At 39.4% G+C, this 144,179-nt stretch overlaps 2 protein-coding genes across 3 annotated transcripts; both read left to right on the top strand.

Annotated features, from left to right (window-relative positions):
• Positions 1-10,907: 10,907 nt before the first annotated feature.
• On the top strand, positions 10,908-12,614 carry LOC136120168 (tyrosine-protein kinase RYK-like; the record flags this gene model as incomplete). Its single annotated transcript, XM_065873649.1, is given in 3 exon segments — positions 10,908-12,114; positions 12,117-12,579; positions 12,581-12,614. Coding segments are annotated over 3 exon segments (1,704 nt in total), but the record flags the coding sequence as incomplete, so codon positions are not given.
• Positions 12,615-25,950: 13,336 nt separating this feature from the next.
• DEPDC1B (DEP domain containing 1B) lies at positions 25,951-122,876 on the top strand. 2 transcript variants are annotated; one of them, XM_065874084.1, is made up of 11 exons: positions 25,951-25,998; positions 35,599-35,864; positions 74,131-74,266; positions 77,927-78,054; positions 79,606-79,736; positions 82,490-82,537; positions 88,132-88,272; positions 104,476-104,642; positions 107,094-107,270; positions 117,465-117,650; positions 122,715-122,876. In XM_065874084.1, the coding sequence occupies exons 1-11, from the start codon at positions 25,951-25,953 to the stop codon at positions 122,874-122,876; spliced, it is 1,590 nt and encodes a 529-aa protein (XP_065730156.1). The 2 variants fall into 2 exon arrangements, with proteins under 2 accessions (XP_065730156.1, XP_065730157.1); XM_065874085.1 differs by lacking the exon at positions 117,465-117,650.
• Positions 122,877-144,179: the final 21,303 nt, after the last annotated feature.

The raw sequence follows: 144,179 nt of genomic DNA, 5'->3' as shown, positions 1-144,179 counted from the left end.
TTGTTTTTGATGACATTGACAGTTTTGAGGAGTACTGGTCAGGTATTTTGTAGAATGTGCCTCTTTTGGAATTTGTCTTATGTTTTTCTCACGATTACATGTGTTGTTAGGTTTTAGGAGGAAGAAAATAGAGGTAAAGTATCATTCTTATATCATATCAAGGATACATACTATCACCATGACTTTTCACTGTTGATGTTAACCCTGATCACCTGGTTGAGGTAATGTTACTCTTTTTTTCTCCTTTCATACTTTATTATTTGGAAGGGAGTGACTATGTACAGTCATACATACATAAATTCCAAATAATTTATGCATATACTTTGCCCTCCCCTTGAGGGCAAAGTATCCGCATAAATTATTTGGAATTCTTCTGCTTGAGTCAGTTACCTATTCTGTCCCACTTATTCATTCTCTCATTTATTTACAGTAGTATGGACTCATGAATATCTACTTTATACTCTTGGTTATAATTCTAATACTACCTCATTTATTTTTTTGCTCAAATTCTTCCAGCTTTCACCTCTGGGAGCTCTTCCAGGTGGCTCCTGTATCACTTTGACATATCTCTACTTCCTTACTTTCTGGCACTACAAGATGCTCCAGACTTATCTTGCATATTTCCTGCCCCAGTCCTGGAATCAGCCAGTTCTCCAAGGGGCCCTGGTTCCTTTGACTGGAGAATGGTATTAGAAACCAAGAGCTGGCACCAGGTGTACTCACTGCTACTGGGATGTCATTGCTTCTAGACCCTGTCAGCTGACAGAGCAAGGAAGTATATGTGTGTATACTAACCAGTGCATATGCATATATCTATAAATGTTTCTATAGGTAACCATCTGTATCTATATTAAGATAAGCATAAGTTCATATTAATATCTTCAATTCTAATCCATTACTAAATGGATCACTCTAGCCTTTGCTCCTTGCTTATCTGTAACTGCTTCTGAGAAACCTTGCCCCAACATCTGCCATGTGTTTACTTAATAGTTCAATCCTAGCATACATGGATAGTGGTTTCAGAACTGTTAACCCACCCACTTGATCAACTAAAGTTTCTTTTGCCTTTCATTTACAGACTCCACTCATTTCCACAATGACTTAAGTCAGCACCTTCCCCCCTCATCCTCTTCAATGAGGTTGTTTCATATATTTGTAATAGATTATTTTGTCACATTCTACCTTCTATCCTGGGAACCTCTCACCTTCTAAACAATTAAAAAAAATTTTTGCCTCCTTTAAGGGTGACTCTTTGTGCTTTAAAGCTCTTTGAGTTTTGATAAATGTGTGGTGCCGTGTATCCACCATCACAGTATCACACAGGATCGTTTCACTGTCCTAAAAAATCCTCTGTGTTTTGCCGGTTCAACCCTTCCCCACCCTGAACCCCTGACATCCACTAATCTATTTACCATCTCTATAGTTTTGCCTTTTCCATAATGTCATATGAATGGAATCATGCAGTATGTAGCCTTTTTGGATTAGATAGCTTCACTTAGAAATATTCATTTAAGATACCTCCATGTCTTTGTGTAGTTTGATAGCTCATTCCTTTCTGTTGCTCAGTAATAATCCATTGTCCGATGTACCACAGTTCTTTATGCATTCACCTATTGAAGGACATCTTGGTTGCTTCCAGTGTGGGAGGATTATGACTAAAGCTGCTATAAACACTCACATGCGGTTTTTTGTGAGCACATAGGCTTTCAAATCGAATGGATAAATGCCTAGGAGCACAGTTGTATGGTAAGACCATGTGTAGCTTTGTAAAAAAAACTGCCGAAATGTCTTCCAAAGTGGCTGTACCATTTTGCATTCCCACCAGCAATGAATGAGAGTTCCTGTTGCTCCACATTCTCATCGGAATTTGATATGTTCAGATTTTTGGATTTTAGACATTCTAGTAGGTATATAGTGTTATCTCAGTATTGTTTTAGTTTGCACTTTCCTCATGACATGATATTTAGTATAATCAAGTTCTTTCTATTCCTCACATGGGATGCTTTTTATTTTCTGATCTTTGCAAATTCCACACGTTATCCAGCCTTTGTTCAAGTGCTTTCTCCTCCGTGATGTCTTTACAAACCTTCTGAGCCCTTAACATCACCTTCCTTTTTTGACCTTCTATTGCACTATAGCGGAGTTACATCAGACTCATATCTAACTTGCTCAAATTCAGTTACAGATCCACAATCTTTGTCTGTGATTATGAAACCCAAAGTTTTAAGTTTGCAGCGCATGTATTTGGTGGCCAGACCTGACTTGGGCAAGGAGAGACCATCTTTTTATTCATCCACACAGAGTGAATATTCACATATTTTACTGCAGAAATATGGATGTGTTTGATTATGTAATGCTGCCCAAAGCTCTACTGTGATGTTAAATAATATACTGTACATGTACCACATATTCTTCTCAAAAACATCCTAGGTTACATTTAGTAATCCTCAAGGGAGTAATGGTATTTTAATTTTCTAGGGACCGGGAGGAAATGGATCTGAAGAGGCTGAGAGATACCTTTGGCTTCTGAGAGCAGAGGGGACCTTCACCTTCCTTTGATAGTATCTCTGGGGAGAAATGGCTGCAGGGGGCATCTGGTCAGACAGGTCCAGAAAGAGCCTAGTAAAGATTTCTGGACCTTGCGGCTGTAGAAAGGGGATATTGAATCCATGGGGAGAGGGAGGGAAGGTCAGTGGGCATCGCGAGGGCCATGTCTAAGGTCAGATGACAAAAGTCATGCTCCCTCACCCCACCTTCCCATACCTTCAGAAAACCGTGGAAAGAACTGAGGGTAAATTTTTATCTGTTAAATAGGATCAAGCAAATAAGGATAAAGGTCAGGGTTAGAAATTAAGTTCGACTTATAAAAAACAGAAGCAGTTCTATTTCTTGGAGTCATGAGTTTTGGGGCTAAGAATCATACCTGACATATAGAGGTAAAATTACATCTAGTCCTCACAGAGAGGTTGATGCATGTCATTGGAATAAACTGCTCAGGGTCTCACATCTTGGATGTCTTTGAATCAGCCTTCCAGCCTGACTACTGATTCACAGATCAATGCAGTTTCTGATTTTCATCAGTAGATAGCCCTGTGGTGTCTTGTGAACTGATTGCTTACATTATGGTACTTTTCCATATATTTTCCTCATCTGTGTACTGTATAACTCTCCAGCTTTCTTTGTACCATTTTGCAAAGTGAATCAAGATAAATGCTTTCTGAAATTGCCCTACCCATTGTAAGAGTAATCACAGTTGCCAAGAGAGAAGCTTTAAGACTGCGATTTTTAACAATGTAAATCAATTTCATACCTACAGGCAAAGTAGCCTAGTAAGGCAATTCCTCATTTAAAGTACATTTCGTTTCCCATTATTTCTTTCACTACAGAGCACTTTTGCATAAAAGTGCAATATATTTTGTCCTAGTTGAATCAGAGTTGCTTCAAAGGAGTAGTATCTAATTTTGTGTCCCTAGCTATAGGAGGGAAGGGAGCACCTGTTGCTGCTGGCTGGTGGTGATGCTGGTGGTGGTGATGGTGATGGTGCTGGTGGTGTGATGTGTGATTTGTTTTCGTATCTAGTGGCCTCCTTCCGCACTTCAATGACTGTTCCAATTTCTTTCTTCTGGACTACTGTTGACTACTATGGACTAATTATGCAGATTCTTCTTGGTCTTTCCTCCTAGGGTCAAACACATGAATCCCCAAACTGAATATCACAATTACTTTTAGAATATCTTATCTGTGATTCACAGTCACATTGTCATTTTTGTACAGGAGTCTTTCTTGTCATTTCTTTCTTTTCTTTTTTTTTTTTTTTTTTGCGGTACGCAGCCCTCTCACTGTTGTGGCCTCTCCCGTTGCAGAGCACAGGCTCTGGACGCGCAGGCTCAGTGGTCATGGCTCACGGGCACAGCCCCTCCGCGGCATGTGGGATCTTCCCAGACCGGGGCACGAACCCGTGTCCCCTGCATCGGCAGGCGGACTCTCAACCACTGCGCCACCAGGGAAGCCCTCTTGTCATTTTTTAATAGGCTCTAACACTTAAGGAATGTGTGAAACCTGTACTACAATGAGTTTATCTTTCCCTAATTCATTGTTGTATGCATGCATATTTTTCTTTTCTTTTTTCCAGCTTTACTGAGGTATTATTGACAAATAGGAATTGTATATATTTAAGGTATGCAACTTGATGTTTTAAATACATTGTGAAATGATCACCACAATCAATCTAATTAACAAATTCATCACATAGTTACCATTTCCTTCCTTCCTTTCTTCCTTCTTTCCTTTCTTCTTGCTTTCTTGCTTTTTTTGTGGTAAGAACACTTAAGATCTACTCTTTTAGCAAATATCAAGTATATAATACAGTATTGTTAACTACAGTTACCACACAGTACATTAGATATCCAGAACTTATTCATCTTGCATAACTGAAACTTTGTGCCCTTTGACCAATATCTCCCCATTTCCCCCTCCCACCGAGCCCCAGGCAACCACCGTTCTACTCTCTGCTTCTGTGAGTTTGACTGCTTTAGGTACCTCATATCGGCGAATCATGCAGTATTTGTCTTTCTAAGTCTGGCTTATTTCACTTAGTGTGATGTCTTCCAGGCTCATTCATGTTGTCACTAATTTTTTCAAACGTGTCCTTGTAGGGGATATGTTTTTATTGCTGTACATAACCAGCTGGCAAACATATGTATGACACAATTTTTAATAATCGAAGATAATGTGGGATAATATGGAAAAAGACATGGGCTGTATTGATAAATAACTTTCTACTCTGATACATGAGGTAAGAAAATGGGGCAGAGTATTACCATGGCTTATAAATAGCCAGATGGTGGGATTCTTCAATACTGTAAGAGCTACATTTCAAATCTTTACCCCTAATTATTTGGTAATTGAATAACATATTGATCCTTCAGTCTCTCCTTTCCTTGTTTTACAAATGGAAAAGGTTGTTAGAATAAGGCAGAAATGTGTGGTTTATGGGTTTAGAGGCAGTGGAGGAAAGACGGGCCAGTGCATCTGTCTAATTAGGGAAGCCTTCAAGAAGAAAGGCACCAAGACAAGCCCATAATGATTTGGTTGTTAAGACATAACATTTTTTTTTTACAGCGTTTACAATGTGAAACTTTCAATGGTTAGTTGATTGTACCTTGCATGTACTGTGGAAAGTAAACAAGTTTATTCTAGTTTAAGTACAGAATTGGGAAGGAGAAACGACTTCATTATTTTTTTTCCTTCTGATTCTTCTTTTCAAATATATTATTTTTCCAAGTCTAATTTAAAAGATAGTATAAGCTAAAAGTAGAAAATGTGGAAAATACAAAAAGTACAATTGGAAAATGAAAAATCTACTTATATCCCCTCCACCCAAAGAAGAACACTGTTAACATTTTGTTATAAATTTCAGGTAACTATCGACAAATAATACTACTTAACAAAACAACCTCAAAATCTCAATGGTTTGCAACAACAAATATTTATTTTTCCACTCATGGGTCTGTGGGTTGGTTGGGTTGATTTTGGCTGAACTCAGGTTTGGCTCTAAGCAACAGGTCTGGGGTAAGTCCATGTCATGTGAGTTATTTGGGGCCCCAGCTTAAGAAACAGTACTACAGTTTTCCAGTGAAATGGTAATGAAGCAGGTATAAGCTGGGCTGGGAAAGAGTGGGTGGGGCTATAGATGAAACAGCATTGGCCATAAGTTGCTAATTACTGAAATTGTGGGTTTGCTATACTATTCTCTCCACTCATTCATATGTTTAAAATTTTACATAATAAAGAGTTACGTTTGTATCCAAATACTGCTTTTACTATTAGAAAATTCTTTTGATAACAATCCCTTAATATTTGTATATATATTATTATTATTATTATTTTATTTGTTAGCAAATACTGTGGATTCAGTGTCTAACCTATGATCCTGTAATGGTCATGAGCTCGTCTTAAGACCCTTCCAAAGGTCCATCAATTTTTATTGAAGCTCCTGACTTGTTATATTTGTTTGATTCACTGTGTGTTCAATAATAGATGCAGACAAAACTGGAAACTGTTTTAATAATGGGTATACCAGGATCACCATTCCCTCCTCTGCCACTGCCCACACCCCCGCCCTAGCCAGAAATAATCACATCCAAAGTAATTCTACAGTTTTGTTTGTTCATAGACCATCTGTCATCCTATGTATGTACTATAGATTCACAGGGTTTATCAGCACTATAACCAGCCATTCCATTCTTCTGTTAAACCCCAAGAGGACTCCAAGGGACTGAGCAGAAAGGCTCTCTACCTCGACCCCAGCCAGCTCTGTCCACCACTGCATTTAAGAAAGTAAGTCCTCAATGAGGGGCTAGCTCATCATAGTCTCATCTAGACTGAGGTCTAGGAAGCTCACAGCCCCTAGGACAACATCTTTTTCCCACATGGGGAATCTTACAGGACATCCTCTTTGTCATCAAACATTATTGCAAAATCCCTCCAGACATAGGGAATTTCCACTGATGCGAGACTCAGCCATAAGATCAAGAGTGATCCATCTCCACAGCCCTACCAGGATTTTCACCCATAAGAATAATCTATCTGTGGAATGAGGACAGCATTCCTAGAAAGTGACTGTTAGCTGGATAGTCCAAGTTCTTTGATTTTTAAGTACCTGTAACACCACTAACTCTTCTACTATACACAGGTGAATTAATAGTCTTAACCAGTAGTTGAAATTTCTTTCTTTGTAGTGCTAGTAATTTAACTATTTGGTTTGGTTATCTACTGTTGCACAACAAATAATCCCAAAGACATTGAAAGATAAACTACCACAGGTTCTGTGGATCAGGAATTTAGACAGGACATAGTCATCTCTCTTCCATGACTGAGGCCTCTTGTTCTGAATATTCAAAAGGCTGGGAATGCCTTGAAAGGCTGAGGGCTGCAATCATCTGGAGGCTTCTTTATTCACATGTGAGGCACCTGGGCTGAGATGACTCCAAGGCTGGGCTCAGCTGGGCTATCAGCTGGTGCCAACACTTGGCCTCTCCCAAGCTTGGCTTTTCACAGCATGGCGGCTGGGTTTCTAGAGTGAGGACCCAGTAAAGAAACTTCTGTAGAGTGAGTGGTCTAAGAAAACTGGGGGGAATCTGCATAGCCTTTCAGGACCCAACTCCAGAAATCACATGGCATCATTTCTGTCATACTCTATCAGCTGAAACAGTCATAAGCCCACTGTATTCATTTGGGAGACAGAGCGGCCGCCTCTTGACAGGAGGTGTTTCCAAGCATTTTGGGGCCTGTTTTAAAACCACCACATAGCTTCAGATTCCAGTGGGAGCTGCTGCGCCTCCAGAGTTCCCCAGGTGAGCTGCTTCGCTGTCGGCATGATAACTGAATGAGTGCAGGGTAAACTATTGTCTGGCATTGCAGTCTGGACAAAGTGCTTTAATATTCTTGCTTTTCCAAAATTCTTTCCCAGCAGTCTTATCTCTAAAACAAAATGTGTAGTTTGACCACGTCATTTGTGTTTTTAGAGCTTTTTTTTTTTTTTTTTTTTTTTGTGGTACGCGGGCCTCTCACTGTCGCGGCCCCTCCCATTGCGGAGCACAGGCTCCGGACGCGCAGGCCCAGCGGCCATGGCCCACGGGCCCAGCCGCTCCGCGGCACGCGGGATCCTCCCGGACCAGGGCACGAACCCGCGCCCCCCGCATCGGCAGGCGGACCCCCAACCACTGCGCCACCAGGGAAGCCCATTTTTAGAGCTTTTTAAGGGCTCGATTCTCTTCTGTATTTTCTGCGGAGCATTCCAAATATATCATTTGTTTTGGTGTTAGGGAAGGAAATGTTTCCTCTGGCTGTCTAGCCTCCGTTTTTTTGTATTCAGTGGATAAACCGGTTGGGGATATAGTCTGTGCAGGGCAGAGCAGAGTGTTTTTGACACCCCTCTAGCTGTAGTAGCTGCAGGAGGCCCCTTCAACAGTGTCCTCACCAGGTGGAAGTAGCCAGTGAACTAGGCAGGCTCCTACCCTTGTCTCCCCAGTACCAGATACCAACCCTTTTACATAATATTGGCTACTTCTGTTTCATCCCTGGCAACCTTCCCGTGCCTGTCCTTTGCTCACTGTTCTATTAATTAATCTCTTTGCATTTCTTTAAACAAAGGCTCTTTTTATGTTTACATAGCAACCCTGTGCTTTCTCGTTTTAAAATGGAACATTTAAAAACAGTTTTGTTTTTACTTTTTTCTTTCATTTATATTTTTCTGTATCTCTAATTCCCACAATAAACATGTATACTTTAAAAATAAATGCACACTCATTAGGATGGCCAGTATGTAAAAAAGAACCCAAACAGGAACCAATAAAGATTGGTAAATTGGAGAAATTGAAATCCTTTTGCAGTTGCAATGGAGAAAAGTTTGGTATAATAGTTCCTCAAAAAATTAAAAATAGAATTACCATGTAATCCAGCAATTCCACCTTTGGGTATATATACAAAAGAACTGAAAGCAGGGACTCAAAGAGGTATTTGTACACCCATGCTCATAGCATTCTTTACATTAGCCAAAAGGTGGGAGCCACTCAAGTGTCCATCAATGGATAAATGGGTACAGAGTTTCAGTTTCACAAGATGAAAATAGTTCTGGAGGGCTTCCCTGGTGGCGCAGTGGTTGAGAGTCCGCCTGCCGATGCAGGGGACACGGGTTTGTGCCCCGGTCTGGGAAGATCCCACATGCCGCGGAGGGGCTGTGCCCGTGAGCCATGGCCGCTGAGCCTGCGTGTCCGGAGCCTGTGCTCTGCAACAGGAGAGGCCCGCTTACCGCAAAAAAAAAAAAAAAAAAAAGAAAATAGTTCTGGAGATTGGTTCCACAACGTGAATGTACTTAACACTACTTGAACTGTACACTTGAAAATGGTTAAGATGGTAACTTTTATGTTACTCCTTTCTCTTTGCATTTACTACGTCAATCAGATTTGGTGTCAGTTCTGCTAGCATTGTAAAAGGAGTTGGAAAACTTAAAAAAAATTTTTTTTTTACAGCACTCCCACATGCCTCACAGATTGTATGTAGCTTTAAGGAATCATTCAGATTATTCTCTGGACTCCCTTCCTCCCAGCTATCCCTGCTAAAATTTTCCACCTCTGGGCTGAGACAGACCAGGTTTTCAGTGGTGCCACATCTTAGGAGAGCAAAAGGGCAGATCCTTCGGAGTAAGGGAAGGGTGAAGGTCAGCCCTGTGCTCAGACTGTTCCCTCCCATAACCTTTCACCTATCCCTTCCTCCTCCCTGCAAAAGATCCACACAAAATTCCAGCTCTTATCCATCTCTTTCACTTCCTCCAGAGACCTCCACCCTGCCTTTGAAGGCTCTTGGAGCGTGTTTGTTTATTGGCTTTGTGTACCTATGTGTTCCTAAACTCTCAGCGTTATCAACTCCAATCTCACTTCTGTGCCCTCAGGGTCCAATGGAGTGAGCATCTGCCCAGCCTGCCAGCTACCCCATAGTCCCTTAGCCTAGCTTATGACAATAAAGACCTCAGCATTTTTCTTGTTTCTCAGATATTCCAATTTCCTCTCTTTACCTCAGAACCTGCTAGACTCACTACTCCCATACCCTCTGCCACCAGCACCACTACCCCCAACACACGCACACACACACACACACACACACACGCCTTTTTCCCTTGAACTGAGTAACTCCTATCCACTTTTCAGATCCTAGATCTCAGTTCCTATTTATTTATTTATTTACCGGCCATGCCACGCAGCATGCGGGATCTTAGTTCCCCGACCAGGGATCGAACCTGTGTCCTCTGCAGTGGAAGTGCAGAGTCTTAACCACTGGGCCACCAGGGAAGTCCCTCTAAGTTCCTATTTTAAGGGAACACTTCCCAACCCAGAATATGCCAGACTCCTTGATGTGTGCCTAGAACTCAGTGTGCCTATTTTTAGAGATTTACAGTGTTTGTAGTTAAATATTTATATGATCATTTGATTCATATTTGCCTTCTCCACTAGACTGTAAGCACAGGAAGGCCATGACTGTGTGTGTCTTGCTTCAGATTTTATCCCGGGTGCTTAGCACAGTGTAAGCATTCAAAAAATATTTGTTGAATCCATGTAGAACTGTAAGGATAAGTTGTGAGCCTATTCTGCATTACACTGGGTCAGGTATTGAAGGGTAAAGGGTTTCATACATAACACCTTATTTTTCACATGCCCGAGTTTGGAACAAACTTGGAGATAGACGTAGGAGTCAGGCAGATAAAGATCAAAACAAAACAAAACAAAACTTTGCATCAAAGAGAAATGGCATAATAAATACCATTTCCAGTCAAAAGGAATGGGAACTTCTTGGAGAAATGGCTGCTTCCAGGTCTGGAGAAGGAAATATATTATATGAGCTTAAAATATCTTGTAGCAGAAATAAAGACACTATTTAAAAACTAACGGGGATCTATGGAAACAACACAAGAGCTGGTTTCAAAAAGACAAATGACAGAAATGGATCATAATTTGATAAATAAACAAGGAATCCCTGAGTCCATAGTTATACTCAAAAAAGCAGGCAGTGAGGGGAAGGGAGGAAAGCTCTTTTTTATAAAACAACTCCAGTTAAAAATGTGGAAGGAGGCCCGCCACCCGCAGCGGAAGATGCGGCCAAGGAGGATGTGGCGGCGGCGGCGCGCTCCCGCGGTCTGAAGCGGCGGCAGGGGGCCACGGGCCGGCGGCGCGATGAGCTGGGCGGCCGCCCCCGGCTCGGGACTGTGAGGGGCTCGGGGCCGCGGGTGGGCGGCGGCGGCGCGGCGGGCTGCCCACGCTTCTCCTCGGCGGCGGCGGCGGCGGCGGTGGCCATGCGCAGGACGGCGCGGCGGGGGCCGCTGGGCCGGGCCGCCTCCCGTGGACCCACGGCCTGAGGGCCCTGCCGCCGCCCCTGCCCCGAGGCCGCCGGCGGTGCCTCCCGCGTAAGCGGGGCCTGGCGTGAGCCTCTACCTGAGAGAGGACGAGGTGCGCCGGCTCATCGGTCCTGTTGCAGAACTTTATTATGTGAGAAATGATCTTATTTGTCACTACGCCCTATCCTTTAACCTGTTAGTACCCAGCGAGACAAATTGCCGGCACTTCACTTGGCATGCAAAGTCCAAGGTTGAATATAAGCTGGGATTCCAAGTAGACAATATCCTGGCCATGGACATGCCCCAGGTCAACATTTCTGCTCAGGGGGAAGTTCCACGCACTTTATCAGTGCTTTGGGTCGAGCTTTCCTGTACTGGCAAAGTAGATTCTGAGGTTATGATACTAATGCAGCTCAACTTGACAGTAAATTCTTCAAAAAACTTTACAGTCTTAAATTTCAAATGAAGTAAAATGTGCTACAAAAAACTTGAAGAAGTAAAAACGTCATCCTTGAACAAAAACACTAGCAGAACTATTTATGATCCTGTACATGCAGCTCCAACCACTTCTACGCGTGTGTTTTATATCAGCGTAAGGGTTTGCTGTGCAGTAGTATTTCTTGTAGCAATAATATTAGCTGTTTTGCACCTTCTTAGTATGAAAAGGATTGAACTGGATGACAGCATCAGTGCCAGCAGTAGTTCCCAAGGGCTGTCTCAGCCATCTAACCAGACGACTCAGTATCTGAGAACCGACACACCCAACAATGCAACTCCTATCACCAGCTCCTCAGGTTATCCCACCTTGCGGATAGAGAAGAATGACCTGAGAAGTGTCACTCTTTTGGAGGCCAAAGCTAAGCTGAAGGATATCGCAATATCCAGGGAGAGGATAACTCTAAAAGATGTCCTCCAAAAAGGTACTTTTGGGCGTGTTTTCCATGGGATTTTAGTAGATGAAAAAGATCCAAATAAGGAAAAACAAGCATTTGTAAAAACAGTTAAAGATCAAGCTTCTGAAATTCAGGTGACAATGATGCTTACTGAAAGTTGTAAGCTACGAGGTCTTCATCACAGGAATCTTCTTCCTATTACTCATGTCTGTATAGAAGAAGGAGAAAAGCCCATGGTGATATTGCCTTACATGAATTGGGGGAACCTTAAACTGTTTTTACGGCAGTGCAAATTAGTAGAGGCCGATAATCCACAGGCAATTTCTCAACAAGACCTGTCCACATGGCTATTCAGATTGCTTGTGGAATGAGCTACCTGGTCAGAAGGGAAGTCATCCACGAAGACCTGGCTGCTAGGAACTGTGTCATTGATGACACACTTCAAGTTAAGATCACAGACAATACCTTCTCCAGAGACTTGTTCCCTATGGACTATCGTTGTCTGGGGGACAACGAAAACAGGCCAGTTCGGTGGATGTCTCTTGAAAGTCTGGTTAATAATGAGTTCTCCATTGCTAGTGATGTGTGGGCCTTTGGAGTGACGCTGTGGGAGCTCATGACTCTGGGCCAAACACCCTCCGTGGACATCGACCCGTTTGAGATGGCCATGTACCTGAAAGATGGTTACGGAATAGCCCAGCCGATTAACTGTCCTGATGAACTATTTGCTGTGATGGCTTGTTGCTGGGCCTTAGATCCGGAGGAGAGGCCCAAGTTCCAGCAGCTGGTGCAGTGTCTCAGAGTTCCATGCAGCCCTGGAGGCCTACGTCTGACTCCTCTCACAGTCCCCCAGCGTCAGGAGGAAGGAGCCTGCCAGGACTCACTTGCAGCCAGTTATGGATGCTGCACACGCCACGCAGCACCACAGAAGCACATTTGTCTCCCAGAACACCGTGCCTTAGGAATGCTTTAGAATCGGAACTGTCTAAGGCCGACTTAATGATGTCAAATATTTTCTAGATATCACTTTCATTAGGTTGAACTGAAAATGTTTTTGGCCAAAAATTTGTTTAAACATAGTTAACTTTGGACTCGGGGTACATACTTACAAAATAAATAGTTTTTTTTTAAAAAAATGTAGAAGGAATGATAGAATTAGAAAATCACTATTTGCAAATACCACTATTGCAAATCACTATTACCAATCAGTAATAACTGAGTATCCATGGGTGCTAAAACCATGGGTATAAGTTTGTTGGGGAACAGGATATTCATATGGGCTCACAGTATCACCCAACAGGTTACTTATTAAGTATAAAGGGAAAAGATACCTTTAAAATGAAGAGATCTGTGGGCACCACGTTAACCAAAGTGATTAAATCCAGCATCGGAGATACTGGAACAAACTGACATTGTGTTCTTACTGATGTGATGCAATTGGAAGCATACGACATCACAAACCTGGTATTCATGCTAAATATTTAACATGAATTAATCATAAGGAAGCATCATTATGGTGTATTTTATGACACAGTCTGGCCTTTTCAAACTTGTCAGTGTCTTCTGAAAAGGTGGGAGATTTCTATAGATTATGGATAGTAAAGAGAAAAGACCATTAAATGCAGTGTACGGTCTTTAAAACAGGTATAAAGGAACTTTTGAGGTAAACTAGGGTAATATAAATATGGAATGTATAATAATGTATCAATGTTAAACTTCCTGAGGGTAAAAATTGTATCATGATTAAGTAGAAGAATGGCTTTGTTCTTAAGAGATACCTATTGAACTACATAGGTTCAGCCAAAAAAGAAAAAAGGGAAAAACAGAGAGAGAAAGATGACAAATGGAACACAGTGTTAACAACTGATGAATGTACTGAATGTTTGTGGTGAGTATATATGCTTTGAACTTTTTCCAAATAAAAGTTGGGGAGGTAAGGTTTTAGGAAGAGATGGCTTTAAGTCTGATGACTAAGCGGACTTCCTTATATCTGAACTAGCTAGATTTACCTTGTCATAGTCAGTCACTCCTGGACAGCCATAGTCTTCTCCCACCTCCTGTTCCCTCTGCCCCTTGCCGTACAATTTATGGCTCAGAGTAGCAGAACAGAATCAGTAAACTTTAAAGGCAGGCAGATCCCACATAAAATCCAGTAGAGCCTGAGCCATGCTTGCCCAGTTTCACCTCCTAAACTCACTGTTCACAGAGGTTACCAGGCCAGAAATATTCCTGTAGGGCAGTGGTTCTCAGGGTACAATGTACATCACAATTGGGGATCCTACATCCAGGCCATACCTCAGTATAATTAAATCACAGTCCGTGGAGGTGGAACCCGGGCAGCAGGAGTTTTCGAAGTTCCCCAAGTGATTCCAGTGTGCAGACAAGTTTGAGAGCCATGGCTCTCAGGAATTTCTCCTTGGAGAAATACGATTAAGTAAGGAATAAGTCTTCACTCTCAATATCAGTCAGGGAAGGCCCCCAGGTTGTGATAGGATGCAAGCTCAGGAGGAAAAAAAGCTCCTAGGGGCTTTAGAAAAATAAAGATAGAAAACCCTTCTCCACAGCCATCCAGCTCCTACCCAGCCTGTCTGTCTGTCCTTGCCACAGTATTGTAAAACCTTCTTCTTTGTTCTAGCAGCTGTTTTGTAGACCTCAAAGGATTTTCTACATAGGCTATCATGCTGTCTGCAGATAAAGACGGTTTTACTTATTCTTTCCGATTTGGATGCTTTTTCTTTCTTTTTCTTGCCTCATTGTACTAGCTAGCCAGTACAATGTTGAGTAGAAATGATGAGAGCAGATATCCTTGTCTCGTTGCTGATCTTAGGGAGAAAGTATTCAGTCTTTTATCAGATACGATGTTACCTGAGGACTTTCACAGATTCTTTTTTTTTTCAGTACGCGGGCCTCTCACTGTTGTGGCCTCTCCCGTTGCGGAGCACAGGCTCCGGACATGCAGGCTCAGCGGCCATGGCTCACGGGCCCAGCCGCTCCGCGTCATGTGGGATCTTCCCAGACCAGGGCTCGAAACCCGTGTCCCCTGCATCGACAGGCGGACTCTCAACCACTGCGCCACCAGGGAAGCCCCCATAGATTCTTTTTTTAAAAAAATTAATTAATTAATATTTTTGGCTGCATTGGGTCTTTGTTGCTGCGCATGGGCTTTCTCTAGTTGTGGCAAGCGGGGGCTACTCTTCGTTGTGGTGTGCGGGCTTCTCATTGCGGTGGCTGCTCTTGTTGCAGAGCATGGGTCCTAGGCGCACGGGCTTCAGTAGTTGTGGCATGTGGGCTCAGTAGTTGTGGCTCGTGGGCTCTAGAGTGCAGGCTTAGTAGTTGTGGCACACGGGCTTAGTTGCTCCGTGGCATGTGGGATCTTCCCAGACCAGGGCTCGAATCTGTGTCCCCTGCATTGGCAGGCGGATTCTTAACCACTGCACCACCAGGGAGGCCCTTCATAGATTCTTATTAGGTTGAGGAAGCTCCCTTGTATTCTCTAGTTTGTTGAGAGATTTTTTTAAAAAATCAGGAATTGGATATTGTCAAATGCTTTTTCTATTTTTTTCTCTTCCCTTATCTTAAAAAAATGTTTAAAATAGAAATTTCAAACATAACAAGAGTAGACAGAATAGGAATAAATAACCCTCATGTACCCATCATCCAGCTTGTTAAAAATGGAAATTTTCAGGCTCCAACAAAGTTCTACAGAATTAGAAAATCTTGGGAATGAGACACAGTAATCTGCATTTTAACAAGTTCTCCAGGTGATTCTGATGCATGTTAAAGTTCTAAAACCACAGCCCTTAAAGACTGAGTCATTTAAAAGATAACTGCAATACAATTTTAAACTATAATTCTTGATTATCTTCAAATATCTATTCAGTATTCCATCTTCCAGTTGTCTCCCGATTGCTTTTTAAAATTTTTAGTTTTTATCATTTTTACAGTAGGTTGAATTATGATCTAAATAATTCCACATGCTATGGATGGTTGATTTGTCTCAAACCTCTATGGGCTCTCCCTCCACCCTCCGCACCCCACTTCCTTGTAGTTGCAAATACCCGGTCACTTATAGACTTCCCCACATTCCAGACGTTGCCAATTGCAATTCCCCATATTTTTCCATCCTCTGCATTTCCTGTAAATCGGTAGTTGCCTCATAAAAATGAGGTATGGTCAGGTTTAGTTTCAGTTTTTTGGGCAAGAATCCTTAGTAGATGAAGCTGTGATCCTTGTCTCTTTAAAAGCTCCTGGCGAAAAGGTGATTCTAGCTATTTGCACTGCAGCTCTGTAGTTACTCTAGGTTCTGCCTCAAACCTCCTGTTCCCATCTCCTTGGGCTCTGTATTATTCCTGGCCTCGCTGGGAGGCCTGACTTGACTCTCCTCAAGGCCTTTATCTAACATTCCTTTAGGATGTTACTTCTGGAACTTCATCATCATGCAAAGAGGAACAGGTAAGAGGCACTTTCTCCTAGAATGCTGCCCAGGTCCTCAGGACACTCCTGGCAGGGCCTGCAGAACCCCACCTCCAGCCCTCAGCTACTCTGAGGGAGAGGATCAGATAATAATGGCATATCTGTGGTCACGCCTCTGGTGCCCCTATGCCCTGAGGGAGCTACTTTCAGGAGACCTGGAGTCAGGCCTGGCATCTGTGTTTTAAATAAGAGTCTCCAGTGTTCTGGTATGTAGACAGGCTGGAGGTTACTTCATAGCTCTGAGGAGCTACTCTCCCTCCTAATCCCTCACTGGAGCTGGGATCAAAGCTCTGCCCTGTTGTTAATTCCAGGAGCAACCCAATCATTGACTTTTTAAAATTTATTTATTTTTTGGCTGCGTTGGGTCTTCGTTGCTGCGCACAGGCTTTCTCTAGTTGCGGTGAACAGAGGCTACTCTTCGTTGCGGTGCGCAGGCTTCTCATTGCGGTGGCTTCTCTTGTTGCAGAGCACAGGCTCTAGGTGCGCATGCTTCAGTAGTTGTGGCAGGCATGCTCAGTAGTTGTGGCTCGTGGGCTCTAGAGTGCAGGCTCAGTAGTTGTGGCACACGGGCTTAGTTGCTCCACGGCACGTGGGGTCTTCTCGGACCAGGGCTAAAACCGTGTCCCCTGCAATGGCAGGCGGATTCTCAACCACTGCGCCACCAGGGAAGTCCCCTATCATTGACTTTTCAGAGACAGCTGAATAAGGAAATGTAGTCAAGCGGGTTTGAATGTCTAGAAAGTCTCTCTTTAATTAAAAACAATTTTTTTTTATTTTGCCATATTACATACAGTAAGATGTATATTTTTCAATGCTTTTCTTTTTAAAAAAATTTATTTTATTTATTTATTTTTGGTGGCACTGGGTCTTTGTTGCTGTGCACGGGCTTTCTGTAGTTGAGGAGAGCGGGGGCTACTCTTCATTGCAGTGAGCGGGCTTCTCATTGCAGTGGCTTCTTTTGTTGCAGAGCACGGGCTCTAGAGCGCAGGCTCAGTAGTTGTGGCGCTCAGGCTTAGTTGCTCTGCGGCATGTGGGATCTTCCCGCACCAGGGCTCAAATCCGTGTCCCCTGCATTGGCAGGTGGATTCTTAACCACTGCACCACCAAGGAAGCCCCTGTCCACTTTTTATAGTTGGTTTTTGGGTTACAACGTAGATGGACTAAATTCCTGGTAATTTGTGAGGTGGCTCTTGTTCCCTCTTTAGTCTGGGGTAATCTCTTTCTTGTTTCTTTTTTTCTTACATAGTAGAAGATCCATACCAGTTATCTTTAGGCAGGTAGAGACTGGAGGTCTGCTCAGGTCCTGGTCGTGTTTTGTTTCTTGATTGGGGTGCTAGTTACAAGGATGTGTTCAGTTAGTGAAAATTTCTCAAACCCTATACAGATAATGAGTGCTTTTCTCCATGTGTTACAGCCCAATAAAAAGTTGAAAGAAAGAAAAGAAAAAGATCTGTGTCAGAAATAAACAAAGAAAAATATAAAGTAATCATCAGTAAGGATAAAATGCTTAAAATAACTTTGTTTTTTATATCCAAGCCAGTTTCAATTACTTGCCTCTGAAAGAAAATAAGAGTGGCAGTGTCGCAGGCGAACACAATAACCACTGTTGCCTTTGTTAGCCCTTCAAGATAGCCCAACACATAACAGACACCCTGCCCCAGCTCACAGACCTTCCTTGTTCCCCAACGGCTTTTACCTCACAATCTCATTTCATCCTGCTCTGGCTTGGTGCTGCCACCCACTGTCCCACTTCTGACTCTCTGGTCTCTTTTGTTTGTTTGTGGTCCATGGGCCTTGGCTCCCAGGGTCCTCTGCTGCTGCTGCCAGGAGTAGGAGATTCCCTGTTAAGTATCTTACCTCTGCCCTGGGCACCTTACCACTTCCAAGCATCTGGCTGTGAGACCAGGCAGCAGTGTTTTCTAAAAGTTCTGCACATTCTTCTCCTCCTCCACTTTTTTTTTTTTTTTGTAAATTGAATTCTTTGGGGGCTATCCTAAGTATATTTGCTATTTCAGGGACCATTTGTGATGAATCTTTTAAAAGTACAGATAATTTTATCTTACCTTTAGATTTTTCTTAAAACTGAGCTTAGGGGCTATGGGTCAGACAGCTGATGTACTGATACTAGAATATATCATTTAACTATTGGTTTGCTACCTGAAAGTTCAATAACATGTAATGATTTGTAATTCTGCTGAGGTGAAAACTTGAATCTTGAGCCTTTGACAGTGAAATAGAGGAGAAAGTCTTTGATGAATGACCAGAGTTGAAGCCTCTAGGGAGGGAACCAAGAGAGTAGGGTAATTCCCTAACTGAGCTATCCCTGGCCCAGGACAGGCTGAGGAATCACAAAGATGAAGTGCCCAGAGTGGGCAGACAAGCCTAGACTCAGAGGTGAAGCAGCAGGATTTTTTTTTTTTTAAGAGCTGGAACAAACAGTTAATTCTCACTACTATCTTATTCTACTTAACTTTACACACATTTCTTTGTATGGAAACAAGAACTACACATCTAAGAAGTATTCTAAACCCTGCAATAAAGTGGATATTGTGAAAGTTTATCAAAAAGATAATGTTAATTTTAAGGTGACTTTAAAGATGTTTGGTGACAACAGGAGGATAGTTCAAAAATAATTTAATTTGTTGTACAACAAATGGCTGCTCTGTTAAAGTGTTTGGTCTTTATGAAGATAGATGAGACATATAATTTTTTAGACTGTCATGGGGCAAGGCAAATTTAAATTTACCTTATAAGAACCAACAGAAGTTTTCTATTGAAGCAGCAGGTTTGAGGGCCAGAGAAACTTGTCAGTCAGGGTAGTAAGCTAAAGGGCTGAAATGGGACCGTGAAGGCCTCTGTTCTTCTCTCTCTCTCTTCCTTCCTCAAAGTCCTCATTTATCTGTAGGTCTTCAACTTCCCCAACTCTACCCTGTCCTCTTCATCTAATATTTTCAACCATGGGTCACCTCTATTTGGATGTTTCACTGTCAGTCAAAGCTGCATATCCAAATTCCATCTTCTTTTGGCTTTTAGCATTTATGAGGAATAAGTCCATTGACTTCTGAAATACAACTATAGCATAATATTGTCCCCATAAGATACATAAACACAAACAGTAGAGAATATCAAAGTCACATTGGACATGAGATCCTAGGGGTTGGCTAGGCTCATGTACAAGCTGGATGACATTCTCTTGCATACCAGCCTCCAAGGTGGGAGTTTTAAAGTTTTGCCTCATCAGAATTAGAAATATGTACATGGATCTTTGGAGTTGCTGGTAAGGAGTCAAAACCATAAATCACCCGTGGAATCTAGGTACCTAGGAATTTAAACAAGCTACCTTGGTGATTCTTGTCTCTAGGATCTTCCTCCTCGAATCCTATGTTCCTTGGCCAGACAAATGTTCGTTTAAAAGATATTGTTTTTCTATCATCTCACTTTCTTAGATGTAGAGAATTATACTTAGCCATAGCAATACAGAGGCATGGCTGTGACATGCCAGAAACTGAACTTGTGTCCAAATATGAGAAACCATTCAGTTAGGTCCTTGCTAAAGATTTTCTTATTCTAACTTCAAACTATAATGGTGTGATTGTGAGGTGGCAGGAAGTCTGTTGCACGTGTGTGTGTGTGCACGTGTGTGTGTATGCGTGTGCACGATTATAACACAAGGCATGGGGTATGGATTGTATTGGGTTGGCCAAAAAGTTCGTTCGGGTTTTTCTGTACCATCTTATGGAAAAACCCGAACAAACTTTTTGGCCAACCCAATAGCTTCCCAGACTCAAAAGGGAGAAGCAAGAATGGATAATCCTTTAACAATAAGACCTACCAGAATAGTAGGTTCAGCAGCAAATTGTATAGGTTAAATTGAAAATATAAAAGTTAGCTATTCTATCGAAGAGTACATACCTATAAGAAATACACATAGATAAAATGAATTGAATCCATCTTTAGGAGATGAATAACTTTTTTTTTTTCTTTTGGTTGATCTGGGTCTTAGTTGCGGCAGGTGGGCTCCTTAGTTGTAGCATGAGGGCTCCCCAGTTGTGACATGTGAACTCTTAGTTGAAGCATGCATGTGGGAGCTAGTTCCCGGACCAGGGATTGAACCCAGACCCCCTGCAGTGGCAGCATGGAGTCTTATCCACTGCACCACCACGGAAGTCCTGAGATAACTTTTTGAAGCTTAGTTTCACTTGCTCATTCATTTATTCATTCAACAAATATTTGTGGAATGTCACTATGTGCCAAGCACTGTACCAACCAAATTTATTTATTTTTCCTGCAAGTGTATTGCAACAGTATCCCTAACTGGTTTTCCTGCTTCCACTCCATTCCTACACCCATTCCAATCCATTATCCCCACAATGGCAAGAGTGCTGCTTAAAAAAACCTATTTAAGATCTTGACACACTCAAAACTTTTTAATACATTTGCAACAAATTCAGAGTAAAATCCAAATCATGTGGCTCATATGTGGCCTCAGAAGCCCCTTTCCACTCTGTATTCAACCCCATCTCCTCCTCTCTCCCTTTCACGCACCCCAATCCAGTAACACTGGCCCCCTTCCCGTATTCCCTGGACGTGGCGAGTATGTGTCCACCTCAGGCTTTCACACGGGCTGTTGCTCCACTGGCTTGGAAGGTCCTCCCTTAGACAGCTATCCCTCTGTTCCACTCAGATTGTCTACCCAATGTCACTTCATCAGACAGAACTTTCCCGACCACCTGAGCCAAAATAGCATCCACTCCCTCCACCCTCCTCTCTTTCTTCTTCTACTTTTCTTCCCAGCACCCAATTACCACCTGATATATTATATATATTTTTATGTATTTTAGTTAGCTTGTCATCCCTTTCCCCACTAGGATGTCAGCTTCTGGAAATGAGAACTTTGTTTTATTTACTTCAGTATTTCAGTGATTGGAACAGTGCCTGCCACATAGTTGGTACTCATACATACTTGTTGAATAAATTAATGAATGAATATAAATTCTCTATTTCTTTGGGACATTTACTTTTTAAATACTGAAATAAAAATATTATTCAACAGTTTCAATGAAATAGTATGGTTTTATGTTTTCCATATATTTTTATCGTTTCTTCTTCACCCATACCCCAAAGAATATGATGTCCCTATTAGTGAATAGGGTTAATACAACCTCTGGGGGAACATTTCCTAATAGAACAGTGACAGTACAGACCAATAGCCATGGAAATCAAGTCACAGATATTACAACTTTTAAGAACCTTGGCAAATAGACAGTCTTGATGGCTTAAATGCCAACAAACACAACTGAATGTAGTTGTAGTACAATCTGAAAGGCTCAAGTTGAAGGTAGGAACTGAGTGACTTGGGTTTCAGCAGAGGAGTTCTTTCAAAATGACCCATCCAACTGGCTGGGAGACCTTTCAGGCAGCAGCAGAACTGCATGTAGCAGTCAGGAATCCCCTGGGGAGTGAGGGCACCACTCCCAACTGTTCCCTACTGGGCATGATTGCGAAACACAGCTTCCAACCCCACAGTATACTTGAGGCCTATGTTGCTTTCGTGCACCATAGCTTGGAACTTCCTAATATCAGTGACAAGTCAGGTGGTGATGGTGAAACTGCCCATTCTCAATGTGCTAATACTTTATAAAGATGTTCTGAGGCTGAGGCAAAGCTTCTACAGGATCTTGATGGCCTTACACTTACATATGCTAAGAAGAGTGTGAACAGTAATTTATTAAAATTGCTTCCACTGTGAATGTGGAAATAATCTTTTTTTTGTGGTATGCGGGCCTCTCACTGTTGTGGCCTCTCCGGTTGCGGAGCACAGGCTCGGGACGCGCAGGCTCAGCGGCCATGGCTCACGGGCCTAGCCGCTCCACGGCCTGTGGGATCTTCCCGGACTGGGGCATGAACCCGTGTCCCCTGCATCGGCAGGCGGACTCTCAACCACTGCGCCACCAGGGAAGCCCTTTCCTCAGGTTTTTATGAAACTCATTCCTAGGAATGATCATTTGGATAAACTTATGAAAGGTTTCTATCCTTCTCCCCCCTCCTGAAATGTGTCTTTGCATAAATATAAATGTGAAACTCTACTTTACATTTGGAAAGTATCCTTTTTGATTTGTGAAGGCATTAGTAAAAACCGACCAACTAAGCAATCAAACCAAAGCAAACCAAACTCCACAGTCTTTGGCAGCAGAAGGTATAGGTTCAGTTCCAAGTTCCGTCAATTACTGGCTGTGGGACACTAAACGTCTCTAGTTAAGCAAGTCACTTAGTCTCTGAAGTTTAGCTTCCTCAGCAGTAGGATGGGATTATCCATATTTGCATATCCATATGGTTCTGAGGATCAAATGAGATAATGTGACAAAGCTTTGCAAGCAGCTTTACAACTGTAAGGACTGTAATTTATTTCTTAGAAGTAGTGGGTAACTCTTTCCAAAAAGGAACTGAGTCAACTTACGATGTATTTATATAATACCATAGAATACATAGAAAATAAATGTAGAAAAATGAAATAATGCACCATTATATTCTTTATAGTTGTTAATCTATCAAACAAAAAAATGAACTAGCATTTTTTTGTGCTTATTCAACTGGGGTGCCTATGGATTTGGAAGGAAGATTGTGGTATGCTCAGGCATGGAGCTGTAGAATCCACGTAGAATTGGAACTGTAGAATCCAACTGTAGAATCCAACTGTAGAATCTCCCTCCTGCTTCAATTTTACTTGAGTAAGTTAAAACATTTTTACATTAAAACAAAGTTATATATTAATTTTTTTAGTTGAGTGTTTACTATGTATCAGATACGGTTTTTGGAACTGGAGTACAGTGGGAAACAAGAGGTCCTTGATCTCATGGAGTTTATAGTCTAGACAGAGCAACGGTTCACAACTGGATTAGGGTCAATGCTCTTTATTCTGCTGAAATGAAATTCACAGGTAGCCAACCTATACATAATTAAAATTAACATTTTTTATATAACGGTGAAATAAAAAGGAAGTAATTCATAATAAAGCAATATTCATTTCAAAATTTAAATAAATACCTAAGCATGATTATATCAGAAAGATATAATGAGATAGGCAAGTACTTGCATCTACTTATAAAAATTAATTTGGGGGACTTCCCTGGTGGCACAGTGGTTAAGAATCTGCCTGCCAATACAGGGGACACGGGTTCGAGCCCTGGTCCGGGAAGATCCCACATGGCGCGGAGCAACTAAGCCCGTGCACCACAACTACTGAGCCTGTGCTCTAGAGCCTGCATGCTGCAACTACTGAAGCCTGCGCGCCTGAAGCCTGTGTGCCTAGAGCCTGTGCTCCGCAACAAAAACCACCGCAATGAGAAGCCCGCGCAATGCAAGGAGGAGTAGCCCCCGCTTGCCACAACTAGAGAAAGCCTGCATGCAGCAACGAAGCCCCAATGCAGCCAAAAATAAATTTTAAAAAATTAATTTGGATTGAAGAGAAGTAAAGGTAAAGTCAACTGAATATTCTTGTCATTCTTCCTTTATATTAGACATTTGAAATAAGGAGTAAATAAGTATACAGCACCTTTATGCACAATTCCCATGAATTCAAGAGTTGCAGATACAGGATGACACAGATACATGTCTCAAATACCATTAGCTGCGTTGCCATTACTGATGCTCTTGTGACATGGTGAGCAAGTTTTGGTACAATCCCAAATGGGACAGGGTGTGATATTCCTGGAAACTTCAGTGTGTACTCTAGCCGGCCAAAACTACTTTTTATTTTACATGTAAAACAGAGTTAGGTTCTAGGCTCAGATAATAACAAATGGGTTATTCACTTACCTGAATGTCCAGTGGACAATAAAAAGGCATGCAGAACATGGGCCAATTGTAGGTTGTGTGGCCTGACTTAAGCACCAGAAGACATCTAGCTCCCCTGGCCCCTGCCCACAAAATACCAGTACTGGCCTTCCTACCTTTTAGAAGATCAGAAAACAACCTCAATGCCTAAATGCCCCAAATGCTCCCAGAAGCTGGAACCCCTTCATTTGACAACCATCACTGTAGAAGTAGAAAAGAAGAAAATAAGTAATTCTAGTTACAGGTAAGTGCTCAGAAGGAAATAAAACAGTGCAAGAGTAGGGTGGGCATGTCAGGCTTCTCTATACAGGAAGGTCAAGGAAGACTTTTCTAAGGTTGGCAGCATTATGAACTGAGACCTGAATGGTGAGATGGAGACGGCCTTGCAAAGAACTGAGGAAAGAACATTCCCAGCAGGGGAACCAAGCGGACTGTGAGGTTTGAATGGAAAGAGGACCATTGTGGCTGAAACATAGGTCAGAAAGGTAGAAAGCACTGGCATTTTAGGGCAGAGAGAAGGTGAGCAATTTCCCAGTTGATTTATGTGATGCTGAAAGACTAGTAGATGATCAGCTGTCTAATTTAAACTACATTTACAAAGACTGTCTTTGTGGCCTCTGATATGTAGATCATGGGGAGATACGCCTTTCCAGAAAAAGGAACTATCTTGTCTTTGGCTCATGACCAACTCTTGGGAAAATGCTCAGGAAGCAGGGCATGATGTCTTGTATCAGATCACAGTTCCACCACTGTGGCAGGTGCTGACAATCCCCAGATGGACAAGGCTCTGAAATTTCTCCTTCTGTCTCTTGTGCCCCATTGGTGTCCCTTGCCAAGGACAAGCAATATTTCTTCCATGGAGTTTAGAGGTCCAAAAAAAAGAAAAAGTTCTGTTAAGGATCGGAAGTAAAAAAATATCTTTATTGCTTTTTTCTGATTACAAAAGTAATACATATGTATCATCTCAGGAATTTTTGGGGCTTTCTAAAATGCAGCTAAATACATATCTAAGGCAGCAAATGCAGGAAGAGTATTAACAAAGGGTGGGAATCTGATCCTTTCCTTATCTCTTACTTATGATATCTCATCCTGAATGGTTGCTGAGGTGATGAGATTTGAACTTTGAACTTGTAGGCATAGAGTGGTGACCTCATTTATCCCTTTGAACAATTGCAAATCACACCATCAATTCCTAGGGGGAAAATTCTGAGCAGCAAAATGGACTCAGAGCCCTGTGGCATAGGACTGAAAATTTCAGTCAGATCCAAAAAACAAAGAACTCAAATTCCAGGGAAAGACTACTCTACCAGAAGAACAACACAGGAAGCTGAATGGGGCTCGTTTCCAGCTCTTTGTTGTTCTTACACGCTGTCTACACTCCCTGTGGCCAAGAGCTCTTATCTAGTTTTTACATGTCCCTCCACTTGAAGAGGCTGTCCCCTCGCTTCCTTTCACTACCCACTTCTCCCAATCTTCGCCGCACCACCAGGTTCACGGTGCACTTGGAAGGGCGGACAGGGATTTGCCTCTCCAGTCCAACCGGCTTTCGGTCACTGAATTACACACGTTCATCGACCCTTCTGCGGAGACTGCTTGCGTGTGCGCGGGGTGGGCGAGGGTGGGCCGCGGACTCCACCCCTGGCGGTTGTGAACCTACTGCCGCTCAGCAGCAGGAGGACTCGGAGGAGACGCCCACCGCCCCCGCCGTGCGGCCCCCGGCGGCCCCGCCCCGCAGTTCCCGTCACGTGCCGCCGCACAGCCCAATCCGCGCCTGCAGCGCGTGGGCTCGGGATTCAAACTGCGGCGCCTAGGACTCTCCGGGATCTGCGTTGGTGTGGCCGTGGCCGCCGCTGCGTGCGGGCCATGGAGCACCGCATCGTGGGGCCCGGGCCATACCGGGCCACCAGGCTGGTGAGTGTGCATACCGGGATCTGGGCGAAGCGAGGCCCCGGCCTGAGTGCCGACTGCGTACTCATCAGTCCTCGCTTCTCCAGGGCAGGCCGGGCCCGGGTCTGGAGGCGGGACATGTTTCGGGTCGGGCGGCGGTATTCTGGACGACGCTCAAAGTAAGGCTAACCGGGCCTGGGGCCCAGCCCGTCCAGGGTGGGCGCAGCTTCGACCCCGAGACGTTGGCTGGGTTCTCGCCGATCAACGGCGCCTCCCGTTTAAAGCGCCCGGAAGACCAGGGTGACACCCCTCTCCCCTCTCCTGTCCTCCGGAATCCAACGCCCCAGTCCGTAACTTTAGGGCCACCCGCCGCCTGGAGCGTGTCTCCGTCCCGAGTGTCACTTGTGGTGACACTTGAGGTTCTTTCTAACGGTGCCTAGAACAGAGGTGGATCGCCCTGGCCACGTTTCCGGCTCCTGACGTTTCTTTTTCTGTGAGCACCGACCTAAATGAGGAGGGGCGGACTTATGGTTTGAAAGAGCCTTTGCAGACCCTGGTCCAGGGTGCTGACTGTTTTCCTGGGAGAAGAGCTTTGGTAATCAGAGTTATGAGGCGTACTTGATTTCTTTGTGACCTGGAGCAAGTGATTTTAGCGATTTCATAATGGAGTAAGTGGCGATAATTTGGTAATGTCTAGAGTAAGTTTTAGACAACTTTCTATGAAAGCTTAAAGGTGATTTGGGAGGAAAGGACTGCTCTCCTTGGTCTGTCAACACTTCTCTGGCCCCAGCTAACTTGGGAATTAGGCTCATTGTTCTATGCACCCTAAGGGATATCCAGGAAAAGGTGAGAACAGGATGGAAGGAGTTACCCTAGTCATTTTTGCAAACAATGTACTACAGACACCCATAATGATTCATTCATTGAAAAAAACTTCAACACATATAAATTTAGGTTTTCCTTTGGACCTGCCTCTAAGAGGTATGGATGCTGGTAGCAGGGAACAAATAGGATTTTATAAAACCTCTTTTCATATCTGCTTCCACTTCACAGTTGCCTCTACCACTTGAAACCATCTGGGGTCAAGGCTATTGGTAGGTCCATCTTTTTTTTTTTTTAACATCTTTATTGGAGTATAATTGCTTTACAATGGTGTGTTGGTAGGTCCATCTTTAAGGATGAGATACAAGTTGTGCCTTATCAGGGACTTTCAAAAACTTTACTATTCTTTGTGGAGGGAAAATAACACTCCCCTACTGCCAATTTATTCACAGCACTAATGCAGGGGAAATAGAGAGAGACTCTGGATCTTGGGGTAACAGTTCTCATTCTTCCAGCTTTAGACTAAAAAAATAAATTACATGATAATTGGAACTGTTTTTTAATCTCATTCACAGAATTGTTTGAAGTACCACATTTTATAAATGCAGAGTGCCTTTGTGAAAGGCATTCTTGATTCTGAGTCACATTAAAATATTATCAAAGGAATTTACAAAGAAAAGTACCCTGTTCTTCAGAAGTCTTCAGTCCCCAAGAAGTGATATTCGAGTCAGATTTAGCCAAGACTGATCAAGTTAAGTAGGAAATTAAATATGTGAATAATTAATGAAAATACCTAAATATCACCAGAATTTCCAAAGTAGTCAATTCAGTTCTCAACTTTATTCTATTTGAGAATCTTGATCGTAAACTAAGATTTTTGAAAACACAGAAAACAATAGCCATTTTTTAAAAGTGAATATTACTGATTTATCAGTGATCTCTGTAGTCATTACAGGTACTTTCTGCTCATTGTAAAATCTCTGTTTCCCTGAACATAATTCAGTTGTGCTTTACAGCTTTAATCAGTTAAATCATAAAGTTTGTGATTAGTCCTCTGTACTTACCTGCCCCAGCTCGCCTTTCCTCCCTGGCTCCCAGCTTAGCATTTCCATCTTCTCCCAACATCATCCTCAAGCTAATCTTCAGGAAAAGCTTGGGAAAAACCTATTGGTACACAAAGAGCAGGCGTTTACTTCCTCCTTTCATGGCTCACTATACTTTCTCAAACCATGTACAGCTCCATTTTCTAAGACACCAAAGTCTTATCTGAAAATAGCATTTTATGAACTAGGTAAATTTCTATGCCCAAAATAAAATGACAGACACTGTAAGTCAATTCATGGTGAATATGGAAGCTAATTAGCAACTTATTCATCTTCACTGAAATAGCTTTCATTTTAACCCACATATGAAATAGTTCATTAGTTAAAAAGAAATAATGAGAGGGCTTCCCTGGTGGCAGAGTGGTTAAGAATCCACCTGCCAATGCAGGGGACACAGGTTCAAGCCCTGGTCCGGGAAGGTCCAACATGCCACGGAACAACTAAGCCTGTGCGCCACAACTACTGAGCCTACGCTGTAGAACCCACGAGCCACAACTACTGAGCCCACATGCCACAACTACTGAAGCCTGTGCGCCTAGAGCCCGTGCTCTGCAACAAGAGAAACCATGACAATGAGAAGCCCTCGCACCGCAACGAAGAGTAGCCCCCGCTCACCACAACTAGAGAAAGCCCGTGCGCAGCAATGAAGACCCAACACAGCCAAAAATAAATTAAAAAAAAAAAAAGAAAAGAAATAATGAGAAAGACAATTGCTTTTTCTGAAACTGCTTAAATCTACTGATCCTTTCTTTGAACTTAGTTCTGAGATGTCTATATCTTCTGATGCAACTAGGAAACTTTAAAAGACTTACAGCCATCATTGAATCTGAGAGTTTGAATGGACTCTAAAGATTATGTAGTCCAATTCCCTCATTTTATTGAGGTGTAAAGGGGTGAACTGACTTGACCAAGTTCACACTGCCAGTATGTGGCAAGTACATCTAGATCTAGCGTTTGTTTGCCTCTGAAGTACCTGGCCAGGTGCTATATCATAATATTTTTGATATTAAGAAGTAAAGAAATTGAACAAGTATTCAAGAGAAAAGAATAGGAAGCACATTTCAACACTCAGTATTTGTCACGTTAAGCAAAAACAGTTGTATGATTTTTTTAATATAAATTTATTTTATTTTTATCTTTGGCTGTGTTGGGTCTTTGTTGCTGCATGCCGGCTTTCTCTAGTTGCGGCGAGTGGGGTCTCCTCTTCCTTGTGGTGCGTGGGCTTCTCATTCTCTTTTTGCGGAGCACTGGCTCTAGGTGCACGGCCTTCAGTAGTTGTGGCACGTGGGCTCGGCAGTTGTGGCTTGCGGGCTTTAGAGCGCAGGCTCAATAGTTGTGGAGCACGGGCTTAGTTGCTCCGCGGTATGTGGGATCTTCCTGGAGCAGGACTCGAACACTGTATCCCCTGCATTGGCAGGTAGATTCTTAATCACTGCGCCACCAGGGAAGATTCTTTATGCCTTAAACTAGGGGTTTGAAATAAACAAAAAATGTTTTTTAATCACAAAACAAATCTGTTTTGTCCCCTTTGCTATAAAGATTGTCTCGTAATACGTCGTTGAAACAATCACATTCTCAAGCTCTATCTAGTTCTTTGTTGACGTAGGATATTTTCTTTCTAAATGTTACTGAGGATAGTGAGTTATTTTAAAGATAACTTTTTCTTTCTTGGCAGAGTAGCCAAATAATGACTGAATTATTTTTGGAAATACATGGGAGCAGAGATCACGGTCCTTGCTAGGTTTTGAAAATCTAAAGTGTCTCATGGATTGAGTAAATATTCTAATGTTAAATGGTATTAAAAATCAAAATAAATAAATTCAAAATTCTTTTTATGAATTTTTCTAGAAAAGAGATATGAGGCTTTGATAAGGATGTCTTCTTAGAAAATTTCTAGTGTAAAATGAAAACTAGCTATCACCAGAATAGCTAAAAAACCAATCAGAATCCTAATAGATTTTTTTCCCCCCTGTGTGGGGATGCATTGAGTAGAAAGCTCATACAGAAGAGTAAAAGTGGAGGAATTAAAAGGTTTTAAAAAAGATGACTATAGGTGACTTTGACTTACCAGAAATTTAAATTTAGTATTAATAGACTGTAATCACACCAGTGTAGTATTGTTCAGGAATAGACAAACAGCTCAGTGGGATTAAAAAAAAAAAAAGAGTTCAGAAACAGAATCAAGGACTTCCCTGGTGGTGCAGTGGTTAAGAATTTGCCTGCCAGTGCAGGCGAGCCTGGGTTCGAGCCCTGGTCCAGGAGGATACCACATGCCACGGAGCAGCTAAGCCCGTGCACCACAACTACTGAAGCCTGCGCACCTAGAGCCTGTGCTCCGCAACAAGAGAAGACACCGCAGTGAGAAGCCCACGCACTGCAACAAAGAGTAGCCCCCACTCACCACAACTAGAGAAAGCCTGTGTGCAACAATGAAGACCCAATGCAGCCAAAATAAATAAATAAATAAAATTAATTAAAAAACAAACAAAAAACCAAAATGAAAAGTTAAAAAGTAAAAAAAAATAGTAAAGTAAAACATTAACAGTTTCAAAGTTCGTTCATAGCTAGCTATTAAAAAAAAAAAGAAAGAAACAGAATCAAGAAAGGTAGTATGTAAGGTAGCTTACTGTTTCAGTTTAGTGAGAGAAGGGTAGCATAATTGACTCTCCATTTGGGAGAAAATAGAGTTGGAGATCTCCCCACAACATAAAAAATTTCAGTTGAAGATTCAAATATTAAAATCCCTGTAAAATATTAAAAGAAAAATTTGATAAGTATTTTTAATATCTCAGGATAGGGAAACTTTCCTAATTGAGGGAGTAAACCCTGAAGCTATAAAGATAAGAAGATATATTTGTTTTCTTAAAACAATATAATCATCAGTGAAACCTTTATATAGCTAGAGACCAAATAAACAAATTGATAAGTCAGGGGAAGACATTTCTAATATATTTGAAAAAGGATTAATATTCCCTATTTATATTCATTCAATACGTATTTATTAAACACATGTACTGTATGTCAGGCACTGTCCTCAGTTGTGGGGATACTGAACTGAGCAAAATAGAGTAACTTTCCTGACTTCTACGCACTTAGATTCAAATTCTAGATTTAAACAGTTCTTAAAATTAAGTGAAAGATAGAGAAAGACAACCCAGAAGAAAAATGGTAAGTCTCAAATGAAGAAATAAAAATGACTGAAGATAAAGGCAGGAAAATACAAACAAAATATAAAGATACCATTTCTTGTGTGTAGATTGGCAGACAAAAGAATGATAATATCTATGAATGGCCAGAGGTAAGGCAGCAGGCTCATACAGCATTGCTGGGAGTGTGAATTGCTACAACTGGTTTAAATAAGCTGATACCCTTTAGAAATCTATTCTATCAAAAATAAATAAATAAAAGGATTGATACGTTAGGTTATGTAAACAAGGATATACTTGTGAAACAAGAAACTGGAAACAGCTGCATGCCCATTAGTTGGAAAATGGTTGAATAAATTATGGAACTCATTCATTCATAAAATGGGCTATATCTATAGGTACTGACACAAAGATATCCTGGAATGTTTAATGCAAAAGCAAGTTGTAGGATAATATGTACAATATGGTTGATCTCATTTCTTCAAAAAGGAAGCAAACAGCGACAGTGATAATAAACAATACATACATACAAAGGGAAGGATTCTATATATGTGTATGTATGATTAATAGATATGTGGGATTGGAGAGAGACAGGGCAGAGTCTTTTGTATATATTTCTGCATTTAATTTGTTACAGTGTGCATTATTCTGTAAAGTGACAGTAGAGGAACTGCTAACCAGCTTGAGTCAAATAACAGGCATATTTACTTATATTTTGAAATATTGGGTCCCAGAGAGCTGTATCTTCATTCTTTTATTAAGTAATGCATAAATACTATGCATTAAATTTATCAATCAACCTAAAATAAATAAAACTTTTTTTAAATTAACTCTTCTTTCCTCCCCATCTCCCAACATATATTAATCAGGACTGAAATGCAAGGTTGGTGTCAGCAGGGAATTGAAAAAAAGACCCAAACAGCCAATGTTTAAAAATATGTGGAAATTGTTTAAAGCTATGTTGAAGTTTGTAGGTTCTTGTTATAATGAAATGACCACTTGAGAAGGAGACCATAGAGCAGGTTTCCAGATCTCATTATGAGACTAAATACCTGAGTGACATGTGCCAACTTGCCTGTCCTCTTTGGATCTTAATTTTGCCCCAAAGTTTCCTTCTAGCTCCAGAATAGATTGAACCTGTAATTTGTTTCAAGAGATTATCCTGGGAATTTTATATATTCTCCTTATGCTTGCGGAATGCCTTATCTTTTACAGAGGGCTTTCGTAAGCGTGATCTCACGAGAGACGTCACAGTAACTTGGTGAGGGAGGTGGGTAGAGAGTGAACTTAAATCAGCGTTCATGGACTCTTCCTGGGCTCTCTTTCTGCTGTTCATTATTTCATTCCAGCCAGTTTGCCCTGCTTCTCCTCTGTTTACATTCAAGTCCCTCTTTCATCCACTCACTTCGTTTCTTCTTCGGCTACCCTCCTTAATCTCTTCCACATTCAGTTTACCAGCACAATCAGCTAGTTCATATTTATCAACTTTCAGGTTGGTAATTTAAAATTGTGGATTGCTCTCAAGGAGGATTTTAATATATGAGCGTGTGTGTGTGTGTGTGTGTGTGTGTGTGTGTGTATGTGTATGTGTGTTTTGTTTTTAGCCCTTTATTCTGCATAACATGTACAGAAAAGCACACAAATTATAGGCGTACAACTCAGTGCATTTTTACAATGTGAGCGCCCCATTTAACCAATGCCCACATCAAGAAATATGACATTACCAGCAGCCCAGATGTCCCTCTACCCCTCCCAGTCTCTACCTCCATACAAATTAACCACTACTTTGATTTCTAATACCATGGATTAGCTTTTGTCTGCTTTTAAACTTTATGTAAATACAATCATATAGTACTTTTCACATCTGGCCTTCTTATATCAATTATATTTTATCTATGTTATTCATCTATGTTATTGCATGTAGCAATAGTTCATTCTCATCGCTGTGCAGCATTCCATTGCATGAATCAATATCTGTTCTTATGTTGGTGGATATTTGGGTTGTTTTTGTCTACTAAGATAGTGCTATTACGAGCAGGGTGGCTTTTGGTGAACATATTTCAGTGGCATATATACTTAAGAATGGAATTGCTGGGTTATACAGTGTGCATATAATTTCCAGTTGTTCCACGTTCCCTTGGTAACACTTAGTATATTGCCTGTCTTTTTCATTTTAGCCATTCTGTAGGCATGTAGTGGTATTGCATTATAGATTTCTTTTGCATTTCACTGCTAATTAATGAGATTGAATATCTGCATATGTTATGGTAAATTTGGAGGTTCTTTTATGTGAAGTGCCTGTTTAAGTGTTTTCCCATTTTTCTATGGAGTGTCTCTCCTTTCTTGATTTGAATTTTTTGTTTTGTTTTAGAAATTCTGGTTATAGGTTATCTTACTCTACAGCTTGTATTGTTTTTGTGTGTGTTTTTCTTTGTTTGTTTGTTTTTGTTTGTTTTTTTGCGGTACTCGGGCCTCTCGCTGTTGTGGCCTCTCCCGTTGCAGAGCACAGGCTCCGGACGCGCAGGCTCAGCGGCCATGGCTCACGGGCCCAGCCGCTCCGCGGCATGTGGGATCTTCCCGGACCGGGGCACGAACCCGTGTCCCCTGCATCGGCAGGCGGACTCTCAACCACTGCGCCACCAGGGAAGCTCTGTGTGTGGTTTTAAGAAAGTTAAAAAGAAAAAGTTTAAATCTGGACCAACTTAATTTGGAGTATGGCTTATAGTAGTGTCAAATGAAGTAGAAAGATTGATATGCATAGGACAAAAAGATGTTTGAGTTTGGCCAGGAGAAAGACATGACTGGGAGTCAAAGTAGAATTAAGTTGCCTGAAGTTAGGGGGTAGTTAAAAAAAAAATAAGGAAAGTGAAAGACCAGTTAGGCATTTGCTTGTTGAGTACCAACTGTGTGTTTGTTGTGCCTGGTGCTGCACATCCAGGATGCCTGTTTGCACAGACCCTACCTGGGCCCTTGAAGCACCTGGTGTTGTATACTCAGGAATGATTACTGTGGCTGAGAAAGTTAGCCATCAAAGGGAGAAGAGAAATGGGACAACAGGTGCAGAGGTGATTGGGCAGTAGAGCATATGAAGAGAAACCTGGAAGAAGAGGCCTGGTTGGAAGAGAAGACAAGGAACCAGTGTTGGGCAAAATAAAAAGAATATGCTGAGGTCAGAACTATCACTGAAAGAAAAAGGTGAAATCCGAAGAGCTGATTTCATTAGGAAGGTAGGTGAAAAATAAGGTTCAGAGTCTGTAAAGTGACAGACTTGAAAGAGGAGCATGAGAGGAGAGAGAATGGTTATGAGAGTAAGACTCTGAGGTTTCGGGACTTTTAGGAGGAATGGTGGGAAGACGAGGGTCCTAAGAAAATGTTGGAGTAATTATGCAGGAAGAACACCATATGTGAACATTTCATTTAATTTAGGGATGGCTGATGATGGCTTGGATGTCTAGATTTAAAAAAAAAAATAATTAATTTACTTATCTTTTGCTGTGTTGGGTCTTGGTTGCTGTGCGCGGGCTTTCTCTGGTTGCAGCGAGCGGGGACTACTCTTCCGTTGTGGTGCGTGGGCTTCTCATTGCGGTGGCTTCTCGTTGTGGAACATGGGCTCTAGGCACGCGGGCTTCAGTAGTTGCAGCATGCAGGCTCAGTAATTGTGGCTCGTGGGCTCTAGAGCGCAGGCTCAGGAGTTGTGGCGCACGGGCTTAGTTGCTCTGCTGCATGTGGAATCTTTCCGGACCAGGTAGATTTTTTTTAAATAGGAAAATATAATGCAGAATTTTTAAACATGCTTTGACACCAGGTACATGTTATGCATCTCCCTTTTCCTCTCCCCATACAGTGCCTTTCGTGTAACAAACAGTAAATACTTGCTGAATGAGGTAAACTCGTATTAAACACAGGGCTCTAAGAAGTGAATTATGCATATTGAGCTCAGTTTTACCATTATTTTTGTTCATATGTTTCTCATTAATGTAAAAATCCTTAAGTTCACATCATTGGACAACTTGATGGCAACATCTCCAGTAAATATTTATTGCATGAGTAAATGCATTTGTAAAAGTTACTTTCTCTTTAGCATGTAAAGGTTGTAAATAAAAAATTAATTAAATTTTAAATTAATTTATTTATCTTTTGCTATGTTGGGTCTTCGTTGCTGCACATGGGCTTTCTCTAGTTGCAGCGAGAGGGGGCTACCCTTTGTTGCGATGCACGGGCTTCTCGTTGCAGTGGCTTCTCGTTGCAGAACATGGGCTCTAGGCACGTGGGCTTCAGTAGTTGTGGCTCGTGGGCTCTAGAGCGCAGGCCCAGTAGTTGTGGTGCATGGGCTTAGTTGCTCCGCACCGTGTGGGATCTTCCCCGACCAGAGCACGAACCTGTGTCCCTTGCATTGGCAGGCGGATTCTTAACCATTGCGCTACCAGGGAAGTCCCCTTAAGGCAGTCTTTTAAATGGAAAAACTGCATTCATTGTCTTAAATATTTGGGATGTAATAACCTTGTAAAAAACTCAATCGATCAGTAAATGCATTCCTCTCTTTTTGCCCCTAGTGGAATGAAACGGTCGAGCTTTTTCGCACCAAGATGCCGTTACGGAAACATCGGTGTCGTTTCAAAAGTTATGAACGTTGCTTCACAGCGGCCGAAGCTGTGGATTGGCTACACGAGCTGTTGAGGCGCAGCCAAAACTTTGGCCCCGAAGTGACCCGCAAACAGACAGTCCAGCTGCTAAAAAAATTCCTGAAGAATCACGTTATTGAAGACATCAAGGGAAAATGGGGCCAGGAAGATTTTGAAGACAACCGTCACTTGTACAGGTAATGGCAACAAGTCAGCCCCGAAGGGGAGGAGTTTGGGGAGGACCAGTGGATCTGGTCAGTCTATTGAAAATTCCTCATGTGGAAGAACTTACTTGTCTGTGGGCGTGATGCTTCAACTTATGATTTGTTGGGTGGAGAACTGAATCTGCTGCTACAGTAAAATTGATTACAGTTTTTCTTGGTGCTCTCTTCTTCATAGAGCACCCCTTAAGCAGTCTTTTGTTGCGGTGGCTTTTAAGTAAGGAAGACTTTTTGTGCCTTTTGCACACTGGGAGGATGGCTATAGTAGCTTAGTACCTCTCCTGGGGAACCTGAAAGGGTGAAACAGTAGTTCTGTCTTGCACCTTTCTGAGCAGTGTGAAGGTGTGTATTCAGGGGGTTAGTGGCAGAGGCGTCTGATCTTTAAGTGGAGCTCAGGTCTATAATGAAGAGTTGTACTAGAATTCCCCGATGTCTACTTTTTCCTAAACATTTTTGCTCATGTTTTAGTGCTGTTTTATGATTGCTCACTTACTACCCAATAATCTGAGGGAAGGATGTCTCTCTGCTGACACTTCTGTCCTCACTGCATGCTAGACTGTTTCATTGCTGGAGGTGGAGGAGACCTGCCTAGGATTCAGGGAATGGGAGAATACTAAAGAGGAATGAAGTCACACGAGTCCCGAAAAGAGGAATTGTTGAGCTATCTACAGAGAGGGCTACCAAAGTGCTAAGAACCTGAGAGGTATTAAGTGAAGAAATGAAGATGATGGGCCCTTAATATTTGCTGCCTTTTACTCCAACAGAAGAATAAGGAATTCCCTTACAGCACATTCAGTGAGGCATTTTGGGGCCACTGGGGCACCTGGGTTTGAGCAGAGAAAACGTGACTGTTTCCTATCTGAGTCATTTCTTTGGTTCCTTTGGGGACTAGAGGCTGAGAAAGGCTGCAGAGCAAGGTGAGGGTGGTCACCAGCACCAAGGCTAAGGCCAGACAACTTTGTATGTTTAGGATCTAACTTCGTCACGGAATTTCATCAGCAATCTCCCTCTTCTAGATGTCAAGATTGTCAGCTGGGCAATTAATGGTCTCTCCGTTTGGCAGTTATTTCTAGCTTGCTGATCCAACTTTTAATTAGAATCCTGGGTGATTTTAGCCTGTTCTGAGACCACAGTGCTTATTAGTATCAGGCAGTGGAAACTCTCTCCTTGGTTCCAAATGCCATACTTCACTGGGGATTCTTTTTCTTTTTTTTAAATTGCCTGTGTTCTTTTAATTAAAGTATAAGTTAATTTACAATATTAGTTTCAGATGTACAGCATCTTACTAAGTTCTTACTTAGAACTTTCTTAGACCTTAGTTCTAAGGTCTAAGAAAGGAACTGATAGCAACAACACCTGTGATGTGCCAGACTCATTGCATAGTCGTCATTGAACTCAGCACCTGTAGATGTTGGTGGTATTATCTTGATCTTAAAGATTAGGAAATTAATGAGGCCAAAGTTACTAACTTGTCCAAAGTTACTCAGGTAGTAGTAAGAGTCAGGATTTAAACTGAGGTCTCTATCTCTGAAGCCTGTGTTCTTGTGGCGTGTCAGACTGCCTCCATTGCCGTGACATGAGGTTGACTAACTTATTAAATAAACTAATGACCGAATGAGTAAACAGAATCATAAACCAGAAATATTTAGTGTAGTCAACACACGTTCATATATTCACAGAATTCCAGTAATGTATAAAGTACTATGTAATACATATTAAATGATCAGCTGTCTTCTCAAATAAAGGAGGTAAGGTAAACATAATCAGCTTAAACACTTACATAAATATAGCAGGGGATAGGTGGTTTCCTGGGTCTGTGAATTACAGAAAGGCATAGTTAGAGAAAGCAACATGAAATATAAAGACTCTTAGAGTATTTTTTAAAGACAGAAATTACACACACACCACAGGAGAATTTTATAACAGAAATGATGAGTGAAGCTTTTATTTTGGAATGTGTCAAATCTTATTTTTAGTTTAAAAACATGTCATATTTGCTGTGTGACTGCATTTACATTTGTTAACTATGATTTTATTTTTCAAGAATCCAAGAGTTAAGTATAGAAAGTAGGGGGAAATAGTGAATTTTTGTGTGTAAGAAAGGAAAGTGAGATCCTAATATCTGAATGTCCCTAACAGAGGATATTTTGCAGAGAAGGGCCCAGAGCTATTTACTGAACCACTCTTTGCTGTTAGTAACATGGGTGACTAGAAAGAGAGCTGAACTGGCTGCCAGTGGAGACAATTTTCGATTTCACTAAAGGGTCCTCATAGTCGAGCCATATGCTGTCATCTGTGTCTAACAAAGCTTCGTGGCCCCAGACTTTGGATGAAGAGAACCAACCAGTGATACTACCTTGTATTTTTATAAGAAATTTCAGTTTATGAAGCAATTCTTTATGATCTCATTTGATCTTCGTGACAGCCCCGTACGGTAGACAGAGTGGATAGTTCATCCTCAGAGAACTAGACAGTTGTCTCTTTGAAACCTCTAAACAAAGCATCAGTAAATTCCATGGTGATCATTGAATCGGCCCATTTATGTATGGGAACAGACAGTTACATAGGATTATTTAAACCTAATGAAGTGGGTTATATAGAAATAGAGGTGTGTATTATGATCATTGCTTGTTTTGGACTATTAAATGAGGAAAGTGTTTGGCCGGTTTTAGATCTTTAGCAGGATGGGTCCTTGGTCTGGAGCCTCCACTGGGCCCTTGCCCTGTTCTTACTACTGATGCTAGCTCTGGTATGCAGTTGTAACCAAGGTGTTCATGGCTTACGGATAGAAATTCACTGGCTCGGGTGTAGTGCTTGTGATCTAATGTGCAGGGAACCATTTTCTTTTTATTTTCCTTCTTCTTCCTGTTCCTTTTTTTCTTTCCTTCTCTATTTCTTTCTCTGTTTATACCACTTTATGTGTATGACTGGCATGTTCCCACTTCTTTCCCCTTTTCTTTTTCTTCTACTTCATTTCTCTCTCCTTTTCTTTATGTCTTTTCCCTCATATTTGCTTTTTTTCTGGCTTATTTCCAAAATGTTTAATTTGAACCTAAAATTTGTTATGTAGATTTTGTCAGCTTTCTTGAACGTGACTTTCACTGTTTTTTATTTAAAAAGCAGGAGTCATGCTACCCAGTTTTAAGACTTACTCTATAAAATCACAGTAATGAAGACTGGTGTTGGTGAAGGGTTGGATGGACACTTGGGTCAGTGGAACAGAACAGAGTCCAGAAACACACACAAACATGGCCAGTTGATTTTTGACGAAGATGTAAAGGTAACTTAAAGGAAAACGATTAGTCCTTTCGGCAAATGATGTTGGAACAATTAGAAGGCAGCTATGCTTACCACTATACCACCAATGCTCACAATGTTGGGGCAGTTGGACATCTATCCATCTACATGCAAAAAAATGAACCTCAACCTAAACCTAATTTTTTTTAATACAGAAATTCATTCATAGAATTCAATGTAAAACTAAAAAAATTTGGGCTTCCCTGGTGGCGCAGTGGTTGAGAGTCTGCCTGCCGATGCAGGGGACACGGGTTCGTGCCCCGGTCCGGGAAGATCCCACATGCCGCAGAGCGGCTGCACCCGTGAGCCATGGCCGCTGAGCCTGCGCATCCGCAGCCTGTGCTCCGCAACGGGAGAGGCCACGACAGTGAGAGGCCCGCGTATCGCAAAAAAAAAAAAAAAAAAAAAAAAAAAACTAAAAAAATTTTAGAAAAACAGAAAATCTTTATGCCCTGGGGTTAGGCAAGGAGATTTTAGACATGACACCAAAAGCATGATTTATAAAAAGAAAAAACATGATAAATTGGACTTCATCAAAATTAAAAACTTTTGCTATGTGAAAGGCACTGTTAAGAGGATGAGAGGACAAGCGAATGTTGGGGAGAAAATACTTGTAAATCGCATATATGACAGTGAACTGGTATCAAGAATATATAAAGAATTCACAAAACTCAACTGTAAGAAAACAAACAACAAATAATAGATTTGAAAAGACACTTCATCAAAGATATACAGACAGCAAATAAGCACTTGAAAAGATGTTTAACATCATTAGCACTAGGGAAATGCAAATTAAAACCATGGTGAGATACCACTACATATCTAGTAGAATGGCTAAAATAAGAATACTAATAACGCCAAAATCAAGAGAGGATGCAGAGCAATTGGAAATCTCCTCCATTGATGGTGGGAAGCCTAGATTGGTAGTCACTTTGGAAAACAGTTTGGCAGTCTCTTTTAAAGTGAAACATGTACTTATATATGACTTCATATTCCTGCTCCTGGGCCTTTACCCTGGAGAAATGAAAACTTATGTTCACACAAAAACTTGTATGTGAATATATATTTTTTTAACATCTTTATTGGAGTATAATTGCTTTACAATGTTGTGTTAGTTTCTGCTGTATAACAAAGTGAATCAGCTATATGTATACATATATCCCCATATCTCCTCCCTCTTGCATCTCCCTCCCACTCTCCCTATCCCACCCCTCTAGGTGGTCACAAAGCACTGAGCTGATCTCCCTGTGCTATGCGGCTGCTTCCCACTAGCTATCGATTTTACATTTGGTAGTGTATATATGTCAATGCTACCATCTCACTTCATCCCAGCTTACCCTTCCGTACCTAAATATTTATAGCATCTCTGTTAATTCAAATGTTCCTATGGGTGAATGGATAAACACTGAACATCTATATGGAACGCTTCTGTGCGTATCCAGTGCAGTGGGAGGTGTGACTAAGTCAGAGCAGGAGGGAGGTTTTTTGTGAATAATTGAATTGTTCTGTTTGCTGATTGTGATGGTGGTTTTACAAAGTGTATATGTGTGTTAAAATTGATAGAGCAGTACACACACACACACACAAGAAAAAAAGAATAAATTTTACTATATGCTAATAACATTTTTTTAATGCTGGAGATTTGAAAAGTCTCTATTTTTACCTCTAGTGAAAGAAATCCTAATTTACATTGATTGAGGTTTATGGCCCTTCAGCCATTTTCTGTGGCTCTGGGAAAAAGTCTATTATTACCCTATAGGTCTTTTGAAGGGGCCAATAGGAACTTCTTCAAGTTAATGGACTATTGGCTCCCTCTAGTGGACATCTTTTGTTTTTATAGTAAAGCTTAAAATTGTGATTGTGAGTTTTGTTTTTCTTTTGTTTTTATTCATTTAAAGTCCTGAGTTCTTATCCTGTGATAGTTGGATAAATTTTGTACATTTCCTATGCATCAGTTTTTCATCTATAAGATGACAGCGCTGGACTAGATCTTTAAGGTCTTTTTCCATTCTAAACTTTTATGGTTCCAAATATTGAGTACATATCATAGGTGTTTTCCAAGTCCTAGGCGATGAAGAAGATACAAAAGAAATGTAACATTCTTTTCCTCCCTAATTTTGCAATCTCTTTTGAGAGAGAGTATGCATATATAAAAAAGAAATATAGCAGAACCAAGGCAGTATTGAATTAATTAACCAAAATGAGCCTGTAACAGAAGCGTAGAGGTACTACACTGGCAGTCCTTGGGTTGACACAGCTGTTTTGTTTAACTGGCATTGTGTTTTTAATCATTGAAAATTTTTTCTCATTTTTGTTTTTCAATTTTGCGTATTTTGTGAAGGTAATACATTCATGTGTTTCAAAATTTACAAAGTACAAAAGAGTATATACAATAAAAATTTCCCTTCTACCTTGCTCCCCCAGGTGGGGTTCAGGCCTTGAACTTGCATTGAAGCTTTCTTATTTTTATTATTTATTCTCAAGTTGTGTTGTTCTTTTTAATACCTTAAATGCTAGTTTGTCCTGGATGAGAAGAAGCTGAATAACTTTCAAATGCACAATAGAAATAGAGTGGGGGGTAGAGGGGGAAGAGCAGGATAGAAAATAGTTTATTCTTACTTTTTCCCATGTAAAGGCTTAAGCAAAAACATATAGAAAAGTCACAATGTTAACAGTAGTTATTTCTGGATAGAGGGCTTAAAGACAGCATAAATTATTTTCTCTCTTCTTAATTTTACACATTGAGTACATATTGCTTTTATTTTCAATTTTTAAAATCATTCCAGTAAAACAGTAATCAATAAATTGTATTGTTTGGAAGTTTACAATGATAGGATGACTTCTTTTAGGCACCTCTGCTCCATACCAGTACCCTACTTGCTTCTGGATACTGTGGACTAAGAATGCTGCCTGCCATTATCAGTAAACAAAGGATGTTGCAGCCATCCAGTGATCAGCCACTGCAGCCACCTTGTTGAGCCCTGAGGGGACTCAGGATGGGAGAGCACAGGATACTGGCCCCAGATAGCTAAGGTGCATGTCAAAGGGATGATTTCAGTGAGCCCAGACTCTTGCATCTTCCCATACATAGAAAAGCGCCAAGTTAATTAACTTGAGATATGTGGTTTTCTTTAATTAATCTTTTGATGTTCCCACTATCTGGACTTTGTTACAAAACTCCTGTATATCTTGGCTCTCCCCTTACCTCTTCAGAGCAGTTTCTCAGAGCTATCTGAGAGGCTGCCTTCCAGGCTTGAACTCCTGAGAAAGTTCGCCAAATAATACATGATTCTGAAGTTTTAGGTTGTCCATCTTTTTCAGTCGACAGTAGTAAAAATTCATCTGTAAGAGAGAAGGCACAAAAGTAGCCAAAAAAATCTTGGGCAACAAGACCTTTTTCTTTATCAAAAACTAAAATGCCATAGGGCTAAACAGTGTGATAATAGACCTGGAATAAATAAATATGGAACTGACTAGAGTAGAGAAAAAACAAACTCTCCACCCAGTTCCCTTCCCCACAGGCACCTAATGTTATTAGCTTATAACACAGCGTCTTAAAAAATTGTGAACAAATGGGAGCAAATTTAATTGGAGCAAATTCCCCCCAGTTGCCGCCCTTCCCACCACTTCACTACATCATACCAGACTGTATCATGGTAATGTTGTCTGTCTTGGTCAGTGCAGGAATTGTGTTTGTGACCCAGTCAGTGTGGACTGGAGTTTTGTGAGATCTCCTGGAGGAGGGAGGTGGAGGATGTCCATCTGGGTCCTGAGAATGGGATAGGGTCTGGATGATCAGATGGGATGGGAAGGGGGAGCATATTTCAGGTGACAGGACCACAGCTCTCAGTCAGATATACCTAAGTCAGCTTCACTGGGAGAAGAGGGAGGAGGCTAACCTGGCTGGAGAAGTTTTAGGTCAGGAAGTCATAGGGCTAAATTTGGTGGTGTTTCTTAAATATCTGGCTATGGAGTTGACATTTATGTAAAAGGAAAAGGCAGCCAAGGTCCATGTTTTGAGTAGGAATGAAGTCTGTGTTCTAGAATAGAGTTAATTGGACTTCCCTGGTGGTCCAGTGGTTAAGACTCTGTGCTTCCACTGCTGGGGGGCATGGGTTCGATCTCTGGTCAGGGATCCCACATGCCACGCCGTGTGGCCAAGAAAAAGGGAATAGAATAGAGTTAATTGAATAGTAGTAACAGAATAGATTTTTAAGGCAGTGAAACTGGTGAGGTTTTCAAGGTAACTGGCGGGGGTGATGTTGCCTGGATGAGAATGCCAGCCATGGGGCTGAAAAAGAAGGAAGGGCCCACACTTTATAGCCAAATTCCAGGCTAGACCCTAACTGCTCCATAGGCCTTCGGGTTTGCCTGAAGTCTGACATTTTTTAAATGTATTATTCATTAGTCTGAAATTGCTATTTTCATTTAGAATCTTTGTTGACGTTTGGCATTTTTTTTTTACTGAGGACTGGAATGTAACTCAAGTCCTTTTCAAGGCAACTGTCAATCCATAATACCTTGCAGTTCTTCAGACACATCTACAGTGTTTAGTGGGTGTTTAAATCTTCGGAATGGCTTTGTTCCTATTTAATGTCTCAAGGAGTTTGGAGCCTCCGGAGCTGGAGCTGGGTGAGTGTCTCAGAGTCTCTGTCCCCATACCTTCCACAAGGGTCAAGAATGAATGTCCAGGTCACAGTGTCATAGCTGTGGGATAATGATGGAAAAATATATAGTAGAGGGGACTTCCCTGGTGGCGTGGTGGTTAAGAATCCGCCTGCCAATGCAGGGGACACGGGTTTAATCTCTGGTCCGGGAAGATCCCACATGCCGCAGAGCAACTAAGCCCATGCGCCACAACTACTGAGCCCACGTGCTGCAGCTACTGAAGCCTGTGTGCTCTAGGGCCCGCGTGCCGTAACTACTGAGCCCGCGTGCTGCAACTACTGAAGCCCGCATGCCTAGAGCTCATGCTCCGCAACAAGAGAAACCATTGCATTGAGAAGCCCGTGCACCGCAATGAAGAGCAGCCCCCGCTCGCCACAACTAGAGAAAGGTCATGCGCAGCAATGAAGACCCAACGCAGCCAAAAAAAAAAAAGAAAAATATATGGTAGATGTTTGGCTTTTTTCTGCTGCCACGCCTTCTAGACTCCTTTTCTAGTTTGTGGGATCTCTTGTTTGTGTGAGCCTTGGTGGGAAGCAGAGCCCTGCCCCCAGTGGAAGCCTAGGCAGGTGAGACGCTCTCTCCCTGCCCCTGAGCAGTTACTGTGCAGGCACACATCCTACACTTGGCTGTTGGTATGTTCCTACCTAGGACTTTGGACAGCTTAGAGTTTGTTGCGATAGCAGTGGTGGCCTGCAGGAGCAAGGACAAGCAGCCCTGGTGCCAGCAGTGGCTTTCACACTAGCATGTCACTTGTGGTTCCTGCTGTGTGTGCTTCCTTTTGTCCCAACTTTTTTTTTTTTAACTTTCTGATCCTGGTTTTCCAGCTCTCCTATTGATCTTGTGACCTACTAGGATATCTTCAAACTCCTTTCTGGTTAAATTAGCCAGAATTGGTTTCTGCAACTGAGAACTCAGACTGAAATAACAAGCAATGCCTATAGAGGTAGCAAAACTGGGGCAGCTCTTTGGGCCTAGGAAATAGTGCCACAATTTCTGTGTGTATTGGGACCGCCTGAGAGCTAAGCACCAGGTCAGATTGGCCTGTAGCAATCAGAGAAAAGGAGATGGAACTCAGGATCCCTGAGGCACAGGAATGGAGTCTACTAAGAATAATGGCTACACATGGCGGGGTTGGGGGGGGCGGGGGATGAAAGTTCTCTACTGGGCTCTTTAGTCTAACTGATTCTAATGGAGGTTGCATTGTAACTGCCGTCTTTGGATGTAAAAGATGCCAGTATGGTGCGTTAAATAGAAGGTTGAAGTAGATTGCCCTCACTCACAAAAGACAACTCCTGGTAACTGATCAACTTTTGTTTTGTAACATCCTTTCTTAGGCTTTTTGGTGATTAACTTGTGAAAATTTCAAACTTGTGATTTATCTATCTTGGTCTTTCATTTGTGGTCATAGTTACACGTTGCCTATCAGGTTACTTTATCCTTCCCTTTATATTTGTTTGTTTTATCCACTTAGTCTTCACCAACTTGCTCTTGGAATTCTTTTTTTCTTTAACCCTTACCCAGCTTTCTGTTCTATGAATTTATGATACCTGGTTATTATCATTAATAGAGAATGATGCATCATTAGTAGGGAATGGGACAATGGAATTCAGAAAAATCAAAGGCTTACTGAATGCCTTTGGCTTACTGAATGCTCCAATTTCAGATGGAGACAAAGCTCTTTAGGCCAGAGAAGGTAGATTGAACAGGGGTAGTTCTCAAATACTGTTGACCTTGAAACAAAATATAGTTGACCCTTGAAAAATGCAGGGGTTAGGAGCGCCGACCCCCTGCACAGTCAAAAATCCGAGTATAAATTTTTTTTTTGCTCTCCGTATCTCCACATTTGCATATTCAACCAACTGCAGATTGTGTTGTGCTGCGCTTTGTTTTTTTTTGGTTTTAGTGTGTATTTTTTGTTTTGTTTTGTTTTTGCGGTACGCGGGCTTCTCACTGTTGTGGCCTCTCCCGTTGCGGAGCACAGGCTCCGGACGCGCAGGCTTAACGGCCATGGCTCAAGGGCCTAGCCACTCCGTGGCATGTGGGATCTTCCCGGACCGGGGCACGAACCCGTGTCCCCTGCATCGGCAGGCGGACTCTCAACCACTGCGCCACCAGGGGAGCCCTTTAGTGTGTATTTTATTTTATTTTTTTGAAGTTTTGAATTTTATTTATTTTTTTATACAGAAGGTTCTTATTAGTTATCCATTTTATACATATTAGTGTATACATGTCAATCCCAATCTCCCAATTCATCACCCCCCCCCCACCACTTTCCCCCCTTGGTGTCCATACGTTTGTTCTCTACATCTGTGTCTCAATTTCTGCCCTGCAAACCGGTTCATCTGTACCATTTTTCTAGGTTCCACATGTATGCGTTAATATACGATATTTGTTTTTCTCTTTCTGACTTAGTTCACTCTGTATGACAGTCTCTAGATTCATCCATGTCTCTAAAAATGACCCAGTTTTGTTCCTTTTTATGGCTGAGTAATATTCCATTGTATATATGTACCACATCTTCTTTATCCATTTGTATGTTGATGCGCATTTAGGTTGCTTCCAGGACTTGGCTATTGTAAATAGTGCTTCAATGAACATTGGGGTGCATGTGTCTTTTTTTTTTTTTTTTTTTTTTTTTTAAACATGGGCTGGATCCCTGCTCTGCTTTCTCTCTCCTGGAAGCAGCCATGCTTTTTTTTTTTTTTTTAATTAATTAATTGTTTATTTATTTATTTTATTTTTGGCTGTGCTGGGTCTTCGTTTCTGTGCGTGGGCTTTCTCTAGTTGCGGCGAGCGGGGGCCACTCTTCATCGCAGTGTGCGGGCTGCATGTGTCTTTTTGAATTATGGTTTTCTCTGGGTATATGCCCAGTAGTGGGACTGCTGGATCATACGGTAATTCTATTTTTAGTTTTTTAAGGCACCTCCATACTGTTCTCCATAGTGGCTGTATCAATTTACATTCCCACCAACAGTGCAAGAGGGTTCCCTTTTCTCCACACCCTCTCCAGCATTTGTTGTTTGTAGATTTTCTGATGATGCCCATTCTAACTGGTGTGAGGTGATACCTCATTGTAGTTTTGATTTGCATTTCTCTAATAATTAGTGACGTTGAGCAGCTTTTCATGTGCTTCTTGGCCATCTGTATGTCTTCTTTGGAGAAATCTCTATTTAGGTCTTCTGCCCATTTTTGGATTGGGTTGTTTGTTTTTTTAATATCGAGCTGCATGTGCTGTTTGTATATTTTGGAGATTAATCCTTTGTCTGTTGATTTGTTTGCAAATATTTTCTCCCATTCTGAGGTTTGTCTTTTTGTCTTTTTTGTAGTTTCCTTTGCTTTGCAGAAGCTTTTAGGTTTCATTAGATCCCATTTGTTTATTTTTGTTTCCATTACTCTAGGAGGTGGATCAAAAAAGATCTTGCTGTGATTTATGTCAAAGAGTGTTCTTATGTTTTCCTGTAAGAGTTTTATAGTGTCTGGTCTTAAATTTAGGTCTCAAATCCATTTTGACGTTATTTTTGTGTATGGAGTTAGGGAGTGTTCTAATTTCATTCTTTTACATGTAGCTGTCCAGTTTTCCCAGCACCACTTATTGAAGAGGCTGTCTTTTCTCCATTGTATATCCTTGCCTCCTTTGTTATAGATTAGGTGACCATAGATGCGTGGGTTTATCTCTGGGCTTTCTATCCTGTTCCATTGATCTATATTTCTGTTTTTGTGCCAGTACCACATTGTCTTGATTGCTGTAGCTTTGTAGTATAGTCTGAAGTCAGGGAGTCTGATTCCTCCAGCTCTGTTTTTTTTCCTCAAGACTGCTTTGGCTATTCGGGATCTTTTGTGTCTCCATACAAATTTTAAGATTTTTTTGTTCTAGTTCTGTAAAAAATGCCATTGGTAATTTGATAGGGATTGCATTGAATCTGTAGATTGCTTTGGGTAGTATAGTCACTTTCACAATATTGATTCTTCCAATCCAAGAACATGGTATATCTATCCATCTGTTTGTATCATGTTTAATTTCTTTCATCAGTGTCTTATAGTTTTCTGCATACAGGTCTTTTGTCTCCCTAGGTAGTTTTATTCCTAGGTATTTTATTTTTTTTGTTGCAGTGGTAAATGGGAGTGTTTCGTTAATTTCTCTTTCATATTTTTCATCATTAGTGTATAGGAATGCAAGAGATTGCTCTGCATTAAATTTGTATCCTGCAACTTTACCAAATTCATTGATGAGCCCTAGTAGTTTTCTGGTGGCACCTTTAGGATTCTCTATGTATCGTATCATGTCATTTGCAAACAGTGACAGTTTTACTTCTTCTTTTCCAAGTTGTATTCCTTTTATTTCTTTTTCTCTCTGATTGCCATGGCTAGGACTTCCAAAACTATGTTGAATAATAGTGGTGAGAGTGGACATCCTTGTCTTATTTCTGATCTTAGAGGAAATGCTTTCAGTTTTTCACCATTGAGAATGATGTTTGCTGTGGGTTTGTCATATATGGCCTTTATTGTGTTGAGGTAGGTTCCCTCTATGCCCACTTTCTGGAGAGTTTTTATCATAAATGGGTGTTGAATTTTGTCAAAAGCTCTTTCTGCATCTATTGAGATGATCATATGGTTTTTATTCTTCAGTTTGTTATTATGGTGTATCACATTGATTGATTTGTGTATATTGAAGAATCCTTGCATTCCTGGGGTAAATCCCACTTGATCATGGTGTATGATCCTTTTAATGTGTTGTTGGATTCTGCTTGCTAGTATTTTGTTGAGGATTTTTGCATCTATGTTCATCAGTGATAATGGTATGTAATTTTCTTTTTTTGTAGTATCTTTGCCTGGTTTTGGTATCAGGGTGATGGTGGCCTCGAGAATGAGTTTGGGAGTGTTCTTTCCTCTGCAATTTTTGGGAAGAGTTTGAGAAGGCCTGGTGTTAGCCCTTCTCTAAATGTTTGATAGAATTCACCTGTGAAACCATGTGGTCCTGGACTTTTGTTTGTTGGAAGAGTTTTAATCACAGTTTCAATTTCATTGCTTGTGATTGGTCTGTTCATATTTTCTCTTTCTTCCTGGTTCAGTCTTGGAAGGTTATACATTTCTAAGAATTTGTCCATTTCTTCCAGGTTGTCCATTTTATTGGCATAGAGTTGCTTGTAGTAGTCTCTTCAGATGCTTTGTATTTCTGTGGTGTCTGTTGTAACTTCTCCTTTATCATTTCTAATTTTATTGATTTGAGTCTTCTCCCTGTTTTTCTTGATGAGTCTGGCTAATGGTTTATCAATTTTGTTTATCTCCTTGAAGAACCAACTTTTAGTTTTATTGATCTTCACTATTGTTTTCTTTGTTTCTATTTCATTTATTTCTGCTCTGATCTTTATGATTTCTTTCCTTCTTCTGACTTTGGGTTCTTTCTCTAGTTCCTTTAAGTGCAAGGTTAGATTGTTTATTTGACATTTTTCTTGTTTCTTGAGGTAGGCTTGTATAGCTATAAACTTCCCTCTTAGAACTGCTTTTGCTGCATCCCATAAGTTTTGGATCGTCGTGTTTTCATTGTCATTTGTCTCTAGGTATTTTTTGATTTCCTCTTTGATTTCTTCAGTGATCTCTTGGTTATTTAGTAATGTATTGTTCAGCCTCCGTATGTTTGTGTTTTTAACGTTTTTTTCCCTGTAATTGATTTCTAATCTCATAGTGTTGTTGTCAGAAAAGATGCTTGATATGATTTTAACTTTCTTAAATTTACTGAGGCTTGAATTGTGACCCAAGATGTGATCTATCCTGGAGAATGTTCCGTGCACATTTGAGAAGAACGTGTAATCTGCTATTTTTGGATGGAATGTCCTATAAATATCAATTAAATCTATCTGGTCTATTGTGTCTTTTTTTTTTTCTTTGCGGTATGTGGGCCCCTCACGGTTGTGGCCCCTCCTGTTGCAGAGCACAGACTCCAGACAGGCAGGCTCAGCAGTCATGGCTCACGGGCCTAGCTGCTCCGCGGCACGTGGGATTTTCCTGGACCGGGGCACGAACCCGTGTCCCCTGCATCAGCAGGCGGACTCTCAACCACTGTGCCACCAGGGAAGCCCTATTGTGTCATTTAATGCTTATGTTTCTTTATTAATTTTCTGTTTGCATAATCTGTGCATTGGTGGAAGTGAGGTTTTAAAGTCCCCCACTATTATTGTGTTACTGTCGATTTCCTCTTTTATAGCTAAGAGTTATAGCTAAGATTTCCTCTTTTATAGTTAAGAGTTGCCTTATGTGTTGATGTGCTTCTATGTTGGGTGCATATATATTTATAATTGTTACATCTTCTTTTTGGATTCATCCCTTGATCATTATGTAGTGTCCTTCCTTGTCTCTTGTAACATTCTTTATTTTAAAGTCTAGTTTTTCTGATATGAGTATTGCTACTCCAGCTTTCTTTTGATTTCCATTTGCATGGAATATCTTTTTCTGTCCCCTCACTTTCAGTCTGTATGTGTCCCTAGGTCTGAAGTGGGTCTCTTGTAGATAGCATATATATAGGTCTTGTTTTTGTATAGATTCAGCGAGCCTGAATTTAATCCATTCATGTTTAAGATAATTTAATCCATTCATGTTTAAGGTAATTATCAATATGTATGTTCCTATTACCTTTTTCTTAATTGTTATGGGTTTGCTTTTGTAGGCCCTTTTCTTCTCTTGTGTTTCCCACTTAGAGAAATTCCTTTAGCATTTGTTGTAGAGCTGGTTCGGTGGTGCTGAATTCTTTTAGCTTTTGCTTGTCTAGCTTTTGATTTCTCCATTGAATCTGAATGAGATCCTTGCCAGGTAGAGTCATCTTGGTTGTAGGTTCTTCCCTTTCATCACTTTAAGTATATCATGCCACTCCCTTCTGGCTTGTAGAGTTTCTGCTGAGAAATCAGCTGTTAACTTTATGGGAGTTCCCTTGTATGTTATTTGTCATTTTTCCCTTGCTGCTTTCAATAGTTTTTCTTTGTCTTTAGTTTTTCCCAATTTGATTACTATGTGTCTTGGCGTGTTTCTCCTTGAGTTTATCCTGTATGGGACTCGCTGCACTTCCTGGACTTGGGTGGCTATTTCCTTTCCCATGTTAGGGAAGTTCTTGACTATAATCTCTTCAAATATTTTCTCGGGTTCTTTCTCTCTCTCTTTTCCTTCTGGGACCCCTATAATGTGAATGTTGTTGCGTTTAATGTTGTCCCAGAGGTCTCTTAGGCTTTCTTCATTTCTTTTCATTCTTTTTTCTTTATTCTGTTCTGTGGCAGTGAATTCCACTGTTCTGTCTTCCAGGTCACTTATCCTTTCTTCTGCCTCAGTTATTCTGCTGTTGATTCCTTCTAGTGTATTTTTCATTTCAGTTATTGTATTGCTCATCCCTGTTTGTTCTTTAATTCTTCTAGGTCTTTTTAAAACATTTCTTGCATCTTCTCAATCTTTGCCTCCATTCTTTTTCTGAGGTCCTGGATCATCTTCACTATCATTATTCTGAATTCTTTTTCTGGAAGGTTGCCTATCTTGCTTATCTCCACTTCATTTAGTTGTTTTTCTGGGGTTTTATCTTGTTCCTTCATCTGGTACATAGCCTTCTGCCTTTTCATCTTGTCTGTCTTTCTGTGAATGTGATTTTTGTTCCACAGGCTGCAGGACTCTAGTTCTTCCTGCTTCTGCTGTCTGCCCCCTGGTGGATGAGGCTATCTAAGAGGCTTGTGCAAGTTTCCTGATGGGAGGGACTGGTGGTGGATAGAGCTGGCTGTTGTTCTGGTGGGGAGAGCTCAGTAAAACTTTAATCCGCTTGTCTGCTTATGGGTGGGGCTGTTTTCCCTCCCTGTTGGTTGTTTGGCCTGAGGTGACCCAACACAATCCTACCTGGGCCCTTTGGTGGGGTAATGGCGGACTCTGGGAGGGCTCAAGCCAAGGAGTACTTCCCAGAACTTCTACTGCCAGTGTCCTTTGTCCTTGTCCTCACGGTGAGACACAACCACCCCCCCGCCTCTGCAGGAGACCCTCCCAACACTAGCAGGTAGGTCTTGTTCAGCCTCCTATGGGGTCACTGCTCCTTCCCATGGGTCCCAGTGCACACACTGCTTTGTGTGTGTGCCCTCCGAGAGTGGAGTCTCTGTTTTCTCCAGTCCTGTTGAAGTCCTATAATCAAATCCCACTAGCCTTCAAAGTCTGATTCTCTAGGAATTCCTCCTCCCGTTGCTGGACCCCCAGGTTGGGAAGCCTGACGTGGGGCTCAGAACCTTCACTCCAGTGGGTGGACTTCTGTGGTATAAGTGTTCTCCAGTCTGTGAGTCACCCACCCAGCAGTTATGGGATTTGATTTTGTTGTGATTGTGCCCCTCATCTTGTCTCATTGTGGCTTCTCCTTTGTCTTTGGACGTGGGGTATCTTTTTTGGTGAGTGCCAGTGTCTTCCTGTCGATGATTGTTTAGCAGTTAGTTGTGATTCAGGTGCTCTTGCAAGAGGGAGTCCTAGTATAACTTTTGATTCCCCCCCAGATTTAAGTACTAAGAGCCTACTGTTGACTGGAAGCCTTACCGATAATAATTAACTGTCAGTTAACACATACTTTGTATGTTACATGTATCATATACTGTATTCTTACAATGAAATAAGTTAGAGAAAAGAAAATGGTAAGGAAATCATAAGGAAGAGAAAATACATTTATAGTACTATACTATATTTGTTATATTCATGCATTCTTTTTTTTTTTAAGATTCCACATGCAAGTGAAAATAAACAGTATTTGTCTTTCTCTGTCTGACTTATTTTGCTAAGCATAATACCCTTCAGGTCCATCTATGCTGTTGCAGATGGCAAAATTTCATTTTATGGCTGGGTAATATTCCATTGTATATATCTACCACATCTTACTTATCCACTCGTCTGTTGATGGACACTTAGGTTGCTTCCATATCTTGGCTGTTGTAAATAATGCTGCTGTGAACATTGGGGTGCATGTAAATCTTGAATTGGTGTTTTCATTTTCTTTAGAGATATACCCAGGAGTGCAATTGCTGGGTCATATGGTCATTCTATTTTTAGATTTTTGAGGAAACTCCATACTGTTTTCCATAGTGGCTACACCAGTTTACCTTCCCACCAACAGTGTACTAGGGTTCCCTTTTCTCCACATCCTCACTAACACTTATATTTGTTGCCTTTTTGACAATAGCTGTTTTGACAGGTTTGAAATGGTATCTCATTGTTTTTTCTAAAAAGATTATTTATTTTAATTAATTATTTTTTGGCTGCATTGGGTCTTCGTTGCTGTGTGCTGGCTTCTCATTGCAGTGGCCTCTCTTGTTGCGGTGCGGGCTTCTCATTGCAGTGGCTTCTCATTGCAGAGTGTGGGCTCTAGGTGCGCAGGCTTCAGTACTTGTGGTGTGCGGGCTCAGTAGTTGTGGCTCTCGGGCTTAGTTGCTCCACAGCATGTGGAATCTTCCCAGACCAGGGCTTGAACCCGTGTGCCCTGCATTGGCAGGTGGATTCTTAACCACTGAGCCACCAGGCAAGTCCTTCTCATTGTGGTTTGGATTTGCATTTTCCTGATGATTAGCGATGTTGAACATCTTTTTATGTGCCGATTGGCCATAAAACTCCTAGAAGAAAACATAGACAGTACACTCTGACATAAGTCTTAGCAGTATTTTTTTTTGCATCTGTCTTCTCAGGCAAGGGAAAGAAAAAAAAAACAAAAAACAAATGGGACCTAATTAAACTTAAGAGCTTTTGCTCAGCACAGGAAACCACCGACAAAATGAAGACATCCTACTGAATGGGAGAAAATATTTGGAAAGCATATGTATGATAAAGGGTTAATACCCAAAATATATAAACAGCTCATACAGCTCAATATCAAAAAAACAAACAACCTGATTAAAAAATGGGCAGAAGACCCGAATAGCCATTTTTCCAAAAAAGACATACAGATAGACAGTATTTATTGATACTGTAAGTTTACATCATCTGTTTACAAGATGAATTGTCTGTCAGTATGTAACATCAGTATTGTCTTATATGGTACAAAACACTGTAGATGTTATATGTATCACTAACACTAGACATCACAAATGAAAAGATAATGTGATAACTCTTAAACTCTCCCTTCAAGTGTTTCATAAATTTAGGATTTAAAAGAATATCTTAAAAAAAAAGATAATGTGAAAAAGAAATTCATATTTATTTACAGGTATAACGATCCATGCATTGATAACAAAGAAGCAACAATATGATTGCTCCATAGTAGACTACCCTATACACTAGTGAATGAATTCTCACAAAATTTTTTATGACATACAGTATTACAGTCATATAATACTGTTACATGTAAGAAAAAAAAGCCACTTACCTGTGATGATAGGCTGATATATGGTTTCTCCAAATACAAGAGAGAGAGGCATACGGTATGGTAATATAATTCTTTGAAAGCAAAGTTATGAAATAGTAAAAAAAGTAACACAGTAGGAGTTTTATATTAAATATCACTCATCTTATGCCTATGTAAGGATAGGCTATTCACTTGGAGTCTTGCACAGGATGTTCTATACAGTGAATACTTAGATGATGATGATGACACAAAAATGTCTCATACAGTTCTTGCTGTACAGTTATGAGATTTTCACATGAAGACACACACATACACAACAGATAAGCTTATTAACTGGGTGATGATTATTTACTATTCATTAGGTATAAGTGGATCATCATAAAGGCTTCATCATTGTATTCACATTGAGTAGGCTGAGGGGGAGGAGGGAGAGGAAGGGTTGGTCTTGCTGTCTCAGGGGTGACAAGAGGTGGAAGGGGAGGAGGGAGAGGCAGGCACACTTGGTGAACTTTACAGAATACATCATAATTTCTGACTTTTTTGCTTTTTCATTTGTGTACAAATGTTTCTATGATACATGGTACCAATCATTCTTCTACCATTTGCTTTAGTTTCAGTGTCTGTATCATAGAAGGGTCCATGCCGTAAAAGAAGTCAAAAGCAGTCTTGAAGAATTGGAACCCTCTACCAGATTGTCTAATGTCAATTTGTCTTCTGACACTGCTTCTTCCTGTATCTTCTTCCTCTTGTCTGGCACTGGTTAGGAATACCCATCTCCATCAAGTTGTCTTCTGTTATTTCTTCTGGTGTGGTGTCTATTAGCTTTTGAAGTTCTCTTAGATCCATGTCTTGAACCCTTCAGCCTCCACCTTTTGTGTCATATCCACAGTATCTTTCATGATTTCCTTGATTGGCTCTTCAGTAATTCCTATGAAGTCATGTACAGCATCTGGACATATTTGTCTCTGGCAGGAATTGATTGTTTCTGTCTTGACAGCTTTCACAGCTTTTTCTGTAACAACGATGGCATATTCAGTGGTGTAATCCTTCCAGACTTTCATGACATTCTCTCGATTAGGGTTCTCTTGCATAATGTGACAGTCCTTTCCATAAGGTACTGTGTGTAATTAGCCTTAAAGGTCCTTATGATCTCCTGATGTAGAGGCTGAGTTAGAGACGTTGCGTTTGGGGGCAAGTAGACCACTTTCATGCCTTCAGTGTTGAACTCATGGACTTCTGGGTGGCCAGGGGCGTTGTCCAATATCAAAAGAACTTTAAAAGGCAGTCCCTTACTGGCAAGATATTTTCAGGGATAAAGCATCGATGGAACTGGTCCAGAAAAGGGGTTCTCGTTCAGACCTTCTTCTTGTACAACCAGAAGACTGGCAGCTGGTGTTTAGCTTTCCCTTCAAGGCTCGTTCATGGGTTAGCAGCTTTTTATAACTAAGAGCAGTCCTGATGGTAAACCCGACTGCGTTTCCACACAACAATAGAGTTAGTCTGTCCCTTCCTGCCTTAAATCCTGGTGCTCACTTTTCTTCCTTACTAATAAATGTTCTAAATAATAAATGCATTTTGCCTCCAGAATAGGGTACTTTCATCTGTGTTAAAAACCTGTTAAGGCAGATATCTGATTTTCTCCTCATTGATTTTCTTAATGGTGTCGGGGAATTCATGTGCTGCATCTTGGTCAGTAGAAGCTGCTTGTCCTGTTATTTTGACATTTTTTTAAGCCAAACCTTTTTCTGAAATTACTAAACCATCCCTTGCTGGTATTAAATTCTCCAGTTTTAGATCCTTCACCTTCCTTTTGCTTTAAGTTTTCATATAATGATTTTGCTTTTCCTTGAATCATATTAGAGTCTATATGCCTTTCATATAGCAATCCTGTACCTACCTAAAAACTGCATTTTCAGTGTGAGATAAAAAGGTATATCTCAAAAAGTGCAAGGTTTTTGCACCTGCTGGATTATTAGTGGCAGCAACAGCTTCACGAATTTTTCTTTCTTTCTTTTTTTTTTTTTACAGTGTTCCTTACACTGAATTCATTTGTCTTGAACTGGTGGACAACCACAGCGTCCGACCTCAATCTATGGAACATATCAAGGAATTCGACTTTTTCTTGTCATGTCATGACTTTTCTCTGCTTCTTGGGAGCACTTCCAGCATCACTAGTGGCACTTTGTATGGGTCCCGTGGTGTTATGCAAGGTTTATGGCCCTAAACATGATGAAAAATACATGAGAACAGTGAGAGATCACTTTCTACTTCAAAACGCAATTTACTGGAGATATGAACTGCTCCCGTGGAGATGATTAGCGTCACAGGGCATTTTTTTTTTTTTTTTTTTTTTTTTTTTTTTTTATGCGTTACGCGGGCCTCTCACTGTTGTGGCCTCTCCCGTTGCGGAGGACAGGCTCCGGACGCGCAGGCTCAGCGGCCATGGCTCACGGGCCCAGCCGCTCCGCGGCATGTGGGATCTTCCCAGACCGGGGCACGAACCCGTGTCCCCTGCATCGGCAGGCGGACTCTCAACCACTGCGCCACCAGGGAAGCCCGTCACAGGGCATTTTAAGCAGGTGTTGGCAACACTTGAGCTCACTGTAATGGCAACAGGAAGTGGCTACCAAATTACTACAGTAGTACATTGTGTACACAGTTATTTCTATGCAGTTTTTTTTTTTTTTTTTTTTTTTTTTTTTGGCGGTACGCGGGCCTCTCACTGTTGTGGCCTCTCCCGTTGCGGAGCACAGGCTCCGGACGCGCAGGCTCAGCGGCCATGGCTCACGGGCCTAGGCGCGCCGCGGCATGTGGGATCTTGTGGGATCTTCCCAGACCGGGGAACGAACCCGTGTCCCCTGCATCGGCAGGCGGACTCTCAACCACTGTTCCACCAAGGAAGCCCTATGCAGTTTTAATACTGCATTTTTATGTTTGTTTACCTTTTTCTCAACTGCAACTGGTGCCATGTACAGTCTGTAAGAGTTTGTGTGTAAGTTTTGACCAATTTTAACTTTTTATAATAGATTTGTATATATTTTATGGTAGTAAGTGATAAAATAGACTAGTCTCTACATATAGTTTATGCATTCAGGACACACCTAACTTTTTCTTAATTTTTTTTGATAGTTCTAGGCTACATTGTTTGTCTGCTAGTTTTTTTTCAAATTGTTACAAATCTCGAAAAACATTTCCACTATGTTTATTGAAAAAAATCCGTGTTTAAGTGGACCCACGCAGTTCAAACCCATGTTGTTCAAGGGTCAACTGTGATATAGATCATGTGGGCATCAATCAGTTCTTCTCAGTGAATCCTAAAACTGTAACTTTCTGAGAAGAGTGGGAACTTGCCTTGAGTTGCAGTTTATAAGACTAGACTTATAAAAGTCGTTGAAAGATGCCTGTTACATAGCATGCACTTACAGTGTTTGAATTGATTTGAAGTCATCACACAGAAAGGAATACAAATTAATAGAAGATTCTGTTAGTTCAGGTCCTCTGAGAAGAGAAGGAGATGCCAGGAAGGGACTACATGTGCAGGCATTATAATGCCAGGGTTGATGAGGGGGGTGGGGCACCTGGAAAGGATAAAGGGAAGGCAAGAGGAGTTGAGGTGAGCCTTCAGACTGTGATGCAGATCTGACCTCTGTGGAAAGCAGAGAAGGAAAGAGGAATTGGGAAGGAAGAGCCTAAGCCCACAGGGTGCAATTCTGAGAAGGTCTCGGCCGGGCCGATGTGATGGGGAGGCCTTGGGCAAAGGTTGCCAGCTGGAGGAGTCCTGTGTCTTCTGGTGGGATTGGCCTGGCTCCATACCCCCACTGTGCTCACTGATGTGCTGGAAGCATCCTGGGGGAAGCGTGAAATGTGCAGCAGCTAGAGGCTGGAGGCTGTCCTGGACGCTGCTGCTCTTGAAGGGAGATGTGAGCTGTGCACCTCCATGGCTGGCACTGTCCATTTCTGGTGCTGCACAGATCTGCTTTTCCACATGTGTTTATAGGCCTTTCTTCCTGGGGCACAATCTAGGAGATGGAAATTCCTAGGAAGAATACGTTCTCTGCTGCTATAGCTGATCTCATGGATGCAACTGATGCTGATTCTTTCCCTTCTCCACTCTCCATTGTAGATTCTTCCACCCTCAGCTGTCACGTTGGCAGACTTTGGGTGTGTTACCTAGAAGTGTGACCCAAAAGTTCATTCTGAGAATCTGGACCCGTGATAACCGTGCACTTCTCAGGTGTGATGTTTGTGCACATGCCCATTCACGGTACAGTGGGGCAAGGGAGTATAAGAGGTGTGTGGGTATTCATTCCTTCCTGCCCCCGGGGGCTGAGAGCAGCCCTGCCTCGTTCTGCTGGTCAGGATCAGTTACCCCTGCTATGACAGGGGTTCCTGTTCTTGCCTGTCGGTCCCTGCTATGACTCCTGGCAAGAGTACTTACTTCTCTTTGGGGGACAGAACTTCTAACTGCAGAACCCAGGGTTGTAGGGATGGGAAGCACAAAGTCCCCCAGTGGGTCACTGGGAGGGGTGGTAAGAAGGGCTACTCCTAGTTCCACCCCTTGGTCCCAGGACGTGTATTCATGTGTATATTGGACCCAGCACTGTATAAAGCCCTCTGATTTAATTCATACACTGTTCCATTGTCCTGTATGTCCACCTTGTCTCCAGTACCATTTCGATTACAGTAGGTTTATAATACATCTTGAATTCAGATAATGACCCCTAACTTCTTTTTTTTTTTCCAAAATTGTTTTGGCTATTCTAGTTCTTTTGCTTTTTCATATAAATTTTAGAATCAACTTGTTTATTTCTATAAAAATTTATTTTGAGATTTGGAATGAAATTGTGTGGAATCCATAGATCAGCTTGGGGAGATTTGATAACAAAATTGAGCCTTCCAAATCATCATGGTGTATCTCTCAGTTAATTTAGGTTTTAAATCTCTCAGCAGTGTTTGTAGCTTTAAGTATAAAGATTCTGCACAAGTTTTGGAGATTTAGATCTAAGTAGCTCATGTTTTTGGTGCTATTATAAATGGTGGTAGTTTTCCCTATAGATCTTGTGCATTTCTTTTATTTTTTTGTCATAGGTATTTAATATATTTTATTTTGTTGTAAATGGAATTTATTTTCTAAATAGTTATTGCTGATCTAAAGTAGGAATGTCTTTCAGATCATATCATATCTCTCCCCTTCTTGAAAATACTCATTTGATTCTTTACTCATAGAGGAATCTTTATTCATACAGAATGATTCTGAGCTTGTAGTTCAAAGAGTTCCTTAGTTTATCAAGTAACTTTTTCCAACTTCATCTATCATTGTCCTTCCCTCAAATACTTTTAGTTCCTGATACACCTTTAAGCAGTATCGTGAGATGTAATCATTGGCAGTTTTTCAGCACTTAAGTGATATAGTACTATATACTACTATTGGGCTTGAAAAATATGTTGAATGGGTTTACAGAGCATAGTGAAACCCAGAAAAATACTATAAATTTGACTAACCCATGGGTTTCTGGGAAACAGTGGTCTCAGAGAGATCAGCTCCTATAATAATCACTACTGGATTGCTTTTTTTTAATACAAAAGCTTTAGGCTACTAAGGCAAAGAGGCAGGGTGGTAAAAGCTGTAGATGCTGCAAATTTCTACAGATGCTAAAGGAAAAATTTTAGTATATATTGTGAAAAGGACTTTAAGTCATTCTGTCCTCTGTCATTTATGAGTGAAATTTATTAAGATTTATAAACTTTGTTTTCCTTGGGGTTTAGATGCCCTAGAATATTTTTATTGATTGATGAGGTAATGAATTCTGGTTTGTTTCAAGTACATTCATCAAAGGATAGTAGCTTTGGTATGGATTATTTTTTAATTGCTTTTTTCCAACCAGTATTTGGCAAAAGAGGTAGCAGTAGGAGACCTGGGTTGTTTTGTTGAATGATTAGCTGTGGCCAATCCTTTTCTGCCCTCAGATTTTTCAGTGTGCAAATGTGGAGTTTGTGCTAGATCATTCTAAGGGGACTTTATAATTTTGGAATCCATGATCATGTTGGGATTAAATTTATAGTTGGTGTTATTTATTTTTTGGCCATGCCTTGCAGCCTGCAGGATCCCAGCTCCCCAATTAGGGGAGCGAACCGGAGCCCTTGGCAACGAAAGCAAGGAGTCCCAACCACTGGACCGCCGGGGAATTCCCTATAGTTTTTAAAGACAGATGTTGCCCAGTAGAGAGAGCTCTGCTCTATTTGAATGTCCTCAATCTTGAGAAATACATTTTTCATGCAAGAGTGTATAAACTATATTTGAACAATTTATATAGGAATAATAAAGCAAACACTTAACTACCCACAATTTATTTCTTCTCTAGAGAGATCATCAATGTCCTGACCTCATTCGTTAATGTGTTAATCATTTCCTTGCTTTTCTTTATTGTTTTTAACACTTAGATTTGTATCCTTAAACAATATACTATTTTTATTTGAAACATTTTTCTTTTGAAATTTATATTAAAGATATCAAAGAGTGTCTGTTCTCTGACTTATTCTTTTGTTGCTCATGATTTTTGAGATTTCATCCATGTTGGTGTGTTTAATTATAGTTGTGGAATTTCCTCAGCTATATTATGTCCTATTATATTGATATAATCTCTGTAATCTGTCTCTTTTCCTGACAGTAGAGATTTGGGTTGCTTTGAGTTTTTTGCTATTATAAACAATGCTGCCATCAACATTTATGAACATGTATCCTTTGCACATGTGTGTTTCTTTAGGTTACCCAGAGTTACCGAGGAATGGAATTAGTATACAGGATATGGATATGTTCATACATGCATGTTCAACTTTACTAGGTCATGCCAGCTGTTTTCTGTAGTGAATATGCAAATTTATATTTCAGTAGTAGGAAATATTTGATATTGACTGACTCTACCTTTTGCCGATCTGTGAAATGATCTTTTATTGTGATGTTATTTTGAATTTCCTTGATTGCTAATGAGATTAAGTATCTTTTTTTTTAATTGAAGTATAGTTGATTTACAATATTGTGTTAGTATCAGGAGTACAACAAAATGACTTGGTTTCATATATTCTTTATTTTTTGATTCTTTTCCATTATAGGTTATTTCAAGGTATTGAATGTAGTTCCCTGTCCTATACAGTAAATCCCTGTTGTTTATTTTGTACATGATCGCGTGTATCTGTTAATCCCACACTCCTAATTTATCCTCCCTCACCCCGAGATTAAGTATCTTTTTATATGTTTATTCATCATTCCTGATTCCAAACCTGGAAGTGCCTGCTTCATGTCTTTGTCTTCTCTATAGGATTTTTATTTCTTATAAATCCTTAGCAGTTTTTAAAAATATTCTGGATATTAATCCTTTGTCAATTACATAGATTACAAAATCTCACTTTTTTTTTCACCTTATGGTGTCTTGATGAACAGAAAAGTTTTTAATTGTGATGTAAGTGAATGTATCAGGCTTTTTTTTTAATACTGTGTGGTTTTTATGTCTTGCTTAAAAACATTCTTTTATTGCCCAAGGTCAGAGAGATATTTTCTTATATTGTGCCCTGAGTTTTATGGTTTCGCCCATGATTCTTATTCATAGTGTGATTTGGGGATTGTTCTGGTTTTCTACTGCTGAGAAACAATTTACCCCAAACTTTAGTGGCTGAAAGCAGCCATTTTATTTAGCTCATGGTTTTTGTGTCAAGAATTTAGAAGAAGCTCAACTGGCAGTTTGCCCCTTACCCACAAGGCATTAGTTGGGCTAGAAAATTCACTTCCAAGATGGCTTCTTTCTCTGCTCACAATAGTGGTGTCTTTGTGCTTCCTGGCTCCCTTCTCTTTCTACATGAGCTTTTATCCTCTAGGGCATCTCCCATGGCTTGTGCTTCTTGTAGCATGATGGGCTTAGGGTAGTTGCTATTCTTATGGGGTTGTTGGCTTCTAAGAGGTATGTTCCAAGAATGAACATCCCAAGAGCAAGTATTTACAATAGGCAAGCAGAGGGAACTGCCAGGCAGCTAAGATCTATGCCTGAGTTGGCAAAGTGTCACTTCTGCTTATTCTATTTATTCAGAAGAATCACAGAGCTCACTCACGTTCAAAGGAGTAGAGAAATAATCTCCTCCTGTTGATGGGGAGTGTTAAAGTCACATTGTGGAAGAGGCATAAAGAATGGGAGATATTGTCGTGGCCATCCTTGAAAAATACAATCTGACCACAGTAACATTCGTTTGCAAACTATATTCACCCCCTTCCTCAAGACTCCCCAAATTCATCATGTTATGGCATCACATACAGGAATCAGTAGCCCATACATTGCACTTCTAAAATGCAGTTGAGGGACTTCCCTGGTGGTGCAGTCGTTAAGAATCCTCCTGCCAATGCAGGGGTCACGGGTTCGAGCCCTGGTCTGGGAAGATCCCACATGCCACGGAGCGGCTTGGCCTGTGTGCCACAACTACTGAGCCTGCGCTCTGGAGCCCGCAAACTACAACTACTGAGGCCACGCCCCACAACTACTGAAGCCCGCGCACCTAGAGCCTGTGCTCCGCAACAGAGAGAAGCCACTACAATGATAAGCCTGCGCACTGCAATGAAGAGTAGCCCCCACTTGCTGCAACTAGAGAAAGCCCGCACGCAGCAACGAAGACCCAACGCAGCCAAAAATGAATGAATAAATAAATTTAATAAATTAGGAGGAAGCCATTTGATGCCTAAAAAAAAAACAAAACAGTAAATCAAAAAAAAAATGCAGTTGAACATACGTCTGCCATTCCTTGATTAGGTCACAGTTCTGCTTCCTGGGAGTGATTCTGTGTGGTTCCTGCCTATACCCTTGTGCTCTTAGCTCTAATTTCTGAGTCATTCTGGCCCATGACTGCAGTGGAAAGCTTTCTCAGATGCTTCCTGCTTATAGAAGCTTGAGATTCTTGACTGTCCTTTTAATTTTGAATTGTTTCTTTTTTAGTCCAAGTGGCTGGTGATTCTGTTAGTACTATTATCTTTAAAATGCTGTGGCTTTTCTATGGATTTCATTGTGCTTTAATCCATTAGACAAAAGTCACACTCGTAAATCTCTTTGAGATAGACTCTCCCCTGCCTTGGGCTGTTGTAAGTCTGCTGTGGTACAACGCTCTTAAGATTCTTAAAGTACTGCTTTTATAAGGTACTACCTTAAATCTTTCTGAAGTTATAGCAAAAGTTTTATAGCCACACATTTGTGACTACTCTGAGACAGTAGTTTACTAGAAACATCTTGAATTTGATATTTGTTGTAAGACCATTTTTACTTTGAGAACCTTTTGCTGGGAGAGATTAAGGATGACAAATAGCTTTGTTTTCTAATCATTCAAGTCACGACTCCTTTATATTGCCTCTAAATTCTGCTTAAAAACTAAAAAGTTCCTTCTTCAGTTTCTTTCTCTCTGTCTATATCTTTTTATCAAGGCTAAAAGAAACAAGTCGGCATTTTGAACATTCGTCCTGGAAAACTCCTTAGATCCACCTTTTGTATTTTCCTTGTTACCGAAGGTGCCAGTTTTAACTGAACTATATGCCACTACGTAACATGGGTCTTTCTCTGTCTTCCAATAACAGCTTCCTCGCTGTTCTTCCAGCCTCCACTAACAAGTCTCTCTGAGCTCCTTCAGACCTCCACTCACTGCCTGGCCCTGATGCCACACACTTCTGTTCTGGTTATCTATTGTTGTGTAACAAAGCTATGCCCAAACCTAGTGGCTTAAAACAATCATTGTAATTTTTACGTAATTTTGTGGGTTGGGAATTTGGAAGGACTTAGCTGGACATCAGCTGAGGCTGCTGAGGCTGAGGAATCCACCTCCATGGTAACTTCTTCATCCACAAGTCTGGAACTTTGGTGCTCCTTGACCTCAATTTCTTTCCACGCAGGGTCTCATCTTCTAGGGCCTCTTCCTGTTGCTTAGGCATCTCACAGCATGCTGGGCTCAGGGTAGTCGCACTTCTTACATGATGACTGGTTTCCAAGAGTAAGCTTTGCAAGAATGAATGATACAAGGGCAAGAGTTCCAAGAGGCAGGAAGAAAGTTTCAGGCTAGTTAAAGGCTAGTGCCCAGAACTGCCACACTGTCACTTCTGCCATCTTCTATTTATCAAATCAGTTAGAGAGGGCTCACCCTAACTCGGATACACTCTACCTCTTGTTGGGGTAGTGGCAAGATCACATTGCAGAAGCATGTGTAGGTGGGAGGTAATGTTGCAAAACATCTTTGGAAGTGCACTCTGCCACAGGGATGCAGACTGTTCCCAAATGGATAACCAATTGGATCAGAATTCTTTATTGAACAGCCTGTACTTTTTCGTTGATCTGTAATGTCTGTTCTGTCATAAATCAGGTTTCTAAACATGTGTATTTGTTTTAGATTGCCTATTTTTACTCATGGTTTACAACTGGGGGCCATTCTGCAGGGGACAATATTTGGAGACATTTTTGGTTGTCACGCTTGGGAGAACATGCTGCTAGCATCTAGTGGATCTGCACAATGTGCAGAACTGCCTCCCACGACAAAGAATTATACAGCCCAAATGTCAATCATTCTGAGTTGAGGGCTTCCCTGGTGGCACAGTGGTTGAGAATCTGCCTGCCAATGCAGGGGACACGGGTTCGAGCCCTGGTCCGGGAAGATCCCACATGCCGCGAAGCAACTAAGCCCGTGAGCCACAACTACTGAGCCTGCGCGTCTGGATCCTGTGCTCCGCAACAAGAGAGGCCACGATAGTGAGAGGCCCGTGCACCGCGATGAAGAGTGGCCCCTGCTTGCCACAACTAGAGAAAGCCCTTGCACAGAAACGAAGACCCAACACAGCCAAAAATAAATAAATAAAAATAAATAAAGGAATTCCCTTAAAAAAAAGAAAAAAAATTATGAGTTGAGAAATCATGGTCCGTGCCACCAGTATCATCCTACCGTATTATCTTAGTTAGCTTAATAGCTGGTACAGTAAGTCACCTCACTTTGCTTTTCTTCTTTAAGAATGTCTTGATTATATTTGGTCCCTTGCATTTCTGTATAAATTTTAGAATCAGTTAATCATGTGTCATGGAAAACTTTATATTTTGACTGGAATTTCGTTGTAACTATATATCTTCATGATGGAAATTGACATTTTATGATATTGAATCTTCTTATTCACTAACATGATATCTCTATCAATTTAGTTCTTTGATGCTTTTTAATAAAACTTTATAATTTTCTTATTAAAGGGCTTGCAAATCTTTTGTGCAAGATTTGCTCTCTTGGCCAGGTAGCTGCTGGGCTTTTATAAGTTGTGTTCCTCTTTTGGACCTTAATTCCCCTAAGTGAAAAATGTGACATTTGGAATAGAGATGACATGATTAAAATGTTAGAAATTGAAAACTGTCAATGTACAAAATACAGGTGGTCCTCTAGAGGGAGCTCTTCTGCATTTCATCTCAGGTCGGGTTGCCAGTCGGCTGTGAAGATACCGCCTCAGATGCACCTCATCTGACAGCTGCAGATGTTATAGCACAGACCTCATCTTATCAGGGCAGAGGAAGAAAGTGACTCCCTAGTATCTCATCAATCACAGTTCTCCACATAAGAAATTCTGCTTTGGTCTTTGGAAGATATTACTTGTTTCTGGGTATGGGAATACAAGAAATATATTTTGAACCTAGGAGGAAATTTATAGATCATCCAATTTAATCCCTTCATTTAACAAGTAAAAAAGCTATGATTTACATAGAGATGCTTTCTCTTTCCAAAGGATAAACAGCTTGTGAGAGAGCCAAGGCTGGAAATCAGGTCCATACTTTTCACACTATAGTTGAAGGAATGGGGAAAAGAAGTAAGCAGTGGGTACTAGTGATGGGGTAGGGGTAGGGATTATGTTTAATTTTTAAAGGATTGAGAGGTGGGTTGTCTGTGAATTCCTGAAATTATATGCAATATTGTATATGTGCATGTGAGAGTGTATGTGTGTATGCGAGTGAGTGTGTATGTGTGTGCATACACATGCTATACTTTGGCTGGAAATAGGACTTTTGCTGTGATTGTTGGCTTCTAAGAAATAGGATTGGACTTTGGTAAGCCAGCCTTTATTTACAAAGTAGAATAACTTTCACTGACTTTAGAGATGCATTTAATTTATAGTTTAGAATCATTTGGAAATAACTGCGTTGGTAACTTGAATACCAGAAATTTAAGCTGTCTTTCAGTTTATTTATCCTTAAGTTGATTTAATGATTTCAACACCTCTTTTTTTTTCTTACTGACTCAAAATTGACTTTTCAAGTAAAGTGCAGTTATTGGATGTTCTTTTCAGAGAAGATGAAGCTGAACTTCTCTATGTTAGTCATCCTTTTTGAAGTCTATTGTGACTGTTTTTGAAAGGTTTCTCCATAGTTCTCTTATTATTTATGATTCTTCTGATTCAGCTCAATACAAACTTGTAAACAGTAGACATTTTAAAATTCTTTATTTCTGCAGTTGCCTTATGAATAAGATCTTCATAGTTTATTTGGATGATTTTTTTGTGGATATCATGGACAAGATTTTAAGCCTTTATTTCGGCTTAAATAAATAAAAATGAAGATAAAAAGTCATTACCTACTAACTTCTATGTCTACTTTTTAATTGATTTTATTTTATTTTATTTTTGGCTGCGTTGGGTCTTAGTTGCTGCACTCAGGATCTTTGTTGTGGCATGTGAGATCTTTCATCGCGTTGTGTGGGCTCTCAGCTGTGGTGTGCGGGCATCTCTCTAGTTGTGGTGTGTGGGGTCAGTAGTTGCAGTGCGTAGGCTCTCTAGTTGTGGCGTGAGGGTTCTGTAGTTGCAGCATGCAGACTCTCTAGTTGTGGCTTGTGTGCCTCAGTAGTTGTGGTGTGCGGGCTTAGTTGCCCTGCAGCATGTGGAATCTTAGTTCCCCGACCAGGGATCGAACTCACATCCCCTGCATTGGAAGGCAGATTCTTAACCACTGGACCACGAGGGAAGTCCCTATGTCAACTCTAAGAACTAGAGTTCTTGCATTGCTTTTTCAGTGCAATGCAATATATCCTTCTCTAGCAAGCTAACAGAAAAAGATGCTCTGAGAAAAATATGTATTTAATTGCCTCTATTGTTCTTTAGACTTCTATGTATTCATCCAAGGAATGATGATGTTGATTCCCAGGGGGAATAAAAAAACAGAAAGGAGTATAAAAGGGCAGAGTAAGGATATTGGGAAGCTTTATATCTCCTCCAAGATGGATGTTTAGACTGAAGCTTCAGTCTCATTGTGAGGTGTTGGATATTCAAGGAAAGGAGGATTAATCTTTATTAGAAATAGTTATGAAAATGAATTTTAGGCCAAATGATTTTTGTGCTAATGTTACTTTCCTCAACAAGTGTTACTGAAGATTTATCTGTCAATAATTTTCATTTGCATACTTACCACCTAAAAATTTCAGCAGGAGTTATGAGGCAGTAAGGGTTTTGAGCTGGGTGAAAGAAACGGCTTACCCTAACATCCCATTAAGAGCATGTTTAATCATGAAAATCAAGTGACAGACCAAGGTTTATTTATTTATTTATTTAAAAATGCGTCACATGTTTGACTCCTGTTTTTCTTCATAAATGTTATTTAATGGGCGTAATGAATGGATGTTTTTATTTAAAAAATTAAAAAAAAATTTCTTTCCTTCTTTAACATCTTTATTGGAGTATAATTGCTTTAAAATGGTGTATTAGTTTCTGCTGTATAACAACGTGAATCAGCTATATATATATATATATATATCCCCATATTTCCTCCCTCTTTCATCTCCCTCCCACCCTCCCTATCCCACCCCTCTAGGTGGACACAGAGCACTGAGCTGATCTCCCTGTGCTATGTGGCTGCTTCCAACTAGCTATCTATTTTACATTTGGTAGTGTATATATGTCATGTCACTCTCTCACTTCGTCCCAGCTTACCCTTCCCCCGACTGTGTCAAGTCCATTCTCTATGTCTGTGTCTTTATTCCTGTCCTGCCCTTAGGTTCTTCAGAACCCTGTTTTTTTTGTTTTTTTTTTTTAGATTCCATATATATGTGTTAGCATATGGTACTTGTTTTTCTCTTTCTGACTTACTTCACTCTGCATGACAGTCTCTAGGTCCATCCACCTCACTACAAATAACTCAATTTCGTTTCTTTTTATGGCTGAGTAATATTCCATTGTATATAGATGCCACATCTTCTTTATCCATTCATCTGTCGATGGACACTTAGGTTACTTCCACGCCCTGGCTATTGTAAATAGAGCTGCAATGAACATTGTGGTACATGACTCTTTGTGAATTATGGTTTTCTCAGGGTATATGCCCAGTAGTGGGATTGCTGGGTCATATGGTAGTTCTATTTGTAGTTTTTTAAGGAACCTCCATACTGTTCTCCATAGTGGCTGAATCAATTTACATTCCCACCAACAGTGCAAGAGGGTTCCCCTTTCTCCACACCCTCTCCTGCATTTATTGTTTGTAGATTTTTTCATGATGGCCATTTTGACCGGTGTGAGGTGATACCTCATTGTAGTTTTGATTTGCATTTCTCTAATGATTAGTGATGTTGAGCATCCTTTCATGTGTTTGTTGGCAATCTGTATATCTTCTTTGGAGAAATGTCTATTTAGGTCTTCTGCCCATTTTTGGATTGGGTTGTTTGTTTTTTTGATATTGAGCTGCAGGAGCTGCTTGTATATTTTGGAGATTAATCCTTTGTTGCTTCATTTGCAAATATTTTTTCCCATTCTGAGGGTTGTCTTTTGGTCTTGTTTATGGTTTCCTTTGCTGTGCAAAAGCTTTGAAGTTTCATTAGGTCCCATTTGTTTATTTTTGTTTTTATTTCCATTTCTCTAGGAGGGGGTCAAAAAGGATCTTGCTGTGATTTATGTCATAAAGTATTCTGCCTATGTTTTCCTCTAAGAGTTTGATAGTTTCTGGCCTTACATTTAGGTCTTTAATCCATTTTGAGTTAATTTTTGTGTATGGTGTTAGGGAGTGTTCTAGTTTCATTCTTTTGCATGTAGCTATCCAGTTTTCCCAGCACCTCTTATAGAAGAGGCTGTCTTTTCCATTGTATATTCTTGCCTCCTTATCAAAGATAAGGTGACCATATGTGTGTGGGTTTATCTCTGGGCTTTCTATCCTGTTCCATTGATCTATATTTCTGTTTTTCTGCCAATACCATAGTGTCTTGATTACTATAGCTTTGTAGTATAGTCTGAAGTCAGGGAGCCTGATTCCTCCAGCTCCGTTTTTCTTTCTCAAGATTGCTTTGGCTCTTCGGGGTCTTTAGTGTTTCCATACAAACTGTGAAATATTTTGTTCTAGTTCTGTGAAAAATGCCATTGGTAATTTGATAGGGATTGCATTGAATCTGTAGATTGCTTTGGATAGTGTAGTTATTTTCACAATGTTGATTCTTCCAATCCAAGGACATGGTACATCTCTCCATCTGTTTGTATCATCTTTAATTTCTTTCATCAGTGTCTTACAGTTTTCTGTAGACAGATCTTTTGTCTCCTTAGGTAGGTTTATTCCTAGGTATTTTATTCTATTTGTTGCAATGGTAAATGGGAGTGTTTGCTAAATTTCTCTTTCAAAAATTTTATCATTAATGTATAGGAATGCAAGAGATTTCTGTGCATTAATTTTGTATCCTGCTACCCTACCAAATTCATTGATTAGCTCTAGTAGATTTCTGGTAGCATCTTTAGGATTCTCTATGTGTAATATCATGTCATCTGCAAAGAGTGACAGTTTTAATTCTTCTTTTCTGATTTGGATTCCTTTTCTTTCTTTTTCCTCTCTGATTGCTGTGGCTAAAACTTCCAAAACTGTGTTGAATAATAGTGGTGAGAGTGGGCAACCTTGTCTTGTTCCTGATCTTAGTGGAAATGGTTTCAGTTTTTCACCATTGAGAATGATGTTGGCTGTGGGTTTGTCATATATGGCCTTTATTGTATTGAAGTAACTTCCCTCTATGCCTACTTTCTGGAGGGTTTTTATCATAACTGGGTGTTGGCTTTGTCGAAAGCTTTTTCTGCATCTATTGAGATGATCAGATGGTTTGTCTCCTTCAATTTGTTAGTATGGTTTATCACATTGATTGATTTGCGTATATTGAGAATGCTTGCATTCCTGGGATAAACCCCACTTGATCATGGTATATGATCCTTTTAATGTGCTGTTTGATTCTGTTGGCTAGTATTCTGTTGAGGATTTTTACATCTATGTTCATCAGTGATATTGGCCTGTAGTTTTCTTTTTTTGCGACATCTTTGCTTGGTTCTGGTATCAGGGTGATGGTGGCCTCGAAGAATCAGTTTGGGAGTGTTCCTCTCTCTGCCATATTTAGGAAGACTTTGAGAAGGATAGGTGTTAGCTCTTCTCTAAATGTTTGATATTATTCTCCAGTGAAGCCATCTGGTCCTGGGCTTTTGTTTGTTGCAAGATTTTTAATCACAGTTTCAATTTTAGTGGTTCTGATTGGTCTGTATATATTTTCTATTTCTTCCTGGTTCAGTCTTAGAAGGTTGTGCTCTTCTAAGAATTTGTCCATTTCTTCCAGGTTGTGCATTTTATTGGCATATAGTAATTTATTGGCTTGTAATAATCTCTCATGGTCCTTTGTATTTCTGCAGTGTCAGTTGTTACTTCTCCTTTTTTATTTCTAATTCTATTGATTTGAGTCTTCTCCCTTTTTTCATGATGGCTAATGGTTTATCAATTTTTTTAATGTGCTCAAAGAGCCAGCTTTTAGTTTTATTGAGCTTTGCTATTGTTTCCTTCATTTCTTTTTCATTTGTTTCTGACCTGACCTTTATGCTTTCTTTCCTTCTGCTAACTTTGGAGTTTTTTTGTTTTTCTTTCTCTAATTGCTTTAGGCATAAGGTTAGGTTGTTTATTTGAGTTGTTTCTTGCTTCTTGAGGTAAGAGTGTATTGCTATCAACTTCCCTCTTAGAACTGCTTTTGCTCCATCCCATAGGTTTTGGGTCGTAGTGTTTTTATTGTCATTTGTTTCTAGGTATGTTTTGATTTCCTCTTTGATTTCTTCAGTGACCTCTTGGTTATTAAGTAGTGTATTGTTTAGCCTCCATGTGTTCATGTTTTTTACAGAATTTTTCCTGTAATTGATATCTAGTCTCATAGCGTTGTCATCAGAAAAGATACTTGATATGATTTCAATTTCCTTAAATTTACCAAGGCTTTTTTGTGACCCAAGATATGATCTCTCCTGGAGAATGTTCCATGAGCACTTGATAAGAAAGTGTAATCTGCTGTTTTTCGATGGAATGTCCTATAAATATCGGTTAAGTCCATCTGTTTAATGTATGATTTAAAGCTTGTGTTTTTTATTTATTTTCATTTTGGATGATCTGTCCATTGGTGAAAGTGGGGTGTTAAAGTCCCCTCTTCCTATTGTGTTATTGTCGATTTCCCCTTTTATGGCTGTTAGCATTTGCCTTATGTATTGAGGTGCTCCTATGTTGGGTGCATAAATATTTACAATTGTTATATCTTCTTCTTGGATTGATCCCTTGATCATTTGTCTCTTGTACTTCTTTGTCTCTTGTACTAGTCTTTATTTTAAAGTCTGTTTTATCTGGTATGAGAATTGCTACCCAGCTTTCTTTTGATTTACATTTGCATGGAATATCTTTCCATCCCCTCACTTTCAGTCTGTATGTGTCCCTAGGTCTGAAGTGGGTTTCTTGTAGACAACATATTTATGGGTCTTGTTTTTGTATCTATTCAGGCAGTCTGTGTCTTTTGGTTGGAGCATTTCATTCATTTACAATTAAGGTAATTATCAATATGTATGTTCCTATTACCATTTTCTTAATTGTTTTGGGTTTGTCATCGTAGGTCTTTTCCTTCTCTTGTGTTTCCTGCCTAGAGAAGTTCCTTTAGCATTTGTTGTAAAGCTGGTTTGGTGTTGCTGAATTCTCTTAGCTTCTGATTGTCTGTAAAGGTTTTAATTTCTCCATCGAACCTGAATGAGATCCTTGCTGAGTAGAGTAATCTTACTTGTAGGTTTTTCCCTTTCATCACTTTAATTATGTCCTGCTACTCCTTTCTGGCTTGCAGAATTTCTGCTGAAGGATCAGCTGTTAGCCTTATGGGGATTCCCTTGTATGTTATTTGTTACTTTTCCCTTGCTGCCTTTTTTTTTTCTTTTTTTTCCTTGCGATACGTGGGCCTTTCACTGTTGTGGCCTATCCCATTGCGGAGCACATGCTCCAGACACGCAGGCTCAGTGGCCATGGCTCACGGGCCCAGCCGCTCCATGGCGTGTGGGATCCTCCTGGACCAGGGCACGAACCTGTGTCCCCTGCATCAGCAGGCGGACTCTCAACCACTGCGCCACCAGGGAAGCCCCCTCCCTTGCTGCTTTAATATTTTTTTTTGTATTTCATTTTTGATAGCTTGATTAATATGTGTCTTGGCTTATTTCTCCTTGGATTTATCCTGTATGGGACTGTCTGTGCTTCCTGGACTTGACTATTTCCTTTCCCATGCTAAGGAGGTTTTCAATTTTAATCTCTTCAAATATTTTCTCAGTCACTTTTTTTTCCTCTTCTTCTTCTGGGACCCCTAAAATTCGAATGTTGGTGCGTTTAATGTTGTCCCAGAGGTCTCTGAGACTGTCCTTAGTTCTTTTCATTTTTTTCTTTATTCTGCTCTGCAGTAGTTATTTCCACTATTTTATATTCCAGGTCACTTATCTGTTCTTCTGCCTCAGTTATTCTGCTATTGATTCTTTCTAGAGAATTTTTAATTTCATTTATGGTGTTGTTCATCATTGTTTGTTTGCTCTTTAGTTCTTCTAGGTCCTTGTTAAACGTTTCTTGTATTTTCTCCATTATATTTCCAAGATTTTGGATCATCTTTACTATCATTACTCTGAATTGTTTTTCAGGTAGACTGCCTATTTGCTCTTCATTTGTTTGGTCTGGTGGGTTTTTACCTTGCTCCTTAATCTGGAGTATCTGTGTATTTCTCTGTCTTCTTATTTTGCTTAACTTACTGTGTTTGGGGTCTCCTTTTTGCAGGCTGCAGGTTCGTAGTTCCCATTTTTTTGGTGTCTGCTCCCATTGGGTAAGGTTGGTTCAGTGGGTTGTGTAGGCTTCCTGGTGGAGGAGACTGGTGCCTGTGTTCTGGTGGATGAGGCTAGACCTTGTCTTTCTGGTGGGCAGGACCACGTCCAGTGGTGTGTTTTGGGGTGCCTGTGAATTTATTATGATTTTAGGCAGCCTCTCTGCTCATGGGTGGGGTTGTGTTCCTGTCTTGCTAGTTGTTTGGCAGAGCGTGTCCTGCACTGTAGCTTGCTGGTTGTTGAGTGGAGCTGGGTCTTAGCGTTGTGATGGAGATCTCTGGGAGAGCTTTCGCTGTTTGATACTACGTGGGTCCAGGAGGTCTCTGGTGGACCAATGTACTGAGCTTGGCTCTCCCACCTCAGAGGCTCTGGCCTGACACCTGGCCAGAGCACCAAGACCCTGTCAGCCACACGGCTCCAGGAGTCATCGTCATGACAGCCCTTCACTCCCCCACAGCAGACTCAGCAGCCGTACAGACAGTGTGCTTCAAATTGCCAATCTGGCAGACTGCCTGCAGAATCATTCCTCCTCCTCCTCGTCCGCCTTGTGGGGAGCTGGCGCAGCCAACCTGGCCAAGAAGACGAGGAAAAGGTGTGGGGTCTGCGTGCCCTGCAAGAGGCTCATCAGCTGTGGCCGAATGAATGCTTTTAAAAAATCATACATTGTTGGGTACTATTACCCGTGTGTAATGATTTAAGTACGAATTCATTACCTGAAGTTTGGAATTATATAAACTCTCAAGGATAAAAGAAGTGGGGACTATTGTTAAAATATCTGTGTTTCCCACTGACTGCAATAATATTTTCTTCTTGGTTTTTAGATTTCCTCCTTCCTCACCCCTGAGACCATATCCAAAGAGGCCCCCATATCAAAAGGATGTTATTAAATTTCCAGAATGGGATGATCCCCTACCAGGCACTTCACAAGAGAATATCCCAGTGAGGCCAGTTGTGATGGTAAGTGCCATTATAGAAGCTGGAGGACTAGCAGAGGGAAAGATAAGAAATAGTCTGTGAACCATCAGGCTTAGTCCAGTTTTTCTTTCGATCCCTTGGAAACAATGGTCTGAAAGCACTTTAAAACAATATCATATCCGTTGATAGCTGAGAGACTAGTAACACAGGAAGATTGGCTTTTGCATTTTTTCACTCTTGCCTATGGACACTGTGACTGAATATATGGTAGCTGTTTTCATATGTTTAGACTGAGCAGTTTTCTCTTAAAACTCCCTTCTAATTTCCTTTTCCTTTCTATTCTATAATTTTCCTCTTCTTCCTCTTTGTCTTCTCTTCCTGAACTTTTTTATAATTATTACCAGTTGAAAGTGTGAAGTTTGGGACATGGAAGATTGTGGAGTGAGTCCTGACACAATATGAACAAAGGTAGGTTCTGCTAGTTTTGGGAAACCTAAGCACATTGTAGAATAAACTACCTTTTTTGGGGTGTACTTCTTCCTTGAAATACCTCAGTAGAAAACTATTAAGATTGCCATAATGCTAAAAAATAAAATGCAGACAAAAATTTTATACTGCAGTTTTTAAGAATTGTACTAACACCAATGTTTTAAGTTAATCTAGTCTTATAGGACTGCATGTCCAGTTCATACATTTGCAAAGGTATGTTGTAAACGTTTTTAGGCAATGTGATTGAAAGAAAAAATTTTTTTAACGGAGGTTGTATTGTATCTCAGTTTGGAGAGAATAATTAAGCAGCTTAGGCTTTATCAAAAATAATTCAAGAAAAAGAGTGGCACCAGTGACAGAAATGGGGACTCCATATGAACTTGCAGATTTGTCAGGGACAGTGATGAATGTAGTTTTAAATATGTTTGATGAGAAAGGTGGGTTGTATTAAATGGAAGTATCTAACAGGCAGATGGAGATAAAAGCTCTGGAACTTAGATGAGAGGTCGTATTTGAAAGTCATTAACATTCATTCAGCAAAGATTTGTTGATTGTCTACTGTGTGCCACGCATCCTGCCAGGTTCTACAGATGCAGCTGTATGTAATATGGTTTTTCCTCCAAAAGGGCTCATAGTCTAGTGAAGTATTCAATATGATGATAGATTATTAGAAAACAGAGTGGAACTACTCTGAAAGAGTGAGCACAAAGGGTATTTGAGGACTATTTAATTCATTACTAATGAGGAGAACTTAATTAAGGTCTAGCTGATAGTTCCTGTACTTAAGAAAGTTAAAATATCAGCTCCATGAAATCAGGTTCATTTTTTTTAACATTTGTGTTTAAACACCTAATATGACACCATCAGTAGAATGGTTATTCAACAGACGTTTTTTCATTATAATGTCATCCAGTATTGTTTATACAAAAGAGGTAAAAAATCCCATATTAAACTAATGTGTATTTATGTCATCGATATAGTAACTTCCCTTTTTTGTTCTTTTTGGTTCTGTGAACCTTTAGGAAGACCAGCTGGTCATTAGCACACTTTCATGCACCAACGAAGAAGACAGTGTCATCTCTCTTCTCTCTTCTGTTTTCAGTTTCTAATTTTTCATCAGCCCTGAAGTGGTGGTATACCAGTGTCTCAGACTCATCAAACATTTCCCCCACAGCTTGTCATGTCGCTGGTCGTCTGTATGTATATTTCTGATAATGTTGCTCTTGCCTTTTCTTGTACTTCCCTCTAAATCAAGTGGTGGAGGTTTGAGCTCCTCACTTGCTACAGTTCCTCTAAAGCTTGGGCTGTCTGGAGGAAGAGAACTTTCCAGAGGAAGAATGGCAGAGCAGGATCTGTTTCCCCAGTTGGGCCTTATGCAGGTTTTAGGTTGATGAGGTTAGTAGTCAATAGAGAAACAGTCCATCTTTCTTATAGGACCTGAGCTCATATTCATTTCTTCTATCTTACTTGCCCTCTTTGTATCTCTGCCTCCACTTTGCTTGTTCATTTTTGTTTTTGTTCTGTCCTATCCTCTCTCTTGCCTAGCCATTTTATAAAATAAAATGAAGTGAGGCAAATAGAATGATTTGTTGTGTTTGCTGAGGGGCAGTGTAATGTGGAGAGGACAAGTGTGAGCTCTGGAGACAGACTGCTGGATTTGAATCTTGGCTCCTTCATTTACTAGCTGTGTGATCTTGTTTCTCTGTTTTATTCACTGTGTCTGTGTCTCAGTTTTCTTTTTGGTGAAAGTGGGATGAAAACACCCCCCTGGGGTAAGGTCGTTATGAGAATCAAGTGACTTCCTATCTATAAAGTGTATAGAGGGTGCCTGACACACAGGTTTTCAGAAACTGTTAACTGCTATTGCTGTTATTAACAGAATTGTTCATAGGTAGAGACAAAAGAAAAAAAAATTACTCATAATATCATCCAGAGAGAATTAATATTAACATTTTTGTTGTGTTTTATTTTTTCCACGCATGTTTTTAACAACAAAATGAGATCGTGCTGTGCTGTTTTGGTAGCCTATATTCTTCACTTACGACAGTGTATTGTGTCCATTTTTTCATGTTATTCAACATTCAACATCATTTTTAATATCTGCATCATGTCTATAAAGGATTATGGTTTATTTATCCAGTTCTTTACTGTTAGATATGTACCATGTTTTCAGCTTTTTCAGTATGTGTGTAAACAATGCAATGAACAGTATCTTTACAGATAAATAGTTGAGTATTTCTTTAAGATAACTTTTAGAAGTGAATTTGCTAGGCAAATGCAACAACTCATATTCCTGCCTTTAAAAGAGAACACCTAATTTGGATACTTTTAAAAAAAAAGTCACAAATCCATGTGACCTTCAAGTTTCTTTTGTAGTTCAGTAATTCTCCAAAAACGAAACTAAAAACCACATCAAAAAACAACTGTCCAGTTCACTTTTTCCAATTAATAAGATTTTTCTATAATGACACTTCTGCAAAAAACTATTATAAAAGTCCTTTGTAGGTGATTTCTAATATGTTTTGCCTTTAAAAGTTCATAGTTCCTCACTGTCATTACCAAAAGGAAGTTTTAAGATTTCTGTCTAGTAGCCTAAATGTGAGAAGGGAGATGCTAAGAATGTTGAAGTGCTAAAGCTATGTGACTGAGCAAATTACTTAACCTCTCTGGTCTTTAGTTTTTCTTCCCGGCCATCTCCAGCTGTCCTTCTGGAGCTCTTTTTTTTCCTGCCTTCTTCAGATGCCTAAGATCTGGGACCTGCTATCTAACATTGTACTTATTTGATCTTTCCTTATAAAAAACAGAGAATTCTTGAAAGTAATAGACTTTAATGTTATTTTAAACAATCACTTAATTTGGACAGTTTGTGAATTTGGATAGATATTCTTCGATGTTAATTAATTTGAATTAATGAAACTTTATTTTACTGCTACTTCACTGATTAGTTAGAACTCCCACAGGGAAAAATAGCTAATGTCATGCTTATTGCCATAGCTCTTTTGCAATTCTTGAATATTCATTTATGATATGACCTGATCTTTGAGTCATACTTTATTACTCTGCAGTCCATGCAAAGAAAGTTAATGTTTCAAATTATTATTTTAAAACAAGTTAAAAATAACCAAATCAAAGAAATTTCTCATAAACTCATACCTCTGTCTATTGAAATACTTATTCTCTCTCTTTCTTACTCTCCTCCCCCACCCCAATTAGAATTCTGAGATGTGGTACAAGCGTCACAGCATTGCTATTGGAGAGGTGCCGGCTTGCCGTCTTGTCCACCGCAGACAGCTGACAGAGGCCAATGTAGAAGAGTTATGGAAGACTATGACATTATCATAGTATGTGCATTTGCTGTTAATGAGACCTTTAAGTATTTTTCTTTTTTTTTCTGTTTTGCTTCACTACTACTCTCTGCATAGTTAATTTTCTGAAACTGTGTAAAACTCTCAAATTCGATTGCATTATTTACAGCTGTGCTCCTTAGCAAGCATAATTTAACTGAATTCTGGGAATTTTCTATTGTCATTTATATGCTAGTTAAGAATAGAACATTAAAAGTTCTTTTTTTTTGCCACTGGTCCAAAATTACCTAATATTTAATTATTTTTATTTTTGTTTTTTTAAATTTAACTATAGTTGATTTACAATATTGTGTTAGTTTCAGGTGTACAGCTTCAGATTCTTTTCCATTATAGGTTATTACAAGATATTGAATATAGTTCCATGTGCTATGCATTAAATCCTTGATGTTTATCTGTTTTATATATAGTGGTGTGTATCTCTTAATCCCATACTCCTAATTTATCCCTCCTCCTCCCCTTTACCCTTTGGTAACCATAAATTTGTTTCTATGTCTGTGAGTCTATTTCTGTTCTGTAAATAAGTTGATTTGTATTATTTTTTTAGATTCCACATATAAGTGATATCATATAATATTTGTCTTTTTCTGTCTCACTCACTTCACTTAGTATGATAATCTGTAGGTCCATCATCCATGTTGCTGCTGATGGCAGTATTCATTCTTTCTTATGGCTGAGTAATATTCCATTGTGTATATGTACCATATCTTTATCCATTCATCTGTCAGTGGACACTTAGGTTGCTTGCATGTCCTGGCTATTGTAAATAGTGCTGCAGTGAACCTTGGGATGCATATATCTTTTTGAATTAGAGTTTTCATCTTTTCCGGATATATGCCCAGGAGTAGGATTGCTGGATCATATATGGTAGCTCTATTTTCAGTTTTTTAAGGAACTTCCAGACTGTTTTCCATAGTGGCTGCACCAATTTATATTCCCACTAACAGTGTAGGAGGGTTCCCTTTTCTCCACACCCTCTCCAGCATTTATTATTTGCAGACTTTTTGATGATAGGCATTCTGACCAGTGTGAGGTGGTAACTCATAGTTTTGATTTGTATTTCTCTAATAATTAGTGATGTAAAAGTCTTTAAACTTTCTAGTTACACTGAAATCTTAAGCTTAATGAAACATGTAGGAAAATTTGGTCTCCTAGATATTTGATGTACAATAGGTAATTAAAGTTAACAATGTCATAGCAAGTTTTTTTTTTTTTATTCTTATAAAGATGTACTCACAGTGGTTTCTCATCATTGGATAAGCTAGTTTTTGTTATTATAATATTTTACTTAGAAAGTCATTTTCTTGACATTCAGTGTGTTGTGTTTTTAAATTAGTGAAGTACTATGTTAATAACAAAATGATCTAAGTTTGTTTTATATAAGCAATGTCTAACCTTTTTGCCCCACAAAGATTGGGTGAAATGTGTGAAAACGGCACATTCTAAAGATCGATCTTTTACAATGCCAGTTCTTGGGCAGATAATGGTTTTTAAAAAGTAACTAATTTAATCATTATTTATCTTTTTTAGTTTACAGAAAATCCTTGGCCTGGATTCCTTAGAAGAAGTTTTAGACGTTAATCTTGTCAACTCCAAGTTCATCATCCATAATGTATATAGTGTGAGCAACCAGGGAGTTGTTATCCTTGATGACAAGTCAAGTAAGTGCATAAAAGCCATTTTGTTCCCGGTTGACCCAGTACATTGGCTGTACAGGTCCATCAGCTTCTATTTGACCCTTCCCTAAACCTTACATATGTTTACCCCCTCATTACATATAGCCTTAGCTCACTTCCAGAGACCTTTAAACTAATTGTTTGGAGTCAGGAAATGTCATAGAAAGATGAATACCCAGGAGTGAAAGCCTCAGCAAGATCCATCCAGATGCTAGTTCAGTGTTAGCCACACAGGGCATTAAGTGGTTCTTTATCATCCCCAGAAAATCCCTGAGAAGTGAGTAAGTTTAATGCCTAACAGAAAGCTTGAGTCAGTTTTTACGTGGGTCCTGGGGTCTGACTGATTTTTTTTAGAGCTCTCACTGACCTTTTCATTATGGTGTCTCTGTCAGATTTTCTGGGATAGTCTTGGTTTATGTCATTTTTTTTTCCTTCTTAATAAAGGTAGCTTTCCGGGCTTCCCTGGTGGCGCAGTGGTTGAGAGTCCACCTGCCGATGCAGGGGACGTGGGTTCGTGCCCCGGTCGGGGAGGATCCCACATGCCGCGGAGCGGCTGGTCCCGTGAGCCGTGGCCGCTGAGCCTGCGCGTCTGGAGCCTGTGCTCCGCAACGGGAGAGGCCGCAGCAGTGAGAGGCCCGCGTACCGCAAAAAAAAAAAAAATAATAAATAAATAAAATAAAGGTATCTTTCCAGATGTTGAAGGTGCTTTAATGTTTTTATACTTTTTCCTTCAAGCCAGTTTACAAATTGGGAAAAAAGACATTTAGCAGCCGCCTATCCTGGTTTTTGATTAGGAAAAATAAGGTCCTGGTAACTGTAGTGAGCCAGAATCCCCAAACTGATTTAAAAGTTTTCTTCCCCTGGATAAGGGATAGACCAGAATTGGATGGACTCTTCTTTTACTTCAAACACTTGATCCTAGGAATTAGCTGGATCTAGAATGACGTTTGGATGTGGGAAGAAGGTATAGTACTTTTGGGCTTTTGTAAATTATTATTAAATGTAGGGCTGGATGCTCCTGGGCAGCAAACAAACCTGGCCTAGAAGGAGCCTGAGCAGTGAGAGAGGAAGAGGTTTTTCTAGGCCATGTTTCCTGACATGAGCAGAATGTGTCTTTGAAACCTGAAACACTTCCCCTTTACAGCCCCTCTATCAGGAATGAAGAACATTAGGAAACAGAAATAAACAGATTTGTGACTTCATGAGTTGTCAGGTTAACATCAACATATAAAATTACATAGAATGAGGGGGGTATTGTTGCCTTTGAAGTACATCTAAAATCCTTCCACATTCTCTGAGTACAGCAAACATGAATACTTTCAGCTACCAGTTGGATGATGAGTTGTCTTTTTTTTTTTAATTTATTTAATTAATTTTTAATTTTTGGCTGTGTTGGGTCTTTGTTGCTGCGTGCCGGCTTTCTCTAGTTGCGGTGAGCAGGGGCTACTCTTCATTGCGGTGTGCAGACTTCTCATCGCGGTGGCTTCTCTTGTTGCAGAGCATGGGCTCTAGGTGCGTGGGCTTCAGTAGTTGTGGCATGTGGACTCAGTAGTTGTGGCTTGCAGGCTCTAGAGCGCAGGCTCAGTAGTTGTGATGCACGGGCTTAGTTGCTCTGCGGCATGTGGGATCTTCCCGGACCAGGACTCGAACCTGTGTCCCCTGCATTGGCAGGTGGTTTCTTAACCACTGCACCACCAGGGAAGCCCCGATCAGTTGTCTTTTATTTTATTTTATTTATTTATTTACTTATTTTTTGCGGTACACGGGCCTCTCACTGCTGTGGCCTCTCTCCCGCTGCGGAGCACAGGCTCCGGACGCGCAGGCTCAGCGGCCATGGCTCACGGGCCCAGCCGCTCCGCGGCATGTGGGATCTTCCCAGACCAGGGCACGAACCCGTGTCCCCTGCATCAGCAGGTGGACTCTCAACCACTGCGCCACCAGGGAAGCCCAGTTGTCTATTATTTTATCAAGTACATTCTTCAGAAAGAAGAGAGCACTTTACAAGCCTCAGGTTCATTAGCTCTAATGCAAGTCAACCAACCAGTGTCTTTGCAGTTTCACAGACAGTGGAGAAAGTGAGAAGTGGAAGCATGAGTGCTGGCCCCGCTCATCAGGTGTCTGTGGCAGGGCCAGGGGAAGAGACCCTGTACCAAATGGTTCAGCTGGGTTTTTTTGTAGCAATGCTAGTGATTATTATTTTAAGGCTGTCCTAATACTAATAACCTATATTGATATGTCAGGGAGCTTTCTTGCCTTAAAACATTTTGAAAATTGAAACATGTAAAATGATACTTATATTGGACATCAGACATACAGAGTTTAACTTTTTTTTTTTAAGGTATCTGATGAGCTGGTTTCATAAATGCATTTGATGACTCATACTTTTGCTTTTTATGTTTTTTCTTCTCTTTCTAAAATTCTTAGGATAATTGATTTGCTTGTTAGTGTGTTTATTTGGAACAAACTATCAGATTTCTTCTTTTCCCTAAAACTTATACAAGTACATCTTGTCTTTAGAGAAATTTATATTTATGGTTTATATAATCACGTGCTGTAACATCCCTGCTAAGGAAAAATTATCTTTTAAATGTTCTGATACATAAGCAGGTGATTTGTGATTAGCAGGTATGTTTCATATTACTTGGGCAAGTATCATTCTTATGATACCAAGTGTGTATATAATCCCTTGAATTATAGGTAATTGAATAAAACATCTTTTTATTTTCCTTTTTCTGCAGAAGAACTTCCTCACTGGGTACTGTCAGCTATGAAGTGTTTGGCAAATTGTAAGTACTAAGTACCTGCCATTTTTATGAAATTAACAGAAATTCGTCCCCTAAATTAGAAAATTTTTTTGCTCAATGCCCTGAACATTGATTTGAGACCTTTGAGACAGGCAGTTAATTGTTCAGGGATTACTGTGCTTTTAATGATAAATTTGTGACATAGTGAAAGGGCTGAGTTACAGAGCATTTTTAAAGGGGTTTTGTGCTTCCATTTTCTTGTGGATATAATCACACTACAGATAAGGTCCATACTGCTTCTTCTGAATGCTTCATCACAGGAAAGAATAATTAGTAATATTGAATGCAATATTGTAATAGATAAATGCCTGTTAACAGTTTATAGGTTTTTATTCCTAAAACCTAAATTTTTATTCCTAAAACATGTATTCCTAAGTATGCCTTATATTTACCTCATTAGTTTACTCAGCAGATCCTGTTTCCCATTGGCTTTTTATAGGGCATTGGTTTAAGTTGGAGAGAAATGTTTTAGAAAACTTATCTAATTGGTATTCAGCATGGTTTGGAAGGAGAAGAACATGCATGCAGAGAAACACAAAAGGCTGTTTCAGCAATTTGGCTGTAAAATGAGGGGTCTGGACCTGGGCGGCCCCTCTGAAGTTTTTCATAGGCATATGAAATCTCCTTCACTGGATATCATAGGCACTGAAGAAATGAGTTATCATGGTATCTCATTAATACTACTATTTTTCTGGGATTTTCAGAAGGCTTAACCCAAAGAAGGGATTCTAATGGTTAATGGCTTAATCCAAACAAGTGATTTTAATGAGAAAAGTTCTAGTTATTTTAGCTGACTGATAATGGTGATATTTGTTCTATAGGGTCTTTTGAGTCTCAAAGATCACCTCAGAGAGGTGGTTTCTTTCTTCCCTTTTGGGTAAGACTAGCATGTACAGAGATACGTGTATACATTCTTGAGTTAGTAGGCTCTGAATTATTAATTTCACTGAAGTTAGTTTTGTTTGATTATAGAATGAAACTAAAATAACTGTTCAGCTCACTGCTGGTGATCTCAGTGGTAATATGTAGAAAATGATTATATACTATCATCCTAAATATAAATAGCAATGTTAGTTTGTGAGAAGCCCAAAGTTCTCTGTGTTTAACTATTAAGATTTTCATAGGTTTTTGGTTCATGTTTTGGAACCCTTCTGAGATGTAGAGTCCTTTGGTTTTTAGTTTGGGGGAGTGCTTTTTATTGTTGCTCAGTCATTTGAAGTAAATTAATCTAAATTATATCTTTGGCCGGAATGACAAAATAGAAGGTATAAATGGGTTAAATGACCCATTTATGAATTTTTGGAAAACCAGGGATTTTGGAAGTTGATCAACTGGGAATGAACAGAGGAAGCCAGTATAACAAGTTTAGGCTATAATACGTTGTAAAGTGTATATTAAGGTGTGGTTATGATGTTGAATTCTCAATGGTGATCAAAATGTAATGAAGAGTATAATTTTCCCTCAAGCAAGATTTATACATAATGCCACAAAACTTCTGCAGAAAGGTTAGAATAACTGGAATTACCGATGGAGAGGAAAGATGTGAGGATCGACTTAGTAATGTTCTCCACATTAATGTTATGTTAGGTAGAAATTCTTGGGAACAGGGACACCTCTCACACTTATCAAGTGCAGTGCTTTACAGATGGTTGGCACATCCATAAACGTGCTTGTTTACATGTCAAAGAAAAAAGGTGACCAAAGGGTGAGGTCAGCCTTTTGAATAGTTTTATAAAATTATTAATTTTTCCAAATTCTCATTGGCCTCCCCAAATTTACTTTGAGTCTCATCAAAGTCATGGTCTGTTCCTTATCCTTCTTATCTTTAATGAGTCTAGGTTCCCATTATAGTCCTCTAATAGGGAACAGAAAGGATAGGCTGATTATATGAGATTTTGAAGGCCCTGTGCCTCTTTTTCTGTAGTGTTACCGCTCATCTCTTCCCTTTGGGCCCATCTGCATTTATTGCAGACCATTGGCCTGGGTGCTTTCGTTGTTGGCCATCCTCATGGTGGGCCACAGAATGAGGGACTGATGCTAAATAAATACAAAACCAGGTTAACTGTTTTTCTTCCTTGTGCATGTAGATTGCAAGAATCCAATAAAAGGTGGATGTAAGCAACTGACAAAGGATTAATCTCCAAAATTTGTAAGCAGCTCATGCAGCTCAATAACAATAAAACAAGCAAACCAATCCAAAACTGGGCAGAAGACCTAAATAGACATTTCTCCAAAGAAGATATACAGACTGCCAACAAACACATGAAAGAATGCTCAACATCATTAATCATTAGAGAAATGCAAATCAAAACTACAATGAGATATTACCTCACACCAGTCAGAATGGCCATCATCAAAAAGTCTAGAAACAATAGATGCTGGAGAGGGTGTGGAGAAAAGGGAACCCTCTTGCACTGTTCGTGGGAATGTAAATTGATACAACTACTATGGAGAACAGTATGGAGGTTCCTTAAAAAACTACAAATAGAACTACCGTAGGACCCAGCAATCCCACTACTGGGCATATACCCTGAGAAAACCATAATTCAAAAAGAGTCATGTACCAAAATATTCATTGCAGCTCTATTTACAATAGCCCGGAGATGGAAACAACCTAAGTGTCCATCATCAGATGAATGGATAAAGAAGATGTGGCACATATATACAATGGAATATTACTCAGCCATAAAAAGAAACGAAATTGAGCTATTTGTAATGAGGTGGATAGACCTAGAGTCTGTCATACAGAGTGAAGTAAGTCAGAAAGAGAAAGACAAATACCATATGCTAACACATATATATGGAATTTAAGAAAAACAAGAAAAAAAATGTCATGAAGAACCTAGGGGTAAGACAGGAATAAAGACACAGACCTACTAGAGAACGGACTTGAGGATATGGGGAGGGGGAAGGGTAAGCTGTGACAAAGCGAGAGAGAGGCATGGACATATATACACTACCAAATGTAAGGTAGATAGCTAGTGGGAAGCAGCCGCATAGCACAGGGAGATCAGCTCTGTGCTTTGTGACCGCCTGGAGGGGTGGGATAGGGAGGGTGGGAGGGAGGGAGACACAAGAGGGAAGAGATATGGGAACATATGTATATGTATAATTGATTCACTTTGTTATAAAGCAGAAACTAACACACCATTGTAAAGCAATTATACCCCAATAAAGATGTTTAAAAAAAAAAAAAACGGCAAATACCGTATGGTAACACATATATGTGGAATTTAAGAAAAAAAAATGTCATGAAGAACCTAAGGGTAAGACAGGAATAAAGACACAGACCTACTAGAGAATGGACTTGAGGATATGGGGAGGGGGATGGGTAAGCTGTGACAAAGTGAGAGAGAGGCATGGACGTATATACACTACCAAATGTAAAGTAGATAGCTAGTGGGAAGCAGCCGCATAGCACAGGGACATCAGCTCACTGCCTGGAGGAGTGGGATAGGGAGGGTGGGGGGGTGGGAGGGAGGGAGACGCAAGAGGGAAGAGATATGGGAACATGTGTATATGTATGGCTGATTCACTTTGTTATGGAGCAGAAACTAACACACCATTGTAAAGCAATTATACTCCAATAAAGATGTAAAAAAAAAAAAAGTGGGTGTAAACAGTTCTTTTCCAAAGTCCTTCAGGAATAACATTTATAAAAACTAGATTAAAAAATAGTCTGAAATTCAACATGATAGAGAAACAAAAGATCTTAGAACTATGGCCTCCTCTCATAGGGCTTGCCATGCATTGGCATTTTTAGGGAAACCTTTTTTTGGCTTATTTTTGCATCTTTTTATCAAGAATGATGAAGTGTTCACAAAGGGGTACAACTGCTTAGAATGAACTGCATATTATCCTGGGAGGGAGTAATTCAAGGCAATGTGTATTGCTTGCTGAGACATATCCCACTATTTCAACTGACTAAGCTTGGGATATTATACAGGAGGAAGCAAGTAAAAATGGCTATGTTTGCTGCTAGGTTAATGAGGTACCACACATATAGTTATTTAATAATTTTCGTTATTTTAGTCAATTTTAGAACATTAAAAGGTAAGAGAATTTTAAAGGAGACCAACAAAAAGCTGTTTCCATAATGTCCCAATGGCCTTGAAATGTGAAGGCCCACAATACTTAACTGTTCTTTTTTGTTTGATACTTTCTCTTTAGTCACAGTGATTCTGTAGGAAGAATTTCCTATCAGTTTTTACTGGCTTCTCCTGCTGTCCTGAGAGTAGAGATCTGTTCCGGTACAGTTGTTAGTCTTGTGTTCTGCTGGCCCAGAACTGGCCAATCCATTTGCGTCCCTTTCTTCCACACTATGATGGAAATAGACAAGGCTGGCCAAGCAGCTCCTTGTGGACCACTTACCATTTCCCTCAGGCATGGGCAGATCCAATTCTTTGCTCCACTTGGCGATGTAAATCTTGTCATCTGTGTATGGATTGTTGGGGGCATTTGCTGCCAGCTCTGTAGAGAGCTAAGAGTTTCTTGTTCCTCTTTGGAACAAGGGGATCTCTGCCTCACTTGTTCCAGGCTTCTTGGTTCCTAGGTTGTTCCAGGTTTCTTAGAGTTACTTTGCAATATGACTCTGCTTGATAAACTATCTTTTTTATTTTTAAACTTGTTTTTAGCAGAAACATCAGTTTGTTTCTGCTTTGGTGTTATTTTCTATTATAATTTTGTTTAATAAAAATTCATTCAATGCCACTAATCACTCAAAAGCATTATTGGGTAAATAAAACGTAGACTCTTAGATCAAAGAATTCGATAGGAATTTAGAGGTCATTTTATCCTGTCTCCCATAGTCTTTGTTTGAGCAGCTTTAAAATTATTTTTTAAAATTTTTTATAAACTATCTTTTGATGGTTGGTGATCCAATGGAGAGTTTTATAATCAGAATGAATTTAAGACACAATGTAAAATCTCCTTTTCAGAATATCTTTAGGAAAAAGAGTATACATTCTTATTAGTCTAAAATAGTTTAGAGGCAGAAATTATTTCACTCAACTCTGATTCTTGAATTTTATTATATAGCAATGATGAAATAATGAAAAGCTTTAAAAAATTGCTTTATAGCTTATCTGTTACATATATGAGGTAATTACTGTGTTGGTTAACTGTGTCAAGACTAGGAAAATATCTGGACTTCCCTGGCAGTCCTGTGGTTAGGACTGCGCACTTCCGCTGCAGGGAGCGTGGGTTCCACCCCTGGTCGGGGAACTAAAATCCCATATTCCGCATGGCAAAAAAAGACTAGGAGAAATATTGACTATTTCGAAGAGAATTATCACTGTTTACATTTAATAAAAATGCCTTTCAGAAGGTCATAAAAGAAAGAGTCGGTTTGTTTGAAAATGGAAGTAAGCCAGTGATTTTCCTCATTGTTTTATAATAGATTTCAATTTAGACATAAAGTATATTTATATAAGCAAAATGTATAGTATTAGTCTTCTCCTTGAAAACTTTTCTGATCTTAAGTATCTGTACACACCACACCTATGCACAGAGACTAATACTTAGAGATGATTGCCCCATTAATGTTTCCCTTTCTTTCTCTTTCCCTTTTTTAACAGGGCCTAATTGTTCGGATTTGAAGCAGCCTATGTATTTAGGATTTGAAAAAGATGTCTTTAAAACTATAGCTGATTACTATGGTCACTTGAAAGAGCCTTTGCTTACGTTTCACCTTTTTGATGCCTTTGTCAGTGTATTAGGTAAGTTGGAATATAATGACCGTATATCTTCACTACTGATATGGAATCATTTCATTTTTCACTATCTTGAGACTTCCATTAGCCCAATTTCCATAGCTTTTTTGAAATAAAAACAGATGGGATGCTTGCCTAGTTGGAGTCCTGCTCTATAAAGGAGGAAAAGAAAATCGTTAAGCTCTGTTATGAAACCTAAACAAGGACCAGTAGTTTTTATTTCTTAGGGAGGAATAATATGTTCTATGTCATTTCTGTACAAAAAAGTATGACTTTATTGGTAAAGAATGTAAATTTGACATTTACTCTTTATGAGTAAATCTACTACTCTGGATATGACTTCATGAATAGTCAAGTGTGAGAGAGATGTTTTCATATAGAAATCTTATTTCTTTTTATAGAAGGAACAGGTTTTTGTAGGACTATTTGTTATCTGTGACATGTAAAATATAGTAACTACTGTTCTCTAAAACTTGTTGCTACTTCTCACATAGATTTATATTTCAGAATTTAAACTGTCAAAGAAACATGGTAAAAAGGAAAAAGAAATAAATATTGTTGGTATAGGCTTTTCTGATATTGTTCCTTTCTTCTTGGAAATCAGATTTTTCTGTTGATGTTGTGATTGTTCAATAAGTATTATTGTTTTCTTGTCCAAAAGTTTGCTTTAGTGACCAAATCACTGTGTGGGTATCATACTCTGTTATGTAAATTTGTAGGAATTAGCATCCTCTTGGTTTTGAGTGTTGTGGGCTTAGCAGTCTTCGCCTTCCCAGCCTTCCCATTCCTCCTTCCCTGTCTCTTCCCTTTCTACTGTCTTATTTTCTTGTCGGAAAGTAGGGATGCAGCCATAGTATCCTAACAAAATAACGTATCAGCAATATGTGAATAATGTACCTGATCTCTCAGCACAATACGTCGATTTTAAGATTTCATAGGATTTCTCATAATAAGAAGCAAAATGGAGCAATTATAAATCACGTACATAAGAGTGAGTTTGTTCTCAGAGAGACCAATATTGAGAACAGATGAAGGGATTAGACCTAGTACTGTGCTTTGAGACCACTGGGTCTTCTTGGTATTTTGTTTTCCACCAAGGAGAATTGGGGGGCCTATGTCCTTGTGAATATCATGCCTAATGATGACTACTTGCTGTTATTTAAGATGCATAAAGACTAATTGAGTAGATTCTCATTATAGCCACTTAATGCCATTATGCGACTGGTAAAAGACAAATTCTAAAGACAGGATTAAAAACCACTTCTTAGATTTTCTTCTCATTTTCCATTTTCATAATGTTTTATGGTAGAATTTAGAAACAAAAGAACTTGGAACTTAAAAAAAACCGAATTCCAATTTTTAAAAATTTTAATTTTTTATTGGAGTATAGTTGATTAACAATGTTGTGTTAGTTTCAGGTGAACATCAAAGTGATTCAGTTATACATGTATCTATTCTTTTTCCCATTTAGGTTATTACAGAATACTGAGCAGAGTTCCCTGTGCTGTACAGTAGATCCTTGTTGGTTATCTATTTTAAATACAGCAGTGTGTACATGTCAATCCCAAACTCTGTATCTATCCCCTCCTCCCAACCTTCCCCTCTGGTAACCATAAGTTCATTCTCTAAGTCTGTGAGTCTGTTTCTGTTTTGTAATAAGTTCATTTGTATCAATTTTTTTAGATTCCACATATAAGCGATATCATATGTTATTTGTCTTTCTCTGTCTGACTTCACTTAGTATGATAATCTCCAGGTCCATCCATGTTGGTGCAAATGACATTATTTCATTTACTTTGATGGCTGAGTAATATTCTTTTGTACATATGTACCACTTCTTTATCCATTCATCTGTTAGTTGGTGGACATTTAGGTTGCTTCCATGTCTTGGCTATTGTAAACAGCACTGCAGTGAACATTGGGGTACATGTATCCTTTTGATCCATGTTTTGTTCTGGATATATGCCCAGGAGTGGAATTGTTGAATCGTGAGGTAGGTTTATTTTTACTTTCTTAAGGAACCTCCATACTGTTCTCCACAGTGGCTGTATCAATTTACATTCCCACCAACAGTGTAGGAGGGTTCCCTTTTCTCCACACCCTCTCCAGCATTTATTGTTTGTAGATTTTTTGATGATGGCCATTCTGACTGGTGTGAGGTGATATCTCATTGTAGTTTTGATTTGCATTTCTCTAATAATTAGTGATGTTGATTATCTGTTCGTATGCCTCTTGGCCACTTGTATCTTCTTTGGAGAAATGTCCATTTAGGTCTTCTGTCCATTTTTTGATTGTGTGTGTGTGTGTGTGTGTGTGTGTGTGTGTTTTATATTGAGCCACATGAGCTGTTTGTAAATTTTGGAGATTAATTGCTTGTTGGTCGTATCATTTGCAAATATTTTCTCTCATTCTGTGGGTTGTCTTTTCATCTTGTTTATGGTTTCCTTTGCTGTGCAAAAGCTTTTAAGTTTAATTAGGTCCCATTTGTTTTTGTTTTCATTTCCATTACTCTAGGAGATGGACCAAAAAAGATCTTTCTGTGATTTATGTCAAAGAGTGTTTTCCTCTAAGAGTTTAATAGTATCTGGCCTTACATTTAGGTCTTTAATTCATTTTATTTTTGTGTTTGGTGTTAAAGAATGTTCTAATTTCATTTTTTTTACATGTTGCTGTCCAGTTTTCCCAGTACCATTTATTGAAGAGACTGTCTTTTCTCCAGTGTATAGTCTTGCCTCCTTTGTCATAGATTAATTAACCATCGGTACGTGAGTTTATTTCTTGGCTTTCTATCCTGTTTCATTGATCTATATTTCTGTTTTTCTGCCAGTACCATACTGTCTTGGTTACTGTAGCTTTGTAGTATAGTTTTGAAGTCAGGGAGCCTGATTCCTCCAGCTCCGTTTTCCATTCTCAAGATTCCTTTGGCTATTGGGGGTCTTTTGTGTTTCCATACAAATTGTGAAAGTTTTTGTTCTAGTTCTGTGAAAAATGCCACTTGTAATTAGATAGGGATTGCACTGAATCTGTAGATTACCTTGGATAGTATAGTCATTTTGACAATATTGATTCTTCCAATCCAGGAACATGGTATATCTTTCCATCTGTTTGTGTCATCTTCGATTTCTTTCATCAGTGTCTTACAGTTTCCAGAGTACAGGTCTTTTGTCTCCTTAGGTAGGTTTATTCCTAGGTATTATAATCTTTTTGATGCGATGGTAAATGGGATTGTTTCTTTAATTTCTCTTTCTGATCATTGGTAGTTAGTGTATAGAAATGCAACAGATTTCTGTGTATTAATTTTGTATCCTGTAACTTTACCAGATTCATTGATGAGCTCTAGTAGTTTTCTGGTGGCACCTTTAGGATTTTCTATGTATAGTATTATGTCATCTGCAAACAGTGACAGTTTTACTTCTTCTTTTCTAATTTGGATTCCTTTTATTTCTTTTTCTTCTCTGATTGCTTTTACTAAGACTTCCAAAACTATGTTGAATAAAAGTGGCCATCCTTGTCTTGTACATGATCTTAGAGGAAGTGCTTTCAGCTTTTCACTGTTGAGTATGATGTTAGCTGTAAGTTTGTCATATATGGCCTTTATTATGTTGAGGTATGTTCCCTCTATGCCCACTTTCTGGAGAGTTGTTTTTTTTTTTATCATAAATGGACGTTGAATTTTGTCAAAAGCTTCTTCTGCATCTATTGAGATGATCATATGGTTTTTATTCTTCAATTTGTTGATGTGGTGTATAACACTGATTGATTTGCAGATATTGAAAAACCTTTGCATCCCTGGGATAAATCTGACTTGGTCATAGTGTATGATCATTGTAATTCAGTGTTGGATTTAGTTTGCTAGTATTTTGCTGAGGATTTTTGCATCTATGTTCATCAGTGATATTGGCCTGTGATTTTCTTTTTGTGTGGTATCTTTGTCTGGTTTTGGTATCAGGGTGAGGGTGGCCTCATAGAATGATTTTGGGGGTTTTCTTTCCTCAGCAGTGTTCTGGAATAGTTCAGAAGGGTAGGTGTTAACTCTTCTCTAAATGTTCGATGGAATTTTCCTGTGAAGCCAACTGGTCCTGGACTTTTGTTCATTGGGAGTTTTTTTTTTAACATCTTTATTGGAGTTTAATTGCTTTACAATGGTGTGTTAGTTTCTGCTGTATAACAAAGTGAATCAGCTATACATATACATACATCCCCATATCTCCTCCCTCTTGCGTCTCCCTCCCACCCTCCATATCCCACCCTTTTAGGTGGACACAAAGCACCGAGCTGACCTCTCTGTGCTATGTGGCTGCTTCCCACTAGTTATCTGTTTTACATTTACTAGTGTATATTATGTCCATGCTACTCTGTCTCTTTGTCCCAGCTTACCCTTCCCCCTCACCGTGTCCTCAAGTCCATTCTCTATGTCTGTGTCTTTATTCCTGTCCTGCTGTTGAGAGTTTTTTTTTTTTTATCACAGTTTCAGTTTCAGTACTTGTGATAGGTCTGTTCATATTTTCTGTTTTTTCCTGGCTCACTCTTGGGATATTGTACCTTTCTAAGAATTTGTCCATTTCTTCTTGGTTGTCCTTTTTATTGGCATATAGTTGCTTGTAGTAGTCTCTTATGATCCTTTGTATTTCTGTGGTGTCCATTGTAACTTCTTTTTCATTTCTAATTTTATTGATTTGAGCCTTCTCCCTCTTTTTCTTAATCTGTCTGGATAAAGGTTTGTTAATTTTGTTTATCTTTACAAAGAACTAGCTTTTAGTTTCATTGATCTTTTCTATTTTCTTCATTTGTATTTCATTTATTTCTGCTCTGATCTTTATGATTTCTTTCCTTCTACTAACTGTGGGTTTTGTTTGTTCTTTCTCTAGTTGCTTTAGGTGCAAGGTTAGGTTGTTTATTTGTGATTTTTCTTGTTTCCTGATGTAAGATTGTATTACTATGAACTTGCCCCTTAGAACTACTTTTGCTGCATCCCATAGGTTTTGGATTTTTGTGTTTTCATTTTTATATGTCTCTAGGTATTTTTTGATTTCCCCTTTTGATTTCTTCAGTGATGCGTTGGGTGTTTAGAAGCATATTGTTTAGCCTCCATGTGTTTGTGTTTTTCACCTTTTTTTTTTTTTTTGTGGTTGATTTCTAATCTCGTAGTGTTGTGGTTGGAAAAGTTGCTTGATATGATTCCAGTTTTCTTAAATTTACTGAGGCTTGCTTTGTGGCCCAGCATGTGATCAATCCTGGAGAATGTTCCATGTGCACTTGAGAAGAATGTTTATTCTGCTGCTTTTGGATGGAATGCTTTATAAATATCAATTAAGTTCATCTGGTCTAATGTGTCATTTAAGGCCTGTGTTTCCTTATTGATTTTCTATCTGGATGATCTGATAGAAATGGATGGACCATCTTGATGGTCCATTGATGAAAGTTTGGTGTTAAAGTCCCCCACTATTATTGTGTTACTGTTGATTTCTCCTTTTACGGCTGTTAGTATTTGCCTTATATATTGAGGTGCTCCTATGTTGGGTGCATATATATTTACAATTGTTATACCTTCTTCTTGGATTGATTCCTTGATCATTATGTAGTGTCGTCCTTTGTCTGTTACAACAGTCTGATATGAGTATTGCCACTCCAGCTTTCTTTTGATTTCCATTTGCATGGAATACCTTTTTCCATCCTCTCACTTTCAGTGTGTATGTCTCTAGATCTGAAGTGGTTCTCCTGTAGACATGTATATACGGGTCTTGTTTTTATATCCATTCAGCCAGTCTATGTCTTTTGGTTGGAGCATTTAATCCATTTACATTTAAGATAATTATTGATATGCATGTTCTTACTGCCATTTTGTTAATTGTTTTGGATTTGTTTTTGTAGGTGTTTTTTCTTCCCTTCCTCTTTTATTCTCTTGTAATTTGATAACTAACTTTAGTGTTGTGTTTGGATTCCTTTCTTTCTCATGCGTATGTATCTATTGTAGATTTTCAGTTTGTGGTTACCCTGAGGTTTTGATATAGCAGTCTCTATATATAAACAAGATTGTTTTAAGTTGTTGGTCTTTTGATTTCAAGTGCATTTCCAATATCCTGCATTTGTGTTCTCTTCTTCTTGCAGTTGCTGGTTTTGATATCTCATTTGTGTGCAGATGATTTCCAACCTTTACTGTGTGCTTGCCTTTACCAGTGAGCTTTTCCATTTGCTATTTTCTTGTTTCTAGTTGTGGCCTTTCCTTTTCCACTTAGAGAAGTTCCTTTAGCATTTGTTGCAAAGCTGGTCTGGTGGTGCTGAATCCTCTTAGCTTTTGCTTGTCTGTAAAGCTTTTGATTTCTCTGTGGAATCTGAATGAGAGCCTTTCTGGGTAGAGTCAGTTGGAAGCTCAGTGGAAGCTGACTGAAGAAATTCTCATTTGAGGACTGGCTTCTAGGAAATCAAATGGAAGGTGTTTAAAAATGTATGAGTTCCAATCTGCATCAGTTACATTTGTGATATCATTGGTCTGTTCTACCCCCAACTGTTCATTTTGATCTCATCTAGGAATTAAAGCTGGTTGTTTCCAAATTGATGTCAGAGTCAGCCATCTGCTAAAATATTTTCAGTAGAGGCTTTGAGGTGGAAAAGGATGGATAGAATGGAGAATTTATTATTCTTAGGTGTCAGCAATAATAGACTAGTGTGTATAGATGGTGACATATATTAAATTTCCCTGATCAGTCCTGCTCAAGTGAATATATTTCAGACACCCTGCATTGAAAACCATAGTTTTTAGAACTTTACATAGTGAAAGAAAAAAGTCTTCTAGGTTATGAGGACCATAATTTGTTTATATGAATAACAAAGATTATCTAATATAGCAATCCTGTTAGAATCTGTGGGAAAGTGTATCATATCTAGGTCTGTGCAAACTAGATACATAGGTTGAATCCCAGGAGGAATTAGTCATTCCTTAAACCTTTTGACTTACTTTGATTGGAATAGGATCCCCTTAGATAAAATGCTTTAAAGTAGGTAATCAGTCTACTTTGTTGTAGAAGCTAATTCTGCAGCAATTTCAATGGAAATGGTTTTTAGTTTAGTTAATGAATTTCTTTTGAGGGTTATTCCTTTGCTTCTTGCATGAAATAATTCTGGCTTTATGCCATAACTGTGACCCTGAGAACAGTCATTGATAGGTGAAACAGGATATCGAAGTGTTCTTAAAAAAATGAAAAAAAAAGAGACATTTTTGGAGGTTTAAGACTTACCCTTTACTTATACTATACTTGGTCTCAGCAGTCTGACCTAACAACATAACTGTGACTAGTAATAAATCTTCATTTCCAAAATGGCAGTTCCTTATATTAAGATCAGAGTTTGGCTGACTCTTGAATAGGGTGAGTGAGATAGTATAGCAGCCTTTACACACACTTCACATGCACCCTAGAATCCACTGAGCTGTGTAGCTTGCAATAAGTTGGCATACTGAGGAAAAGAGAAGGCAGAAAGGAAGCACAAAGGGGCATGGGAGCAGGGAAGAGTGTTTTGGAAAATTGGCTGGCTTGTGTGTTATATGATGTTAATATCTGAGATCCTAGACTGGTGATCTATGGGCCAAATCTGGCTCATGAATACAACTGGTTTAACTTGTGTGTTTTAAAAAGAAAGTTTAATTAATTGTCAAACTTCAAGAAATAGGAAATTCACATAAGAGTTTATATTTTTGGCTTCTGCTCCTATAGGCAGGTGAGTTTGTGGCTGGCTCCTGGTTTATGTGCTAATAGGCTGGAAGGCTGACACAGTAGGTCTTTGCTGTTTGCTTTCTCCTAGATGTAAAGTTTAGAAAATGCCATTGAAATTCACTAGACCGGTTATACATTGGATCATTGGATCATGTAACTCAAAGGCTGAGATCTCCTCCTATGTTTTTTAACCTAGAAATATCCGTAAGGTTAGGTTTTCCATTCTTTGGTTCTTTTGTGTAGTGATTTCTAGGAGATCCTCTGGAGCTGTGTGCCATCTTGCTTTGTAACCTCTTTGCCCTCATGTGCTTCAGGTTATCTCAGGGTCCTTATCCCATAGTGGAAAACAATTCCTTTTTTCAGAGAGTGCCTACTTGGTGCACTTGACCAGACAGAGAGCTCTTGCCCATGTTAGTCTGAAGTTCTTGCTGGTGGTGCTCTCTGCTCTCAGGGCCCAGGGCTTATGGCCCAAGCTTTTGAAATTGCAGATGGGCCAAGGTAAAGATACTGAATCACCTCCAAATGTAATGACTACTGTTATGTCAAGATTATTGGAATAAAGTGAGTTAGGTAGTTCTTAAAGATGGAAATTTAGGCAAATGCCTAGGTATTCACTGGCTGTAACTAAACACATAAATTACACACTACTATATATAAAATAGATAAGCAACAAAAACCTGTATAGCACAGGGAACTATATTCAATATCTTATAATAACCTATAATGGAAAAGAATCTGAAAAAGAATTATATATATATATATGCACATATAAATAAATCTATATGATATAGTAAATATATAACTGAATCACTTTGCTGTACACCTGAAACTAACACAACATTGTAAATTAATTCTTCAGTAAAAATGGTTAGGTGGTGCAGTGGTTGGGAGTCCGCCTGCCGATGCAGGGGACACGGGTTTGTGCCCTGGTCTGGGAAGATCCCACATGCCGCGGAGCGGCTGGACCCGTGAGCCATGGCCGCTGAGCCTGCGCGTCCGGAGTCTGTGCTCCGCAACGGGAGAGGCCCGCGTACCAAAAAAAAAAAAAAAAATTATTGGTATGTTCTGCATGTAAATCCTTTGTTAGATATATTTATAGCAAATATTTTCTCCTGGAGTGTGGTTCTTTCCCCCCCTTTTCTTAACAATGTCTTTCAAAAAGCAGAAGTTTTCAGTTTTGAAGTCTATTTTATCATTTTCTTTTATGGTTCATGCTTTTTGTATCTCAAGAAAATTTTGCCTACCTTTAAATATTGTACTATTTCATTTATAATGTTACTACCTTACAACAACATTCTTTCATTTTTTTCCACTGCCCTTTGTGCTATTGTTATCATACATTTTAGTGCTACATATATATTTAATAATGTGTTATAACCCTACTATATATTGTTATTATTTTTTCTTTAAACAGATGATTTTCTTTCTTTCTTTTGTTTCTGTTTGCTTTCTTTTTTAATAATTTTTCTTCCAGTTTTATTGAGATATTATTGACATACAACACCTTATAAGTTTAACATAAACAGCATAATGATTTGACTTGCGAACATCCATCATGTCATTATAGATGCAGAATTAAAGAAATAGAAAAAAATGGGTTTTTTTCCCTTGTGATGAGAACTCTTAGGATATACCCTGTTAACAATTTTCATATATAACATACAGCAGTGTTGATTATATTTATTTTGTTGTACATCACATTCCTAGTACTTATTTACCTTATAGCTGGATGTTTGTACCTTTGATTGCCTTCATCCAATCCCCCCACCCCTGCCTCTGGCAACCAGAAATCTGGTCTCTTTTTCTATGAGTTTGTCTATTTGTTTGTTTTCGATGTATTGACCTGCAACACTACGTTAATTCCTGTTATACAACATAGTGATTTGATATTTCTGTACATTTTAAACTGATCACCAAGATGAGTCTTTTTACAGTATGTCACCATACAAGATATTACATAGTTATTGACTATATTCCCTTAATGTACTAAATGTATATATATGTAATTTCATACCTGTGATGCATTTATTTTGCAACTGGAAGTTTGTACCTCTTAGTCTCCCTCACTTTTTCTTTCCTCTCCCCACACATCTCCCCTCTGGCAACCACCTGTTCATTCTACGTATCTATAGCTCTGTTTTTGTTTTGTTATGTTTGTTCACTCCTTTGGTTTTTTAGATTGCACATATAAGTGAAATCATACAGTATTTGTCTTTCTTTGACTTATTTTACTTAGCATAATACCTTCTAGGTCCATCCATGTTGTTGCAGTGGCAAGATTTCATTCTTTTTAATGGCTGAGTAGTATTCCATTGTGTGTGTGTGATATATACATACATACACACACACACACAAACACACACACCTTCTTTATCCATTCATCTATTGGTGGTCATTTTGGTTGCTTCCATATCTTGGCTATTGTAAATAATGCTGGAATGAAATAGGGGTGCATGTATCTTTTATAATTACTGTTTTTGTTTTCTTCAGATATATACCCAAGAGTGGAATTGCTAGATCATATGGTAGTTATATTTTTTAATTTTTGAAGAATCTCTATAATGTTTTCCATAATGGCCGCACCAACTTGCATTCCCATTAACAGTGCACAAGAGTTCCCTTTTCTCCACATCTTTGCCAACCCTTACTTGTTGTCTTTTTGATAACAGCCATTCTGACAGGTGTGAGGTGGTATCTCACTGTGGTTTTGATTTGCATTTCCCTGATGATGAGTGATGTTGAACATCTTTCCATGTGCCTGTAGGCCATTTGTATGTTTTCTTTGGAAAAATGTCTGTTCAGATCCTCTGTCCCCTTTTTAATCAGGTTGTTTGGTTTTCTGACGTTGAATTGTATGGGTTCTGTTTTTTGGGGGGGGTGGGTATTAACCCCTTATTGGATACATTGTTTGTAAATCTTCTCCCATTCAGTAATTGGCCTTTTCCTTTTGTTCATAGTTTCCTTCACCATGCAAAAAGCTTTTTAGTTTGATGTTGTCCCATTTGTTTATTTTTGCTTTTGTTTTTCTGGATACATATCCAAAAAATATTATAAGACCAGTGTCAATGAGCACGCTGCCTGTTTTCTTCTAGAAGTTTTATGTTTTCAGGTCTTACATTTAAGTCTTTAATCCATTTTGAATTTATTTTCGTGCATAGTGTGAGAGAGTACTCCAGTTTGATTCTCTTGCATGTAGTTTTCCAGTTTTCCCAGCACCAATTATTGAAGTGGCTGTCTTATCCTTATTGTATATTCTTTCCTCCTTTATTGAAGATTAATTGCTCATATCAGTGTGGTTCACTTCTGGGCTGTCTATTCTGTTTCATTGATCTGTGTGTCTGTTTTTATACCAGTACCATACTGTTTTGATGATTGAAGCTTTGTAGTATAGTTTTAAATCAGGGCGTATGCTACCTTCAGCATTGTTTTTCCTCCTCAAGATTGTTTTGGCTATTCAGGGTCTTTTGTGTTTCCATAAAAATTATTTAGAATTATTTATTCTTGTTCTGTAGAAAATGCCAGTGGTGTTTTGCTAGGGATTACACTGAATTTGTAGATTGCCTTGGGTAGTATGGCCATTTTAACAATGAGCACGAATGCATGAGCACTGCACATCTGTCCAGTTGTTTTTGTCATCTTTGAATTCTTTCATTAATGTCTCATTGTTTTCAGAGTACAGGTTTTTTATCTCCTTCATTAGATTTATTCCTAGGTATTTTATTCTTTCTGATGAAATTGTAAATGGGATTTTCTTAATTTCTTTTTCTGATAGTTCATTATTAGTGTATAGTAATGCAACAGATTTTTGTATATTGATTTTGTATCCTGCAACTTTACCAAATTTGTTTATTAGTTCTAACAGTTTTCTGGTCCTGGACTTTTGTTTGTTGGGGGTTTTTTCATTACTGATTCAATTTCATTATTGGTAATTGGTCTGTTCAAGTTTTCTGTTTCTTTCAGATTTAGTCTTGGGAGACTGTACATTTCTAGGAAGTTATCCATTTCTTTTAGGTTGTCCAATTTATTGGCATATAATTCTTGTTTGTGGTAATCTCTTATGATCCTTGTATTTTTGTGGTATCTGTTTAACTTCTCTTTCATTTCTGATTTTATTGATTTGGGCCCTCTCTCTTTTTTCTTGATGAATCTAATGATTTATCAATTTTATTTATCTTTTCAAAGAACCAGCCTTTAGTGTAATTGGTGGTTTTTATTTTTCAGTTTGTTTTTAGTCTTTTTTTCATTTGTTTCTTCTCTGATATTTATTTCTTTCCCTCTACTAACTTTGGGTTTTGTTTGTTCTTCTTTTTCTAGTTCCTTTAGGTGTAAGTTTAGGTTGTTTGAGATTTTCTTGTTTCTGAAGTAAGCTTGTGTCACTTCCCTCTCAGAACTGCTTTTACTTCATCCCATCAATTTTGGATCATTGTATTTCCACTCTCATTTGCCTCCAGGTATTTTTTGATTTCTTCCTCTTTTTGTTTTGTGTATCCTTTGACTACTTATTGTAGATATAGGTGAATTTTACTACTTTTGCCTTTTAAACTTCCTATTAGCTTTATAACTGGTTGATCCACTACCTTTACTGTATGTTTGCCTTTACCAGTGAGATTTTTCCTTTCATAATTTTTACATTTCTAGTTGTGGCCTTTTCTTTTTTGCTTTGAGAAGTCCCTTAACATTTTTTGTAAGGCCAGTTTGGTGGTGCTGAAGTCTTTCTAGCTTTTGCTTATCTGTAAAACTCTTTATCTCTCCTTCAACTCTGAATGATAACCTTGTTGGGTAGAGTATTCTTGGTTGTAGGTATTTTTCCTTTCATCTCTTTGGGTGTATTGTTCTACTCCCTTACGGCCCACAAAGTTTCTGCTGAAAAATCAGCTTGTGGTTTTATGGGACTTCCCTCGTACCTAACTAGTTGATTTTCTCTTGCTGCTTTTAGGATTCTCTCTTTACAATTAATTTTTGCCATTTTAATTATAATGTGTCTTGTTGTGGACCTTTTGGGGTTAATCTTGTTTGGGACTCTCTTTACTTCCTGGGCCTGGATGTCTTTTTCCTTTGCCAGGTTAGGGATATTTTCAGCTGTGATTTCTTCAAATAAGTTCTCTTCCCCCTTCTTTCTCTGTTCTCCTTCTGGGACCCCTATAATTCAAATGTTAGTATACTTAATGCTGTTCCAGAGGTCTCTTAAACTATCCTCATTTTAAAAAGTTCTTTTTCTGTTTTTTTTTTTGTTCAGCTAGGTGAATTTCCACAGCTCTGTCTTCCAGACTGCTGATTTGTTCCTCTGGGTCTACTATATCTAGTCTACTATTGATTCCTTCTAGTGTATTTCAGTTATTGTATTCTTCCACTTTGTTTGGTTCTTTATGTTTTCTAACTCTTTGTTGAAATTCTCACTGTGTTGGTCCATTCCTCTCCTGAGTTCAGTGAGTATCTTTATTGTCATTACCCAGAACTCTTTATGGGGTAGATTGCTTATCTCCACTTTAAGTTTTTTCCCTGAGGTTTTGTATTGTTCCTTCTTTTGGAATATATTGCTTCTTATCCTCATTTTGCGTAATTCTCTGTTTTTATGTCTATGTATTTAGTAGGTTGGTTACATTTCCTGATCTTGGAGAAGTAGCTTTATATAGGAGATGTATTGTGGGACCCAGTGGCACATCACCCCCTTCTGGTCACCAGAGCTATATGCCCTGCGGATGCTCCCTATGTAGGCTGCATTTGCCCTTCTGTTGTGGTGAGGCCACGTACTGTGGGTGCACTGGGAGGTGGGGCTGCTCCCCTTCACCCCCAGCCCAATTGACTGCAAGGCCCTGAGTCGTGTGGTGGATGTGGGCTTGCTGGAGGGTGGGGTAGGCTTCACACATGGCTGGCTCTGTGATCTGGCGGTCCATGTGGCTGCTGTGGACCCGCTGGTGGGTGGGGCAGGCCCCCTAGCACTAGTAGGTTAGAGGGAGGATTCCAAAATGGTGCTTGCCAGCACTGGTTCATCACGGTAGAATGAGCTCCCCAAAATGGCTGCTGCCAGTGTCTCCACCCCCAGGAAGAATCCCAGTCTTCTCCTCCCTCTCTGGGAAACTCTCCAAGATGAGCAAGTTGGTTTGACCCAGGCTCCTTTCAAACTACTGCTTCTGTGCTGGGACTCAGAGTACATGAGATTTTGCACATGCCCTTTAAGAGTGGAGTCTCTGTTTCCTCCAGCCCTCCTGAATGTAAGCCCCACTTGGTTTCAAAGCCAAATGTCCTGGGTGCTTGTCCTTCTGGTGCAGGAACCCCAAGCTGGGGAGCCCCATGTAGGATCTGACCCCTCACTTTCTGGGGAGGACCTCTGCAGTTGTGATATTCCTACCATTTGTGGGTTGCCCACTCATTTATGTGGGTCCTTTAATATTGAATCTCTGCTCCTCCTACATGTTTCATTGTGACTCTTTCTTTATATCTTTAGTTGTGGAAAATCTTTTCTGCTAGTCTTTGGGTCATTTTCATAGCTCTGTAAGTAGTTGCAACTTCGGAGTGCCCATAGGAGAAGGTGAGTTCAGGGTCTTTCTACTCTACCATTTTGTCCCTCCCCCTACCCTTGAATGTTTACTTTTATGCTTTGTACCATATACTAGGAAATAGGGCTTGCCAAAAGAAATACATTATGATTTGAATTATCTTGAAGTCTTATTTATAAAACTGTGTGTGTGTGTGTGTATATATATATATATATATATATATATATATATATATATATATATGAAACATATAAAGTTAAGGTGAAATTTGACTCTCCACAGGTGTTTATAATTTGGTAAAAGAAGGGATTTGTGGCCTAATGTGGTAGAAGTCTTTGTGGCAAAAGTAAAAGACTTCATGGAAAAATAGATCTAGAATGTAATTGGTCTTCACCAGATCCAGCTGCTACCAGTTCCAACCTCATGCAGACTGTAATCATGCCTTGAATCTTCCTTCCTCCCTCCCTGTTACCCCTTTACAGTCTATTCTCTATACAGCTGCCAGAGTAAAAATAATTCAAATCAAATGGCTCTCCTGCCCAGAATCCTTCAATGGCTTCTCGGGTCACTTACAGTGAAACCCAGAGTCCTTAATGATAGTCTACAAGGTTCTACATGATCTGGCTCTTGGCTTCCTCTCTAACCTCATTTCTGACTTGAATATTCCTTGCATAACCCTCTCTCTTCACACTGCCCTCATTGCTGTTCCTCAGACATTCCAGACATACTCCCTTGTCACAATCTTTGTCATTGCTATTTCCTTTACTGTGAAAATTTGTCTCTGTGATATCTGCCAGGCATACTCTCATTTTCTTCAGATTTCTGCTCAAATGTCCTCCTTAGCGAGTAACTTTCCCCAAAACTCTAGGAGTATTTTCTCATCATTCCCCAGCACCTTTCCTTTTTTTCCTTCAAACCCAAAGTCCTTAGTCTGGCATTCAAGGCCTTCTAAGATCTCATCTCTGCTAACCTTTTTCGCTTCATTTCTATTGGGCACTCACAGCCTATGCTATAGTCTTATTGAGTGACTTACAGGTTCCCTAATATGCCTGTTGCACATGTCTCTTGCAGCACCTCTCACATTTTGCTACTTACTTTTTTATGGGCCTCTCCTTCTCACAGTGCATAAGCTCTTTAAAGGAAGGGACCTGGCATATTTTTATATTTCTGAGACCTAGCATTGTTCCTGGCATATCGTACATGGCCAGTAAATATTTACTGAATATAAAAGATGGTTTTGTCTCCAAGCAGAGACTAGTTGGAACTTGAAAAAGTTGGATATGAACCAATAAATCGGTGAAAGCAGTTTCATCTCTTCAGAAGGCTTGGAGGTGTGTGTGTCCAGAGACAAGTATGGTTGAAGAGAGCACAATATTAGAATACCCTAATTTTTAGCAAAATCATATTGGGTGAGGAGGGATGACATGTAACATGATTGAATCATCACACTTAGCTAGAAAAAAATAGCTTAAGTGGGAGGAAGGTGTTATTTAGAAAGAAGCAGAGCCCTTAGGCACCAGAACAACTCTAACAGCATTGGTCCTATTATTTAGTCTGTGAGAGTCATGCAGGATGGTGACCATGCTCCTCATGAGGAAATAGTACAAAAGGGGAAGCTTCAGGGCAGTGACGGCACGTTCATGTTCTTGCTCGTGCTGTCTTGGACCTCTTGCAGAGTGTTGAGAGTGAAGTGAGGCTTAACCTGACTGCCCTTGGCTCAGAGGCAAAGAATGCTATGAAAATTTAGTTTTCTCTGTCAAGGGTGTGGGAGGGGGAAATGGCTGTATTTGTTTTATATATTTGCCAACGCTGGTTGGTGGTTCGTGTTTTCTATGCAGATTTGTGACAGTGGATCTATGTCAGTTAGCCCAGTATAATTGCACATGCAAACATGCTTTATATAATTTTAGTAATACATGTTTTGTAAAAATGTGAACATAATAGAGTCAGGTAGGCTATAGGTTTTTAAAGGATTAAAACCTTTTTTTTTTTTTCTAAATCAGGTTTGTTACAGAAAGAGAAAATGGCCATTGAAGCATTTCAAGTTTGCTGCCTCCTCCTGCCTCCTGAAAATAGAAGAAAGTTACAGCTATTGATGAGGATGATGGCAAGGATCTGCTTAAATAAGGAGATGCCACCACTGTGTGATGGCTTTGGCACCCGAACACTGGTAGGTTGATTTCTAACATCTACGAGGACTGGAGTTTTGGGGTTAAAATTCACTTGAGTAAAGTTTACTAGCTTGGCAACCAGAGGAAGGTACAAGGCAGGCCCACTTACAGAGCCATGGCTTGGAATCCACCCAGACTGGTATTGTGCTTTTGGTCTTAGTGACTTAAAGAACATAATGAAAAGTAAAGAGTGAGTAGGGGTGGAGTGTAGAGTGAGTGTAGAGATAGCTGCTGCATCCTGCCTGCTGTCAACACGAGAGAAAGAAGCGTGGACAGAAAGGATTACTGGCGTGTCAAGAAACAGCATTCTCTCCTCCAGGACAAAAAGGGTCGCAAAACCTTTGTTACTATAGCCAGTAGGAGAAGATGCAGCATATATCATGGATTAAAGAGGGAAGAAGTAAACTATAGAGTTAGACCAGACAACTTGGAAGGAAAGAATGTGTATCTTTCAGGGTATGATCTAAGGGTCCGTGAGTGAGGATATTTCTTAATATATTCTGTTTTGCTTAAAAACAGGCTAATTTTGAATTCTACTTTGTCATGTCAGCATGTGTTTTAAAATAGGGTCTAGGTTTAGGATTATTTACTAGCAAAATTTATTAATTTTCCTCAAAATATATCTTAGAGCAAAATTGATGTTTCATTGGGATGTACATCCTTTCTATATGTCGGTGAACCATTGTGTATGCCTGAGGGTCCACTGTTCGACTTTTAGAGGTGTGGTATAAGATCAGAGGCCAAATCAGCACCCAGTAGAGTGATTCTTGACCTTTTTTGGGGGGTGGGTGGATGGGTAGGTGGGCTAATGGACCTTTTTGTAAAGCTGAAGAAAACTTTGCACCTATTCCCCAGAAGAATGCATGTGTAAAATTTTCTATACAATTTCAAGGCACTCACAGATGCCCTGGGGTCCCTAGTCTCCAGATAAAGTCTCTGTGTGTGTCTCTCCCTCTGTACGTATATGTGAGTGAAGATAAAGTATCATCTTCAGTATGTTGATGAAATGAAGTCTTATTAAACAGAATTACATGATGTCATGCTTATAGGTTTTTAAAATTATAGTTGATGTACAATATTATATAAGTTGCAGGCGTATAATATAGTGATTTACAATTTTTAAACGTTCCATTTATAGTTGTTATAAAATATTGGCTATATTTCTTGTACTGTATAACATATCCTTGTAGCTTATTTTGTACATAATAATTTGTAATTCTTTTTTTTTAATTGGAGTATAGTTGATTTACAATGTTGTGTTAGTTTCTGCTGTACAGAAAAGTGAGTCAGTTATGCCTGTACATATATCTACTCTTTTTTAGGTTCTATTTCCATATAGGTCACTACAGAGTGTTGAATAGATACAGTAGGTGCTATACAGTAGGTTCTTATTAGCTATCTATTTTATATGTAGTAGTGTGTATATGTCAATCCCAATCTCCCAATTTATCCCTCTGCCCCTTTCCCTTTTGGTAACTATAAGTTTGTTTTCTACATCTGTGACTCAATTTCTGTTTTGTAAATAGGTTCATTTGTAGCATTTTTTTAGATTCCACATATTGCGCCTCCCCTCTTCACTCTCCCCACTGGTAACCACTTGTTTGTTCACTATATCTGTGAATCTGTTTCTTTTTTGTTATATTCACTAGTTTCTTGTATTTTTTAGTTTCCATATATAAGTGATATCATATAGTATTTGTCTTTCTGTGCCTGACTTGTTTCATTTACATGCTTATAGATTTTGAAATAAGATTGTCAACAATAAAATTAGTAGGAAAAGGAAAAAATAGTCCATCCAAAGGATTGCATTAAGAATGGATTAGTTAAAATGAATTCTATGGAAACAACTGCTATAATATTTTTTGTATTTCATCACCTAATGCACTTCTGATGGTTTTGTTCAAAGGTGATTGTCAAATGTACATACAAAATCCTGAAGAAAATAACAATTAACTAGGAAAAACTAATTGTTGAGGCACATAGATTGTGCTAGCAATTTTTTTTTTAAAAGAACGAAATAAGACAATAATGAAATTAGGCTATTATTAGACTAAATGGCTATAAAGTACTTTTAACTTAAAAGTGCTACATGATCCAAGTTGTGATGGTGATAATAATTTTCAGAATTTGTTTAAATATATATATTTAAAACCATCTATAAAAGGGGGTGCCTTTAAAAACTGCTCAGACAAGCATCTCTGCTAAGTCTCTGTGAGATGTGACGCACATTCTGTTCATGCTGGTTGATGAGAAGATCAGCCCATCTGAGATGACCAGGTGTGGCCAGGTGCCAGGTGAGACGTGCACCCTGTGCTGTGGGCCATTTCTCACTGACTAGGCACATTTGCTTTTTGCAAATTAGATGGCACTCAGTTCAGAGTAGTGAAAGAACCTCATCTGTGTTTATTTAAAAATTCACCCTCCCTCCCCTCTATTTTTTTTTTTTTTAGATGGTTCAGACGTTTTCCCATTGCATCTTGTGTTCCAAAGATGAAGTGGACTTGGATGACTTATTAGCTGCTAGGTTGGTGACGTTTCTGATGGACAATTACCAAGAGATTCTGAAAGTCCCTTTGGCCTTGCAGACCTCCATAGAGGAGCGTGTGGCCCATCTGCGAAGAGTCCAGGTAAAGGAAGGGATATTACCAGTACTATAAAATTGCCAGCAGAAAGTTATGTAAGTTTGCTAGGCTTCTTGGCATTTTTTGTTTTGAAGATTGAGTGAGTTAATTTGTACAAAGTGCTTACAACCGGGCGTGGCACATAGTAGGCACTGCACATGTTTGTTATTATCTTTGAAAATTTGTGGAATGCCCACTAGGTTTTGTTGTGTTGATCAATGCTGCATACTTTTGGTTGCAAATTCCTAAAATGGGTTTGTTCAGAATCTACATATACTTCCTGATGGAAGTGATTTATATGCAATAAAGTCTTGATTCATAATAGCCCTGCCACCTAGGTACTATTTTTTGAATGAGAAAGCTGAGGCACAGAGAGCATAAGTAATTTGTCCAAGGTCACAGAGCTAGGATTCAAACTGATAAAATCGTTTTCCAGAATCAGTGCTCTTAACTACTATGCCATACTGCCTCACTGTAAAGCATGGTATGGTAGAAGAACCCGGCTTCAGAGCCATAAGGACCTGGGCCAAACTCCTGGCTCCCCACTTGCCTGGTTATGTGGCTTTGGGCAAGTCCCTTAAGCCCTCTGGATTTCAGTTTCTGCAAGTGTTAAAATGGTCAATACCTACTCGATGAAGTTGTTGTAAAGAGTAGACACTACATTGTAAAGCGTGTGGCACAAATGTCATACGGCAGATACTTTTTGAAAGGTATTTATTGTTTTTGTCGTTGCAGTCATTATATTAAAATGATGCGAAAGAAATGTAATGTATTACTATCACGTGGGCCCCCCAGAGGGGTTTGTATGTCAGGCTTCAGGAGCAGAAACGTTGGGTAAAGGCAGGCAGGTCTGCTTGTCTCCTTCTGAATGACTGGCCCTCTTTCCCCTTAAGCATGTTTTGAGGCTCCACAATTAAGGACCAGTGAGCTGCTACCTGCCAAAGTATCATTAAAGTAAATAACCATCTGTTTTCAGGGTGCAGTTTAAAAATTAAAATAAAAAATTTTCCTATTGAAGGAATTTGGAAAATAGAGAAAACACACTGAAAAATATCAGAATAACTCTAAATGTTCAGTGTTAAGAGTCTTTTCTATTTCCCCCTCTCCCTCCCTTCCTTCCTTCATTCCTTCCTTTGTTCCTCTTTTATAACTTACTTTCTCTTAACAATACAACAAGAAGAAGTTTCCACATCATTAAATATTCTTGATTGACCCAGAATGGCCAGGAGCACAGACTAAATGGTGTTTGAATTTCTGATGTGCCCTTTATTAGCCATGTGACCTTGGCATGTTGTATAACGACTCTCTGCTTTAGCATCTGCCCCAACATCTCTGTTTTCATCAGTAAAACGCGATAACAGTAGTTAATAGCTACCTCCTAAGGCTATTTTGGGGATTGAAAGGCTTAAGACATGTAAAGTGCTTAGAATAATGTTTATCACATAGTAAGTACCTCATTTGGTACTGCTGCTGTTATTATTATCAACATTATTGTTATATATTCCACAATATCATTATGATTGGTAACATAATATTCCATAATATGAATATACCATAATTTATTTAAATGATTTTCTTTGGTTGATATTTATATTGTTTCCATTTTTTTTCCATTTTACAATCATTATAACAGTAAATATTTTTATAGTTAGATTTTTTTTTGGTCGATCTGTGATTACTTTCTAAGAATAAATTCCTAGGAGTGGCATTTCATGGTCAAAGACCATGAATGTGTGTTAAACATTGATTGCATATTGTCAAATTTCCATTTAGAGTGATTGTTCCAAGTTGCATTCCCATTGTTGGTATAAGAAAGTGTTCATTTCTTTACACCCTTGCCTACTTTGGGTAACATACATACCTTTGCCATTTAAATGGGTGAAAAAAACCAATTACTGTTGTTTTAATCTCCCACCTCCCCTTGATATTTTATGAGCCAAACTTAAAAAAAACCCATAAAAATGAAAAGAAATACTTTCACTGAATTTCTGTAAGGAAAAGTGATAGCAGTGACTCCGTTGCTTTGCATCCTTGCTGGGCTTGTGTATTCACATGGCACAGGCTTGTATTGCAGGAATGTAACCCTGTGAGCCTTTCACTGACAGCTGAAGATCAGAAGGCTGAGTGATGATTAACTTAACCGCAGAGTAGCATGACCTGTGAAGGGGGGCTGTGATGGCCCTGAATAAAATCAGTAACTATGCAATTGTCCAGTTACATTTTCTCTCTTAGAAGTACACACTCATTAGAATTGCCAAACAATTGTTTCAGTGCTCAAAGCCTATAGATCTCTCTTCTCTTGCACAGGGTACTCAGCCACTCCGTCATAACACATTTAGGGTGGTACCTTTCTGAAAATGAAGTGTTACTTGGACTGTTCTGGTGAATTGTTTTGGAGCAGTTTCAGGGCTGAGCCTGGGATAGATTAACAGTGAGGTCAGCGTTGTTTTTGACACCAACCTTCTGTTGACCTTGTCTGTAACCCTCTTCTTCCTCTTATACCCTTTGCTCATAGATATCTTGTGTTTTTCTCATGTCCTAGGCTTTGGCGGTCACATTTTACCTGGGCCTCACCTTTTTATTCTGGCTCTTTTCTACTTTTTCCAGAATTCTTGGTTCAAATACAAATTAAGTGTTTTGTGTGTCCTCCTTTCCTTATGGTTCTGGTCTGTTTCTCTTGGGTTGTCCCTAAGTGACCTGGTAAACTGATGTTGAGGCATGGAATGTTCTTCATGGAATAACCCTTCCTGGCAACACAATTATTTATTTATTAAAAAGAATTTGTTTTTTGAATTTTATTTATTTTTTTATACAGCAGGTTCTTATTAGTCAGTCATCCATTTTATACACATCAGTGTATACATGTCAATCCCAATCTCCCAGTTCATCACACCATCATTCCCACCCCCCCACCGCTTTCTCCTCTTGGTGTCCATATGTTTTTTCTCTACATCTGTGTCTCAACTTCTGCCCTGCAAACAGGTTCATCTGTACCATTTTTCTAGGTGCCACACACATGCGTTAATATACGGTATTTGTTTTTCTCTTTCTGACTTACTTCACTCTGTATGACAGTCTCTAGATCCATCCACATCTCAAAAAATGACCCCATTTCGTTCCTTTTTATGGCTGAGTAATATTCCATTGTTTATATGTACCACAACTTCTTTATCCATTCGTCTGTCGATGGGCATTTAGGTTGCTTCCATGACCTGGCTATTGTAAATAGTGCTGCAATGAACATTGGGGTGCATGTGTCTCTTTGAATTATGGTTTTCTCAGGGTATATGCCCAGTAGTGGGATTGCTGGATCATATGGTAATTCTATTTGTAGTTTTTTAAGGAACCCCCATACTGTTCTCCATAGTGGCTGTATCAATTTACATTCCCACCAACAGTACAAGAGGGTTCCCTTTTCTCCACACCCTCTCCAGATTTGTTGTTTGTAGATTTTTTGATGATGGCCATTTTGACCAGTGTGAGGTGATACCTCATTGTAGTTTTGATTTGCATTTCTCTAATAATTAGTGATGTTGAGCAGCTTTTCATGTGCTTCTTGGCCATTGGTATGTCTTCTTTAGAGAGATGTCTATTTAGGTCTTCTGCCCATTTTTGGATTTTTTTTAATATTGAGCTGCATGAACTGTTTATATATTTTGGAGATTAATCCTTTGTCCGTTGATTTGTTTGCAAATATTTTCTCCCATTCTGAGGGTTGTCATTTTGTCTTGTTTATGGTTTCCTTTGCTGTGCAAAAGCTTTGAAGTTTCATTAGGTCCCATTTGTTTATTTCTGTTTTTACTTCCATTACTCTAGGAGGTGGATCAAAAAAGATCTTGCTGTGATTTATGTCAAAGAGTGTTCTTCCTATGTTTTCCTCTAAGAGTTTTATAGTGTCCGGTCTTAAATTTAGGTCTCCAATCCATTTTAACTTTATTTTTGTGTATGGTGTTAAGGAGTGTTCTAATTTCATTCTTTTATATGTAGCTGTCCAGTTTTCCCAGCACCACTTATTGAAGAGACTGTCTTTTGTCCATTGTATATCCTTGCCTCCTTTGTCATAGATTAGGTGACCATAGGTGCGTGGGTTTAACTCTGGGCTTTCTATCTTGTTCCATTGATCTATGTTTCCGTTTTTGTGCCACTACCATATTGTCTTGATTACTGTAGCTTTGTAGTATAGTCTGAAGTCAGGGAGTCTGATTCCTCCAGCTCTGTTTTTTTCCCTCAAGACTGCTTTGGCTATTTGGGGTCTTTTGTGTCTCCTTACAAATTTTAAGTTTTTTTGTTCTAGTTCTGTAAAAAATGCCATTGGTAATTTGATAGGGATTGCATTGAATCTGTAGATTGCTTTGGGTAGTATAGTCATTTTCACAATATTGATTCTTCCAATCCAAGAACATGGTATATCTCTCCATCTGTTGGTATCATCTTTAATTTCTTTCATCAGTGTCTTATAGTTTTCTGCATACAGGTCTTTTGTCTCCCTAGGTAGTTTTACTCCCAGGTATTTTATTCATTTTGTTGCAGTGGTAAATGGGAGTGTTTCCTTAATTTCTCTTTCAAATTTTCATCATTAGTGTATAGGAATGCAAGAGATTTCTGTGCATTAATTTTGTATCCTGCAACTTTACCCAATTCATTGATTAGCTCTAGTACTTTTCTGGTGGAATCTTTACGATTCTCTATGTAGAGTATCATGTCATCTGCAAACAGTGACGGTTTTTCTTCTTTTTTTCCAATTTGTATTCCTTTTATTTCTTTTTCTTCTCTGATTGCTGTTGCTAGGACTTCCAAAAGTATGTTGAATAATAGTGGTGAGAGTGGACATCCTTGCCTTGTTCCTGATCTTAGAGGAAATGCTTTCAGTTTTTCACCATTGAGAAGGATGTTTGCTGTGGGTTTGTCATATATTGGCTTTATTTTGTTGAGGTAGGTTCTCTCTATGCCCACTTTCTGGAGAGTTTTTATCATAAATGGGTGTTGAATTTTGTCAAAAGCTTTTTCTACATCTATTGAGATAATCATATGGTTTTTTTCTTCAGTTTGTTAATATGGTGTATCGCACTGATTGATTTGCGTATATTGAAGAACACTTGCATCCCAGGGATAAATCCCACTTGATCATGGTGTATGATCCTTTTAATGTGTTGTTGGATTCTGTTTGCTACTATTTTGTTGAGGATTTTTGCATCTATACTCATGAGTGATATTGGTCTGTAATTTTCTTTTTTTGTAGTATCTTTGTCTGGTTTTGGTATCAGGGTGATGGTGGCCTTGAGAATGAGTTTGGGAGTGTTCCTTCCTCTGCAATTTTTGGGAAGAGTTTGAGAAGGATGGGTGTTGTCTCTTCTCTAAATGTTTGATAGAATTCACCTGTGAAGCCATGTGGTCTTGGAGTTTTGTTTGTTGGAAGATTTTTAATCACAGTTTCAATTTCATTACTTGTGATTGGTCTGTTCATATTTTCTCTTTCTTCCTGTTTCAGTCTTGGAAGGTTATACGTTTCTAAGAATTTGTCCATTTCTTCCAGGTTTTCCATTTTATTGGCATAGAGTTGCTTGTAGTAGTCTCTTAGGATGCTTTGTATTTCTGCATTGTCTGTTGTAACTTCTCCTTTTTCATTTCTAATTTTATTGATTTGAGTCCTCTCCCTGTTTTTCTTGATGAGTCTGGCTAATGGTTTATCAATTTTGTTTATCTCCTCAAAGAACCAACTTTTAGTTTTATTGATCTTCACTATTGTTTTCTTTATTTCTATTTCGTTTATTTCTGCTCTGATCTTTATGATTTCTTTCCTTCTGCTAACTTTGGGCTTTGTTTGTTCTTCTTTATCTAGTTCCTTTAGGTGTAAAGTTAGATTATTTATTTGAGATTTTTCTTTTTTCTTGAGGTAGGCTTGTATAGCTATAAACTTCCCTCTTAGAACTGCTTTTGCTGCATCCCATAGGTTTTGGATTGTTGTGTTTTCATTGTCATTTGTCTGTAGGTAGTTTGTGATTTCCTCTTTGATTTCTTCAGTGATCTTTTGGTTATTTAGTAATGTATTGTTTAGCCTCCATGTGTTTGTGTGTTATACGTTTTTTTCCCTGTAATTCATTTCTAATCTCATAGTCTTGTGTTCAGAAAAGATGCTTGATATGATTTCAGTTTTCTTAAATTTACTGAGACTTGATTTGTGACCCAAGATGTTATCTATCCTGGAGAATGTTCTGTGGGCATTTGAGGAGAAAGTGTAATCTGCTGTTTTTGGATGCAATGTCCTATAAATATAAATTAAACCTATCTGGTCTGTTGTATCATTTAAAGCTTCTGTTTCCTTATTTATTTTCATTTTGGATGATCTGTCCATTGGTGTAAGTGAGGTGTTAAAGTCCCCCACTATCATTGTGTTACTGTCGATTTCCTCTTTTACAGGTGTTAGCAGTTGCCTCATGTATTGAGGTGCTCCTATGTTGGGTGCATATATATTTATTATTGTTATGTCTTCCTCTTGGATTGATCCCTTGATCATTATGTAGTGTCCGTCCTTGTCTCTTGTAACATTCTTTATTTTAAAGTCTATTTTATCTGACATGAGTATTGCTACCCCAGGTTTCTTTTGATTTCCATTTTCATGGAATATCTTTTTCCATCCCTTCACTTTCAGTCTGTATGTGTCCCTAGGACTGAAGTGGGTCTCTTGTAGGCAGCATATATATGGGTCTTGTTTTTGTATCCATTCAGCAAGCCTGTGTCTTTTGGTTGGAGCACTAAATCCATTCACCTTTAAGGTAATTATCGATACATATGTTCCTCTTACTATTTTCTTAATTGTTTTGGGTTTGTTCTTGTAGGTTCTTTTCTTCTCTTGTGTTTCTGACTTAGAGAAGTTCCTTTTGGATTTGTTGTAGAGCTGGTTTGTTGGTGCTGAATTCTCTTAGCTTTTGCTTGTCTGTAAAGCTTTTGATTTCTCCATCGAATCTGAATGAGATCCTTGCAGGGTAGAATAATCTTGGTTGTAGGTTCTTCCCTTTCATCACTTTAAGGATATCATCCCACTCCCTTCTGGCTTGTAGAGTTTCTGCTGAGAAATCTTATGGGAGTTCCCTTGTATGTTATTTGTCATTTTTCCCTTGCTGCTTTCAATAATTTTTCTTTGTCTTTAGGTTTTGCCAATTTGATTACTATGTGTCTTGCTGTGTTTCTCCTTGGGTTTATCCTGTATGGGACTCTCTGCACTTCCTGGACTTGGGTGGCTCTTTCCTTTCCCATGTTAGGGAAGCTTTCGACTATAATCTCTTCAAATATTTTCTCTGGTCCTTTCTCTCTCTCTTCTCCTTCTGGGACCCCTATAATGCGAATGTTGTTGCGTTTAATGTTGTCCCAGAGGTCTCTTAGGCTCTCTTCATTTGTTTTCATTCACTTTTTTTTATTCTGTTCTGTGGAAGTAAATTCCACCATTCTCTCTTCCAGGTCACTTACCCGTTCTTCTGCCTCAGTTTTTCTGCTATTGATTCCTTCTAGTATAGTTTTTATATCAGTTATTGTATTGTTCATCTCTGTCCGTTGTTTAATTTTTCTAGGTCTTTGTTAAACATTTCTTGCATCTTCTCAATCTTTGCCTCCATTCTCTTTCTGTGGTCCTGGATCATCTTCACTGTCATTATTCTGAATTCTTTTTCTGGAAGGTTGCCTATCTTCACTTCATTTAGTTGTTTTTCTGGGGTTTTATCTTGTTTCTTCACCTGGTACATAGCCCTCTGCCTTTTCATCTTGTCTATCTTTCTGTGAACGTGGTTTTTGTTCCACAGGCTGCAGGATTGTAGTTCTTCTTGGTTGTGCTGTCTGCCCTCTGGTGGATGAGGCTATGTAAGAGGCTTGTGTAAGTTTCCTGATGGGAGGGACTGGTGGTGGGCAGAGCTCAGTAAAACTTTAATCTGCTTGATTGCTGATGGGTGGTGCTGGGTTACCTCCCTGTTGGTTGTTTGGCCTGAGGCAACCCAACACTGGAGCCTTCCCCAGCTCTTTGGTGGGGCTAATGGCAGACTCTGGGACGGCTCACGCCAAGGAGCATGTCCCAGAACTTCTGCTGCCAGTTTCCTTGTCCCTACGGTGAGCCACGGCCACCCCCGCCTCTGCAGGAGACCCTCCAACACTAGCAGGTAGGTCTGGTTCAGTCTACCCTGGGGTTACTGCTCCTTCCCCTGGGTTGGGATGCGCACACTACTTTGTGTGTGGCCTCCGAGAGTTGAGTCTCTGTTTCCCCCAGTCCTGTCGAAGGCCTGCAATCAAATCCCACTTGGCTTCAAAGTCTGATTCTCTAGCAATTCCTCCTCCCGTTTCCGGACCCCCAGGTTGGGAAGCCTGATGTGGGGCTCAGAACCTTCACTCCACTGGGTGGACTTCTGTGTTGTAAGTGTTCTCCAGTCTGTGATTCACCCACCCACCATTTATGGGATTTGATTTTACTGTGATTGCGCCCCTCCTACCATCTCATTGTGGCTTCTCCTTTGTCTTTGGATGTGGAGTATCTTTTTTGGTGAGTTCCAGTGTCTTCCTGTCATTGATTGTCCAGCAGCTCGTTGTGATTCTGGTGTCCTCAGAAGAGGGAGTGAGAGCACGTCCTTCTACTCTGCCATCTTGGTTCCTCTTCTGTATTCTCTTAACACATGTATTTTTAACTGTGGCTTCTGGAAAAAAAAAATCTTAAACCAAAGACATGAATATAATGGTAGTAATTTTATCCAGTGCAGAAGAACAGTAGGTGCTATATTTTTGAGAAGATGAACCTCTTGGACTCTGAAAAATTTTTTTAACTTTTTAATTTATATTGGAATATAGCGATTAACAGTGTTTTGACAGTTTTCAGGTACACAGCAAAGCGACTCAACCATACATATGCATGTATCCATTCTCCCCCAAACTTCCCTCCCATCCAGGCTGCACATAACATTGAGCAGAGCTCCCTGTGCTATACAGTGGGGTCCTTGTTGGTTATCCATTTTAACTATGGCAGTGTGTATACATGAATCCCAAACTCCCTAACTATCCCTTCCCCCCACACTTGCCCCTTGGTAACCATAAGTTCATTCTTTAAGTCTGTGAGTCTGTTTCTGTTTTGTAAATAAGTTCATTTGTATCATTTCTTTTTAGATTGCACATATAAACCATATCATATGATATTTCTTTCTCTGTCTGACTTACTTCACTCAGTATGACAATCTCTAGGTCCAACCATGTTGCTGCCGATGGCATTATTTCATTCTTTTTAATGGCTGATTAATATTTCATTGTATATATGTACCATATCTTCTTTATCCATTCCTCTGTCGATGGACATTTAGGTTGTTTCCATGTCTTGCCTATTGTAAACAGTACTGCAATGAACATTGGTGTGCATGTATCCTGTCGGACCATGTTTTTCTCCGGATATATGCCCAGGAGCGGGATTGCGTGGTCATGTGGTAGCTCTATTTTTAGTTTTTTGAGGAACCTTCATGCTGTGAAGGTGGCTGTACTAATTTACATTCCCACCAAGAGTGTAGGAGAGTTCCCTTCTTTCCACACCCTCTCCAGCATTTATTGTTTGTGGATTTTTTTGATGATGGCCATTCTGACTGGTGTGAGGTGATATCTCATTGTAGTTTTGATTTGGATGAAATTAAGTATTTTTAATGGATGCTTTTATTTATAGATCTTGGTACCTTTTTCCCTCTTATTTCACCCTTCTGCCTTTTGCCCTGTAGTGTCTGCACATTTGTTTTCACTAGTTTCATGCTATGAACATGTTTGGAGATGGGTGCAGTACTTCCCTCTACACAGCAGCTGAGCTAAACTTGTACTTTTGTCAGTGCCCAAGGGAGGGAGGAACAGACTCTCCAGATGTGGGAAGAACCTACATAGTTCATCGTGTGTGTTTGGAATCATTCTAGGCAATATGTTCAGTTTGTGTGTAAATTTCAGATCTTATTAGAAGAGAGCACAACGTTTTTTGTTTATGAAAACGGCTTTGGGGTTTAAAAAGGCAAAAACTTATATGCAACACTGTGGCTTTACGTGAATTTTTTTTTGAAGTTATGGAAACACTTTTTACTTTTCATTATAGTTTTTCCCAGTCAAATTGAATGTCATATCATTCCTACTAGGAGATCTACGGTCTGAATTAATTCTTGAAATTTATTTGAAAATGCGCTTTCACTAATAATCCCTTTGCCCCAGATAAAATATCCAGGAGCTGATATGGATATCACTTTGTCTGCTCCATCATTTTGCCGTCAAATTAGCCCAGAGGAATTTGAATACCAAAGAGTATACGGCTCTCAGGAACCTCTGGCAGCATTGTTGGAGGAAGTCATCACAGATACCAAACTCTCCAGTAAAGAAAAGAAGAAAAAATTGAAGCAGGTAAAAAGGATATTCTTCATAAGTCATTTCTTCTCCCTACCGTTCTTATGTTGTTTTGTTTCCTTTTTATTCTCTATTTTAATAGGTTTCATACGAATCTCATCTTCTGAGACAGAGCAGTTTTGAAAGTAAATTATTTATTTCATATATTAATTTACACAAATATGGTCAGTTTTCCAGGTCTTTATTCTCCAATGTAAATCTTTTACCATTATTGAGCTCTTCATTTATGAAGCTATTCTCTAATATTTGTCCTTGGTTTTGATATGTGGTATGATGTGAGTTAGTGGAGCAATTACTTTAAATTCAGAGAAGCTGTCAAATGAGAACAGTTTCTTTGGATTTTTTTGAAAGGCAAATCAGACTGAATTCACAAGTGTAAAATGTCCAGAATTTAAGAGTCTTTGGTTTTACATAGCCCCTATCAAATTGGTTTCTTGCTGCAGGTATCACTAAAAGTTTTTAGTTCTCGTTAAACAATACAGCTTAGGGTTTCAGAGAAGAGTTTTCAACTCAGCATAGGTTTAACTTGATCTTTTTTAAAACTTGAAGTGTAATTGATTTACAATGTTGTGTTAGTTTCAGGTATACATACCTTGATCTTTTTCTTTTGTTTGCTTTTGTTTTTGTCTCATAAGTCTCTTTTATTCAACACACTCCCCAGCTTTCTTTCTTTTTTTTAAATTGTTTTTAACATCTTTTTTTTTTTGTAACATCTTTATTGGAATGTAATTGCTTTACAATGGTGTGTTGGTTTCTGCTGTATAACAAATACATATATCCCCATATCCCCTCCCTCTTGCGTCTCCCTCCCACCCTCCCAATCCCACCCCTCTAGGTGGTCACAAAGCACATAGCTGATCTCCCTGTGCTATGCGGCTGCTTCCCACTAGCTATCTATTTTACATTTGGTAGTGTATATATGTCCATGCTACTCTCTCACTTCGTCCCAGCTTACCCTTCCCCCTCCTCGTGTCCTCAAGTCCATGCTCTACATCTGCGCATTTATTCCTGTCGCCTCTAGGTTCTTCAGAAGCATTTTTTTTTTTTTTTTTTTTAGATTCCATGTGTATGTATTGGCATACAGTATTTGTTTTTCTCTTTCTGAGTTACCACTCTGTATGACAGAGTCTGGGTCCACCCACTTCACTACAAATAACTCAATTTCCTTTCTTTTTATGGTTGAGCGATATTCCATTGTATATACGTGCCACATCTTCTTTATCCATTCATCTGTCGATGGACACTTAGGTTGCGTCCATGTCCTGGAAGTTGTAAATAGAGCTGCAGTGAACATTGTGGTACATGACTCTTTTTGAACTATGGTTTTCTCAGGGTATATGCCCAGTAGTGGGATTGTTGGGTCATATGGTAGTTTTATTTTCAGTTTTTTAAGGAACCTCCATACTGCTCTCCATAGTGGCTGTGTCAATTTACATTCCTACCAACAATGCAAGAAAGAGGGTTGCATTTTCTCCACACTCTCTCCAGCATTTATTGTTTGTAGATATTTTGATGATAGCCATTCTGGCCGGTGTGAGGTGATACTTCATTGTAGTTTTGATTTGCGGTTCTCTAATGATCAGTGACGTTGAGCATCCTTTCATGTGTTTGTTGGCAATCTGTATATCTTAGAAGAAAGTGTATTCTGTTGTTTTTGGATGGAATGTCCTATAAATATCAATTGAGTCCATCTTGTTTAATGTATCATTTAAAGCTTGTGTTTCCTTATTTATTTTCATTTTGGATGATCTGTCCATTTGTGAAAGTGGGGTGTTAAAGTCCCCTACTATGAATGTGTTACTGTCGATTTCCCCTTATATGGCTGTTAGCATCTGCCTTATGTATTGAGGTGCTCCTATGTTGGGTGCATAAATATTTACAATTGTTATATCTTCTTCTTGGATTGATCACTTGATCATTATGTAGTGTCCTTCTTTGTCTCTTCTAATAATCTTTATTTTAAAGTCTGTTTTGTCTGATATGAGAATTACTACTCCAGCTTTCTTTTGATTTCCAGTTGCATGAAATATCTTTTTCCATCCTCTCACTTTCAGTCTGTATGTGTCCCTAGGTCTGAAGTGGATCTCTTATAGACAGCCTATATATGGGTCTTGTTTTTGTATCTATTCAGCCAGTCTATGTCTTTTTGTTGAAGCATTTAATCCATTTACATTTAAGGTAATTATTGATGTGTATGTTCCTATTACCATTTTCTTAATTGTTTTGGGTTTGTTATCGTAGGTCTTTTCCTTTTCTTGTGTTTCCTGCCTAGAGAAGTTCCTTTAGCATTTGTTGTAGAGGTGGTTTGGTGGTGCTGAATTCTTTTAGCTTTTGCTTGTCTGTAAAGGTTTTAATTTCTCTGTCGAATCTGAATGAGATCCTTGCTGGGTACAGTAATCTTGGTTGTAGGTTTTTCCCTTTCATCACTTTAAATATGTCCTGCCACTCCCTTCTGGCTTGCAGAGTTTCTGCTGAAAGATCAGCTGTTAACCTTATTGGAATTCCCTTGTATGTTAATTGTTGCTTTTCCCTTGCTGCTTTTAATATTTTTTCTTCGTATTTAATTTTTGATAGTTTGATTAATATGTGTCTTGGCATGTTTCTCCTTGGATTTATCCTGTATGGGACTCTCTGTGATTCCTGGACTTGATTATTTCCTTTCCCATATTAGGATAGTTTTCAACTATTATCTCTTCAAATATTTTCTCAGTCCTTTTTTTTTTTCTCTTCTGCTTCTGGGACCCCTATAATTCAAATGTTGGTGTGTTTAATGTTGTCCCAGAGGTCTCTGAGACTGTCCTCAATTCTTTTCATTCTTTTTTCTTTTTTTTTTTTTAAATAGATTGGATTTAACATAGGTAGTAGTGCTGAGCAGGAACAACAGGAGGAAAGTTTCCTAATTGGGCTGGTTGGTGGCGTCGTCTTTTTTATTTATTTATTATTTATGGCTGTGTTGGGTCTTCGTTTCTGTGCGAGGGCTTTCTCCAGTTGCAGTAAGCGGGGGCCACTCTTCATCGCGGTGCGTGGGCCTCTCACTATCGTGGCCTCCCTTGTTGCGGAGCACAGGCTCCAGATGCGCAGGCTCAGTAATTGTGGCTCACGGGCCCAGATGCTCCACGGTATGTGGGATCTTCCCAGACCAGGGCTCGAACCCATGTCCCCTGCATTGGCAAGCAGATTCTCAACCACTGCGCCACCAGGGAAGCCCTTTATTCTGTTGTCTTTATTCTGCTCTGCAGTAGTTATTTCCACTATTTTATCTTTCAGGTCACTTACCTGTTCTTCTGCCTCAGTTATTCTGCTATTGATTCCTTCTAGAGAATTTTTAATTTTATTTATTGTGTTGTTCATCATTGTTTGTGTGCTCTTTAGTTCTTCTAGGTCCTTGTTAAATGTTTCTTGTATTTTCTCCATTCTATTTCCACGATTTTGGATCATCTTTACTATCATTACTCTGAATTATTTTTCAGGTAGACTGCCTATTTCCTCTTCATTTGTTTAGTCTGGTGGGTTTTTACCTTGCTCCTTCATCTGGAGCATCTGTGTATTTCTCTGTCTTCTCATTTTGTGTAACTTACTACGTTTGGGGTCTTCTTTTAGCAGGCTGCACGTTCTCAGTTCCCATTGTTTTTGGTGTCTGCTCTCATTGAGTAAGGTTGGTTCAGTGGGTTGTGTAGGCTTCCTGGTGGAGGGGACTGGTGCCTGTTTTCTGGTGGATGAGGCTGAATCTTGTTTTTCTGGTGGACAGGACTGTGTCCGGTTGTGTGTTTTGCGGTGTCTGTGACCTTATTATGATTTTAGGCAGCCTCTCTGCTAATGAGTGGGGTTGTGTTCCTGTCTTGCTAGTTGTTTGGAATAGGGTGTCCAGCACTGTAGCTTGCTGGTCATTGAGTGGAGCTGGGTCTTAACATTGAGATGGAGATCTCTGGGAGAGCTTTTGCCATTTGATATTATGTGGGGCTGGGAGGTCTCTGGTGGACCAATGTCCTGAACTTGGCTCTTCTACCTCAGAGGCTCAGGCCTGACACCCGACCAGAGCATCAAGACCCTGTCACCCACGCGGCTCCGAACTCCGGAACTCCATGCTCCAGAGGTCCTCCTTTAGAGGTGCTGCCTCTCCCCTTCCACACAGGTCCTACCTTGATCATTTTTAAAGTATTGATTCAAGAGCAAGTGAATGGTGTTTATTTTTAAAGACTGAATCCTGCATAGCTTGATTTCTGATCACACCACCTAAGATTATACACAAAGCACAAAGGTTCTAGATTCCCATCCTGTTCTTCTCAGAGTAATTTTGGAGAAGAGTTCAGTGGTGACGATCAAAGGAAAACCATATTGCTTCTCTGTAAGCTTTTTGTAAAGTAATGTATACCAGCATGTTTTCTCTTCCATTTGGGTAGAAGCAGGTGGAGCTAAGCTGGGGAAGCAGGGAGATGGGGAAATGTTGTTGGGCCCAGATTTTCTTTGACTGTGTAGAATGTAAGTCAGAATTACTTGTGAATATTTTAGAAGGGAGTTGTGTTTATAGTTGGCAGGGGAGAAATTTAAAGAAGTATGACTAAAGTGAGTTTTTTGGAAGATTAGATCAAATTAAAGATGAATCCAATCTATTGAAAGTGCAATCCAATGATTTAACAAAAAGAAATGGATTTGTGTTGAAGTGAACTTGTGATCTGTTTTCTTCTTATTTTCTTTTCTGATGGAAAGCAGTAAACACTAAAACAAAACAAAAATAGGGAAGTATTGCATCAGAAACTTATTTTTAAATTACAGTGCCCAGGGCTTTCCTGGTGGCGCAGTGGTTGAGAGTCCGCCTGCCGATGCAGGGGACACGGGTTCGTGCCCCGGTTGGGGAATATCCCACGTGCTGCGGAGCGGCTGGGCCTGTGAGCCATGGCCGATGAGCCTGCGTGTCCAGAGTCTGTGCTCCGCAACGGGAGAGGCCCGCGTACCGCCAAAAAAAATAAAACAAAAACAAACAAACAAAAATTACAGTCCCCAATTTTATTGACTTTCATTTGTTTTTTGACACTTCTTGGATCCTTTTTTTTTTATTTTTAGTTTCAAAAGTCCTATCCTGAAGTCTACCAAGAACGATTTCCTACACCAGAAAGTGAAGCACTTCTGTTTCCTGAAAAACCTAAAGCAAAACCACAGCTGCTGATGTGGGCACTAAAAAACCCCTTCCAACCATTTCAAAGAACTAGAAGTTTTCGTATGTAATACTTGGATAGCTGTTAAAGACCTCTGTTGTTGCTGTTGCTTTTGAGTAAATAGGTGGTTAGAGGAGTATGGTGGTGGAAGAAAGAAGCACGTAAACCACAGACTACTGAATTATAAAGATTTCCTGACTTCAAAAAATGTTGAGCCATTATCAGTATTTTTATAAAACTCAATGCTGTTTTTAAAGTGTACAAACCAATTAAAAATAATGAGACAAATATATAGTGGTAAAGTTAACATTTTTAATTTGTTACAAAATGTAAGGGTATTTTCATTTTTTTATTTGTTGTTTCCTATGGTGTTTATAAAATATTTGTGTGTACATCCTAGATACTGATGTCTTTGTGATAACCAAGACTGAAAAATAGTGTATATGTTTGAATAAGAACGACACTGGGTCCTGTTACTGTGATGCTATTGACCTAATAGCCAATTGTGATTTCTGCTGTATAAATTGCTTTTCACTGTTGCACAAAGATTCTTAATGTTCTTTATTACAATGGCTGTGTCTTTTATTGCAGGTCTGTTGGGTGCTATGCCAGATTTTATGAAAGCTAGTTCTTTTATGATGTATGTATTAGTTGGTGTTTACTTGTAAGTGAAGTAGATTTTCATCTGCCTGCAGTGGTATAATTTCAGTCTTGGCTAAAGATGGAAAATTGAACTGGATAAATTCTTTTGGTCTCATTAGTCCTGTGATTCTAAGTCAAATCTTTGTTGTTTCATGAAAAACACAAATGGGTTAAGTAAAATGAGACTACTTCCTTCATAAGTATCAATATATTTTCCCCAGCTCCTCATCCTTTTGAAAGTAAATGGAATGTAAATAAATACTGTTCTTTTTAATACTGTACATGGTGTTTCTTTTTTGGCACTTATTTAGGTCAGGGAGTTCCCTGGTGGTCCATTGGTAAAGAATCCGCCTTACAATGCAGGGGACGTGAGTTCAATCCCTGGTCAGGGAACTAAGATCCCACATGCCGCAGGGAAACTAAGCCCGCGTGCCACAACTACAGAGACGATGCGCTCTGGAACCTGTGAGCCACAACTAGAGAGAAGCCCACGTACCACAATGAAGAGACCACACACCGCAATGAAAGATCCCACATGCCTCAACGAAGATCCTGCGTGTGGCAACTCAGACCCAACACGGCCAAAAATAAATAAAATAAATAGATAAAATTAAAGAAAAAGAATATATATATTTAGGTCAGTCAGAGAGCATCTTCAGATGCTAAACGTCATCACCTTAGCTAATGTTCTCACATCAATCATTTATTTCTATGATAAAATAAGAAGTGAGTTTTGGGCTTTAGTACTAGACTTTAGGAGGTGCTTTGTCCATTTCTTTTGCTTTGCTCTGCCCTCTTGCAAATAGTGGTACACTTAAATTATGGAGCAGCTGGAATGCTTCTTTTGAGACTGATTACCCAAAAAGCTAAGAGCGGCACTCATTAATTGGCTTGCTCTGCTCTTTGGACTGAATTTTACTTGCACTTGAGACCCCCACTCTGTTCTTTCATAGCAGAGTGCCTCCTGCAGTGGACTTCCTCTTCAAAGATGGAAATAAGTATTCCTATTGATTTGAGTACCCCTTATCATGCAAGTGTGGAAAGTAATGGGAGATTTCTAGTGTTTCAGGATTTTATTCTTAGACCTTGGAATTCTGTTTAGAGCAAATAATAAATCTACTTTCTGCTCTATTTGTTCCCTGAGGTAGAATTTACTTTCCGGAGTCTCCTCTTCTGTTGCTCATCTTTGGGAATCTATGTTACTGTTTTCTTTTTTTACCCTTAAGTTTACTTACTTTACTGTTAAATATCACATACTTATGGAGAGATCATAAAACATAACCACCACCTACATGTGAACTTGAGGAGCAGATAAAACCAGTTTTTCAAAGTGGGTGTGCCAATTAACAGCCCATCAGCAGTGTATAAGAGTTCCTGTTACTTAACAATCCTCACCAAAACTTGCTATTGGCAGTTTGAATTGTCAGTGTGGTGGATGTATAATGGCATCTCATTATGGTTTTACTTTGTGTTATTAATATGGCTGAAGACTTTTCCCACATTTTTTTGGACTTTTTTCACTTTTCAAATTTTAATATCAGCTTGTTAGGCTACACACACACACACACACACACACACACACACACACAGTTGAGATTTTGATTTTGATTGTATTGAACTTATAACTCTATGTGGAGAGAATTGCAGTCTGTATGATATTGAGTCTTCTAGTCCGTGGACATGCATTATCCCTCCATTTGTTTAGAATAAATGAGAAAAAAATTTAAATTTCTCTGTAAACATTTGCAAATCTTTTGTTAGATTTGTTTCCAGATATTTGATACTTAAAAAAAAAGTTAATATCAAATTTTTCTTTTTTTTTTTGGCTGCACTGCATGGCATGCGGAACTTCCCTGACCAGGGATTGAACCTGTGCCCCTTGCAGTGGAAGCACAGAGTCTTAACCACTGGACCACCAGGAAAGTCCCAAAATTTTCAAATATATGAAAAGGTAAAGATAATAGTACCCAACCCTAGCTTCAACAGTTATTTAACTGTTTGCTCCTATGGTAAGTGGTTATTTATTTTTTTCTATATATATATATATATATTTTAATTTTTATTTATTTAAGTTTTGGCTGCATTGGGTCTTCATTGCGGTGCGTGGGCTTCTCATTGCGGTGGCTTCTCTTGTTGCCGAGCGTGGGCTCTAGGCGCACAGGCTTCAGTAGTTGTGGCATGCGGGCTCAGTAGTTGTGGCTCACGAGCTCTAGAGCGCAGGCTCAGTAGTTGTGGCACACGGGCTTAGTTGCTCCATGGCATGTGGGATCTTCCTGGACCAGGGCTCGAACCCTTGTCCCCTGCACTGGTAGGCAGATTCTTAACCACTGTGCCACCAGGGAAGTCCAATGGGGTTATTTTTAAATTTCCATTTTCTGTTTGTTGCTTATATATAGTATAAACTGATATTTGTGTCCAGATTTTTGTACCCAACAAGCTTGCTAGACTTCCCCATTCACTCTAGTGTGATTCTTCTGCATTCACCACATCATAAGCAAACAATGACACTTTTTGTTTTTCATTTCTGTGGTTGACAGCATCTAAAATGTCCCCAGTGATCCCTGCCTTTTGGTGTTTATGCCCTTGTGTAATCTCCTCTCCTTGAGTGTGTGACCTTGGATCTCATGACACAGTTTTAACAAGTAGAATATGGCAAAAGGGATGGGATATCACTTTTGAGATTAGATCACAAAGACTCTGGCTTCCATCTTGCTGGCCCTCTCTCTTGTTCTCTCCCGGGCTTCCTCTGAGGGAAGCCAGCTTCCCTCTTGTGAGCTGCCCTATGGAGAGGCCCCTCAGGCAAGGAACTGACATCTCTGCTGAATAGCCAGTGAGGACAGAAGGCCTGCCAACAGCGGTATGAGTGATCTTGGAAGTGGATCTACTGACGCCTGCCAACAGCCATGTGAGTGATGTTGTTTTGGTTTTGATTTTTTGGGGCTGCACCCCTGACCAGGGATCCACCCCGCGCCCCCTGGAGTGGAAGTGTGGAGTCTTAACCACTGGACTACCAGGGAAGTCCTGACGTGAGTGATGTTGGAAGTGGATTCTCCCTTAGTTGAGCCTTGAGATAAAGGTAGCCTTAGCTGACACCTTGATTGCAGCCTGTGAGAGATTCAGCTAAACTGTTTCTGAATTCTGGACCCACAGAAAATATGAGATAATGTTTGTTGCTTTAAGCCATTTAATCTAGGGTGATTTATTATGAATCAATAGATACAATACAGTTTATACTTCTTTCTTCCCTACATCCCTGCATCCTTCCCTCTTTTGCTTTTTTTTAAACCATTGTGAAAGGTCACTCCTTATCTTTAGTGATGCATTTGTTTGCAATCTTTGTGCATTCTTATATTTTAGTTTTGTACCTTATAAACAGTATACAGTTGGAATATTTTTTTTAAGAAGCCAACTTGATAATCTTTATTTTTAATTGTAACATTTAGACAAATTGTATTTCATATAATTATATTTTGGTATAAGTCTTTGTTGAATTTTCTAACACTTTGTCTCCACTTCCTTGCCTTTGTTTGGAGTTAAATAATTTCATGTTTTCTTCTACTAATTTGAAACTTAGACACTCTGTTTCTAATCTTATTGGATCCCTAGAAATTACATCTTGCATACTAATTTATCAAAGTTTAAAGTTAGTCATTACCTTTTAACCCTCCTCAGACTCTTCTGGGAGTTGAAAACACTAAGAACACCCTCCCAAATTAGATATTATTGTTGTAATATATTTATTTTTGTTGTTTTAAAGCCTCATAACGTGTTATTACGTACAGTCCTTGTTTAATAGGCTTATCTACATACTTTACCACTTTTTTTCCTTCTGAAAGTACATTCTTTAGAATTTATCTTTAGTAAGGGTTTGTTGGTTTTTGTTAGTCTGAAAACATTTTATTTTGCTATTATTCTTTTTTAAAACAGCTTCATTGTGATAGAATTCACACACCATACAATTAACCCCTTTAAAGTGTGGTTAGCACCATAATTAAATGGTTTTTGGTATGTGACATTTAAAATTTTTTTAAGTTGTGGTAAACTATATATAACGTAAAACTGGCCATTTTAACCTTTTTTTGGGGGGGGTACGTGGGCCTCTCACTGTTGTGGCCTCTCCCATTGCGGAGCACAGGCTCCGGACGCTCAGGCTCAGCGGCCATGGCTCACGGGCCCAGCTGCTCTGCGGCATGTGGGATCTTCCCGGACTGGGGCACGAACCCGTGTCCCCTGCATCAGCAGGTGGACTCTCAACCACTGTGCCACCAGGGAAGCCCCATTTTAACCATTTTTAAGTGTACATTCAGTATAAAGAATGCCCTCGTTCTTTAAAGGTATTTCTGCTGCATGTAGAATTCTAGGTTGATAGTTGTTTTATTTCCGTACATTGTAGTTATCATTCCTTTGTTAGCTGGTTTCTGTTGTTACGTGAGAAGTCAACTGCCACTCTAATTGTCATTGCTCTGCAGATAATGTATCTTTTTTTGGCAGGCTGCTTTTTCAGATTTTCTCATTGTCTTGGGTGGTCTGCAGTTCATGATGCTGTATCTAATTTACATGATGTGCTTTTTAAACAATTATTCTACTTGGGATTTGTGGGGCCTCTTAAGAGGATTGAAGTCCTTTGTCACTTTAAATATTGCCTTTGTCACAATCTCAACTCTGTTTTTGAATCTCTAATTAAACTATTTTAGATCTTTTCCATCTTCTGTTTTAACCTCTAGCTTCTATAGTTTGTCTTTCTGTGCTGCATTATGGATAATTTCTTCAGTCTTCCTTCCTTTTCAGCACTTTTCCCTTTAGGTATGTCTAGTTTCCTATTAAATGCTTATATCCGCTATTATGGAGTTTATATCCATTTACAGCTCAGGAAACAGAGACTCAGTTAAGACTGGATAATTTCCCCAAGACTACCCATCTTGTGAGTAGTAACATAATAGGCAGTCACAGCTGGCTCTTTCTGACTGCACAGCCCAGGCTCCTCGCTAAGATGTCTTATTGTCTCCTAATGAGAACTGTTTTATATTTTTATGGGCACTTTTTAGGTCTTACTTATAAGCTCACATGTTATTTTTCAGCCTATACTTTTCTAAAATTTAATATCTCAAATTTCTTTTTGATTTGCAGTGTTTTCGTTGTCTTGACCTAGCATTTTGCTGAATTCACTTCCAGTTTCTTCTGGTCACTGTCTACAGATATCTGCTGAAGTTTTTTCATTGCATTTCCGACAAATTCCCACAAAAAATTTGCAGCAGTGATGAAAACAAAGTATTTCTTTGAAGCTCTGTGGATGCAATCATGTATTTGCTTTACTTGTAGGTATGATTTTTTTTTTTTTTTTTTTGTTACGCGGGCCTCTCACTGCTGTGGCCTCTCCCGTTGCGGAGCACAGGCTCCGGACGCGCAGGCTCCGTGGCCACGGCTCATGGGCCCAGCCGCTCTGCGGCATGTGGGATCCTCCCGGACCGGGGCACGAACCCATGTCCCCTGCATCGGCAGGCAGACTCTCAACCACTGTGCCACCAGGGAAGCCCCTGTAGGTATGATTTTTAAGGTATTTTTAATTTTTATGTGTAATTGCTTTTACTTTTAGGTATGATGAGTAGAAAATATCCTATAGATTATCAGTGCTCTGAGAGATTATGATAAGGAATTTATCAAGTGAGTGTTCCGTATAGAAAATCTGAGAGCAATACAGCAATTTTTTAAGGTTGAATATACCACATGTGTGAGCATGGTGATGAAATTCAGTCATTCATCACTCTGATTTCTCACACATCTTTGTGTTTCTGCATCTGCCTTCAGGGAAGTCATATCTGGGGTCTAGCAAATGTAATAGACATATGGGTCATGACTTAACATTTGTGTTGTCCAGGAGCTTGATTCTGATTCCCGCCTCTAGAAGAGGGTTTCTGTACCTTTTTATAGGAAATATAACTTAAAAAGAGCCAGTATTTGTGAACTGTTTATGTACAAGAAGAGGAAACTAAATATTCCCATGTTTGGAATGTCACAAAAATCTTTTATCATGATTAAAAGAGGAATCAGTTAAAATGGCTCTTTACTAAATGGGCATGGCTGTATCAACTTATATGTTTATTTTTACCCTCAAGAACAAAGCCCTGCAAACGTTAAAATCCTGGAGTAAAGTAAGAGTGTTATTACCTGCTAAAGTCAGTATTAAGAGGCAATTCAGCTGTGTGTCTAGCCATCATCATAGTATTTGCCTAAATTTGAAGTATTCACTTCAGAATGAGACATAGGATATTCTAATTTTATGGCACTTGGAAACATTCTTGCATTTCCTTTCTTCTTAACACTATATACCTGCAAAAAAGGATAATACCTTGACATCATTGCATATCGGGTCTTCCACACGAACAAATTACTGTAAAATATAAACTATGATTATCAAGCCTTAGAGAAATTATTTGCTCCTGGGTATTCAAGTAATTTGAAATTTGGGATCTGGTACCACATTCATAAACAGAGAATTTACTTATTTGTACCAACTTGGGAATGCATTTATTATTGAATTTCGTAGAAAAAATACATGCCTGGAATAAGTGGAGGATATATTCACTAATTTAATGATGTAATGAGTAACTTCTGATGGACTTTTTTGTGTTTCAGTGTCTGTTTAACCTTAATGCTCAAACTTTCAACTTGAGGAAATAAAATGGGAAGAATAATGGGATAAAAGGGTACTAGCCTAATAAAAAATGTCACTTTCAGTTGTTTAGTGCATGTTTCTGTTGCTACATAAGTTCCATCATTTCTAGTGAATTTAAGATTTAGTTAAAAATCTATTTACAGTTTTTATAAATTCCATCTTGGAGAACTGTTATGTGAATCGTTTGCTTCAAGGATCTAGAATATATTATATTTTCCATAAACTGTGCCTATTTCGAAATAAAAAATAATATATGTATTTGGCTAGGTCTCTTCACTTTATAATACCTCTTTTGGGGCCCCTGGCCAGAACTGAGAACGTTCATAGCATTCGGAGCCTCTTGTAGAGAATGTAATGGAAGTTATTCCTCGCTCTCCCAGCCCCCGCAAGTTTTATATGTTACTGCTAGCACCTCTCTGATGGTAATAACATGGTGGTCTTCTTGAGTAGTCTAGTAAAACAAAGACTTATTAATAAAAAAAAAAGAGGACTAAAGGTTATTTTCATAAGAAATAAGTAAACTGTAATTGATTTTTTAAATTAAAGTAGTTTTATTTTGATCAGTTGTAAGGCTAATCCAACATGGGAATAAGGAGGCCTTTTGCTTAACTGTTACCACTAAGAACTTGTGACCTTTTGAAGGATCTTGGCAACGGTGATAACTTACCATGATAGCAGAGCAGTTTATTGCTAAAAATAGTTAGGCTGGGATAAAATGCACTCTCTGACTTTCTGAGAGCCCATGAGTCCAGTTTATCTCTAGTTAACTGATATCTTTATTTATAGATGTATGTTTTAGAATCACGTGTATTTGACTCAGTTATTAAGAAAAAAACCAACCAAGTCAAACCATGGAAAGCTGTTTTGAAGATTAGAATCACGTGACTGAAAACTACTTCACATGAGATCTGAAAACAGACCATAATATGAGGCACAGAGGAAAATATAAAATGAAATCAGCCTTCTTGCTTACTGATTCTGCATAATTTATTAAACCTGGGTTTTTGTCCATATGCAAGTTTGGCCTAAAAGACTCCAATCTTTTAAAAGCTTTTTGTTACTTAGAAAAGATTTTTTTTTTTTCTTTTCAGTACGTGGGCCTCTCATTGTTGTGGCCTCTTCCGTTGCGGAGCACAGGCTCCGGACGCGCAGGCTCAGCAGCCATGGCTCGTGGGCCCAGCTGCTCTGCGGCATGTGGGATCTTCCCGGACCGGGGCACGAACCCGTGTCCCCTGCATCAGCAGGCGGACTCTCAACCACTGCACCACCAGGGAAGCCCACTTAGAAAAGATTTTAAGACTTTTCTAAAGAATGTACAGGGTGGTCAAGTCTGACTGGGTAATATTGCTTCAGTGTTTGAACTCTTAATAATTATCTGAAGCAATAAGTAACATTTACTGACAAATTAACATTTAATTAACATTACTAATAAAAAACATATATTGACATCATTTGTAAATTTCTTAAAACTTTCTACTATTAACATACATATGTGGAATTTAAGAAAAAAAAATGTCATGAAGAACCTAAGGGTAAGACAGGAATAAAGACACAGACCTACTAGAGAATGGACTTGAGGATATGGGGAGGGGGAAAGGTAAGCTGTGACAAAGCGAGAGAGAGGCATGGACATATATACACTACCAAACGTAAAATAGATAGCTAGTGGGAAGCAGCCGCATAGCACAGGGAGATCAGCTCAGTGCTTTGTGACCGCCTGGAGGGGTGGGATAGGGAGGGTGGGAGAGAGGGAGACGCAAGAGGGAAGAGATACGGGAACATATGTATATGTATAACTGATTCACTTTGTTATAAAGCAGAAACTAACACACCATTGTAAAGCAATTATACTCCAATAAAGATGTAAAAAAAAAAACACCAAGTATAATTAGACACAACTGCTTAAAGATGATTTTGATTTCAAAAAGTTCTCCCTCTTACCTTTTCACAGAGAATTGAATTCAATAATCTATTAAGGCCCTAGAAGTGTCCGGTTTAGGCTGTTTCACTTTTCCCAAGTCATGATCCATGTAACAAGGACAGATATTCCCAGTAGGGGTCAGTCTTGTGTTGGTAATTATTGTACCAAAAGGAAAAACTAAGGATTTTATTTAAAAGTCAAGTATATTTTGTATAATTAGTAAGCCATTAATCATGGGAAGAAGAAACTTAAAAATCAGTCATCTCTGTTGCAACAAAAGTTTCTGTAATAAAGTATTCTGTAATATTTTGGCTCCTCTATTACCATATTTACCCACAAAGCTTCAGAAGGCTTCTGTTCAGAAGGCTTGCTAAATACTCTCCAAAAGTGAGCTATAAATGGTAAATATGAGACGTTATCTAAATACAGCAGCAGATAACTTGGGATAAATGTCAGATTATTAGACTTTAAAGTGAAAAAAGAATTGCTGGCAAAATTGAGGTTGAGAAACCCCCCAGAGGTAGGATAATTTTGTGCATGTCCGTCGCTTGCCTTAGCTGCCTTCAGCGTGGGGATAACTGTGCCTGTCCTCTTTCCTTAAAATAAATCTTGTTTTACTCTCATTACTGAGATTGAGCTAATCTTTTGATCTCTAAACCAAGCTCTTCATAATAAATTCAGAGATGGAGATCTGGGATAAAACATGTGTTTTCAATAATGCCTTTGGAGTTGTTGATGTCAACATACTATAGGCAGCCAAACAAGCATAGCCCAGAAAACATCTTAGAGGTTACTGAGTTAATCAGTGTGTTGGCAACAGCAGTGATGGCACAGGATAGCTTGGGGAGGCTTTCATTTCCCTCACCTGAAACAAATGTGATTAAGCAAGATGCTTAGTCCCTTCTTTCCAACTAAATTATTACCCAAGGGTCCTTCCTGCTAGAATTTGTAGCACCAGTATTGGTTAGAAATGAGAATATTTAGATTTTAAATTCTAGCACTACCAGTAAACAGTTGGGCAAGTGGCCTTGAGCAAGTCACAACCTTTCTGGGCTTGGGTTTGCTCCTCAGTGAACGGAAGGGATTACATTTCGCAGGTCACAGACTCCAGCGTCTTCCAGGGACAGGAAGATATCAGTTGCTGAGAGTGGAGGAGCCAGTGGAGTGTGCAGGTCCTACAACTAAGTATTGGATAACCAAAAAAAAAAATGTTGAATGACCCATGTTAGTGAAACTGGTCCTATGGGTAGAGATGATGGTCTTTTGATTAGGTGATTTTGTAATAGGGGAGAAACTTTGTATTCTGTTACAAGTTGATCACTAAAGGGATGTTGCCTATAAGCTTAAACTATACATACTGGCCCATCTCTGGGAACACTGCCTCCCAGGTAATAAAGCATTAAGCTAAAATACCTTTGTTTAGCTCATAGAAAACACCAGGCCCACCTGTGAATGAATGCGGGAGGAAGGAAATTAACACATCCCCTTCGGAGGCGGGCCTGAACCAGGAAATGTTTGACTTGACTCCCTCCCCTTTTAGTATAAAAGAAGCCTGAATTCTAACTCAGGCAAGATGGTTCTTTGGGACATGAGTCCACTATCTTCTCGGTCTGCTGGCTTTGCAAATAAAGTCATTATTCCTTGCCCCCAACAACTTGTCCCTTGGTTTATTGGCCTGTAATGTGGTGAGCAGTATGAGCTTGGACTCAGTAACTATTTGTAAGGGTCGCTTCCATTTCTAGCGTTCTGTAATTTTTTTTTTTAAACCATTTTCCACACTTGGCCCCTTATTGCCTTGTGCTTATTTTCGTATCTACATCTCTTTTTCTTCTGAGTGGAACAGCTTCTCGTATTGGCAAGCTCAGTTCTGTATCAAATAAGATAAAGCTGATCAGGGTGGATTTAAAGTCAGTGCTAATGCATCATGAGATGCTTTTTTCTGAGAAATGTTATCCTCATCCTAGGCTTATCATAATGTGCCTAACTTAACTTGAACTGCCGTCTGCCTATGTTTATATTATTATGCCAGTTGGTTTAATCCACAATAGCTCACGAAAGTTTTCCTTCATTAGTGTCAATATTTGTGTGTTATATGTCTGTACCTATTTCATCAAGGTTGTTGGTAAAATACTCAAGAAATTTTGGTAGGCATTGTGCCAACTAAATTGCTGGAGCCAACCTTCAGTCTCCTTACATATGTTTATTGTCACTAGCAGGTGGCTTTTCACCTACCTTGTCTTATTGGTTAGATCAAAACAAATAATACTTTTCATTCCATGAGCACTTTGTACAGTGATTTCACTTGTATTTTCTGACTAAATCCTTTCAGATCCCAGTGAGCAGACAGATGCAGATGAGGAAACTGAGGTTCAGAGTGGTACCCAGTTACAAATGCAAAACCTTAACTCTGGTCTTCTCTGATTATCTGGTACTTTTCCACTTTACCACCCTGTCACTGTGAAATCCTATCACTGTCAGGCAAGGTATGTAGGCTGGATCCAAGCAAATCTATACAAGGGGGGGGCTTATTTTTGGTTCCTCATATCCTCCATCTGTGCCTCTTCTTTCTTATTGGGGTCCTTTTCTTTTCATCCCCCACCTCCTCGGCTGTGCTCATATGCTTATTGAGCATCGGTTTTGTATGAAACACCTTTTAGGAGTTGGTGAAACAGCCTAGTGCCTGCATGGTACTGCCCTCTCACTTCAGGGTCACCACTGTGATGCTGACCTTTCTTTGCCCTCAGCATAACTTATCCAGGCTGCACTACATTTCTTTATGAAGACTGGTTAGCTATCCAAATAGTTAGAGCTCTTTGACTTAGTCATTTTTTTTTAGAGCCTTAATATGCCAGGCCTTAGGCTGGGCAACAATGGAGGAAGAAAGACGGCTCCAACTCTGAAGGGACCTTAGCCCCGTGAGGAAGATGAACTTGCCTACATGTAACTCTAGATGATGACCTCAGTGCCACAGAGCCCGGTAGAGTGCAAGGGGCACAGAGGAGAGAAAGGCAATTTTTCCAGGGCAGTTGGAGGGGTATGGAAAGTGTCACACGGCAGCTGATGTTTAAGCTGAGTCCTGAAGAATGTGCCCACCAATAAGGAAGGCAGGGCAGGAGGCGTTTCCTCAGCGGGACCAGCGTGAAAGAAGGCTCTAGTGGCAGCTAGAAGTAATTCCACATTGTCCAGATAATATTAGTATTTTAACAGAGCGTCTTAAATGGCCTTATCTAAAGGCACGAGCAATAAGGAGATTTCATGAGTGTGGCAGAGTGGGCAGGGAGATTATTTTATGTGGGAAGTTTTATGGCATCTCTCAAATAACATCTCCAAGGTAGCTTCCTCTTCCTATTCCAGCCCAGTAGATGCGGATTCCAGTGCTTTTTGGAATTAATTTTTGAATCCTTTTTAGGTTGCTGCCATGCCATGGCTTCTCTTTCTCAGTTCACAGGGCATGCCAGTGTTCATTTGTACCAATGCATTTCCAAAGGTTGCAAAAAACTGTTGGTGTTGATGAACCTTCCTTGTGCTTTATTTACAAGAGTTGATCCTTTTTATTTGCCCATTTCTATTTTTCCATCAACAGCCTGATATTCCATGCCTCTGGGTCTATACTGTTCCATTTCATAACATTTAATGAATGTTAGAACTGGCTCTGCAAATGCATTGCCTTAATCCTGTTGCCTGCAGTGAGATGCTTTTAATATTTTCTCCACATGTGAACTCAGTGTTTTCCTTTAGCTTTTCTTTAATTTCCATGTGGTTAATCCCCTTCTACTCCAGGGAGCCTGGGTATTTATAGGTTTCTCTCTTTCACTCTATCTTCAATAATTTGCTTTTTACATTCAGTGAACGCATCCATCACAATAAATTGCCCTTTCCCTATTTGTATTGACTTGCATTTATATAAACGAGACTCCCTTTTCACATCATTATTAATGTTCATGGTAATTTTCAGTAGCTTGGGAAGCTGGGTATTAGAGCTGGCCAGAGCTTCAAGTTGTCCTATTGGATTAAATGACTCATAACATGATGCTTGTTTTCAAATTTTATCATTAAGTCAAAACCAAGTTTATGTGTTTTTTTTCCTTAATTGACTCAATATAAAATGAGAGTGTTAAATAAGCATCTCTAAATTATTCCTCATTTCATTAAAATGTTCTTGACTTGATTAGCCCTGTATGAACCAAAAAATGCAGAATATTCCCATTATCAATGTGGATTATTTTCAAAATCAAAAAGCCAATTTTATAAACTTTTATAATCCCTAGTAGATATAAATAGGGGGTGTGAGTTATAAACAGCTAACGTTGGTCATACTTAGATGCTATGGCTTTCTGATTGCTCAGTTTATCTTGACAGAGTCTAGAATGATGTAGTTTTAAAATTCTCATATTCTTTTTATGCTTCATTTATATTCTTTTAATTAAAGGTATTTTTTTTCTATCATTTATGCATGTCATGGGTTTGCAGATGGTAGGAAAGGATAATTGGCAGGACTTAGATTGCTGTTCTTTAGGCAAAACCAAAGATCATCAAACTTTCCATAGCTTGTGCACGTTTCCCAGGAAATATCTTTCAGAGTAGCTCTGTGTTTCTGAGAACCTCTCGAGCCAGTCATTCTGCTGTAAGACAGTCCTGTGCTTTCCTGTTTAACTGAACATTTTGATTGTTCAGCATCCTCTTCAGGTATCAGTAGAATTTCCATGATTCAGTTTCTCTGAAACTAGGATACATCTTTTTAAAAATAAATTTATTTATTTATTTATGGCTGTGTTGGGTTTTTGTTGCTGCGCACGGGGTCTCTCTAGTTGCGGTGAGTGGGGATACTCTTTGCTGCAGTGCAGCTTCTCATTGCGGTGGCTTCTCTTGTCACGGACCATGGGCTCTAGAGCACAGGCTCAGTAGTTGTGGTGCACGGGCCTAGTTGCTCCACAGCATGTGGGATCTTCCCGGACCACGGCTTGAGCCCACGTCCCCTGCACTGGCAGGTGGATTCTTAACCACTGTGCCACCAGGGAAGTCCCAGGACACGTCTTTCAATTGATTATGTGTCACAGTTTAATTGGTAGCATTAAAAAATAATTGTAGTGGCACAAAAATTAATGGTATTCTAGATTTTATAAAATGTGGCATTTTATTTTTTTCTCTCTCCTTTAAACCACTTTGTTGAGTTATGATTGACATAAAAAAAGCTGTATGATTTTAATATATACAACTTTACATTAGGGTTAGGAGATAAGTGTACATTCATGAAACGAGCACCACATCTATGCCATAAACATCTATCACCTCCAAAAGTTTCCTCCTGCCCTCTTTATTTAATATTATTTTTGTGTGCGTGATAAGAACACTTAACATAAGATCTACGCTCTTAGCAAATATTTAAGTATAGAATTAAGTTACCATTGGCACTGTGCTACACAGTAGCTCTCTAGGACTTGTCCATCTTGCATAACTGAAACTTTGTACCCTTTGACTAATACCTCTCTGTTTTCTCCTCCCCTAAGCTCCTGGTAACCACCATTCTACTCCCTGCTTCTTTGAGTTTGACTATTGTAGATTTCCCATGTAATTGGTTATCTTGTATTTGTCCTTCTGTGTCTGGCTTATTTCATATCATGTCCTGCAGGTTTATCCATGTTGTCACAAATGGCAAGATTGCCTTCTTTTCTTAAGGTTAAATACTATTCCATTGTATGTGTATACCACAGTTTCTTCATCCATTTGTCCATCGATGGACACTTATGTTGCTTCCATATCTTGGCTATTGTGAATAATGCTTCAATCAACATGGGAGTGCAGATATCTCTTCAAGATCCTGATTTCAATTCCTTTGGATATATTTTTATTTTCTAAGGCTAGATATTCATGGTCTCAGTGACTTTATGTATTGAGTAAGCATTCCTGAATGTTCTCTGAGCTTGCTTCTTTTCCGTTCTAATCTTTCTTCACAAGTTTATCTTCCAACTTGTTCATTTATTCATTCATTCTCTTCAGTTAATGAAAGTTAAGAATTTAACAGAAGGTAAAGTTTTTTGAAATATGCTATGTACTTTCTTCTCTTGAACTTCTATGTATATGACCTTACTCCTGGTCAGGCCAAGACACCTTTCTGTATCTGTGGGTGGGGAAATGAGAAAATCTAGAACTAAGAGTAAGACTACGACTTTTATAATAAGAATGTAAAGAAAAAGGTCAGTGTTCAGCTTTTAATTACAATAAGATGTTTTTCAACAGTGCTGGCAGCATGAAAATCTTGATTTCGTCAAGAGAAAAAGAATTTTCTAAATTTCTTTAAAGCTCTGCAACATATTAAAAGAAAAATTTGGTAGGGCTAGATCATAGACTATCTTTCAGAGTCCAGCACGTTTGGTTCCTCTAGGAAGACGGATTTGGATTAGAGCAAGTAGAAGCTTTACCCTTTTGGTCCCATGAGGTAATGGTTCCTGGTTTTTCCTTAAAGTCCTTAATTTGCCCCTTCTTAGGACTGTGAGTCAAATGGAGAGAGTATAGAAACGTCAGGAAAGGCATGGAGGAGTCTGAGAATGTTTGATCTAGTGCTCTGCTCCCTGTCAAAGCATGAGGGAGATCAAGGACTCTAGTTCTTGGTCAGTGTAAGCCTGTCACTCTGGGCCATGACCAATGCAGTGTGAGAGCAACATCATGGAGTTACCTTGGAGGAAGCTGGATAGGTGAGACTGAGGCTGTGCTCCTGGCTCCCCAGGGCCTGTGCTTGGTGTACAGGGGATCATGCCTAAAGTTTTCCACAGCCTCAGAGGTACTGTAAAAGGGCCAGTGGGCCAGAATGGGCCAGCTCAGAATGAAGAGACTGTAGTGTGAGGAGCCTTTAAGAACAGAGGCCAGGATTACACTTTCCGGCATAGAAACTGCCTGCTTACAGGCAGAATTGAGTAGTTGCATGGGGATGAAATGGCTCACAAAGCCTAACATACTTACAGTCTGTCCCTTCACAGAAAAATTTTGACAATTCCTACTGTAGGAAATTCTGAATTTTAAGGCTATAATCATAAATATAGTTCAGTGATTGATCTCAGACAATCAAAGGTACTAATAACTTTATAGGAAGATATAAAAGAATGGATTATTTAATTTGATGATTTATTGGAAAATAAAATTATGAATTGTCCTGATTTGGCTGCTGTATAACAAATTACCGTAGACTCAGTTGGCTTAAAGAGCAAACATTTATTTCTCATAGTTCTGGAGGCTGGAAAGTCCAAGATCAAGGTGCTGGCAGATCTGGTGTCTGGTGAGAGCCCACTTCCAGGCTTGCAAGTGGCCAGCTTCTCGTTGTGTCCTTACATGGCAAAAAGAAAGCTAGCTAGTTGCCTCTTCTTATAAGGGCACTAATGTCATTCATGAGGGTGGAGGCTTCCCAAGTTAATTACCTTCCAAAGGCCCATCTCTTAAGCCAATCAGATTGAAATTAGGGTTTCAGCATATGAATTTTGTTGGGGGACACAAACATTCAGGCCATAACATGAATAATGAAGAAATCATATATACTGTGAATTGAACTGATTGACCTCAATTTGGAAAAGAGGAGAAGCAAAGAGAATCAAATCCAGAGCTAACAGTGGCTAGTAAAGCCCCACATTTTACCGTTTATTAAGTTCCAGACTGAATCAATATTATTTTAATGAAAAAGTGGAAGGACTATGTGATGAAAAAGCATATATCATCTTGACAGGTTAAAAGAACTCATTTTATTAAATGTATATATATGTATGGTTTAAATGAAAATGACCGTGATAGGTATTTGTTATATATTTCATGACTCCTCACTTTGACTTTCAAATCAAATATCAGTCTTGATATTGTCAGTTAAGAAGGCATCTGATATATTTAAATTTTGTTACTTGACAACTCCTGACTTTCTTAGTGCCCAGTAGGATAGACCCTTGTTAGGAAGATTGGACCATCTACCTTAAATAAATCACTTGGCATTCCCTTCCCTCCCACCTCCTGCCATTTCCATGTAGGGTGGATGAATTTGCCGCCCCAAAGCTGCATGCAATGTATTGGGCAAAATAACCACAATATGGACTTGTATGTAACTTGAGAATGAGTTCCTCTTCTGTCCCTTCTTCCTTTGGCTAATGCCGCTTAAAACAAATCACAGGTGTGTTGGGTGAACAACTGTGAATATACTAAAAACCACTGACTTTTACCCTTCAGTGGGTGAACTGTATGGTATGTGAAACATATCTCAATAAAACCAGTACAAAAAAATCGCAGGAGAAAAACACCTTAGCTCCCAGTTCATGGCATAGAACTAAAAAAAAAAACCCAACTGTTCAGCACCTCCTACTATGTGCTAGAAACTCTCAGATGGATAGATAAGAGTATCAAAAGTTCACAGCAACTTAAAACAAGATAATTCAAACATTTGCTTCTGTTGAAGATCATAAAAATGCTATTCTGACTAGTGTTTTTATTTATGTAGGTATACCATCAGGACAAAGCTAATTTGTTATTATTATAGTGTAGAGAATATAATACTAGGCAGAACAGAACAGAGTTGTATTTTCTAGGTTTAAAATAATTAAAATATGGGTCTGGAAGCCTAATTTTGTCTTATCAATTATGAAGTATTTCTAGGGTCTCCATGAGGTCCTGTTATATCTGGGCTCCTATAAGCAGCACACTAAGTAGGCAGTAATGAGATTGATTTTAAATTACAATACAGGAACAAACATTCAAATTAGTTCCATCCTTTTAAAGAGTGAGATTAAGAAATGTTAAAATGCACTCATTTTAACAATGATTCCATTGTTGAAAATATTTTTGGCACAGTTTTCTTTGTCTTTTTCAGGCAGGAGATGTCAAAACTTTATAATCATATCTCATTTGTGTGTATGAGTGTGTTTGTCCATATATAGTATGAGTTAGTATCATCACTTGTTTCCAAATGCCTTTCGGTCGTTTAAAAAGTCTAATCTAGGGCTTCCCTGGTGGCGCAGTGGTTGAGAGTCCGCCTGCCGATGCGGGGGACACGGGTTCGTGCACCGGTCCGGGAAAATCCCACGTGCCGCGGAGCGGATGGGCCCGTGAGCCATGGCCGCGGAGCCTGCGCGTCCGGAGCCTGTGCTCCGCAACGGGAGAGGCCACAACAGTGAGAGGCCCGCGTACTGCAAAAAAAAAAAAAAAAAAAAGTCTAATCTACCCTTAAAGGGGGAAAAAAGTTGCCGCTATTGAGAATATCCCAAAGTATGAATATTATTTTGTATGGGCTCACAGAACTGGTTGGAAGATTGAGACTGAAGATTGAGACTTGGGAATTCGGCAGGTACCTTGGCAGCGAGGTCACAACAAAGGTCACACCACAAAGCAATGTGGTTTCACATCTCCCTACTAGCAAGTGCACCATTAGACTTTCACGTCCACTGGTGCCAACTGGCCATGGAGCCTTGTATCACTTCCTTTAGATGTAATAGTCCCAGTAAGAGTGTTGGTGCAAGCTGAGCTTATGTGGGGGGTGGCGGTGGGGGTGTGTGTGAACGCTTTGTCTTGCTCTTTGAATCTGTTGCCACCTAAATTCACACAAAGGAAGATTTCCCCACAAACGTTCATTACAAATTTGTTTACATTACTGATATAATAGATGCAACTTTGGATTCTTTTATTAGTTAAAATGAGCATGTATTACATTCGTAATTTTAAAAGTAGAATACAAAATAATTATTAAAAAGAGTGAGATGATTTTCAAGTCTAGGCAGAGTTAGCACCTGTTCCCTGATTTGGGGGAGACATGAGAGAGGGCTGCTACACTCCCAGCGCACTGTCTGAAGGGAGGATAGTCTTGACCTGTAGAAAATTCTACTTAGTGGCACAATCACCTGTGAGAAATCAGGTAAAAAGGAGAGAGAAGTAGTGTTCCTTTATCAACCTTCAATTATCAATGGAATTTCACTCAGAACTTCAGTTCAATCTCTTGTCTGACTTGGAAGGGAGAAAGTACATTAAAAAAAAAATAAAACAAAACAGAACAATAAAAAGACAACATAGCTGGAAAGGCAAGTGTTCTGCTCTACTTTGTTAAGAGACTGATGTTCCTAAACTCCCAAGGAGACTCTCCTGGCTCTTGTGACCACTTTTTTTAGTTGAAAAAATGTGAGCTTAGGGAAACTCAGGGGAAACATTTTTCTTCTTTTCTTCTTAAAACAGAGGCAGAAATAGGCAGGGGAAGGTATAGATGAGTAAATATAGCCATTGTCACCTTAGGATAAGGTGGCAATGGCACCTTAGGATAAGGTGACAATGGCTGGTGATAAAGTGCTGGTGCATCTTATTTTCATTCTATCGAGTCATTTTTTAATTGGCTGTCCGTGAAATGGTGGTTTTTTTTCAGCTGGCTTCTTCACTTCCGTTTTCCTGTTAATGTCCTTTTTTAGGGGTGGGGCAACTCTACTCTGGTGAATGATCAAATGTTCAGGCAAGTATTTCTTGGTGTTTAGCTCATTAAATTTCTTGTCATTTCTTGCAGTGTGCTGGGAAGTGCTGTTTACAGCCCCTTTTTGCGGTGTAGAACCTGTCTTCTGTTGCACATGGCGGAAGCTCCTTCTTTGATAATTCATCTCCTGCTTTATCAGAGCCATTAAGAATGCTGCATAAACTGCCAACACTTGTGGAGGTACAGAGTCCTATGAGCCTAAAGTTAGTACTGCAGGTGGCATTTTGAGATGCTTCTGGAGGCCTTTCTCAACTTAGATCAGTGGTTCTCAAATGTCAGTGTGCATTAGGATCACCTGGTGGGCTTGTTAAAACCAATTGCGGGTTCCGCTAGGAGAGGTGGATTCAGCAGGTCTGGGATGCAGCCTGAGAGTTTGCATATCTAACAATTTCAGGTGATGCTGCTGCTGGTCCTGAGACCACACTCCAAGATCCACGGAGATTTATGTCTCAAATGGGTATGTAAACACCCTTGGTAAAATGGAGGAACCAGTGCAGTGAATTTTTGAATTAATATTTGTGGAATATCACAGAGTGCAGAGTATTACACGAGCAGTTTGGGGAATGTTTCAGGTAAGTGTATACAATTCCTGCGGCCTAGGATCTTAACAGTAACTCTAAGACAGTGTTTCTGTTTTCCAAGTAACTTTATTAATCTCATAGAGAATGTTATTTAACAAAATTCTTCTCCTTTCAGTATAAAATAGTAATCTAATAGTTTCTTATTCAATGTAAAATGAAATATTATTTCACATAAGCAGCAATTTACCATTTTTTTCAGGTTTTCTTCCCTAGAAAATAATAACTTGAGAGTTACTTTAACAGAAAAGATGTGGACTTCAAAAAAATTTGCAGATATGTTGCAACGACAAGAATGATTTCACGGTTGAATGCATTTGTAAAAGCTGACTTCACTTACATTTCTGCTTCCATCTTCTAGAAACAGTCAGAGTTGCCTTTATTAAGATCATGTGCTTCAAGGGACTCAGGACCAGATGGTGGTTATGGGTTGGTCTGTAGACCACAGCCTCAGAGCTTCGCTTAGGGAGCCAAAGAGCTTTGGGCTGGTATCTAGCTCTTACTTAGGCAAATTATGTATCCCCTCGTGAAGAAGCAATCCTAGGCTTTGCTGACCTCTCTATTGTGTATTTGTTTTCTATTTCTTTACCTTGTGTTCCTGTCTTTATTTCTTTCACTCTGTTTCTTTGACTTTAATTTGCTGTTCTTTCAACTTTGTGAGATTAAACGCTTAGATCATTGATTATCGGATTTTTGTCTTTTCTACTCTATGCATAAAAGGCTATAAATTTTCCTTTAAGCACAGCTTTAGTAGCTCTAATGAGCTATGCCTGTGATTTAAATAATCATGCCTATGTAATGAAGCCTCCATAGAAACCCAAAATGAGATGGTTTGGAGAGCTTCCAGGTTGGTGAGCATGTGGAGGTTTGGGGAGCGTGGCATACTCAGAGAGGGGATGGAAGCCTCTGCCCCTCCCCCACAGCTTGTCCTACATGTCTCTTTCATCTGGCTGTTCCTGAGCTATATTCTTTTATAATAATCTGGTCATCTAGTAAGGAAAATGCTTCCTTGAGTTCTGAAAACCACTCTAGCAAATTAATTGAACTAAAGGAGGGGGTTGTTTGAAGCTTTAGTCTGTAGTCAG

The sequence above is a fragment of the Phocoena phocoena genome, chromosome 3 (assembly GCF_963924675.1).
Source record: "Phocoena phocoena chromosome 3, mPhoPho1.1, whole genome shotgun sequence".
NCBI classification, from domain to species: Eukaryota; Metazoa; Chordata; class Mammalia; order Artiodactyla; family Phocoenidae; genus Phocoena; species Phocoena phocoena.
This window is presented reverse-complemented; position numbering and strand designations above follow the sequence as displayed.

Bases quoted from the DNA above. Each gene is read 5' to 3' on its own strand.
- DEPDC1B (XM_065874084.1), top strand. From the start codon at position 25,951: ATGGAGCACCGCATCGTGGGGCCCGGGCCATACCGGGCCACCAGGCTG. The intron at 25,999-35,598 runs GTGAGTGTGCAT...TTTTGCCCCTAG, and splicing joins CATACCGGGCCACCAGGCTG to TGGAATGAAACGGTCGAGCT. The intron at 78,055-79,605 runs GTATGTGCATTT...TATCTTTTTTAG, and splicing joins AAGACTATGACATTATCATA to TTTACAGAAAATCCTTGGCC.